The sequence below is a fragment of the Balaenoptera borealis genome, assembly GCF_965194805.1.
Source record: "Balaenoptera borealis genome assembly, chromosome: 19".
Lineage (NCBI taxonomy): Eukaryota > Metazoa > Chordata > Mammalia > Artiodactyla > Balaenopteridae > Balaenoptera > Balaenoptera borealis.
The window spans coordinates 52419386-52557571 of NC_138878.1; the positions used below are offsets into that span (position 1 = coordinate 52419386).

The 138186-nt window shown below is 50.1% G+C and overlaps 9 protein-coding genes and 2 long non-coding RNA genes across 32 annotated transcripts in view; 7 read left to right on the forward strand and 4 right to left on the reverse strand.

The window, feature by feature from the left end:
- Positions 1-24644: 24644 nt before the first annotated feature.
- On the reverse strand, positions 24645-37839 carry LOC309617598 (protein FAM187B-like). The gene is made up of 2 exons (XM_082370050.1): positions 36030-37839; positions 24645-32800 (listed from the first exon to the last, which is right to left on the reverse strand). The coding sequence occupies exons 1-2, from the start codon at positions 36797-36799 to the stop codon at positions 32413-32415; spliced, it is 1158 nt and encodes a 385-aa protein (XP_082226176.1). The 5' UTR covers positions 36800-37839; the 3' UTR covers positions 24645-32412.
- A 96-nt stretch (positions 37840-37935) lies between these two features.
- On the reverse strand, positions 37936-54176 carry LOC309617601 (protein FAM187B-like). 4 transcript variants are annotated; one of them, XM_082370053.1, is made up of 2 exons: positions 54062-54176; positions 37936-44552 (listed from the first exon to the last, which is right to left on the reverse strand). In XM_082370053.1, exon 2 carries the CDS (start codon positions 44368-44370, stop codon positions 43750-43752), a length of 621 nt encoding a protein of 206 aa, XP_082226179.1. In that variant the 5' UTR covers positions 44371-44552; positions 54062-54176; the 3' UTR covers positions 37936-43749. The 4 variants fall into 4 exon arrangements, with proteins under 4 accessions (XP_082226179.1, XP_082226180.1, XP_082226182.1 ...); XM_082370054.1 differs by having other exon boundaries at positions 54071-54155; XM_082370056.1 differs by lacking the exon at positions 54062-54176 and adding an exon at positions 53748-54055.
- Position 54177: 1 nt separating this feature from the next.
- Positions 54178-68581, forward strand: LSR (lipolysis stimulated lipoprotein receptor; the record flags this gene model as incomplete). 2 transcript variants are annotated; one of them, XM_082370048.1, is made up of 10 exons in its annotated part: positions 54178-54460; positions 55640-55984; positions 60994-61113; positions 63013-63069; positions 63624-63770; positions 66858-67019; positions 67170-67229; positions 67329-67460; positions 67717-68351; positions 68446-68581. In XM_082370048.1, 10 exons carry the CDS (start codon positions 54178-54180, stop codon positions 68479-68481), a joined length of 1977 nt encoding a protein of 658 aa, XP_082226174.1. In that variant the 3' UTR covers positions 68482-68581. The 2 variants fall into 2 exon arrangements, with proteins under 2 accessions (XP_082226174.1, XP_082226175.1); XM_082370049.1 differs by lacking the exon at positions 63013-63069.
- On the reverse strand, positions 62002-70114 carry LOC309617603. 10 transcript variants are annotated; one of them, XR_014238073.1, is made up of 6 exons: positions 68916-69051; positions 65671-65723; positions 63869-65582; positions 63104-63395; positions 62678-62841; positions 62002-62504 (listed from the first exon to the last, which is right to left on the reverse strand). It is a non-coding gene; the product is annotated as an uncharacterized lncRNA (long non-coding RNA). The 10 variants fall into 10 exon arrangements; XR_014238075.1 differs by lacking the exon at positions 65671-65723 and having other exon boundaries at positions 63869-65180; positions 65401-65582; positions 68916-69049; XR_014238080.1 differs by lacking the exon at positions 68916-69051 and adding an exon at positions 65824-66793.
- On the forward strand, positions 69660-79150 carry USF2 (upstream transcription factor 2, c-fos interacting). Of its 2 annotated transcripts, none has more exons than XM_082370051.1 (10): positions 69660-69791; positions 70062-70108; positions 70219-70337; positions 70474-70674; positions 71095-71245; positions 71370-71457; positions 71785-71843; positions 78025-78119; positions 78276-78404; positions 78501-79150. In XM_082370051.1, the coding sequence occupies exons 1-10, from the start codon at positions 69727-69729 to the stop codon at positions 78588-78590; spliced, it is 1044 nt and encodes a 347-aa protein (XP_082226177.1). In that variant the 5' UTR covers positions 69660-69726; the 3' UTR covers positions 78591-79150. The 2 variants fall into 2 exon arrangements, with proteins under 2 accessions (XP_082226177.1, XP_082226178.1); XM_082370052.1 differs by having other exon boundaries at positions 70474-70593.
- Positions 79151-81501: 2351 nt separating this feature from the next.
- On the forward strand, positions 81502-82989 carry HAMP (hepcidin antimicrobial peptide). Its single transcript, XM_082370057.1, has 3 exons — positions 81502-81656; positions 82638-82697; positions 82779-82989. Exons 1-3 carry the CDS (start codon positions 81570-81572, stop codon positions 82878-82880), a joined length of 249 nt encoding a protein of 82 aa, XP_082226183.1. The 5' UTR covers positions 81502-81569; the 3' UTR covers positions 82881-82989.
- Positions 82990-87174: 4185 nt separating this feature from the next.
- Positions 87175-101924, forward strand: MAG (myelin associated glycoprotein). Of its 2 annotated transcripts, none has more exons than XM_082370094.1 (11): positions 87175-87352; positions 89419-89478; positions 89977-90045; positions 90227-90595; positions 92010-92306; positions 92393-92650; positions 93707-93967; positions 98574-98861; positions 99213-99309; positions 100317-100416; positions 101409-101924. In XM_082370094.1, the coding sequence occupies exons 3-11, from the start codon at positions 90000-90002 to the stop codon at positions 101571-101573; spliced, it is 1881 nt and encodes a 626-aa protein (XP_082226220.1). In that variant the 5' UTR covers positions 87175-87352; positions 89419-89478; positions 89977-89999; the 3' UTR covers positions 101574-101924. The 2 variants fall into 2 exon arrangements, with proteins under 2 accessions (XP_082226220.1, XP_082226219.1); XM_082370093.1 differs by lacking the exon at positions 87175-87352 and adding an exon at positions 87540-87635.
- Positions 101925-115097: 13173 nt separating this feature from the next.
- CD22 (CD22 molecule) lies at positions 115098-128062 on the forward strand. Of its 4 annotated transcripts, none has more exons than XM_082367240.1 (13): positions 115098-118523; positions 118801-119175; positions 120102-120395; positions 121504-121770; positions 121906-122169; positions 123211-123468; positions 123673-123933; positions 124016-124279; positions 125738-125834; positions 125988-126063; positions 126255-126379; positions 126778-126862; positions 127172-128062. In XM_082367240.1, the coding sequence occupies exons 1-13, from the start codon at positions 118490-118492 to the stop codon at positions 127301-127303; spliced, it is 2532 nt and encodes an 843-aa protein (XP_082223366.1). In that variant the 5' UTR covers positions 115098-118489; the 3' UTR covers positions 127304-128062. The 4 variants fall into 4 exon arrangements, with proteins under 4 accessions (XP_082223366.1, XP_082223367.1, XP_082223365.1 ...); XM_082367241.1 differs by having other exon boundaries at positions 115098-116373; positions 118468-118523; positions 121504-122169; XM_082367239.1 differs by having other exon boundaries at positions 115098-119175.
- On the reverse strand, positions 123558-128589 carry LOC309616578. Of its 3 annotated transcripts, none has more exons than XR_014237518.1 (5): positions 128459-128589; positions 128157-128294; positions 125722-125810; positions 124878-125018; positions 123558-123787 (listed from the first exon to the last, which is right to left on the reverse strand). It is a non-coding gene; the product is annotated as an uncharacterized lncRNA (long non-coding RNA). The 3 variants fall into 3 exon arrangements; XR_014237519.1 differs by having other exon boundaries at positions 124878-125321; XR_014237520.1 differs by having other exon boundaries at positions 124878-125321; positions 125722-125823.
- Positions 128590-130857: 2268 nt separating this feature from the next.
- FFAR1 (free fatty acid receptor 1) lies at positions 130858-136768 on the forward strand. 2 transcript variants are annotated; one of them, XM_082367244.1, is made up of 3 exons: positions 130858-132139; positions 132731-134154; positions 136684-136768. In XM_082367244.1, exon 2 carries the CDS (start codon positions 133033-133035, stop codon positions 133945-133947), a length of 915 nt encoding a protein of 304 aa, XP_082223370.1. In that variant the 5' UTR covers positions 130858-132139; positions 132731-133032; the 3' UTR covers positions 133948-134154; positions 136684-136768. The 2 variants fall into 2 exon arrangements, with proteins under 2 accessions (XP_082223370.1, XP_082223369.1); XM_082367243.1 differs by lacking the exon at positions 130858-132139 and having other exon boundaries at positions 132146-134154.
- A 682-nt stretch (positions 136769-137450) lies between these two features.
- The window catches only part of FFAR3 (free fatty acid receptor 3), a 1946-nt gene continuing 1210 nt past the window's right edge, over positions 137451-138186 (forward strand). The window contains 2 exon segments of the mRNA XM_082367242.1: positions 137451-137571; positions 137838-138186. The exon segment at positions 137838-138186 is cut by the window's right edge and continues 196 nt beyond it. Coding sequence (XP_082223368.1) covers positions 137454-137571; positions 137838-138186 — 467 coding nt within the window. The 5' untranslated portion in view covers positions 137451-137453.

A 138186-nucleotide genomic window follows, 5' to 3' on the forward strand; every position in this document is an offset into this window, starting at 1 on the left:
CTCTTGGTTTTAGGGCTGTGCCCACAAAGAAAGCCTCGCAGGCCCTGGAGTGGGCTCAGAGTAGTTTGGGTGGGGAATTCCAGGGTCCTGGGGACCCAGAGCATGGTTGAGAAGGGGCACAGGCTCCTGTGGGCACTTCCTGAAAGCCCTTAGGTTCTGCAGCCCCTGGGGAGGGACTCAACCAGATGAGGTGGGAGCAGGCCCTCTGAAGTGCAGGGCCTGGGGTGGGGACCTCTGCTCATGGTCAAGGGTCATCATGCCAAAGCCAAGAGACAAGGTCCTGTTCAAGGCGGTTGCATAACAATGTTTCACAAACTTCAGGTCATAGCCTGTTCCCGGGGTTACAAAATCAGTTTAGTGGGCTGTGAGTAGCATTAAAAAAAAAAAAGAAAAAGAAGTAATAAAATAGAAAAGAAAATATCAGAATATATCACAAATAATATGACATTGTAGATAGATTCTTTTCTCAATTTTTTGCCACATTTTTATCCCACCTGTATTATTATTCATTTTTTAAGAGAAGAACTCCCTTTTTAACTTAAATAAATATATTTTAAAAGGCACAGTGAGGGGGCCTTCCCTGACGGTCCAGTGGTTAAGACTCCACACTTCCACTGCAGGGGGCACAGGTTAGATCCCTGGCCTAGGGAACTAAGATCCTGCATGCTGCACGGCGTGGCCAAAAAAAACCCCCCAAAAAAGGCACAATGATATATGGAAAACCAGTACTGCTTCATATAAGTAGAAGATAGCCAAAAAGATAAATTCAATGAAACAAACACATATATTTTATGCAATATATTGTATATGTCTGTATGTGACATGTTATGTATAATATATGTATACTATCTATGTGATATATATCATACATGATATATATATAATATACATATGGGGGGATACTAAAAATATTTTTTGATTAGCGCCCCACACCTACTAATCAGAACAGATACCTAACCAATCAGGAGGGAATAGCATTCATATATATATATCATATATTACATTATCATATAATATATCATTATATATAGCATATTATAATTATCATATATCATTATATATAGCATTCATATAATATATATCATATTACATTCATATATATATCATATAATATATCATTATATTATCATATATGTATATATTCATGTGTAATGTGTTATATCTATTAAATTGAAATATAAATTAAATATGAAATTGTCACTATTCAAATTTTTTTGACCTGTAAAAACAATTTCATGTGGCTCAACCTAATGATGCACGTAATGCATCATGTGGCTCAACCTAATGATGATGGTATAAAACAGATTTCATACTGCAGGTCACTTTTTAAAAATATTGAAAAACCCTGGGGAGAGGGAGCATATAGGTTGTCACAGCGAAGGAACTAAGGTTCTTTCTCAGAACAGGAAGTGCTGGCAGCCACATTTGTCCCCTGGCTGGATGGCCACAGGAGTATGTGGAAGATGTCTCTAGCATTTCCCAAACTTCAATCATCACACATGCTCTTCACAATTTTTGCTGTATTTTCATCCTGCCTGTACTATTATTATTCACTTTTTAAAAAATCAGCTCCCTTTTTAACTTAAATACATTTTTTTAAAAGGCACACTCATACGTGGAGACCTAGTACTGCTTGATATAGATAGAAGATAGCCATAAAGATAAATCCAATGAAGACAAACAAGGAGAAAGACATACTGCATTCGAGCTGGCTACTGAGTTGCTGGCTGAGGGCTCTGAGCTGGAGGCCAGAGTCTGCTCTGTTGGAGGAGAGCATCAGGTGTCAGGGCTGTGATTGTTTCCTTACTACCCAAAGACACTGCAGAGTTTGGGAGGCCCAAGACCACCCTCGCTTCTGATGCCAACTATAAGCCTGAGTGTGCCCAAGACCACCCTTGGGTCCGATAATTCACTAAAAGGACTCACAGAACTCACTGAAAGTCATTATTCTCACAGTTATGGTTTATTACAGTGAAATACAGTGTTTTACAGTTCCCTACAGTGAAGGGAACCAGATTAGAATTAGCCAAGGAAAGAGACACATAGGGCAGAGTCCAGGAGTGTTCCAGACATGAAACCCCCAGTTGTCCTCTCCTAGTGGAGCTGTGGACGGTGCTGACTTCTGGCAACAATGTGTGACAGTACACATGGAGTACTGCCAACCAGGGCAGCTCCCACAAGCTTTGGTGTCCAAAGTTTTTATTGGAGCTCAGTCACAAAGACACGACTGACCACCCACGTGGTCACCTTAATTTCCAGCCCCTCTGGGGCTGATACCTGCGACCCAAAGGCCCTACCATCAATCCCATTGTTGAAAACTATCTAGGCTGGCCCAAGTCCCCCAGGTAAAGAAAGATACTCTTTTCAGGCAGGACATTCCAGGGGCTTAGAGATTACCTTCCAGGAGCTGAGCACGAAAGCCAGCCATCTCTTGACTAAACAGAGTTTTTCTCCCTCATATCATTTGATGGATTAAAAGATATTCAAAAAGCAATTTACTCTCGTGATGCAATTCAATGTGAGTTAATATTGTTTGGGGCCTAAAACCATTTCCCATGCCACCCCTGGAGCACAGCCTGAACTTGAGGAGTCACCAGCCCACGAGCATGCCTGACAGCCTCCAGGGCAGAACTAGGGCAGTACTGACCCACTTCATCATAACTGGGGAACTGGTGCTGGGAGTCCACTCCCCCCTCGTTCCATCTTCCCATGGGGTAGAGATGAAAAAGCTGATACTGTTTTTCAAAGATGCCCTTGATGTGGAGTTCTGGATGCGGATTCAGCTCTGCTAATTAGAGGCCCTCGTAGGAAACTGGAAAGCCAGAGAGATCATCTTTCTGCTCAACTGGCTGTTTTCTGCTGACAAGTAGGGTTGCCAAGGTGATGCGTTTGGGACCGCGCCGTTCCAGTGTCCAGTCGCTAGCTTCGTGGGCATTGAGAGGCAGTTATGCACACACACACGAAGGATATCTAAATGGCCAATAAACACATGAAAAGATGCTCAACGTCACTCGTTACGAGCAAAAAGTAAATGAAAACGAGAATGAGACACCACCACGCACAGAATGGCTAAAATTAGAAAGACTAACAATACCAAATGCTGCAGAGGATGTGGAGCAAGTGGAACCTTCATACATTGCTGTAAATTGGAGTGTAAATCAGTACAGTCACTTTAGAAAGGTATCAATTCTTTTAAAAAGTAAATGTACACTTAGCATATGATCCAGCAGTTCAATTCTTAAATATCTATCCAAGAGAAAGGAAACCAGATGTCCAGAAAAGACTTGTACTACACCAGTGTTTATAGCAGCAGTATTTGTAATAGCGAAGAACAGGAAACGATCTAAATATCCATCAGCATAGGTGAGTGGATACAAACTGTGGCATACTTGTGCGATGGAACACTACTCAGCAATAAAAAGAAGAATTGCTGGTACACACGACAACATGAATGAATCTCAAAAGCATTATCCCGAGTGAAAGGAGCCAGGTACAAGAGAGTACACACTGTATAATTCCACTTATATGAAATTCTGGAATAAGCAAAACTAATTGATGGTGATAGAAGTCAGGATAATAGTTGCCTCTACTACTATTATGTTGCCTTCACTATGAGAGCAAGAGGTTGATGGAGAAGGGACATGAGGGAACTTTCTTGAAGGATTGAAATGTTCTGTACCCTGACAGTGATGCAGATTAATTGAATGTATATATTGGTCAGAACTGGCTAAACTGTACACTTAAGATTTGTGTACTTTATTACATGTGAATTATACCTCAACACAAAACACAACAAAATGGAAAACAAAAGGGCAGTTATGTCCTGGGCTGTGATGACTTCCAGGTCCTGGATCAGAGATAGAGCTACAAGATTCTGAAGATGCCATGTACAATGGATCCTCTTGATTGGGGTGGAGGGAGAAGCTCCCCAGGTGGGTCAGTTTGGTCATTGTGAAATGAGAAAAAAAAAAAAAAAAAAAATATATATATATATATATTTGGTTTTGCTCCCAGTTCCTGGCACACAGCTCCTAAAACCCTTGTAATTTCCTAAGTGATAGGAAATTACATTAGGAGCATCTTTCATTCTAATATTTGGTCTCTGATCCCAGTTCCTGATGTGGAGCTCCTAAATCCCTTGGAATTTCCTGGCTGATAAGAGTGTCTTTTGTTCCAATGAAGCAATGCCTGGTGGGCTCCTGGATGGGGGCTGGTCACCAGAAAGACCAAGCCACGGTTAGAAGCTTGGAACTTTCAGCCCCACTCCTTACCTTCCAGGAAGGAGAGAGGGGCTGGAAATTGAGTTAATGGTTGACCATGCCTACACGATGAAAAAACCTCTATAAAAATCCCAAAATTATGGGGTTCAGAGAAATTCCAGGTTGGTGAACGCATCTACATACCAGGAGGGTGATACACCCCAACTCCAGGGGACAGAGGCTCCTGTGCTCAGGACCCTTCCAGATCTTGCCTTATGAACTTCTTCATCTGGCTGTTCATCTGTATCCTTTATCACATCCTTTATTATATGATAAACTGGTCAATGTAAGTGTTTCCCTGAGCCCTGTGAGCTATTCTGGGAAACAATCGAATCCAAGGTTTGGGGGGAGTCCTGGGAACCTCCAATGGTAACCAAGTTGGACACAAGTTGTGGGTAACCTGGGGCCCTGCTAGTGATTGGCATCTGAAGTGGGGGGCAGTCTTGTGGGACTGAGCCCTTAACCTGTGGTGTCTGCACTAATTCTGGTTAGTGTCAGAATTGAATTGAACTGTAGGACATCCAGCTGGTGTCACAGAGAACTGCTTGGTGCGGGAAAAAAAACCCCCACATCTGGAATCAAAAGTGTTGTGAGTGTGGCAGTAGTGTGAGGGTAAAGGAGAAATGCACAGGAGGAGGAATGAGTTTCTCCTTACAGTCATGTTCTGGGAATCATTTGCAAAGTCTTAACCTAGAGCCCCTTCCACTAGCCTTTTTTCTTTTCTTTTCTTTTCTTTTTTTTCTTTTCTTTTCTTTTCCACTAGCCTTGTCAAAGAGCTTGTCAGTCCCTAATTCCCTGTATCAAGCCAGCCCATTTTTGCTTAAATATGACAGTAATAAACAATAAAATCTCAGTGGCTTACAACAACAAAGATTTGTTTCTCACTCACACTGCATGTCCATCATGGGTCAGCCAAGAGCTATGATGTGACCTAAGATGATGGAGAAGCTATTACAGAAATATTCCTGCTTATCACTGACAGAAAGAAAAGAAAATAAGATGAAACACATACTGACTCTTGTAGCCTCTGCCGGGAAGGGACACTTATTATTTCTGCTCAGATTTCATTGGCCAAAGGAAATCACATGGCTACAGTTGCGTTCAAGAGAGCAGGAAACTACAACCTTCTTATAGGGAGGGAACTGGATATTGGTGAACAGTAATATAGCTTGCCACAAAGGACGTTTATTATCTCACATAGCAAGAATTCTGGAAGCAGAAACCGTATTCAACTGCAAGAGACATAAGCCAGAAACAACAGTGATGTAAGCAAGGTGATTTATTTCTCTCTCACATAACAGAACCCTGAAGCATGTAGTCCAAGGCTGGGGAAGGGGTTCCTTGATATCATGAGGGACCAGGCTCCTACTGACTTACTGCTCTGCCATCCTTAGAATGTGGCGCTAATCCTCAAGGTCACAAAATGGCTGCAGGAGCCTCAGCCATCATGCCACATTCCAGGGGAAAATGCAAGCGCAAAAGAAAAAGGCAGGGTTAACCACTTGGCGAGATTAACGTACATTTCCCAGAGTCCTCCCCTTCCCCGTGTGCTTCTGGTTAGGGTGGACCACGAAAGACATTCTAGTGGGAGGGTTGCTGGATGGATATTAGAGCAACAGCCATTTTCTGGCTCACATTGGTTGTCACTTATTTGCCCACTCACCACTGATGAGTCAGCTCCTTTTAAAGAGACTTTTCAGGATCCCCTCCCAAAGACTTCTACTTACTTCTGACTGGCCACGCCTATCTGCAAAAAGAAACTGGGAAACGTAGTCTTTTGGCTGAGTCTACAACACTCTGAATACCACCAGGGAAAACGACAGCCTGGAGGAATTTGTGGATGTGGTGAGGAGGATGCTGAGCTTCTCCCAAGTCAAGGGATGGGAGCTCAAGCAATTTTTATTCCAATACAAGAAGAGAAGGTAATTCTTAAGACTGGAGTCTGCTGAGACCTCCAGGGGACAGCAACACTGGATCTCAGACCTGGGAAAGACACTCAGAAACCTGTCCACTAGTGCCCCAGGGCTCCCCAAAGGCTCTCCTCTGCTGCCCAAACCACTTCTAGCACGACACCTTTTTCTGCTGCGTAGTCTGAACTGAAGCCTCTTCCTCCGCTCTTACATCAGGGGCGAGATTTCTTGCCAGTAGCTAATGCAGTGGTTCTTGTCATGCAGCCAGGTTCCTGAGTACAATACTGACAAGGTTCTTGTTCTGGAAGAATTCAGGCCAAATCACAGTAACCGGAAGAAATCTGCTTTGCTCATATGAGACTAGCTTGTGCTTTTCTCGGGGCGTCGGGAGCGTCCTCCAAATGCTTGCTCCAGGCAGGGGTGCTGCTTCTGAAGAGGCTGGTGAGTGAATGAACTCCGGCTCCTGCTGGTGGGAGATTAAACAGGATTTGAAACGCCCTCTGAGTGGCTTTGTGATGTGTCCACTTGGTGAGGTTAACCTACATTTCCCAGAGTCCTCCCCTTCCCCGTGTGCTTCTGGGCAGGGTGGGCCACGAGAGATGTTCTAGCGGGAGGGTTGCTGGGGGGAGATTAGAGCAACAGCCGTTTTGTGGCTCACACCGGTTGTCACTTACCTGCCCACTCATCTCGTTGGCGTCAGGCAACAGCCGGGCCTGCAAATGCTCCAGCTCCCCCTGGATCCATCTTCAGCTTCTCCAACTCCTGGGCCTGGTGCGTGCTTAGCCCTGTGATCGGGACCCTCACTCCGCTGGACACCCGCACCACCAAGGTCAAAGGTGACAAGAATGATGGGATTCACTTCCTACACTGTTGGTGGGAACGTACATTAGCGCAGCCTCTATGGAAAACGGTATGGAGGTTCCTCAAAAAACTAAAAATAGAGCTGCCATATGGTCCAGCAATCCCACTCCTGGGCATATACCTGAACAAAACTATAATTTGAAAAGATGCATGCACCCCAATGTTCATAGCAGCAATATTTACAATAGCCAAGACATGGAAGCAGCCTAAATGCCCATCGACAGATGAATGGATAAACAAGATGTGGTATATATACAATGGAGTATTACTCAACCATAAAGAAAAATGAAATAATGCCATTTGCAGCAACATGGATGGACCTAGAGATTATCATACTAAGTGAAGTAAGTCAGAAAGAGAAAGACACCATATGATATCACTTATATGTGGGATCTAAAATATGACTCAAATGAACTTATCTACAAAACAGAAATAGACTCACAGACATAGAGAACAGACTTGTGGTTGCCAAAGGGGAGGGGGGTGGGGGAGGGAAGGTTGGGAGTTTGGGATTAGCAGATGCAAACTATTATATATAGACTGGATAAACAACAAAGTCCTACTGTATAGCACAGTGAACTATATTCAATATCCTGTGATAAACCATAATGGAAAAGAATATGAAAAAGAATATATATGTATTACTGAGTCACTTTGCTGTACAGCAGAAATTAACACAACTTTGTAAATCAGCTATACTTTAATAAAATAAATTAAAAAAAAATAAAGATTGATGGGGTTCAGTCCACCCTCGTGGCTTCCAGATTGTTCTTGCTCTGCCTGGCTTTACATCCGTCTGCCCTTCCTGACTTCTGCCCCGTGGATTTCAAGTTCCAGCATCAAGTACAGAGACAACAGCCTTACAGAGACAGCGTACCCAGCTCCCACAATGGGGAAAGGTCAAATCCCTGTAACAAATCGTGTGTGTGTGTGTGTGTATGTGTGTGTGTGTGTGTGTGTGTATCAGTGGTTCTGCTTTGCTGATATAGAATTAGGTCTAAGAGTGGACAGACTCTTAGAAGAACAGACTCTTAAGGATGAGTTTTGGTTTTTTCTGGAATTGATTCTCTGATCTAATCAGATTTGAAGTCATTAATGACCCTGTTTCCAGTGGTAAAGGGGGCACTGATAATCCATAGCATGAAGTGGCAGGACAGTTCCTCAGGTCGTTACCTGTAGCTTCCTGAATCAGTTCTATAGGAGGCAAGGTTCTGGGTGACTAAGCATTTACTTCCATGGAACATTTCAGTAAAACGAAGGAGTGTGCTGGATTGGTTGATTCTTTCTAACTGTGCTGGAAAACATGGGGGAAAGAAAATGATGAGCTCAGAGCTTTAAATTCCCAGTCAAGACCTGTATAAGAGACTCGAAAGCTTCTGTGACTACACTGAAAGAAACTTATTTCTCATGGTCGCCGGGCCAAGAGTTCTGAAGACCAAGCTCAAAGTCCGATCCTGTGAGTGGCTGAATTACAACACAAATTGAACTTCCAACCTCATGGGGTCTTTTTTGTTAAAATTAGGGCATTGATTGGGAAGGACTAGGATCCTGAAAATTGGGATTAGGATGTATGAGGAGATTCTAATAAGGCTGGGGACCTCAAACCCCTAAATTCTGCCATCTTCTTTGCCCAAAGCAGCAGCCTGCGCCCCTGCTATGGTGGCCTCCCCAAGGCACTTTCCCTGCAAGGCACTGCGGATCCTCCTCAGAACCTACTTCTACGCCCTTTTCTTGCTTCCAACACCTATAACTAGATTCAAGTCTCAGCAGAAACCAAAGGCTGAGGTACAAAACATGACCCATGAGGAGGTGTGATATAATACCAAAACAATTGCCAATTTCTGTTTGCCAATTTATATCAAGAGAAAACTGGGGCATATGTATGGAAATGGATCTTAAGAGTGATGAATCAAGGTGGAGGAACATAAAGTGGGTCAGGCCAAATTTATTGACATTGGTCCCCTAAACAGAGATTCTGGATTCAGTGGTTGAGGTAGAGGGCCTAGGAATGGCTCTGACAGTTTACTTGGTTATTTGACTGGTGTATGTTCCCAAAGGTGGCCTATCCTGGGTGGAAATGTCAGAAGTTCCTTGGTAACCTGCAGAGCATGAGTCAGCAAACTTTTTCCGTAAAAGGCCAGAGAGTACACATTTTAGGTTTCACAGGCCAGTGTCAGTTGTGACTATTCAATTCTCCCGTCATAGCCGGAAAGCAGCCAAAGACCATCTGTAAATGAATGAGCATGGCTGTGTTCCAATACAAGTTTATTTACGAACACTGAAATTTGCAGTTCATATCATTTTTTTAAATGGCACAAAATATTCTTCTTTTGATTTTAATTTCCATTAAAAATGTAAAAACCCTTTTTAGCCTGTGGGCCATACAAAAACAGCCCTGAGGGCTAGATTTGGCCACTGGGCTGCAGTTTGCTGACCCCTCCTTCACCAGGAGGGTCAGGGGGATGCAATTTTCACCGTAGCTATCAGAAATAAATTCATGAGGGAGAGTCTGAGCATCCTTGAAGACCTCTGTGACGGCGCTTCTTTGTAGGTCAGAAATTCTAGTGGAAATGGCTACGATTAATTGGGATCTCTAAATGCAATAGGCATGCTGGAACCCAGAGGTGGCAGGGATCCTGGTGGCACTCATATGCCAAAGATAAGATGGGCATGGTTACCATAGTGGATAGTGAAGCCAAAACAGTAATGAGCGTAGTGTGACTCACAGAGATCTTTAGCATTCACTAGTTTATCATGGCAGTAGATGGGGAGCCTACTGAAGTCTTGCTTGATCTGAATAAGCGAATGAGTTCTGGGTGTGGCGAATGGAAGCCTGACCAGAATGCTCAAAACAGAGAGTCATGGACCCTCAGTCACTTCCCAGGCTTGAGCCCTTGATTAAAGGAGAGGCCAGGTTCCTTGAGGAAGGACCCTGTTACACTGCCAAAAAAGTATGCCGTTAATCTTCCTCCCAGGCTTCTCCAAAGAGACTTGTGGCCATTCACCCGGTGATTGTGCAAAGGGGAAAGGGAAATAGACTTTCCAAGGATTACTGGACACAGTGTCTGAACTGACTCCAATTCCTGGAATTCCAAAACATCACTGTGGTTCACTAGTCAGAGTAGGGCTATGGAGGTCAGGTGATCAGTGGAGTTTTGGGGAAGATCTGTCTCACAAAAGGCCTAATCGGTCCCTGAATACACCTTCTGGATATTTCTTCAATGCTGAAATGCATCATTGAAATAGACATCTTGAGCAACTAGAAGAATCCCAACATTGGTTCCCTGACCCATGGATGAGGGATTTTATCATAGGAAAAGCCAAGTAGGAGCCACTAGAACTCTCTCTACCTATGAAAATACTAAACCAAAGGCAATACCACATTGTTGGAGGGATTGCAGAGATTGGTGTCACCATTAAGGACTTGAAAGATGCAAGGGTAGTGATTCCTACTGCAACCCCGTTCAACTTGCCTATTTGGCCAGTGAAGAAGATAAATGGGTCATTGAAGAATGACAGTGACTCATCATAAACTTAATCAGGTGGAGACTCCAATTGCAGCTGCTGTTCCAAAGGGGGTTTTGTTGCTGGAGCCATCAACACATCTCCTGGGACCTGGTATGTAGTTATCGATCTGGAAAATGCTTTTTAATCTATATCTGTTAGTAAAGGACATCAGAAGAAGTTTCTTTTCAGCTGGCAAAGCCAGCAATACACCTTCCCTGTCCCCCCCTCAGGGGTATATCAGTGCTTCAGCCCTGTGTCATAATATGGTTTAACAGCCCTGTGTCATAATATGGTTTAAGTTAAGGATTAACCTTAACTTCTTTTTCCACAGGACCTCATGCTGCTCCCTTACATTGATGATATTATGATGATTGGATCTGATGAGCAAGAAGTAGCAACCCCTTTAGACACATTTGTAAGACACTTGCATGCCAGAGGATGGGAAACCAATCCCACCCACAAAAATTCAGGGGCCTGTCACCTCACTGAAAGTTCTTGGGGTCCAGTGATTTGAGGCATGTTGATGGGGAAGGAAGAGTTGCTGCACCCGGCCCCTCCTAACATTCAGAGAGAGGCACAGACCCGGGGAGCCCCTTTGGATTTTGGAAACAACACATACCTCATGTGCTGTGATTCATTTACTGAGCGACCTGAAAAGCTGCCAGTTTTGAGTGGGATCCAGAACAAGAGAAAGTTCTGCCACAGATTCAGGTTGATATGATGGTGCTTGATGTGTCAGTGGTAGATAGGGATGCTGTTGGAGACTATGGCAGCCCCCAGCTGGGGAATCACTGTGTAGACCTCTAGGATTTGAAAGAAAGTTATGTCATTCTTTGAAAATAATTACTCTACTTTTGAGAAATAGTTTTTGGCTTTCTACTGGGCTTTAGTAGAGACTGAACGCTTTACCACGGGCACCAAGACACCATGCAATCTGAGCTACCCACCATTATCTGTGTGTTGTCTGACCCAACAAGCCATAACATTGGGCACACACAGCAGCACTCTGTGGAAGTGGTTTATGCAAGCCTGGGCTCTAGCAGGTCCTGAAGCACAGGTAGTTTGCATGAGGAAGTTGCTCGGATGTCCAGATCCCTTATTCGTGATTCATTGTCTTCTGTCTCTCAAGCAAGCCCGATGGCTCATGGGGAGTTCCCTGTGACCAGCTGACTGAGGAAGAAAAAACTCAGACCTGGTTTACATATAGTTCTGCAGGACATGCAGGCACCACCCAAAACTGGACAGCCATATCGCTATAGCCCCATTCTGGGACATCCCCGAAGGACTGGGGTAAAGGGAAATTTTCCCAGTGGACAGAAATTTGAGCAGTGCATCTGGTTGTCCATTTTGATTGGAAGGAGAGATGTCCAGAAATATGGCTCTACATCAATTCACATGTTGGGAACTAATGGTTCTCGGCTAGATGGTCAGAGACTGCTACAGAGTCTGGGGAAGAGGTATGTGGATAGATCTCTACAGAGTGGGAAGATATTTGTGTCCCGTGTGAATGCTCAACAAAGAGTGACCTCAGAAAATAAAATTTTAGGAATAACCCACATTGTGGGTTACTTTAGGGTAACCCACTCTGTGAACACCAGTCAGCCACTTTCTCCAATGACCCCTGTATTTGCCCGATAAGTTCATAAACAGTGTGGCCAAGGTGGCAGCGATGGAGGTTGTACACAGGCTCAGCTACAAGAACTTCCACTCACCAAGGCTGATCTGGCTCCTGCCACTGATACGTGCCCCATCTGCCAGCAGCGGAGACCAACACTGAATCCCTGCTATGGCACCATTCATTCCTCAAGAGGATCCACCAGGTGGACCATGGCTGACTGATTACATTGAACTGCTTCCTTCATGGAAAGAGCAACACTTTGTTCTTTTTTTTTTTTTTTTTGGTAACAGTTTTATTGTAATATAATTCACTTGTCATACAACTCACACCTTTAAAGTATACAAGTCAAGAATTTTTAGTATAACACTACTCTATATAAAATAGATAACCAACAAGGACCTACTGGATAGCACAGGGAACTATACTCAATATTTAATAATAACCTATAAGGGAAAAGAATCTGAAAAAGAATATGTATATATATGTGTGTGTGTGTGTATATATATGTACATATATATATATATATATATATATATATCTGAATCACTGTGCTGTACACCTGAAACTAACACGACATTGGAAATCAACTATACTTCAATACAATCTTTAAAAAAACAACAAAATAATAATTTTTAGTGTATTCACAGATATGTACAACCACCACCACACTCAATTTTAGAACATTTTCATCACTCCCCCAAAAAGAAACCTCAGGAGCATTCTTGGAAGATGATGGAGTACGAAACAGCAGGAATGTCTGTCTCCCCATCTAGACAACATTGTACTGGCAGGGTCTGTCTGATGGAACTAATTTGGAACTCTGGCTCACAACTGCCAGGGGAAGTCTTGGGTGGTAAATTGCAGTTAATTTTAGGTAAAAGCATGACTTTGTTACTCTATTTGGAGATTAAGTATGGTTTAAGGAGATGTGTATGTGCAAGTTGACAAGGGGAGTACCGTGGTGGCTTTGACTCACTTTGATTGAACTACATTTCCCCGAATTCCCTTTTCGGGATGCTTCCAATTATGTTGACCTACAGGGGAGATTCCTTTTTTTTCTTTTTAAAATTAATTTATTTTATTTATTTATTTTTGGCTGCGTGGGGTCTTCGTTGCTGTGCGCGGGCTTTCTCTAGTTGCGGTGAGAGGGGGCTACTCTTCGTTGCGGTGCGCGGGCTTCTCATGGCGGTGGCTTCTCTTGTTGTGGAGCACGGGCTCTAGGTGCGTGGGCTTCAGTAGTTGTGGCTCGCGGGCTCAGTAGTTGTGGCTTGCGGGCTCTAGGGCACAGGCTCAGTAGTTGTGGCGCACGGGCTTAGTTGCTCCGCGGCATGTGGGATCTTGCCAGACCAGGGCTCGAACCCGTGTCGCCTGCATTGGCAGGCAGATTCTTCACCAGGAGAGATTCAGGGAGGGGGGAAGTAGCAGCCATTTAGTAGCTCATAATGCTTTCTCTTTTCTGCTGGCTCACTTCATTAGTCCTGCCATTGCTCCACCTTCCCCCCCCCCGCCCCCCCGCCACCAATCCTTCTTCAGCTTCTCCACCTCCTGGGCCAGGTGTGTTTAGCCCCATGGTGAAGCGCCCTGGCTCCAGCAGGACACCCACGCCACCAAGGTCATCAGAGGCAACAAGAACTGACAAGGGGTTCAGTCCAGCCTCATGGAGTCCAGCTTGGGCTCTGTGTTCCAGCTTATTCTTAACTCTCATCGATCTTACATCCATCTTCCCTGACTGCCTGCCCTGTGGACTTCAAGTTAGAGCATCAGACTCAGAGACAACACCCTGACAGAGACTGTTTCACCAGCTCCCCAGATTACATAAGATCAAATCCAGGTACAAGCCCCTTCATAGCTATTTACCTATCTATAGATATATCCTAGTGGTTCTGCTTCTCTGGTTGAATCCTGATACACTCAGCAAATTCTTATTATTTCAGAACCAGAACCTGGAACATGGGCATGACCCATTGGGAGTAGGAGAGCTGGCCAGAGGAGAGCTTCTATTAGCATCTGACTGAAGCCTTGATCCAAAAGGAAAAAAAAAAAAATAGGAGGATGAAGTCTCACAAGTCTCACAGGGAAGAAAGGAGGAATACCAGATTCAAAGTCTGGAAAGAGGAGACTGTAGGAGGAAGATTGAGAAAAGAGGGAGCAAGAAAGAGAATCTTTCACTCCCGATACCTTCCTTTCCAAGAGGCAAGCCTGGGTGGCTCACTTTCCTTATATGGTTCAAGGAAGCAAGAAAGGTGGATAAATTCACACCCTTGAGCCCTCCACGCAGATATCTATTTGACTGTAGGGGATATCTTTTGCTTCCCCCTGCCCAGTAACAATTCTCTCCTCTTTGGGTAAGAGAACCCATATTTTCCTTTGGGGAACACTTGCCCACATGTTCAGCTCCTAGAGTTTGGGGTGTGACCCCCTTTCCTAGGTCCAGGAATGGGCATATGCACCATGCCTAATAAATTGTACCCCTGGTCACTGTCGTTGTTTCTGCGATGGGTGCATGGTTAAGTTGGGCCAATGAGACAATTCTGGAACCTTTGCTGTTATTTTGTCTCGGTCCCTCAGCTGATAGGATCTGATCCTGGAGTTGCTGGGGGCCATTGTTTCCCTCAGCAGGGAGGAATCAGCCTGAGAATGAGGTCAACATAGAGGCAGATTGAGCAGGTAAAAGGGACAGAGACACACTTCTAATGGGGCCCTGTGAGCACCTGGATCCAACTATGCCTGAAGTCAAACACATCTGGACTTTTTAGTGTACCAATAAGTTCCATCTCCTTTGTTGTTGTTGTTTTTCTTTTGTTTAACTCTGTTTGAAAGTAGGGTTCTGATGTTTGCAATAGAGTCCAAAACTAATAAATTGACCCCTCAGTAAAAGAACTTGTTTATACATGCCTCACATATAAGATGTTTGATTTGAGGGAAAAGTAGGGAGGCTGGAGATACCACCAACAATGGCAGCTAACTTTATTGAGCACTTATTATGTGCCAGGTGCCCTTTAAATACTACGTGTATTATCTCTTCTATTCCCAGAACAGCCCCATGATGTGGCTACCAAAATGGCCCCCGTGTTTTAGATGCGGCACAGAGAGCTTAGACAGCCACCTCAAGGTTACACAATAAGTAAGAAGCAACAGAGGGAAAGGGATGCCAACAACGTCTTGACAACAGGGACTGAGAGGACTCCTCAGGTGTGGAAATAGGGAAAGGTCACATCCCCTGATTCCCCCGGTATAGGTTAGCCAAGAACAATGTCTTGCAAGGCAGAAGTGAAGGAGTCCTGCCTCTGGCTGGTCAAGGAAAACCTTTTACATTTTGGGTGAAAAGCTGCCCCCCTTATAATTGCCATCTGACAGTCCTCATTCTGCCCTCTATGGTCACAGGTAAATTGGCTCCAAGTCTCCCACACCAAGACCGGCTGATGCTGGAAGTAGTTTTCTCTCCATCATCAACCCCTGGCTTCTTCGCTGCTGTTCTGGCTGCCCTCAACAAACATTGCAGGTGTGGGCTGATGAGCTACCACACTTAATCACCTCCCGACATCACCTCAAAGCTCACCTTCGGCTAGAAAAACCATAAATATTCCTCACTTCATTATTTTTAAGTAAAATCAGTTTCACCCTTTCTCCATTGTGCCAGCAAAGTGTTGAGCTCTCCAGGGCTGCTTTTTGCTCATGATGGTCACATCTGACCTTCCAGAGGTTTATTTTAAAATGCAAGTCTTCCTCATTAACAAAAGGTGCATCAGGAAGAGACGGAAACGTCTTCCCTGCCCTGAATCAGTGTGCAATCCGCATCATAAATCTAGTTCACAGAATCTGATGGAAGAAGGTATGAAAGAGAGCATTTACAAGAACATCCTTCATGCAACACGGGAGTAACCTTGTGTGATTTCCTCTTAGGATAAATACCAAATGCCCTACCCTGCCACCAGCCCTGCTTGGCCTGGCTGCCGACACCTCCAGACTCATCTCCCCATCTCTCACTGTCCCACTTGCTCTCTACTCCAGCTAGATTGCTCAGAGTCACCATTCTCTCTCTTGACACAGGACTTTCACACATGCTATTCCTGCTCCCTGAAATACTTTTCCTTGCATTCCTTGTCTAGTTAAATCCTGCCATCCTTCAAGTCTCTGATCAAATTTCATGCCTCCAGGGAAGCTTTCTTGGAGCCCCCTTTTATATTATAGGCTCTCATGGATTCCTATAGCATCCATAGCATTTATCATGTTTATTTTATTTTTGTGGTTATTTCCGTAAACTATGCTCCTCACCCCCCACCTTCTTTAGAACATAAGCTCTGTCCAGGCAGGGACCAGGTCTTGGTTACTGCTGACCACCAATGTGCTCATGAATGTTTAACAAGAGCCTCTGGGGCAAGGTGGGGCAAGGTGGGGCAAGGTGGGGCAAGGTGGGGGCAAGGTGGGGCAAGGTGAGGCAAGGTGGGGCAAGGTGGGGCAAGGTGGGGCAAGGTGGGGTGGCAGCGTAGGGGTCGTGAGTGCTGATTGATAACATTTGCTGATTTCCATGGTGTAAATCTCCCACCGTGGACAATTTCAAGCCACCAATGTGATTTCAACCAAAATTCCTGAAAAATTTAACAATAGGCTCTTGCCACCTGGTAGGAGTGGGCTCCAGCACACCATTGCAGTCGACACCCCAGCACCCAGCACAGATTTGTTGAATGAGTAAATGAATTAATGAAATCAATCCCACAGAATTAGCTTCCCCTATCTGTGCCTATCCATGCGCGCTCTCCATCAGTATGATTTTTTAAAAAGCAAACTATGGTGTTTTCATCAAGCACAATGTATTCAGTATAAAATGAACCTATATGCAAAATAGAAACAGACTGACAGGCATAGAAAACAAACTTATGGTTACCAAAAGGGAAAGGTGGAGAGGGATAAATTAGGAGTTTGGGATTAACATATATATACTACTATATATAAAATAGATAACCAACAAGGACCTACTCTATAGCACAGGGAACTCTACCCAGTATTTTGTAATAATCTATAAGAATCTGAAAAAAATAGATATATATGTATGTATAGCTGAACCACTTTGCTGTACACCTGAAACTAACACAACATTGTAAATCAACTATATTTCAATAAAAAAATAAAATAAAATACAACAAATGTATTCAGTATAACGGAATATTCTTTGGGTCCAACCCTCCCACTTTTTCCTGGTGTTAAATCATCCTCTCTTGCGTGTAGTTAGAGCTTTGCAAACTGTGGGTAGTGACTCAATAGTGGCTCACAAGATCCAGTTAGAAGGTCATGACAAGCATCTTTTAAAAAATGAAATCAAGGAGAAGAGAAGAGAAATTTTAAAGTATCAGTGTTTGTCTCAGGCTGTTGGGAAGTGTTGTTTTGGGAAACTTTTGTTGTAATCCTGTGTTCCTCCTGAGTTATGGTGTAAAGTGAGTTTCTTAGAGTCAAGAAAGTTTGAAAGTCACTGTGGTTGATAGCAATTTTTTAAATTAATAACTTCGTTTTTTAGAGCAATTTTTAGGTTCACAGCAAAATAATTGAATAGAAAGTACAGGAAGTTCTCATATATTCCATCACCCCACCCAGGTACAACCTCCCCATTCATTATCAGCATCTCCCACCAGAGGGGTCTTTGTGTTACAATCGATGAATCTACACTGACATATCATAATCACCCGAAGTCCATAGTTTACATTACGGTTCACTCTTGGTGTTGTACATTTTGTGGGTTTGAGCAAATGTATAATGACATGTATCCATTATTGTAGTATCATTCAAAATAGTTTCATTGCCCTAAAAATCCTCTATGTTCTGTCTATTCATCCCTCCCTCACTCCTCACCCCTGACAATCACTGATCTTTCTACTGTCTCCGTAGTGTACCTTTTCCAAATGTCATAGAGTTGGGATCATACAGTATGTAACCTTTTCAAATTGGCTTCTTTCACTTAGAAATATGCATTTAAGTTTCTTCCTTGCCATTTCATGGCTTGACAGCTCATTCCCTTTTAGTGCTGCATAATATTCCATTGTCTGCATGTACCACAGTTTGTTAATCCGTTCATCTACTGAAGGTCATCTGGGTTGCTTCCAAGTTTTGGCAATTATGAATAAAGCTGCTATAATCATATGTGTACAGGATTTTGTGTGGACATAAGTTTTCAGCTTCTTTGGGTAAATACCAGGGAGTACAGTTGCTGGATTGTATGGTAGAGTATGTTTAGTTTTATAAGATATTGACAAGCTGTCTTTAAAAATGGCTGTTCCACTTTGCATTCCCACCAGCAATGAATGAGAGTTCCTGTGGCTCCACATCCTCACCTGTATTTGGTGATGTCAGTGTTTTGGATTTTGGCCATTCTGAGAGGTGTGTAGTAGTATCTCACTGTTGTTTTAACTTGCGTTTCCTTAATGACATGTGACATGGAGCATCTTTTCATATGCTTATTTGCTGTCTGTATATCTTCTTTGGTGAGGTGTCTGTTCAGGTCTTCTGCCCATTTCAAAATCCTATAGCAATGTATTTTCGTTTGGTAGTTTTGTTTGTTTTCCATGTCCTTACTTGCAAATTTTTTTTCAAAAGTAAGGACACTATGTCAGACTTCACATTTTTGTTGCACGCGTTAACAGTTTGTGAAAAAACAAACCAACCACCAACGTCTTAAAAAAAAAAACCTGGCCTTCGCAAGTCCTTGTCTCCCATCCCCCAGGGACCTAAGGGTTAAGACCACTAAGCCCTGAGAGACTGAGAGAGAGAGAGAGAGAGACAGAGAATGTCTTGGAGGCCATGGAACTTCCTGTTCCACTCCCCCACCTCACCCCTACTCCCCCTGGCAGTGAGCGAGAGCCTTTTCAATTCAGCTGCCCTCACCTGCCGACAGCATGGGCAGGGCAGGGGCTGATACTTGCTGCCGCCATCCTCCCTACATGCAGGGGACAGCCCCTAGCTGGCCCTTGAAAGCTGAAAGGGGAGGAGGGTTGGAGGTGAAGGCCATTGCTGAAGTCACATGTCCCGCCAAGAAACCTTTCTCCAGATTATAGTTGGCTGAACAAATTACATCATCCATCACTTCCCATTTACTGCCTGAAACGCTGCCTGAGCCGTGTGTGTGTGTGTGTGTGTGTGTGTGTGTGTGTGTGTGGGTGTGTGGGTGTGTGGTGGGGAGTGGAGGAGCCTGGTGATGCTGCAGTGAGCTCCCCTTTTACAATGAGAGAAATGGTCCCAGTGGGACCTCCCTGGCGGTGCAGCAGTTAAGACTCCGCGCTTCCACTGCACGGAGTGTGGGTTCGATCCCTGGTCAGGGAACTAAGATCTTGTATGTCACGTGGCGCAGCCGAAAGGTTAAAAGAAAAAAAAAAAAGATATGGTCCCAGTGTGAGGAGGTCACTTGAACAGGGTCACATGGCCAGGAAGCTCCAGTCATGGCTGGAATCTGTGCCCAATTCCCTCCCAAAGACTTCACAACGAGCCTGGGCTGGTAATAGTAATATTACTGAGGCTGACCTTATGGGGCACCTACTATGAGCCAGGCTGCATGTGCTCTGTGCGCCTTAGATAGGTTGTCAGAGGTCGTGTCTATTGCTATGCCCATTTTACAGAGGAGGAAACTGAGGTACAGAGAAGGCACTAGCACATTGGGAAGAACAGACAGGGAGCACAGGGGTGTTAGTCCCCGGCACTGAGGGGCTCTGAGCTGCTGGATCCTGAGCCCTTTGAGCACCTACTCTGTGCCCGGGTTTGTGCTGGGCACTGGCGTGACAGCTGGGACTGCGACAGGCTCACAAAAGTTTCCAAGAAAGGAGGTAAAGCAGGGCGGTGTGATTGGGAAGGTGCTGCCGTGGGCGGGGGGGGGGTGGCGGTGATTCAGTTGGGGTGGTCCAGATGGGCGGCTCTTAGGAGGGCACACTTGGCTGAGACCTGAGGGCTAAGAAGGAGATAGCCTCCCAAAGCTCTTGGGGAAGGGTGTTCCAGGCAGTGGGAACAGCAAGTACAAAGGACTGGAGGTGGGAACAAGCTTGGTATGTTTGAGGAACAAAAAAGAGGAAGTGAGGATGCTGTGGGAGAGGGAGAGAGGGAGGAGAGGGGAAGCTTTGCACTGGGAGAGGGTTTCAGGGCAGCCCCAGGAGCCTCGGGAGTGGAGGGAGGGACGTGGGACGTCATCTCCAAGGTAGGGTCCACTGTCCACCCCTCCTCTTGGCTACTGGGGTGTCTAAACACCCCTTCGCCTCCTCCTCTCAGGCAACGTCTGCACACCCCACTTCCCCTCAAGGTCTACCCCGGTCCAACCCCAGCTCCCTCATTACTACGAGGGCTCATGGGTTCCTTCTGAGCAGGAAGATGTGCTCTCATATATAGTCCCCACCTGTAGACATCCATCCATCCATCCATTAATTCATGTACTTATCCACTCATCCACCAAATGTTGATTTGCCTCAGGTCTTTTGCCCTTTTAGGTCTCTTCCCCTGGAACACTGTCTTTTATCCCTCAGGGTTCTGCTTCCAACATCACCTTTTCCAAGATGCCATCCCTGACTACCTCCAGCTAATTTAGCCCCTTATCAGCCTGTTGGCAACTTAACTGCTCTTCATGACAAAACAGGATGGGTTGGTACCCCCAAGGGCTGGCTCTCTCTCTCTATAAGAGATATATTAGCCTCGTGGGCATTAATTTCCCCTTCTCATTTTCTTTTGGGAACCATCCTTTCCTTCTCTTTGTGTGATCTGGATGGGGCCAACCCTGTTCCCCAGCTTCAGAAATGAGCACATCATCCAAGTAAAGCCAATGAGAGACAGCTGCAGGACTTTTGCCAGAACTGCTCAGAAAACTGAGTTTTTGTTCTGCCATGGTTACTTATCTGGTAGGCTGTAAGGCTGCAGGTGCTGGGGGAGGAAAGGATCTGCTTGAAAATGAAATCAATATTGAAGAAAGCAGAGGTGAGAGAGGGAGAGAGGCAAAGTCCTGAGTGTGAGCACCTGGATTCAGCCATACCTGAAATCCAATTCCTCCTGGAGTTCTCCATTCTAAGAATCAATAAGTTCTCTTTGTGCTTAATCTTGTTTGGATTTCAGTCACTTGCAATAGAAAGTCTGGTTGATAATAAAGTCTCAAAGATATGCAGAGAGTCAAGCTTAGGTACTTTCCCCTTGAGGGATGTGGGCAGGTGCTTCCTTCACTCCTAAGCCACTCCCTCTTTAGAAGCTCCTATTTTATGAGGCTTGAGTGTTTGAGGTTCGTTCAACCTGAGAGAGAAAAGAAGAATCAAAGTGGCAGGTCAGAGGTGGGGTGACTCTAGAAGCAAGCATGAAACCAGCAGCAGGAGCTAGGAATCTTCATTATTAATAAGCAAATCCATTGTCCTTCCTTCTTTGTGTTTTTTTAATTATTTATTTTTGGCTGCATTGAGTCTTCGTTGCTGCGTGCCGGCTTCCTCTAGTTGTGGCGAGCGGGGGCTACTCTTCGTTGCGGTGCGCGGGCTTCTCATTGCGGTGGCTTCTCTTGTTGAGGAGCACGGGCTCTAGGCACACAGGCTTCAGTAGTTGTGGCTCACGGGCTTAGTTGCTCCGTTGCATGTGGGATCTTCCCGGACCAGGGCTCGACCCCATGTCCCCTGCATTGGCAGGCGGATTCTTAACCACTGTGCCACCAGGGCAGTCCCTTCCTTCTTCTTTGTAGGCAGAGCCCCGATTTTATTAGCTTGTTTATTAGCCCTGTCCATGTGTTCAGAAAAAGTGGTCTAAGCCGGTCATAGCTCTCCAGTCTTTCTGTTAGTGATTAGTTCTGAAAGGGGCTGTGACACACTACTCACCAAGATAATGTGAGGGGAAGTCAGTTGGGGAGTGGTTAGTGGGAGGTTTCTGGGGTAAACTTTTTTTCTTTAAAAAGTAGTGCAGGGGAAAGAAACTTCCCTTTCCTGCCTCGCACAGAAAGTGGGGCAATGTGAGGAGGCATTAATTACCTTGGAATTCGATTCTTTTAAACTCTTAGTCTAAAGCAAAATCATAAGAGAGTCTATGTTTTGTTTTCCCCTCCATCCATGTGAGAGAAGAGGGGGTGGTAATAACATTCTTCTGGTTTAACAAAGAAAAAGCTCACAAATATTTCTTTTTCAGAATCTACATGCCAATTTAAGTATTAGTCCCAGGGCAATAAATTATTAAGTAGGACAAGAAATCAGAATTACAGATTTTGGAAAGTTAAAATTTTCTTTCATGGGATGTTCTAATCACCTCTGAAGCCCCTATGGCCTACAAAGAATATTTGTATGAGGAGTTTAATGATGCTGAGGAGTGTCTGATTTTCTGCAGCTGCAAAGAAAGATACTTTTTCCACTTATCTTTCTGTAATTTTTTTTTCATTGGCACTTAGAAGAGCCAGGAGCCTCAAAGCCAAGGTCAAGAATTCCAGTGGTTAGTACCAAGAGCAAAATCAGAGAGGCTAAATGCTTACAATATGGGGGAAAAGTGGGTGGAGTAGGATTTTAGCGAAAGGAAGTGTAAAGTTGTAATGTTTTGTATCTATAGGAAATGAAGGCTGGAATCGTGGCAGCCATGTTGCCACCTTGAGGGATGACATTGCCAACATGCCAGGGAATCTTAGTCCATGAGGATACCATTCAACTGAGGCACTGACCTCTGTAGAGCCTCCCTACCTTGGTGGAACTAGTTGTTTTGTCAAGTAATAAAGGCTTTTATTTTTAAGATGTTTGGCATTTGTTCTTCCCTTACTTCAGCCAGTAACATCTTATGCAGTACATCCAGGTTAAGTGATGCACACGAGATGGCACAGGAACTTAAACAGTATAGCTCATTCAATGCTCAGACCACCGCCTTCAGCAGAATGGTCCTGGCTGTCAACACTGAGAGACCCACATCCTCTCCAGTCCCAGGCACTGCTGACATCATGGTGTTGACTATGGTCCCGTATTCTGTAGAAAGGAACAGTGAATTTTTTTCAGCTCTAGCTACTAACCCACAAAATTAAATTAAGACCACTCCCAGAACATACATGCATCAACCTTGATAATTTAATGGTAAATGTATAAAAATATTAGAACCATGATTGCTTTGGGGGCTGGAGTAGGGGTAAAAGGGAACTTTATGGGATGATGGAAATGTTCTTTATCTTCATAGGGGTTTGTACTGCACAGTATATGAACTAGTCAAAACTCTGCAAACATGTTTAAAATGTGTGCATTTCACTGTATGCAAATTTTACCTCATTTTTGAACTGTAAACATTGAACTCTAGTTAGTGACATGAATGCTAAAGTGTTTAAAGGTTAAGAGTACTGATGTCCGGGGACTTCCCTGGTGGTCCAGTGGTTCCACTGGAGGGGGCACAGTTTCCATCTCTGGTGGGGGTACTAAGATCCCACATGCATGGTGGGCCAAAAAAAGAGTACTGGTGTCTGCTTTCAAACACTTCATTATAACTTATTTAAAAATCCATCAAAGAAACCATATGGATTAATGAATAAATAAAGGGAAAGACAGGTATACGATAAGGCAAATATGGAAAAATGTTAACAATCGTAGAATCTAGATGAGGGGTATATGCGTGTTCTGGTAAAAGGCATTTAACTTTTCTGTAGGTTTGAAAGTTTTCATAATTAAATGTTGGGGGAAAAGTAAAAGCCTAAGCAATTAGTTCCACTGCTGTGGCAGATACCTAAAATAACGGTGGCTCAAACCAGGCAGAATTCTGGATCTTTCTTGGTGACAGCCCAATTGGCCCTTTTGTCCTGCTGCAGTGTCACCCACAGATGCTGTCCTCAGCGGCTAACGACTGCCATGCCCACATTCCAGGCCAAGGGAGAGAAAAGTTAAGAAGAAATGGAGATCTTTGTTACTGAGAGTTAGAAAGATAACTAATAGAGAAACCAAAAATGATGAAGATGATTATAACAACAATAACAGCCAAGGCCCTGTTCTAAGGACGTCACATGAATGACTCCATTTGCCCCTCAGGCAAACTTACGAGGTAATAATATGGGTAATAATAACTTATGAGGTAGGTACAGTTATTATTCCCATCTACGGATGTGGAAACTGAAGCCCCGGGAGGTTGAGTGGTATCATTACATCAGAAGAGGATGGTAGGAATCGAATACTCATCTTCCAGGGCAGGAAGTCGACAGAGAATGGCTTTGTGGGTAACGCTGATGAATCAAAAGCCAGAGGCATAAACATCTTGTTAAGAGGTGTGGAAACTGTGACAGAGGAGGAACAGCAGAAGCCGTGACTACCGCTCGCCCCTGGAGGGAGGAAGCGGTGGAGGGGGAAGCCCGGGGGTGGGGGTGAGGGGACAGGGCACTGCCACAGCGGTCGGGAAGTGAGGCCCGGAAGCTATGAATCTCAGAATCTGGCGGCCTCCGCTCATGCGATCCCAAGTGTCTGCACCTCTCATTCGTGTGAGCGCCCGCACCCCACTGATGGTATCTGGGAAGAGGGGGCGACAAAATGAGAGCTGATGATGGAGCTTTGGAGGTCCCCGTTGGAGGCTGGACAACCTGACAGCAGGGAAGGCCCAGCCTGGAAGCATGAGGCCAGGAGCAAACCCACAGGGCTTCGTCCAGTGTCCCGCCCAAGCTCTCCAAAGCCAGGGTTGAATAACAGTGGTGTCAGCTACCACAGCAAACACTGTGGAAGTGCGTGTTGGGCCAGGCACTGTTCTAAGCACTATACACGTATCAATGCATTTGATCCTTCCAACAGTAAGGATGGGGGGGAAACTGAGGCACAGAGCAGCGCTTCCCCGCACCCACCTGAAGAGCCATCACACTGGGGGCCACAGATGATCACTGCAGAGTAAGAATAAACCAAACATCAGCTCTTCCTCCAAAGGTGGACACTTTCTTGATTCATTTCTGGTGCCCTCTCTTGAATATCAGCCACAGTGACGGGATCATCGGCTGGGGCAAGTGCTGAGAGCGTCAGTGGCAGGAGGGTGGCAAATCCTAAATGCACCAGGAGACGCAGCCTGGGGGAGCCACTTGGCATTCTAGCTGATGTGGGCGGACTACTCGCCTGATCTGTGAAATGGGGCTACGAATAGCATTTATTGGAGAGTCGGCTGAGGCTGGTGAGTTTCTGTCTGTGGAGGGCTGAGGGCACACCTGATCTCTCTCTCTAATGCTACCTACTGTGTTATGACGATTGCCTTGATAAAAGGACATAAAGAAGAAAGATGAAAACATTTTAATCTTGAAGAGGAAGGGAGAGTGTGGGGAGGAAGGGGTGGGTGAGGAAAGAAGAAAGTGTGAGGTGTTACAGTGTTTCAAAGATTCCCACAGACAACTGAGGAAAGAGTTTTGTCCTCAGAGGACTTGTTGGCAGGGTCCTGACCAGGCAGCCAAGGCGGTTTTCTGGGTGGGTTGAGTCCTCCTGTATTCCATTCCCAGCCCTACCACGTCCCAGCTATGAGGGATGAGAGAGGCTCGGTTTCCCCAGGACCACAGGTGGTCACGAGAATATGAGAGCCCACGTGGCGAAGTGCACTCGCTGTCTTTGCTAAGGGACGGGTAGCCTCACCTGTATTCTGCTCCTGGGATGTTACTACACTTACCCAGTTCTCAGTTGGCAGGTAAATCAAAAGGCTATAAATAGTTTCTCGTAAATGCATTAAATATGACTTGGCATCTTGGCCAGCCTCCCTGTCAGGGCAGTCGGTGGGCAAGGGTTGTTTTGCAGAGGTCTAACGGGTGTCAAATTCATGGGCTCCAACCCCCAGCTGCCCGATGACACCAGATGTTGTCCCTCCCACCCCACGCCCGCCTTGGGACTGCCTCACATGGCCTCTCTTGGCCACTGCCTGTTTGTCTGGACTCAGCCCTCTGGCCCAGCCTGCATTAGGTCAGTCTGTTCACACATGGGTTCTGGGAAGGCTGTGCCAGGCGGCGGGTGGAGGGGAGAGGAGGGAGGGGCAGACCCAGCTGGTGAGCGCTGGGCTGTCCTGGGGCCTCCCTCCATCTCACTACATCAAGTTCTCAGAGGCTGACCTCACCCCTGGCTCAGGAGTGGGACCCTAAAGGCAGCAGATACAGATTCTGGACCCTACTCTCTGGATTCAAGTTTCAGTTGCCCCACATGTGACCTTAGGGTTCTCTATCTTCTTAGTGCCTCAATTTCCCCATCTGTAAAATGGAAATAATAACAGTGCCTACCCCATACAGTTGCTGGAAGGATTACATGAATATTATTATTATTATTATTATATTCTGATGTCCCAGACAGTGTCAGGCAGTGTCAGAGTATCTGCTGTGAATAGCGTTTGCTGTTATTACTACTTTCCCACCAGACTAGGTAAGTAGTTAAGAGCAAAAACTCTGGAACCAACCTGGTTGGGTTCAGCTCCCAGCCCCACCACTTATTACCTATGTACCCTTAGACCTGGATCTTAACCTCTCTGTGCCTCAGTTCCTTCATCCGTAAAATGGGGATGATGATTATGCCTCATAGGGTGTTGTGAGGAGTGATAAGTTAATACTTGCTAAGTGCTTAGAACAGCACCTGGCACACAGCAAGTGCTCCATTGTTGCTATTGTTACAGGAGGTCTGCTCTCTTTCCATCGAGTTTGCTAAGCTGCTGTGATGTGATTCTGGAGCGGCCCTCATCTATTCTTGGGAAGAATTGCTTGAGGATTAAGGCAGCACAGAAAAAGGTGGAGTAGAGAGATGAAGGAAGACAATATTGGAGTATGTCTTTGGAGCACCTGGATCTAACTGTGCCTGAAGCAGGGCCTACCTGCTGGACTTCTTGATTCCAAGAACCAATAAATTCCTTCTTAGCTTAAACTTCTTTGCTTGGATTTCTGTTACTTGCAGTTAAGTGTGTTCTAATACAGAAAGCTATTGAAGGGCTTAAATAACAGTTAGGGAAGATATTAGAGGAGGTGGAGAAGCTAAAGAAAGGACAGAAGTGATACACCTTGAGAAGAGAAGGCTATGTGGAAGCAGTCATCCTGGGTTAGAATCCCAGCTGTGTTACTTACTGCCCTTGGTAAAGTGATTACATAATGGTTGTAATACTTCACTCCTTTATATATACATACTTACAATGTGACTTTGTCACTCTTCCCATCAGGAGATGCAGTCTATTCCCCCACCCCTTGAATCTGGGTTGACCTTGTAACTTGTTTTGGCCAATAGAACATGGTGAAAGTAATGCTGTGTTAGTTCTAAGGTTAGGCTTCAAAAAGCCTTCCAGCTCCCGCTTGCTCTCTTGGACTCTTGCCATGACCTTGTGAACATGTCTGGGCTAACCTGCTGGAAGATAAGAGACTGGAGGTTCCCGAACCAAATGCCATTTATCCCCCTGAAGCAGAGCCATCTACCCACCCAGAGCTGACTACAGATGCATGAATGAGTCCAGCCAAGACCCGAAGAACTATCCAGCTGAGCCCAGCCTATACTACCAACCTACAGACTGAAGAGAGAAAGAAATAATTGTTGTATTAAGCTGCTGAGTTTTGGGTGGTTTCTTATGTAGCAGTAGATAACTGATATCTTGCCCAGGGGCCTCCCCCAAACCTGACCTTCAGGTCACATGGCAAGCCAAGGCCACCCTGTCCCAGTCCCTGGACATGTGCTAGTTCTGAGCCTGGACCTCAAGAGGCCCTGTGGCTTCTATTCACTTTCTTGGACCCCTGCCACCACCTTGTAGACAAGCCTGGGTTGGACTGCTGGAGAATGAGAGACCACGTGGAGGACAGCCCAGTTTCCCCAGTTAATGGCACCTGGTCCAGCCTACAGACAGCCAACCCCCAAACATGTAAGAAAGCTCAGCCAAGATCAGCAGAGCCAACCCCAGCCCACTGATGATCAGAGAAGCACGAACGATCGATCCCATCTGAGACCAGAAGTACCACCCAGTTGGTTTGTAGACTTGTAAGCAATAATGAATGCTTACTATTTTCAGTCTCTGATTTGGGGTATGTTTTGTTTTGCAGCTGTAACTGATACACGAACTTTGTATCCGTGGGCAAGTGAATTCACCTCTCTGGCCCTTGGTTTCCTCCCGTGAAAAATAGAGCTACCACTACACGCCTATCAAAATGGCCAAAATCCAGAACATTGAACCATTATGTAAACTATGGATTTTGGGTGATTATGATGTGTCAGTGTAGGTTCATCATTTGTAACAGATGGACCCCTCTGGTGGGAGATGCTGATCATGGGGGAGGCCATGCATGTGTGGGGCAGGGGTATATGGGAAATCTCTGTACCTTCCCCTCAATTTTGCTGTGAACCTAAAACTGCTCTAAAAATTGTCTTTTAAAAATTACAATATGGAAAGGAAAAGGTAGAAGAAGATGGCTAAAGATGGAATATGGGGCATGTTGTGTCTTACACTGCACTTGCAGGTGTGGGGAAGAGGTGGCATTTCTCCTGCTAGGTGGTGAAAGCTTCTCATTGTCCAGTTGGCTACATGGAGAGTGGCTGCTACTCCCTGCTCTAACCTGTGGGCTGCCCCACCCCTACCTGCAAGGAGCCCTACCTTGTCAGAATCACCTTTCTCAATGAATATCAGATCATGTCCCTCCACTGCTCAAAAGCCTCCCATGGCTCCCCTCTCACTTCAAATAAAGTCCAAAGCCCTCACCTTGGCCCACAGGGCCCTACATGATCTGGCCCCTGGCCACCTCCTTGGTAGTCCTCTATCCACTGCAGACACGCACCCAGAGCCCTTATAAATGCTCCCTCTGCCTGGAATTGCTTAGGGTAGGTTAAATAGTGGCCCCCCCAAAGAGGGTCACTCCTAATCCCCAGAACCTGTGAATATGTTGCCTGACATGGTAGAAGGGACTTTGCAGGTGTGACTAAGGTAAAGGTCTTGAGATGGGGAGATTATTTTGGATTATTGGGTGGGCCCAATATAATCACAAGGGTCCTTCTAAGAGGGAAGCAGGAGAGTCAGAGAGAGAGAGAGAGAGAGAGACATTTGAAAATACAGTGTTGCTGGCTTTAAGCAAAAGGATTCTCCCCCTCAAGCCTCCGGAGGAATCCAGTTGCTGACACCTTGGTTTTAGCCAAATAAGACCCACTTTGGACTTCTGACCTTCAGAACTATAAGATTATAGATGTGTGCTGTTTTAAGCCATTAAGTCTGTGGTAATCCATTACAGCAGGTATAGGACACTAATACACCCTTCCTCCAGATCCCTACTTGCCCAGTTTTTTGTTATTCGGGCTCATCTGAAATGTCATCTCTTCAGGGAAGCTGTCCTTGGCTACTGCAGCTAGCAAATATTTGTTGAATGAATAATCAAAAATGGAAATATACACTTAGTGCCAATCAAGGTTGAAGCAAGACCTCACAAACTAACAGCCATGGGCTGAATTCAGCCTGCAGATATGTCTTATTTGGCTGGCACTGTGTTTGAAAACTTTTTTGAGCCAACATTCATAAATTGGATAGTTTCACTCAAACATCTCAATCTCTAGAATCACATGGAACTTTCAGAAGTACCAGGCCCATCAACCTGGGGTAAGAACCCCTACATCGCAGCAGCCCCCCAAGGCCTTTTCCCTGACTTATGTTTTCTGCTTGGCTCATGGGGGCCACTCAGTTAGCAATGTTGGTGTCTCAGTTAAGGATTCCCTAAAAGCAAATATGAAAATAGAACATATCAATGAGGAGATAGAAGATCCTGTAAAGAACAACCAGATGGAAATGTTAGGACTAAAAGATACAATAACCAAAGTAAAAGGCTCACTGGATGGACTGAACAGCAGAATGGCTATGACAGAGGAAGAAGTCAATGAACTTGAAGACAGATCAGTAAATATTCCCCAACCTGAACAGCAGAAAAGATTGGAGGAAAATTAACCAAGTCTCAGGGACCTGTGAGACAACAGCAGCTCTAAATTCATGTCTTTGTAGTCCCAGGAGAGGGGAGGGAATATGGGGCTGAAAAAATATTTGAAGAATATTTTCTCGGGAAGCAGAGGTAAGAGACAGTGAGGCAGGGCAGGGGGTAAGCTGATTAAAGGTGCCCTAATGAGCTGATTGTAGCTGTGCACACTGGGATCACTGGGGACCCTCCTAGAGAAGGTGTGGAATGTGCCTCTGAGTTGTACCATCAAGGGCTGGGGAAGCTGGATGTCTACCCTCCCACTCCCACCCTTCATGAGTACAGATTTCTCCTGGGAGCACTGACAGCCTGGCTATCAGCCTGCCCCACACCTGGCTCAGCAGGCTTCTGAGGGGAGTTAGGAAGTCACTGGTGCCTTCAGGAGCCATCCATGTGACAGCTGAAGCTTCGGGGGACTTCATGGTGGGCTGGGGGATATGGCTGGGTGTTATCAGTTGCCTATCGCTGCATAAAAAATTGCCATACATTTAGTAGCTTAAACAGCACACATTTACGATCCTCTAGTTTCTGTGGGTCAGGAGTCCAGACGTGGCTTGGCTGAGTTCTCTACCCAGGGTTTACAAGGCTGCAGTCAAGGTGTTGGTCAGGCCGTGTTCTCATCTGGAGGCTCAACTGGAGAAGAATCTGCTTCCAAAGTCATTCGAGTTGTTGGCAGAATTCATTCCCTTGCGACTGTGTGATAGAGGCTGTCACCCTCAAAGGGTGAACACCTGCATCACCCAGAGGCTGCCCACAGCTCCCTGCCAAGTGGGCTTCCTCCACACAGCTGCCTATTTCATCAAGCCAGCAAGCCTCTCCTGCTCTAGTTGGCTGAGACAGAGTCTTAGGTAATGTAACCTAATCAAAGCAGCAACACCCAACACCTTTATAATATTCCACTGGTTAGAAGCAAGTCACAGGTGCCATCTACACGGAAGGCGTGGGTAGTCACACAAAGGCACGGACACCAGGAGTTGGGAATCACTGGGGTCACCTTAGGGTCTGCCCTCCACAGTAGGGCACTGACAGCCTTGGTGTGGGTTGGGTGACCTTCAGTGTTGTGCAGACAGGCCTGGGCATGGACCCATGCTTGGCTCTGGCTGTTCCATTTCCAGCTGCTACACAATGGGCTGCTGTGGATACAGGGCCCTGGGGGATTCCTGGGAGCAGGTCTGGGGGCCGCCCAGAGGTCTTCTTTCACTCTCCCACTGCTGGCCCCTTCCCAAGTTCACTATGTGACCTCAGGCAGCTTGCTTGAGCCCTCTGTGCCTTAGTGTTCTCAGCTACAAAAAGAAGTTCATAGCAACCCCAGCCTTATGGGTGGCTGTGAGGACATAATGTTTGCAAAGGGTGTGCATTCTGACCATGCCAGGAGATCCCCAAATGTTTGCTATTATTGTCATTATTCTCTGCTTCTGCTTCCCAATGGACCCCCTTTAGTTCTCCATGAACATTTCCCCTTTCTGCAGGAATCTTTGCATCTCTGGGCACCACGTGAAGCCTTAGGTGTTTTGGCAACGGTGTCTTGGATGTGAGGGGTGAGCGCCCTCTCCTCAGGGGCAGAAGTTCTGGAAGTTTCAGATCTGCCTTGTTGTTGCTTCACAATGGAATAGCAGGGCCATGAATTTTACAAGGCATTAATATTTCATTTCTGACACTTGCACCCTGCTAAATAGTGTATAACATTTTTGGGAACAGCTGGGACTGGTGATTCCCACAGGTCAGCTGGGACAGGCCTGGTGCCTTGTCCCAGTGGAGGGGCCTGTCTCCCCTTTCTGGGGTGTCCGAGGGAGCTCTCTCCACTGCAAGAGCCAGGAAGGGTGATGCGTGTCTGCTGCCCGGGCCACCACTTTGGTGACACCTCTAACTTGGGGAGCTATGGCGAGGCCTGGAGGCCCTCGGCACCACTGAGGCAAGGTGGGAGCAAGGGATGGGCAAGGAAAGGCAGCAGCCCAGTGCAGATCTGAGGGGCTGAGGGTGACCCACTGCCATCCCCCATGCCTGCCCTCGTCCTTGGGAGAGCGGTGAGTGAGGTGGCTACAATTTACACACCCAGAGACTCGTCCCCAAAATGGCCTCATTGCACCCCTCCCTTCCTCCCGGAGCACGAGGCTTGAGCCAGGCAACCTGGGTTTGAACTGGCGTCCCGCCCCCCACCCAACGACTAGACAGGTAGTCTAGCCTCAGTTTCCTCATCTGTGGCATGGGGATTGTGAATGAGTTAACAGAGCAGGACCCGGAACAGGGATAGGTCAGTCACCCTTGGCTGTGGCCCCGGGGCTGTTTTGGTCCACACACGTTCAGAGTGGGAGGTGTGGGTGGGCCCAGGGCGGGAGCTATAGGAGGACAGGTAAGGCGATGAAGGTGCAGGAGGCCAGGTCTCCTGGGCCCCGAGGGCTCGCTTTATTTCACCAGCAACACCTGGTTTCTCTTCCTGCCCCGGGAAGGGTGGAAGAGTTTGAGCAGCGCCCCAAGCAGGCCCAGGGCTGTGCCCACTAGCAGCATCAGCCTCAGCCCCTTGAGGACGGAGTCAGCCTTTCCTCTCTGGGCCTCCTCTACCTCTGGCTGTTGTCCAAAGTCTTCTGTGCTCAGAGACGTCGGTATATCCAGATCGGACTTGGGGGTGAATTGAGCCGAGAGCTCCTGCTGCACGAAGCACTTATAAGTGGCTGGCTGGAAGACCTGCAGCCGACTGCCGCCGTTGGAGGTGTCCAGCACGGTGCTGACAGCCTGGCCCGAGAGCTGGTCCTTCCAGGTCAGGGAGATGTTGTCGGCTTCCCAGATGATGGGCCTGCAAAGGAGGACAAGGTCAGCTGCAGCGCCCCAGAGAGGAAGGGGGGATGATGTCTGAAAGGAGGTGGAGACGGCAGCACCCTTCTCCCTTCTCCCTGGGAACAGAAAACAGAGCACCTCCTCCAAGGAGAGAGACCCAGCAGTGAGTAAGGGGAGGATGGGGGCCGGACGGCTGGGAGCTCTCAGAGCCCTGCTCCTTACTGCCCTGGCCACTTGGCCAAATGCCTCCGTAGCTCTTTGAGCCTCCATCTGAAGGCTCAAAGAAACCTGGGGGTGCCTTGACTGCCACAGCCTCAGAGGGTTCTTTGGAGGAATTAGCAAGGACACTCCCTAATTGATGCGTGCCCCCCTTTACCTGCCTGGCCCCATTTCCTCTGCTCTCCCGCATTCACTCTGCCCCAGCCACACCTCCTACAGGTTCCTCTGACATGCTGGACACAGCCCTGCCTCAGGGCCTTTGCCCTGGCCGTTCCCTTGGCCTGAAACGCTCTCCCTCAGGGCACAGGACTCTCTCACCTTCTCTCAGTCTTGGCTGAATGGCACCTTCTCAGAGACACTTTCCCTGACCACCTTATTTAAAACTTTCACCTCCCTCATTCCCATTCCCCCTCCTTTATCACCATCTAAACTACTGTGTGTTTCCTTCTAACTTTGTTCAGGTTGCTGGCAGAATTCAGTTCCTTGCGGTTGTAGGGTTGTAGGATACAGGTCTCCGTTTCCTTGCTGGTTGTCAGTTGAGGATGCTGTCAACTCCTCCAGACCACCAGCAGCCGTTCCTCTGAGTTGTATTTCATTTGCTAAATTTTATTGAGTTTTTCCAACAATGTTCATAAGTGAAATTGGTTTATAATTTTCTTGTGGCAATTATAAAGAAGTTTATACTTAACATACAGATACTTAGTACAGATATTTATATGATGGTGAAAAATGATTATTACAATAAAATATTTTTTTCTACCAAAAATAAAATAAAATATAATATAATATAATAACTGTGTTTCATTCATGTAATTGGTTTATCTCTCCATGAGAGCGGGTATCTTTTTTTTTTTTTTTTTTTTACATCTTTATTGGAGTATAATTGTTTTACAATGGTGTGTTAGTTTCTGTGAGCAGGTATCTTTTTCAGTTTTGTTCTTCATGGCATCTCTGGTACCTAGAACAGTGCTTGGCTTGTAAATGCTCAGGGAACAATGTGATAAGTGAATACATGAATCAGGCATATAACACACCGATTGTGGCTGGGAAACAGAGGGGACTGTCAACAGACAATACTGACAAGGCCAGTGATCATAAAAGCAATAGTAACACCTATTAGAGTGTGGAACCCCGTGTCAGACACTGTCGTAAGTGTCTTTACAGGCATTTTCCCCCTTAGAGATCACAATGACCCCAAGAAGCCAGGGCCAGCAAGACCTCTGTACTCCCCAAATTCATATCCTAACCAGAACCTCAGAAGGTGACCTTATTTGGAAATAGGGTTGTTGCAGATGTAATTAGTTCAGATGAGGCCAGATTGGAGTCAGGTGGGCCCTAAATCCAATATGATCTGTATCCATATAAGAAAAGGAGAAGAGACATAGAGACACAGACACACGGGGAGAACGCCAGGTGGTGACAGAGGCAGAGGCTGGAGTGATGCTGTTACAAGTCAAGGCAGGCCAAGAATTGCCGGCCACCACCAGAAACTAGGAAGAGGCAAGGAGGGATTCTACCCAGCATCTCAGAGGGTACAGGGCCCTGCGGACACTTTGATCAGACTTCTAGGCTGCAGAACTATAAGAAGAAATTTCTGTTGGTTTAAGCCACCTGGTTTGTGGTACTTTGTTACGGCGGCCGTAGGAAACTAATACAACCCTTATTCTACAGATGGGGAAACTGAGGCCCAGAGAGAAGCCACAGGCTCAAAGTCACACAGCAGGAAAGTGGCAGGGCTAGGACGGGAACCCAGGCCTGGTTGAATCCAGAGCCCGAGGCAGAAACCTCACGTGAAATTCTACTCCCCTCGGCTCCCTAGAGACCTGGCAATTCCTGAAGCTTCACTGACCTCTCTTCTTAAGTTCCCTGTGATGGGCACTTGGGTGTCCCTTAACTGGCAAAGACACAGAGTAGGTGTCTCGGTCTAGTTGGGAGGAGGGTTCACGTACGTGCACATTCCTGCATTTCTGAATTGTGGGCTTGTTTAAGGAAGCAGGTGTTACTTTTATACTTTGAGGAGGAGGAAGAAAGGAGAAAGGGAGACAAAAAGATAGAGAGAGAAAAAGAGAAGAATAGAAGTGACAGCTGGGATGTGCAAGGGAAAGAAAACCAGATGGAGGCAATGAGGCCAGATTCCACAGAGCCTGTGGCTGCAGAGGCCCCAAGAGTTTGCTCTGGCTCCCCGCTTGCAAGGAAGAGGCTGCTGCTGGCAAGCGGGGAAGGAGGGCAAGAGGGTCCCCATGGCCAAGTATGTGAGCTGTGGGGTCTACGCTGCCCCCTCCCACCACGGATTCCCCCAGGCAAGGACTGCACCCTTCTGAGCTGCAGTTTCCCCATCTATAAATGGGCCTCCTTGGAGTTTATTAAGAGAGTTTGCCCAGGAACAAGCCCATGGGGAAAGCGCAGCACTGTGAGTGGCTGTAGTTCTTATTACTGGGGTAGGCGCAGGTGGGCTGGGGAAAACGAGAGGACGGGGAGATTTCCCAGGGGCTCCAGGCAGGTAGACAAGAACATGAATGGGAGCGCCGGGGCACAGGTCTTGATGGGCATCCCTGGGGCACCGTCCTCTCCTCCCGGGCTTGCTGACCTTGCCAGATGAGTCTGAGGCCTCAGAGTCTCACAGCTTCCTGGGCTACCCCCCAGCACAGCCCCATCATTTGCTTGGGCTTCTCCCATCCCAGCCCTGACCGCCCTGGGCCGTCTCCCCCCCTGGGCTGGGGGGCTTCCTAAGGGCCAGGCCTGCAGCTGTCTGACGACTGCCGTGTCCATAGCACCACCCAGCACAGGGCTGGACACGGTGTCAGCTGAGCGCTCCCTCTGTGTTAGCTGTCCTCGTTCTACCTGTGTGTGACTCAGTGGGCACCAGGAGATTCTTGCCAAAGGAATATCTAAAGAAGCCAGTGGAGAGAGCCTGCGGGGCTGACCCACGTAGAACCCCTCCCTCTCTGCACAGATTAACCCACAAAGGCTCCCAGATGGGGAGAGCCTGGCAAGGGGCCAAGGGCAGGGCTGGTACTCGCTTCCATCACCTGTAGATGGATCCTAAGGGGCAGGTGAGCCATGCAGATCCCAACTTCTCACTGAGCTTGAAGTTGTCAAAAGTGACGTATTCCGTATTTGATGACGTGCACTGGACGTGGCAGGCTTCTACCTGCATCTCAGGCCGCGTGCGGCTGGACCACAGATTCACATCTCCCAGATAGAGCCAGCAGGGCATGGGCGTTTCCAGGGGCTCCTCGATGTAGCAGTACCCCAGGCGTTTGCGCTCACCTGGCTCCCCACAGCGGTTACAGCCCTGCCAGGGCTCCCAGTGGGTGAAGATGAGCTGCTTGCCACCCAGACTCAGGGTCTCATTCTGCAGGGGCTCTTGGCCCAGGTCTTTGTGTGTGATATGTATGGTTTCAATATCCTGGAAGTCAATTTCGTACTGTACCACTTTCTTGCCATCCTTGTCCTGGCAGTTGTAGAAGCCTGTCTGCAAGGGCAATGGATTTCTAATGAGAAGGCTGCCATCGGGCATTGTTTCCACGTTGGAGTTAGTGAAGGGGTTGTTGGTCCAGGGGGTCTTGACTGGCAGGAAGAAGAATTGCCACTGTGCCCCAGAGGCATTGCAGTGCAGGAAGATGTCATTGTTTGAGAGCAGGGCCAGTTGGCAATGCCGATTAGGACAGCTGATGGAAAAGTGGGACCTCAGCAGCGGGGCAGCAAAGCTGAGCAGCAGCCAAAGGGTGGGCAGCATGGTGTTCTGGGACTGTGGCAGTGGGCTGGGCACCACCCTGGGCTTTGTGAGGTCATCCATGAAACTCAGGTCTCAGCCCTGGGCAGCAGGATGAACTGTAGTCCACCCCCATGGGATGTGAGGTCACAATTCCCACATTTGTTCTGTGACAAGTGAACAATCTTATTTCATCTCTGTGACAAGCCTTCCACTCTGCTTGGTCAGCAGGACACCTAATTTGTCTATTCAGGGTTTTCTCTACCATCCCCCTACTTTGGTGTTAAAGTGTCACATGTGAACATGCAACACCTTTTTTCTGAACACCTACTATGTTCTGAGCACACTTCTTAGTACTAGGGATGGAGAGGTGAATAAATCCTCTCTGGTTCCCTTCTGACATCCTATCCTTCCCCACCCAACTGCTCCAGCCATGCTGGCCTCCCTGCAGTCCCCTGAACATATCAGGCAAGTAAAGAGCTCCTGCCTCAGGACCTTTGCACATGCTGGTCCTCCCACAGATATCTGCATGACTCAATTCATTTAAACAAACAAATATTTTTCTCAGTTGCCCACTTCCCAAACCCTTTCCTAAACTTCTTCTCAGTTCTCAAATTAAAAATAATTATGGGACTTCCCTGGTGGCACAGTGGATAAGACTCCATGCTCCCAATGCAGGGGGCCCAGGTTTGATCCCTGGTCAGGGAACTAGATCCCACATGCATGCCACAACTAAGAGTTCACATGCCACAACTAAGGAGCCCACATGCTGCAACTAAGGAGCCCACAGGCCGCAACTAAGGAGCTGGCGAATTGCAACTAAGGAGCCCTCCTGCTGCAACTAAGACCCGGTACAACCAAATAAATAAATCAATATTAAAAAATAATTATTTTTCAGGCTTGACCTGCCATTGTTCACTCATTTCACAAATGTTTACTGAATGCCTACTATGTGCTGGTTGGTATTCTAATCAAAGCAGTGAACAGTTTAGACAAAGCCTCTGCCCTTCTTGAGCTTACCTTCTAGTGGAAGAGACAGATAATAAACAAATATATAATACATAATGTCAGATACAGTAGATTCTCATTATTCATGGAAGTATGTTCTATAAAGTCGCTGAATTACAAGATAATGAAACAGTGGTCGTAGGAGAAATACAAAGTTAGGGTCCTATAAGCCTTTGGTCACAGTATTTTTATCAGCTGATCAACACATAACCTTGTTTTATGTATGTTTTTATTTAAAGACACACTATATACTGTTGATCCATTAACATTGAAGTTGTAGCCAACAGCCCTGTAACTCATGCCTGAACAAAGCTAATCTAACGCACGCATTTACTTCATAAGGCACTTAGGAACATTTCAGCACCATGTGTGGGAGCCATTTTAAACAGCAAAATCACCAATAGAAAGCACAAAAATGCAAGAAACATGGCACTAAATAGACCATGAAAAGGATACTTGCTAACACAGTATGGGAGCTAAAACAAGAAGGCAGAGGGTCTCCTTGTTTGGCCTCAGCTGGGAATGCGCATTGTTAGGTGACTCAATTTTCTCACCACTCTGTGCATGTCTGCAAATGACTATGAGAGCACTGTGGGTATTGGCTTGGGGGTTACAAATAAATTTTAGTGAGTAGGTGAATTCACAAGTGTGGAATCCTTGAATAATGAGGATCAAATGTAATAATTGTTAAAGAGAAAAATAGAGCAGGGAAATGAGGATGGAAAGTAAAATGTTGGTGTGTGGGGATGGGTTATTTTAGAGGGGATGAGCAGGCCTGTGTGAGCACTCTCTGAGGAGGGGAACTTTTACAAACACCTAAGTGAGGTGAGATAAAGAGCCATGTGGGTATTTGAAGGAAGGATATTTCCAGGAGAGGGCTGGACCCTGACATGGCTGCCTGATTAGTATATGTAAAGAGTGTGGAGGCCAGAGTGACTAAGGAGGAAAGGACAAGGGGGAGAGTGCTGAGTGGGTGAGGTTGTAGGCTCATCTAGGTCTTTGCTAAGATATCCTGTCTTCCTCTACCTGGCTTCTAATGGCTGGGAGCTCTCTTGGTCATGCCCCTACCTCATGTGGGAATTTTACAGGCTGTGTTTGGCATAAGCTGTATGCTTACGTTATCTTGCTGCCACCCTCACCCCAAGAGTGGGTCACACATCCCTTCTGCTCTCAGGTCTACAAAACCATCTAGAATTTTTGTCTGCTTCCCAGAACTTTATAAAGACCCTCTGTCTGAGACATATTAACATTTATACCCCTTTTGCTTCCCCCCATCTCTCTCCCTCTCTGTCTCTCTCCTCAGCCCAGGGAATCTTTTCTAAACAAGTAAACAGGGCTATGGGGACACTGTGAGAAAGCTCACTTCCAACTTTCACTTTACCTAGGTGAGAAGTCACACTAGCTGGAGCCAGTCTGAAGAAATGTTTTAATTGGCCTCCCTAAGGTGTTTTTAGAATATTTAAATCTGTGACCAACATGTAAAATCCAAGACGTTTCACAGGAGACTCCAAATTCCCTGCTATTCTTTAAATAATATGCGTGAGATTTCTGCTCACTGCTACATTTGAGTAGCTTATATCAGACTACCCTTTTGCTAATAACAAGTGTAGACTTTAAGATAAAGTCTACACTTAGATTAGTATGTCTAAGAGAGGACAAGATGAGGATTTTGAATCTATATAGAAGAATCAAACGGAAACACTAGAATAAAAAAATAAAATTTGTGAAATTAAGGATTCACTAGGTGGGATAACAATCTTTTGGACACAATAGAAGAGAGGAAATGAAATATGGGTTCATAGAGAATATCTATACTGAAGCATGCTAAGGAAAACAATAGGAAAATACACAAAAGAGTGTAAGAGACATGGGACATGGTGAAAAAGTCTAACACTTACGTAAATGGAGATTCAGAAGAAAAGGAGAGACAGGAACATAAGTAATACTTGAAGAGATACTGAATGAAAATATTCCAAAACTGATGAAAGACATCAAGGCACAAATTCAAGAAGGTCTTCAAACTCCACACAGGATAGATAGATAGATAGATAGATAGATAGATATCAAAACCAAAACAAGACAAAAAAAAAAATACCACACCTAGGCAATTTATAGGAAAACACTGCAGAAAACAAAAGAGGAAATTTAAAAAATGGCCAGAGGAGAAAAAGATACACTACTTTCAAAGCAACAATCATAACACTCTACATTGACTTTTAAACAGACATAATGAAAGTTAGAAAGACAATGGAATAACATCTTCAAAACACTAAAAGAAAATGACTACCATCTGGAATTCTATGTATAGAATTCTATATACCACAATGAAAATATTCTTCAAAGATGGAGGTAAAAAATAAAGATACTTTCAGATGAAAGCTGAGAGAATTCACCACAGCAGAGCACATTAAAGGTAATACTAAGGAGAATTCTCCAGCCAGCAGGAAAATGATCCCAAATGGAAGCAAGGTAATACAGGAATGCAAAGCACCGGAAGAATAAATATGTGGTTAAAACTAAATTAATATTCAGAGTGTTTTAAAATAATGTCTTGTGGGGTTTAAAATATATGTAAAATAAAAATACCTGATAACAAGAGTACAACAAATGGAAGGGGAGTAAATGGAGCTAAAAGGTTGTAAGGTCTCTGTATTGTCTAGGAAATGGTACAAGTACAAATTTATATTAGATTGTAGTAAGTGAGAATTAATGTAAGCTCTAGAGTAAATGATAAAAGAATGCATATCTAATAAGTTAATAGAGGAGAAAATAGAATGACAATTTAAAAAAATACTTGGTGAATTCAAAAGCAAGAAAAGGCCAAATAACTAAAGAAGAGACAGAACAAGTAGAAAACAAATAGGAAGATGGTAGATTTAAACCCAACTAAATCAGTAATTACATTAAAAGTAAATGAACTAAATACTCCAATTAAAAGACAAAGATTTTCAGACTTAATACCAAAACAAAAATCTAAATATATATTACTTAAAAGAGATTCACCCTAAATAAAAGAATATAGAAAAGTTGAAAGTAAAAACATGGGAAAATGTCATGCAAACATTAGCTAAAAGAAAACTGGTGTAGTAGTTATACCAATAACAAAAGTAGATATAAGGGTCAAAGTATTAATAGAGACTTGCAAGAGACATTTTATAAAATGTCAATCCAGCTGGAAGATACAGTGACATCCTAAGTTTGTATGAACCTAAAAGTATATAAAGCAAAACCTGATAGTACTAAATGTTGAGATAGACAAATCCACAATTAAACATGCAAACAAAAATTTAGGAGAGATATAGAAGATTTGAACCATATGATATAAACTTGACCTAATTCATATATATGGAACTCTGCACTTAACTTCAGAACATACATTCTTTTCACATTCATATGAAATATTTTCCAAAATTGACCATATTCTAGGTCATAAAACAAGTCTCAATAAACGTTAAAGGAATAGAATCACATTTTTTGGTCAGTGGAATTAAGCTAGACACAAATGACAAAAAGACAACAAAGAACGTCCCCAGATATCTGAAAACTATACAATGAAATGTCTAAATAACTAATAGATCAAAAGAGAAATCACAATTGAAAACAGAAAGTATTTTTAACTGACTGAAGATGAAAGTATAACTTATAAAAACTTCCAGGATGCAGGTAAGTTGTGCTTAGGGGGAAATTTACAGCCTAAATACATACTCTGGAGAAAAAAGGATAAAACTTGGAGATCTAAGCAAGCATCTCAAATACCAGAAATCTACTGATAGAAAACAAAAGTGCAATAAAGAAAATCAACAAGCCAAAAGTTGGTTCTTTAAAAAGATGAATGAGATTGATAAAGCCCTAGCAAGAATGATCAAGGGGAAAAAAACCAGAAAGAAGCCCTAAATAACTAATAACAGTAACAAAAAAGGAGACATTACTACAGAAATTACTGGCATAAAAAGATAATAAGAGGATATTGCAAAATACTTTTGGTCAAAACTGCTGAAAATTTAGATTAAATGGGTAAATTCATTGAAAACCTCAACAATGCTGGCACAAGAAAAAACTGAACCATACTATATTTACTATTAAAGGCATTGAGTCTGTAATTTAAAACTTATGCACAAGCCCCCTCCAATCCCAGGGAGATTTACCAGTGTATTCTTCCAGATATTTTTTAACAATTAAGAAATGGCATAAATCTTTCAAAATCTTTCCAGAAATAAAAAAGGATGGAACACTTCCAAACTTTGATGAGGTCTGAATCACCTTGATACCAAAAACTTATAAGGACATTACAACAAAGGAAAATATCAGGCCATTTTTTCATGAACGTGAACACAATATCCTAAGCAAAATATTAGCAAATTGCCTCCAATGATAAATAAAAAGGATAAACATCATGACCAAATTGGGTTTATCCCAGGAAGGCAAGGTTGGCTTTACATCTGAACATCAATCAGTGTAATTCACCACACTAACAGAATGAAGGAAAAAAACCATATTATCATTTCAGTAGATGCAGAAAAATCATTTGATAAAATTCAATACCCATTCATGGCTCAAAACTCTTAACAAAATAGGAATGAAAAAGAATTTTCTTAATCTTCTATTAAAGTTCTATTAAAAACCTAGGGCAGGGCTTCCCTGGTGGCGCAGTGGTTGAGAATCTGCCTGCCAATGCAGGCAACACGGGTTCGAGCCCTGGTCTGGGAAGATCCCACATGCTGCGGAGCAACTGGGCCCGTAAGCCACAATTACTGAGCCTGCGCGTCTGGAGCCTGTGCTCCGCAACAAGAGAGGCCACGATAGTGAGAGGCCTGTGCACCACGATGAAGAGTGGCCCCCGCTTGCCACAATTAGAGAAAGCCCTTGCACAGAAACGAAGACCCAACACAGCCAAAAATAAATAAATAAATAAATAAATAAAATAAAATAAAAAGATTAAATCCCCATTAAAAAAAAAAAAACCTAGGGCAGAATTATATTTAATAGTGAAATATTAAGAATAACATAAGCATGTCTGCCATCAACTTCTCCATTCAGCATTTTACGGGAGGTAAGTGAATTTAGCAAAATAATTAGTTACAAGGTCATATATAAATACCAAATATATTTTTATATACAACAAAATTTGGAAAAAAACGACACAACTTGCATGAAAAAATCAAATACTTAGGAACAAATATAATAAAATATATGTAAAACCTCTACATTAATAACTGCATGTTATTGGGAGAAATTAAAGAAAGCCTAAATAATGAAAGTGTTTACAATGTTCATGGATTGGAAGACTAAATATTGTAATATTGATTCTACCCAAATTTATCTTTAGATTCAATGATGCCCCAACTTTTTTTTAGAAAAACAGGAGTTTTTTGGATGGGAACTACAAGCTGATTTCAATTTTTTTTTTTTTTTTTTTTTTTACAAAGGGTCAAGAATAACCAAGACAATCTTGAAGAACAAAGTTGAAAAATCTATACTATCGATATCATGACTTATTATAAAGGTATAATAATTAAGACACTGTAGCATTGGTACAAGGATGGATAGATAAATCGTATCAGTCAGAGTCGAGTGAGGAGACAGAAATCACACTAAAGTCTATGTTGGCATGAACATGGGCTGGAATGTCTTGGTCTCTAGCTTTTACATTTGGCCTACTCTGAATATCAGGAGTCTAGAAGGGCAGGGACTAGGTCTTTGTTGGTCACCACTGTGTCCCCAACATCACCTACCTGGGGTTTGGCTCAGAAGGGGCAGCCAGGAATTCTTGCTGAATGAACATCCGAACAAGCCCATGAAGAGACCCCTTCCTGCACAGATTGACCTTGAAAGCTTATGGGCTGGGAGACAGACCCTGCTTTTCTATTGGAAGGTAACCCCCTGGCCCAGGTAGGCACAGGAAACAGAGCCTGGGTGAGGGTTAAAGGCAGGTCCAGTCACCTGGAGGCCAAGGGGCAGGTGAGCCACATGTTGTTGGTCAACTTGCCCAACTGGGAAATGTCAAAGGCAAAATACGGCTGGTTGATTTACTTGATGTGGTCGCAGGGTATAAGGTAGGCTTCCACCTGCATCTCAGGCCACATGCGTCTGTACTGCACCTTCTCTTCTTGCAGATAGAGCCAGCAGGGCATGGGCGTTTCCAGGGGCTCCTCGATGTAGCAGTACCCCAGGCGTTTGCGCTCACCTGGCTCCCCACAGCTGTTACAGTCCTGCCAGGGCTCCCAGTGGGTGAAGATGAGCTCCTTGCCACCCAGACTCAGGGTCTCATTCTGCAGGGGCTCTTGGCCCAGGCCTTTGTGCATAATATGTAAGGTAGTGACATCTTGGAAATCAATCTCATACTCTACCACGAGGGCATTGTCATTGTCCTCACAGTGATAGAGGCCTGTCTGGGAGGGCTGAGGGTTGGTCAACTGGAGGCTGCCCCCAGGCAGGTTCTTTATGTTAGGCACTGAGGAGAGCAACAAGAGATCCTCCCCCAGAATGGAAGAGAAGTACCAGCGTGCCTTGAGATGGTCACACTGCAGGACAACATCATTGCCTGAGAGCACGGCCTGCTGGCAGAGACTCTTGTAGGCACAGCTGACTAATATCTGGGCCCATGAAGTGGGGAGAGAAAGGCTAAGCAGCCACAAGGTGGCCAACATGGCCACCTACAGACTACAGAAGGAGGCTGGGAACCATCGGGGCATTGTGAAGTCACCCACAGAACTCAGGCATCAGCCCTGAGCAGTGGAATGGACCTTGATCCACTGCACTTCCAGAAGTCCAATTCAGTTCATGTCATCAAATAGCTTAGTGTAGGCTGTTGAGTCAAAAACTCAAATGTCTGCAAGAGATGGGCAGGAAACACAATGAGTGAACCTATGTCAGAACGAGTGAACTAAAAAGTCAAATTATTTGCCCTCCACATACCCAATATACAATGATGGAATGGGTCAAAATGCCCAATTGGAAAGGGGAATAAGGGAAGACACACAGAAAGCACTGGTCTGTATCATTTCTAAAATCTAGTGAAAAGATACTGTAAGGGTTTCCTATCTTATAGATGGGGAGGGTTCCTTAATTAGTACCAAATCAACTCCTTAAGGGTGGGGAGCTTCCCAAATCTTTGCTCGCTGTGGCTTATGTCTTCACTCTCCAGGGAGTTACCCCCTTTTCCATTATCCTCCTTGGCTACATCTCAGGTGACATTGGAAGATGTGCCCTCCTTGGCACATGAGCAGTTTTCTCACCCTGCTTTCTGTCTCCTAAAGTGTGGGACCTAAGGATTCTTACAAGTCTCCAGTTAACTCCAAGTACAAACACCCCACATCCACAGTTCTGTTCAAGATGTTCCTCATTTCTCTCTCTCTCTCTCCCTCTCTCTCTCTCTCTCATTGCAGGTACCTTAGACTCTATCAGGCATCCATGGAAAGCCATATTCTAAGCCATTTTGTCTACCTCAGACTATCTTAAGTGTTTCCTGGGAGCACCTTAATTTATTCAGAGATCTTAACAATGGTTAATAATGATTTGATTGGTGCTAATCCTTGATTTTATCCTTGACAAAAGCTGAGTTCTAACTGGACTTTGACTCTCAAAGGTCTTCCTGATTTGGGGCCATCTTTGGCCAATATTCACTCCTAGTGTCCTGTGTTCCAACTGCTTCCCCTAAAGCTGCAAGTTCATTAAGTATGTTATCTGCCTCCCAAAGTATTTCAGGCAATAATCTTCATCCTTCTGGTTTCAAATATTTTTCTTGTTCCCTTTGCTCTGTATCTAAGCCAATGCCATGTGTTTTTATTTTTTATTACAGCAGCACCCCACTCCTGATACTAATTTCTGTATCACTCAAGATAGGCTGTTTGCTATTATAATAAACTTCATCCAAATCTCAATGACTTACAATAACACAAGTTTACTTCCCATTCATGCTCCATGTCCCTTGTGGGTTGGCATTACAATCACTCAGGGATACAGGATGATTGAGCAACTGCCATCCCAAACATTTCCAGTTTTATGCCAAAGGAGGATGAAAGCTCTGTAGGATTTCATGTCTATAATTAAATGCTCTGGCCTTAAATGACACATGTCATTTGCTCACAAACCATTGGCCAGAAATGGTTACATGGCACTAGCAATTCACCAACCCAACAAAGGAAATGGAATTCTAATATGTCCAGGAAACATTTAGAAAATGGCAGTCAGTAATAATTACTGCAGCTAATGTCTACTACAAGCAGTGTTCTTTTATATCATAAAGTTAAAACCATTCCCCAAATCCTCCCATCAGATCTCTCCTAAAGTTCCATTGGCCAGAATTAGGTCCCATGTGCAGATCAAAATCAATCTCTGAAAGGAAAGAAAATTTCCATGATTGGCTTAAGCCAATCAGAATTTGTTCTCCAGGACTGGGGAAGTATAACCTCTGACCATAGAGTCATTGAAGACCCCAAAAAATATCAGGGCTTTGTATGCAGGAGAGATGTAGAAGAGAATGCTTATTTGGTATAACCAACCATATTTGTCACAGCATCCATGGTTAGGAAATATCAGTTGTACCAGGACTGTAGTAAGCACTATGTGAGCTACACGACCTTTAGGCAAGTTGCTGAGACTTGTTAAACCTCACTTCCCCATCTGTAAAATGGGATATTAGAACTTTCCATCACAAACTATGGTGTTATAAAGCTTTCAAGAGATTACTGATGTCAAATTCTTGGAACGGTCCAGGTTTGGATTAACACAGTGGTTAGTTAGTGGGAATGTGGCCAAGTGGCTTCAGTCCCAGGTTTTGGGATCAGTTTCATTTCTAGATCCACCTTTTATTAGAATAATCCATGCCCAGCAACTTCACCTTCTTGTGCCTGGCATATTCAATTATTCCATAAATAAGTATTGTTTACTCATCTTTCAACAGGCACTAAGGATCCAGGCTAAGTCCCTGCCCTCTTGGAGCTTCCATTCTAGTGGGGGATGTATTAATTGGGATAAGTTAGGTTATGCTGTGTAACAAAATAATTCTGGGATCTCAGTGGCTTAACACATTTTTTTTTTTCTCATCTTACATGTCCATTGTGGGTTGGTGGAGAGCTCTGCTCTACACAGTCCCTTCAAATACCATGGCCAGTGGAGGCTGCACCACCTGCAGCATCATTAGCTGCTATGGAATAAGAAAGGATAGTCAAATGCTTTGACCTGGGAGGGATCTACATTACTTTTGTTTGTAGGCCATTAACCCTGCCAACACCTTGATCTTGGACTTCCAGCCTCCAGAACTGTGAAGAAACAAATTTCCGTTGTTTAAGTCATCCAGTCATTTGTTATGGCTGCATTTGTTATGGCAGCCCTAGCAAACTAATACAGTGACTATTTTAAATGGGATGGAGAGAGAAGGGCTCTCTAAAAAAAGTGACATTTGAGCAGACCTACATAAGATGAGCCAGAGGAAGCAAAGTCTGGACTAAGCACACAGCAAATGCAAAGGCCTTGAGATGGGTACACATTTGGCAGGTGCCAGTGCACTTCAGCCAAAGACTAGGAACACACTTGTGGTTGAACAAAGTTGGATTTGTTGACTAACTGCAGTAAGGGAAGGTGCACACCATAGGAATGGTACAACATTTCAGTAAGAAAGTGTGGGAACAGATTTACAGAATTTGGGCTTGTTTTATGTGATTTGGGGATGAGTTCAAGGAGGTGGAGACTTTCTCGGAATGGGGTGCTGTCAGGAAGTGGGAGTAATTCTATCTTATCTGGAAGGTGAGAAGAATGGGAGAGGGAGATGTTTAGTCTTTTGTGGCTTGGACAGTGTTTCTGTTTGTGTTCAGATATGATTATGGAGTGGTCTTGTTTTTGTCTTGGTTCACAGTCACAGATAGACTTTGTGTGATGTTGGCGTTCTATGAAATTGTTTATGTTCAGTGACCTAGCTGTGAACTCTAGGCTGGCTCCTAGAAATACCAATACCCCGTTATTTGTGTCAGGTCAGCTCCCAGATACCAAGGGTTGTTTTTCTTTCTCACATATTTTATGGAACTGCAATGAAGCCTCTTCCTGAATTGAAGGTCTGGTCAAACGGCTTTCTCTCTGTGAACCTCAGTTTCCTCATTTTCAAAATAGGGATTTCAATGGTACTGGCTACACAGGGCTCTTATGAGGATTTGTTGAGATGCTGTATATAAAGTGCTCAGTTGGTGTTATTATTGAGGGATGGGCAATAAGGACCTTGTCCTCCAAATATCAGGGTTCTGTGTTCTGATTGCAGATTACGGCTTCTGATCACAGATGTACAGACACAGAGGCAGGTCATCATTGTTTCAACCCCCACTGGCTAAAGTGGCTTCCCAGAGATTTAAAGGGACAGTTGGGTTTTCTTCCCTTTCTCCCCTATTGGGAGCCAGACATTTTTAGGGATTAGGACTTTCAAAAACAACTGATACACACACAATATGAGGGGATTTAGAAAGTCATTGCACAAACCCAGAGAAAGATGTGAGCTCAGAAAAGATCTGAGATGACCTTAAGCTTTCACCTCAAGCTGATCCCCAGCACAGACATAGTCTACAACAATAACAACCCCCAACACACCCTGGGAAGGGGGAAAATATGATTTCCAGAGTTACCACTTATAAGATTTAAATGTCCATTTTCAACAGAAAATCACAAGGCATAAAGAAACAGGAAAGTAACCCATTCAAAGGAAAACAAACAAATATCCCTGAGGAAGCCCAGGCAGCAGACACACTAGACAAAGATGTAAACTGTCATAAAATGCTCAAAAAGCTAACAAAGACATGGAAAAATACACCAAAATGATGTATGAACAAAATAAGAATATCAATAAAGAGGTAGAAAATATAAAAAGAAAACAAAAAGATATTCTGGAGCTGAAAAACACAATTACTAAAATGAAAAAATTCACTACAGGAGTTCAAAAGCAGATGTGAGCAGGCAGAAAACACAATCAATGAACATGAAGATAGGACAATTGAAATTATTGAGTCTGAGGAACAGAAAGAAAAAAAGGTTGAGGAAAAGTGAGCAGAACCTAAGGGATCTGTGGAACACCATAAAGTGGAACCACATACATATTGTGAGAGTCCCAGAGGGAGACGAGAGAGAGAAAGCCACAGAAAGAACTACATTTGAAGAAATAATGGCTGAAAACCTCCCAAATTTGATGAAAGACACAAATCTACAAATCCAATAAGCTCACCAAACTCTAATAGGATAAACACAAAAAGATCCACACCAAGACACATTATAATCAAACTGCTGAAAGCCAAAGACAAAAAGACAATCTTGAAAGCAGCAAGATAGAGGCGACCTGTCACATAAAGGGATCCTCATTAAGAGTATCAGCTGATTTCTCATCAGAAAACTTGGAAGCCAGAAGGCAATGGGTTGACTTATTCAAAGTGCTAAAAGAAAAAAATTTTCAACCAGGAATTCCAAAACTGGCAAAATTGCCCTTCAACAATGAGGGAGAAATGAAAACATATCCAAATAAGCAAAAGCTTAGGGAGTTTGTTACCATTAGACCTACCCTGCAAGAAATGCAAAAGAGAGTCCTTTAGGTCGAAATGAAAGGATGCTGGACAGTAACTTGAAACTGTATGAAGAAATAAAAATCTCCAGTAAAGATAAATACATGGGCAATTATAAAAGCTAGTATTATTGTACTAAAATTCAATTTTAATTTTCTACATGACTTAAAAGAAAAGACATAAAAAATAATTATTAACCTTTGTTAATGGGAAAACAATGTATAAAGGTGTAATTTGTGACCTCAATAATAAAAAGGAGGTGATGGAGAGGTATAGGAGCAGCGTTTTTACATGCTATTAAAGTTAATCAGGTATAGGGCTTCCCTGGTGGCACAGTGGTTAAGAATCTGCCTGTCAATTCAGGTGACACAGGTTCGAGCCCTGATCCGGGAAGATCCCACATGCCATGGAGCAACTAAGCCCATGCACCACAACTACTGAGCCTGCGTTCTAGAGCCCGCAAGCCACAACTACTGAGTCTGTGTGTCACAACTACTAAAGTCCACACATCTAGAGCCTGTGCTCGGCAACAAGAGAAGCCACTGCAATGAGAAGCCTGCACACCACAATGAAGAGTGGGGGGCTCACCACAACTACAGAAAGCCTGCAGCAGCAACGAAGACCCAATGCAGCCAAAAATAAATTAATTAATTAAAAAATTTAAAAAAAATGTTAACCAGGTATAAATTCATATTGAAGTGTTATAGCTTCATGTAATCCCCATAGTAACCACAAAGGAAATAGCCATAGAATATACACAATAGGAAATGAGAAGGGAATCAAAATATTTCACTACAAAAACATTACTAAACAAAACAAGGGAGTAATGGGGAAAATGAGGGGCAAAAAAGCTATAAGTCATATAGAAGACAAATAGCAGGGCTTCCCTGGTGGCACAGTGGTTGAGAATCTGCCTGCTGATGCAGGGGACACGGGTTCGAGCCCTGGTCTGGGAAGATCCCACATGCTGCGGAGCAACTAGGCCCGTGAGCCACAACTACTGAGCCTGCGCGTCTGGAGCCTGTGCTCCGCAACAAGAGAGGCCACGATAGTGAGAGGCCCGCGCACTGCGATGAAGAGTGGCCCCCGCTTGCCGCAACTGGAGAAAGCCCTCGCACAGAAACGAAGACTCAACACAGCCAAAAATAAATAAATTAAAAAAAAAGAAAACAAATAGCAAAATGGCAGAAGTCATGACCAAGGGAGATTTATGCATGAATGGTGGTTCAACATAAGGAAATTAACCAATGTAATACATCATGTTGATAGAATGAAGGGGGAAAATCATGTGATCATCTCAACTGATACAGAAAAGGCATTTGACAAAATCCACCACTCTTTCATGACAAAAACTCCTGGAAACTAAGAATAGAGGGAAAATTCCTCAACATGATAAAGGGTATTATTAAAAAACAAAACAAAACAAACCCCACTTGTAACATCATTCTCAATGATTAAAGATTGAATGCTCTCCTCCTAAGACCAGGAAAAAGACAAAGATGTCTACTTTCACCACTGCTATTCAACTTTGTATTAAGTCCTACGCACAGCAATCAAACAAGAAAAAGAAGTAAAAGGCACCCAAATTGGAAAGGAAGGAGTAAAACTATCCCTAACCTCAGATGACATGATCCTACATATAGGAAATCAAAAAGAATCCACTAATAAGCAAACTCAGCAAAGTTGCAGGGTACAAGATTAACACTCAAAAATCCATTGTGTTGCTCTACACCTACATTGAACAATACTAAGAGGAAATTAAGAGAACAATTTCATTTTACAATCACATCCAAAAGAATTAAATACTTAGGAAGAAATCTAACCAAGTAGGTGAAAGAGTTGTATGCTGAAACTACAAAAGATTGCTAACAAAAATTAAAGAATATCTAAATAAATGGAAAGACATTCTGTGTTCATGAATAGAAAGACTTAAAATTGTTATGCTGTCAATACCACCCAAGCAATCTGCAGATTCAACACAGTGCCTACCAAACTTCCAACAGCCTTTTTCAAAGAAATGGAAGCAAATCTTTCATATAGAATTGCACTGGGCCCTGCACAGCCAAAACAATCTTGAAAAAGAAGAATAAAGTTGAAGGACTCACACTCCCAACTTCAAATTTACTACAAAGCTACAGTAATTAAAACAGTATGGTACTGGCATAAGGGTAGACATATAGACCAATGTAATAGAATAGAAAACCCAGAAATAAACCCTTACCTATATGGTCAATTGATTTTTGACAAGGGTGTCAAGATCAATTAGTGGGTAAAGGACAGTCTTTTCAACAAATGGTGATGGAAAAACTGGATAACCACATACAAAAGAATTAAGTTGGACCCTTACCTTATACCATATACAAAAAATAATTCAAAATTGATCAAAGACCTAACTTAAGAGCTAAAACTATTAAACTCTTAGAAGAAAACACTGGAGAAAATCTTTATGACCCTGGATATGGCAACATTTTCATAGATATGACACCAAAAGCACAGGCAACAAAAGAAAAAATAGATAAACTAAGCTTCATCAAATTAAGAACTTTTGTGAATCAAAGGACACTACCAAGAAAGTGAAAAGACAATCGACAGGACAGGAAAAAATATTTGCAAATTATATATCTGACAAGGGATTAATATTCAGAATATAAAAAGAACTACAATTCAACAGCAGAGAACAAAACAACGCAATTCAAAAATGGGCAAACGTTTGAACAGACATTTCTCCAAAGAAGACACACAAATGGCCAAGAAGTAGATGAAAAGATGCTCAATATTATTAGTCATTAGGGAAATGCAAATCAAAACCCTGATGAGATGCCACTTCACACCAACTAGGATGGCTATAATCAAGAAAACAGAAAAAAACAAGTGTTGGTGAGGTGTGAACCCTTGTGCATTGCTGGTGGGAATACAAAAGGTGCATCAATATGGAAAACAAGTTGGCAATTCCTCAAGTTTAAAACTAGAACTACAATATGACCTAGTAATTCCACTCCTAGGTATATATCCAAAAGGATTGAAAACAAGTATCTGTACACCAATGTTCACAGCAGCGTTATTTACAATAACTAAAAGGTGGAAACAACTCAAGTATCTAACAGATAAATGGATACACATAATGTGGTATATACATAAAATGAAATACTATTTCAGCCATAAAAAGGACAGAAATTTTGATTGCTATATATGCTACAATGTGGATGGACCTTGACAACACGTATAGTGAAATAAGCCAGACACGGAAGACAAATGTCATATGATTCCACTTAAATGAGGTACCTAGAATAGGCAATTTGATAGAGAAAGAAAGTAGAAAAGAGGTTATCAGGTGCTGGGGGCAGGTGGGAATGGGGAATTATTGTTTAATAAGTACAGAGTCTATACTGGGGATGATGAAAAAGATTAGATAGTGGTGATGAGTACACAACCATGTGAATGTAATTACTGCCGCTAAATTGTATACTTGAAAATGGTTAAAATGATTACTATTATGGTATGTATACTTTACCACAACAAAAAAGTGTGTGTGCAGGGTCGGGGGGGACGGGGGGGAGATTTGACCTGGTTGAAATTTTATAAAAAGTGGTCAGGGAAGGTGTCACTGCAAAGATGACCTTTAAGTAAAGCCGTAAAGGAGGGGAGGATCAGGTGGCCGTCTGAGGGACGGGTGTTCCCGCAGGGGAAGTAGTGAGGGCAAGGGGCATGAAGTGAGAGGGTGAGAGGCACATTCCCGAACGCTGAGTTGGCCAGTTGAGTAAGCCAGGGGGACAGTGGTGACGTCAGAGAGGGATCAGGCCCCTTCCCAGTATTTTGATTTCTGCTGGGAGGGGGAGACACGGGAAGGTTTTGAGCAGAGGGTCGTGATCCAACTTGGGTTTTAACAGGATGCGGTCGAACAAAACATCCCTGGGCACGTAACCCGCCAGCCAGTAACCAGTTTGCGACCTCCGGGGAGACTCCTCAGAAGCTCCCAGAGTTCCCCAGGATGCACTTCCCCTAGCCGCCATCGGGGGACAGCAGAGCCGCGTAGAGCGCCTCGCGTTCCGGGTGCCTGGCCTCGCCCCACCCCGCCCTCAACGCAGGTGGCCCCGGTCCCTGGGAATCCTTAGGCGGAAACCTTCCCTAGTCCCGCGCCTCCGCTCGGCCCCTTTAAGAGCCATAGTTTCCGGAGGCCAGACCGGGGGGCAATGAACGCCCGGGGGCCAAACCAAAAGTTAGGAATGGGGGGGGGAGGCGGAGAAAACTTCCAAAGTAGAACTACAACTTTTCCTGGGCCCCATTCCCCTCGGGCATCCCTAAGGAGGCAGACTTCCTTTCCGAAAACTTATCTTGGTTCTTTATACCACCTAAATGGAAGGCGCGAGAGGACCGCATCGCCTCAGTCCAGCCGAACGCGAGGACCCCGAGGGCTAGTGGAAAAGTCAGGCGCTAAGAGCAAGCCTCTTCCAGCCCAAGGCTCGCTTAGACTCGCCCCTCCCCGCAGGGTGTACTTAGGCGGGTCCATCGCCAGGTGGGGAGAGGGGTGTGGGCAGAGAGGGAACAGGTGCGCAGTGGCGCCCGCCTCCCTCAACAGGTGAATCACCCCAGTTGAGTCTCGATTCTCGGTGATTCACACCCCGCTCGGCATGACCTGAGCAGGAGGGGGCCGAACGGGATCCCTAGTCTGCAGGCGCCCTCCCGGCAGGCTGGTCACTTGGTTCCGACCCTCGGGGCCGGAGCTCACCTGGGTCAGCCCACTTCCGGGGAGGGAGGTGGAGGAGCCCCTCCCCGCCGCCCACCCCCTAACCCTGCCCTGTGTTCTCACCCTGTGTACCTGGGCCGATCCATTCCCCAAAGCCACGGGGGGTGGAGTGGCTCAGAGATCCACAGTGGGTCAAGCAGGTTTCTCCCCGAAAGCTGGAAGCGTGCTCTTCGTCCACGATGTTTCCTCTAGTTAAAATCCTAGAACAGGGTGGGCTTGGAATAGGAACAAGGAACGGAAGCAGGAAGGGGAGGAGCAGGCACCCCTCCCAGTCTTGGTGCGCGCCGCGCCCCCTACCCTCCCGGTACCCGGGAGGGGACGCGCGGGCCCGACGCGCCCAGACCGGCGAGATGGCGCCTTTGGTCCGGCGGCTTTTCTGGGGGCGGCTGGGCTCCTGCCCGGCCACCCCGGGCTGGGGCACGGTCGTCTTCGTGTGGCTCTTTCTCAGCACCTTGTGCACAGGTACGGAGAGCGGGGCCCCTGGTGCCGCGGAACGGCGGGAGGGCACTGTAGAAGGGCGATGGATGGAGTTCTACACTGCCCAGGAGGCGGGAGAACTGGGGGAGGGGGAGCGCAGAGACTAAGACCTCCTGATCCCCAAGGTCTCCGGAGATCCCTTGTGTGCCAGAGAGGAATGCCCTATACGTGCCTGAGAGCGCTCCCCCGCCCTTGTTCAGAGATAACAGGAAATGAAACTCCCGGGACAGCGAATCCGGGAGCGGCAAGGAGAATGGGACCCTTTGTGGGGTAGGGGTGAAGGACCACCGATCACTGGGAAAGGCCGGGATGAGGGCTCGGTAGCCCGCCGAGATTTCTAAGTCTTGGGGTAACGGGGAGAAGGCACTTGAGGGTTGGAGTAGACGATTCCCAGGGGGAGAGATCAAGAAACAGCGCCCAGGCATTGGGTGGGTGCGGTATTGGAAACTCCCCACCCCCCAACCCAACCACGTCCGAAGTATCTGTGCGTAAGAGTCTGGTGGAAGGGACTCACGGACTTGTTTGGAAACCATCTTCTGCTGTATCTGATGTTTGTTTGGGTGAGGGTATCAGAGGTACTTTATTTTTCAGCAAGCGCCTTTGGCGTGTTCATTTGAGATGGTTTTGGGTGGGGTGAGGTGGGAGGCTGGTGGAGACATTACAGGGGGGCTTTAACTGTTGTATGCAAAGCAGTCCAAACAACTCCAAAATCCCCCCCTCCAAATTCACAGAACCTGGAGTAACTTGGAACACTTGGTGGTTGTTTTTGAAGGGGGGCCTTGAGCACTGTGGGCTTTGTGGGGGGCCATTTGGGCTTGCCTGTACAGGCCACAGAGAGGCCCTTTCCATGACAGAATGGCCAAGGGAAGAGGGGGCTGGGGCGGTTCAGAGGCCACACTCTGGGAAGAGGGGTGGACAGGATGTTCCAAGGCATCTGGCCATGTGACCTTGCACCGGCCACTTCAGCCCCCTGGGTCTATAAAACGGGCATGATTATCGGAGCCACCTCACCGGTCTTGGGGATTAAGGAACAATGTGTGCCAGGCGCTCTGTAAAACCGTATACTTGTAAATGTCAAGCTGGTGACAAGTAATGTCGCTCCTTCCTGCTGAAGCACCTCCTTGAGCTCACAGCGGTCCCTCTACTGACTCTCCTTGTCCTCAGCCCCTGCCGGCGCCATCCAGGTGACTGTGTCACAACCCTACCATGTGGTGATTCTATTCCAACCCGTGACCCTGCCCTGCACCTACCAGTCGACCACGACCCCCACGGCGCCCATCGTGATCTGGAAGTACAAGTCTTTCTGCCGGGACCGCATCGCTGATGCCTTCTCCCCAGCCAGTGTTGACAACCAGCTCAACGCCCAGCTGGCGGCTGGTAACCCGGGCTACAACCCCTATGTGGAGTGCCAGGACAGCGTGCGCACCGTCAGGGTTGTGGCCACCAAACAGGGCAATGCCGTGACCCTGGGAGACTACTACCAGGGCCGGAGGATCACCATCACAGGAAGTATGTGGGGTGGGGAGGGGGGAAGGCAGGGGATGGGCTGGGGCTGGTTTGGGTGGTGGCGCCGGCTTCCTCATGCCCAACCTGGAGTCCCCACCTGGAAGCTCGTCAGCACCAGTGTCTGAAAGGATTGACAGAGGGAGGGATCCTTCCTTCTACCCATCCGTCCATCCCTTTATTTAACAGCAAAGATTTATTGAGCACCTAACGTATACCAGGCACCGTTTGAGGCCTTGGATATACAGCAGTAGACAAAATCATCAAATCCCGTCCCTCTTGGAGCTTGAATTCCAGTGAGGGAGACAAATAAGATAAACACAACACATACTATCAAGTGCTTGAAGATAAAGAAAAGTGGGTAATGGAGAGAGAGGCAGGGGTTCTATAATAATACTAGTAATATCAGCAATAATAAGTAGAATTTATATAAGTAACAACTCATAAAGGGCCTCCTGTGTGCTAGGCTGTAATCCAGGTTGACATGGATTAACTCATTTAGACCACAGTAATTGAGTGGGTAGATTCTGTTATTGTCATTTTACAAAGACCCAGAGAGGTAAAGTGACTTGCACAAGGTCACACAGCTGGTGGGATTCTAAGTCAGACACTTTGGGTCTAGTCTTCAAGCTAGTAACCCCTTTGCTTGCCCAGGGCGTTCAGCAAAGAACTCACTGAGGAGGTAACAGGAGTGAACCGAAGGGGTGAGGGATTTTAATGGAGAAAGCCCACAACTTGCCAGGTGCTTTATGCCCACATTTTACATTCAGGACAGCTGAGGCACAGAGAGATCAAGTAGCTTGTCTTGGTGCACAGCCAGTAAAGGGCTAGAGCTGGGATTTGAACTCAGGCAGCACTGAGAACCCTTGTCCTTCACCATAATGCTAGCTGCTGATAGGAGGTGCCTGTTGGAACCAGGTAAAGGGCAGTGGGGAAGCCGTTCATTCATTCATCCATTTATTTGGTATTTATGGGACATCTTCTAAGTGCCAGAAGCTATGGTAACCAGTGCTGGGGCTACAGGGGTGATCAGGTCAGCCAAGATCCCTGTCCTCAAGGAGGTGATGTTCTTGTGGGATGAGACAGGCAACAAACAAGCAGATAAAGAAAGAGTAAGAGAATTTCAGAGTGTGCTGCAAAGTGCTACAAAGAAAACAGACCTGGGTGATATGTGATCATGACTCGGAGCTCACCCCTTAAAACCGCTGCAAATGTGATTTGAAGAGGAACTGGGACTGCACCCTAAAGAATCTAGCCGGCAGAGAGGAGGGTGATGGGCAGCAGTGGGTGAGGGACGAAGGCTCACCTGCTTCAACAAGGATTAGAGTTTCAATCATGGGCCTGGGGGCAGAGGAGGGAAGAGGGCATCCCTTTGCAGACTCCAAGAGACCAGGCCTTGGAGCACAGTCCTTCCCACCCTCTGTCTAGACCACGGGCAGGGACCCAGCGTGTCAGTCTTGTTTTGGGGAGGGACTGGCCCTGCTGGCTCTGAATTTCCATGGGCAGCGAGCCCGAAGCATCCTGCTGTTCTTGTGGATAAACGGCTTCTTGCGGGTTCAACCTGTGTAGGCCCCTACCCCATAATCCAGGGACTTCTCCAGCCTGGACCAGGTTATGACCGGACAGCCCTGTCAGGACGGCTCCAGCCCTGAGAGTGCCCTTGAAGGCTGGCTGGAATTGTGCCCCGTTTGCTGAGTCCAGAACTCAAGTGACCTTCAGGCTCTATCTGGGGCAGATTCTTCCTGCTCCAGAGGCCCCACAGGCCCAGGTCTTTCAAGTTGCCTTGACCTGGGCCCATGTTTGATATAGGCCATGATTTGTAAACATCCATTGTGCGTATGTCCTTTCAGGAAGCCCAGTAGCCATGGGAGCTTCCTCCATTTCAGCTTTGAGGATGGAGAAAAGCAGAGTTCCCTTTGGAATTCCTAGGGTCACCAATGGCCCAGGTTTTAAAAGTGAAAGTCACCCTGGGAAAACCAGAGCTGTGTCCCTCAGCTTTGGTGGGTCCCGCTTCCCCTTCCGTTCTTCTGTCCTTTGGGTGATGTGGGTGCCTGGATTGGGGCCCTGTTTCTACCTCTTCAGGCTGCTTGGGGCCCATATGCCCCCCACTCAGTAGCGCTGGACCTGAGAGCTCATGGGACCCTCCTGAGATCACCAGGGCCACCTCTGCTGTGTGCACATGAGGAACCAGAGGCCCAGGGAGGTGGAGGAAAGCCCAGCTCCTGTTCCCAATTGGAGACCCGGCATTTTCTCCTTGCACCTAAAACAGTTAGAGCAATGCCCAGCCCAGGTGATGTCAGGACCAGACATAGACTGGGAACAGGGTGCGCCTTGCAGGAAGGAGGTGGGCCCAGGCCTTAGAACTGATCAAAAGAAGCCGGAAAGTGGTATTTTTCATGGGTTTTGAAAACATTGTGCAGGCCAAACAAAACGCATTGAGACCCAGATCCGGCCCACTGGAGCCCAGAGTTTAGCTTCTGGCCTAGGAGCTCTTGCTGGCCTAGGGGTTGCCTTCCCGCCCACCTCTGGCTTTGGGCGGGGCCCTGCTTTTGGGTTCTGGTTTTGAAGAGGCATTTTTAGAGTTTGATTTAAAGATACAAGTGGAAAAAAGGATGGGCCAAGAGGGTGTTATGGAGCATCTGGAGGATTTGGGAGAATGTAGGTTAGAGTTTTAGGATGATTCCATGAAAGGACATATGCAGAAGGACCCAGCACATAGTAAGAGATCAATAGCTGGGGGCTGGATACGTGACCACGAAGGGGAGTATCTGCCCCCAAAGTCACCCTACCTTTCGGGTCACTTAAACTCCGCACGGTCCCCACCTCTACAACAGAGGCACTTCCTGTCTGCCTTCTGTACTGCTTAACCACCACCTGATCCTCGATATGTTTAAATTTTTTATTTGTCTCTCTTTCCCAGTTAGGATCTGAGCCATGTAAGGGCAGGGGTTCACACCTGTCCTCTATAGCAGTGGTTCTCAAACGTGTGGGTCTTAGGGCGGGTCTTAGGGCCTCTTTACACTCTTAATTACTGAGGTCCTCAAAGAGCTTTGTTTTTACAGCTAGAAAACCGAGAAGATAAAAAAAAATTTTTAATTGATGATAATAAACTCTGTAGATTAGTATAAATAACATACTTTTATGAAAAAATAACCGTATTTTCCAAATGAAAAACTTTAATGAAAATGTATGGCATTGCTTTTCTACTTTTGCACATCTCCTTAAAGTCTGGCCGAATAGAAGCTGGATTCTCAAAGCTGCTTCTGCATTCAATGTATTGTGATAACACACACATGTAGCCCCTGGAAAGCTCCACACTACACTCATGAGATTAAGTGGCAAATATCTTACTATTATTATGAAAATAACTTTGACCTCAGGGATCCCCTGCAAAGGTCTTGGGGAACCCCAGGTCCCACAGATCACACTTTGAGAACTGTTGCTCTTTAGTACACCAGGTGCCTCATTTACTCCCTGGAACATCATCAGATGCATTCAGTAATCGTGTGTCACATATCGAATGACTGTATCAAGCGCCTATTCGAATATAGCCACGTGCCCGGAACACTAAGGAAGGTCAGCATGAGGAGGGAAGGGGTTCATTTCCAGATCCTGGCCAGGCCCTGGGGGACTCAGCAGTGACCAAGACAGACCAGGTTCTGCTTGCCTGGAGCCCGCTTTCTCCTGGGGATGGGATCATGGCCAGTCATCCCCTAAGCTGGCTGATATAATTAGGCAGAGTCTGGCAGGGGAGCTGTGCCAGCAGGATGGAACCAGCCCTCTGAGGGTCTGAGAACACAGAGCCAGGCAGAGGGACAGCAGGAGCGCAGGCTGAGGCAGTTGTGAGCCCAGCACGTGGGGGGACAGTGAGGCGGCCAGTGTGTCTGGAGTCTCGTGAGTGAAGGACAGTGGGAGGGATGAGGCTGGGTTGGCGACCAGTGGCCGTGTCACTGCACGGGCCTTGTGAGCCAGGGTAAGGCGTTTGGAATGGTGTATATAGACCTTGAAAGGAGGCTTTTCTATGGATGTGAGGTCTTCCTTCCAAAGAATGAAGGAGGCTCCGGTTCTTTCATTCCTTTGGCAATTGACTGATGCCCAGGTGCTGTGGACCGGGGTGCACGCAGTGGCTGCCCTCGGAACTGTCCTGGGGAAGGGCAGGGGGTCCGTGGGGCAAGGTGGCAGGCAGGTCCGAGGGAGCCAGAGAGCCAGAGCAGCTGGGGAGAAAGGCTGTGGGCCTCTGGGGGTGCTGTCTCTGGCCTGTTCCTACCTCCTGTCCTCCAGGGGCCTAAGGTGGAGTGGCCCCGAGAGCCCCACCTCATACCCTGTCCCGCCCTGGTCCCTGGTGAATCGCCGGAGGGATTTAACTAATTAGGGCCTGAGGAGCAGAGAGGAAACGGGACGTGCGGAAACTTTTCTGGTGTAATTAACAGGCTCCTTGCCTGGGACTGCTTCACGGAGCGTCCCCAAGCCCTGGGCCTGACCTGGAAGCGGCTGGAGGACGAGGGAACTGGTCTAAGTATCTCCCTCACATCCCCGCCTTCTCATGCCTGGGCGGCTCCTGATTCCTGGAATCTGGCCTGTTTATCTTTGCCTCCTTATCCAGGACCCAGGCCCCTGGGTCTGCACTAGGCTCCGTGGTGGGTCGTGTCGGGGAGTCGACTTTTGCTTTGGGACGTGGGACAGAGGAAGGCGTAAGCCTGAAGTGCTGGCTCTGGAGTCAGACCGTCCCAGCCCCGCCACCCCGGTTTTTGCCACAGTTGTACGCTCATCAGTAATTTCACCAGACCTCTTTTCTCTACAAGACAGGGAAGATAACAGCGCCACCTGACAGCCTTCTCGAAATTCCCCGCGTTAAGTGTTCAGAACCGAGCCTAAGAGGTCGCGCGCCCTTGGTATGAGTGATTCAATTTTCACTCGTCCGTCTGCAGCCCCCTTCCCCACGTGCTCATGGCGGGGGCTGCAGGCATCAGGCACCCCTCCCCCGAGGTGCCCTCACACGTCTCCTCCTGACGCAGATGCTGACCTGACCTTTGACCAGACGGCTTGGGGGGACAGCGGTGTGTACTACTGCTCTGTGGTCTCAGCCCAGGACCTCCAGGGGAACAACGAGGCCTTCGCAGAGCTCATCGTCCTCGGTGAGTGGGCTGGGCCCTGAGGGACGGGGTCGGGGGCTTCTTCTGCCACTGCTGTGTCTCTGCTCTCTGCCCTCTGGCTCACTCTCTGGGCTCTGTTGCCTGCTCTGTTCTCCCCTCACAGCACCACCAGTCACTTGGGCTTATTTGTACCCTGCACCCCAGGCAGGGTAGGGACCCCTCGCCCGCTGCAACATTTCAGATAAGCCAGAGCCAAACCAAGAGTGGAGAGAAATGGGGCTTCTACCTCTTCCCAGTCTCAGTTTTTAAAAATACAGAAATGGTTAGAGCTGATGGGCAGCGAGCGAGGAGGGTTGATGGCGTATGTGATTGAGAGGAGGCTTCTGCCCCACCCCCAGGGCCACCTCTCACCCCGGCGTCCCTTGCCAGAGCACGGGAACCTGGCCCTCTGCCCTGCTGGGATGGCACTGCGTGGCTTGCATGGTTAGTGCTCCCCTTAAGCTCGGCTGCCTCTACAAGCTCAGGGGCAGGCTGGGGTACCCGCCAGCAGCCCCCGCCCGGCTGTGAGCCCCCCCCCCCCGCCATGTGTGGAAGGGATGCTGCCGTTAGCCAGGTGCTCTGTTCTCGGCGGACACATACAGCCTCGCGTGGTGTGTGCTGTATGTGAGGTGCTGCCAGGTCGCGCGTTGCCATCATCCCATGCACGATGCAAGGTAACGCATGCGTGAACGAGCACGTGATGGGGGAGCACGCTCCAGGGTGCTCAGATCATGCAACAGGGTTCACGTCTGGGTGACAGAATGCATGCACCAGGGACCCAGAGAACTCTTGTGTGTTCTTTGGCAAAATGCACAGTCTACATCAGCATGTCTCAAGTTTAGTCGCAGGACCCACTTACACTCTAAAAGATTATTGAGGGTCTCAAAGAAGTTTTGTTTAAGTTTTTGTGGGTTATATTTATAGTTGTTTAACATATTAGAAATTGAATCTGGCACACAAGCACACGGTCCATTACCATCAGAGCAAATGACATCATCACATGTGATGGAGCCTGTGGAAAGCTCCCCTGCCTGCACCTCTACTGGCGAAGGAGGGTGAGAAGGGCAAACAATGGCTGAGTGTTATCAGTAGAGCGGCTTGGCCTCCCAGACAGGACCACACGTTGAGAACCGCTGGTTTGCATGCTAGAACCTTCTCCTAGGGGCATGTGGCATGGGGCGCTGAGCTCTGGATAGAGCTTTGTTGGTGTACAGCCGGGTGTGCAGATGTCCCTGAGGTACAGCGCTCGCGGGGCACAGAGCGCCGGGCGACACCTAAAGGAGGCACTAGCTACGCCATGAAACTTGCGTAGGGGACCCTGGTGGGCAGAGAACCAGGGCCATGCCGTGACTTTTATGGGCTGTAGGCACTTTCGCCTTCAAGGGCCTCTTCCTCTGGATTAAAAAAAAAAATTATATTTTATGATTGTGTTGTTATAAAGACAAGTCATTGTTACATATTCAGTATTGTCATATTTTTTTCCTTCAGATTTTAAAACAGAACATTTTCATGGGCCCTAGCATACCGTGCCTCTTGTGCCTGGGGGAACAGGGACTGCCCCACTCACCTGGGATGGAACCCTTTGGGGCGATAGGACCCGTGTGTGTGTGGAAGAGATGGAGTCCCAAACTGAGGTCGATCCTTCAGAACCCATGGGATATATCCTGGAACCCTTCTGGGCAATAGAATCCCCCGTGGCGGGAGAGAGTGCGTGAATTACGTGATGGAAATCTGGAAAACAGCACCCACGTAGGATGGGGGGATGGGGGCAGGAACCACATGCTAGGACCCTCCTAGTCCACCGACCCCACCTCTTCTGCAGGGCATACCTCCACCCTGATGACCCCGGAGCCGGGCTTCAGGGCAGGGGCAGCATAATCTGTCTCTCTTTTGTCCCTCCAGGCAGGACCTCTGGGGTGGCTGAGCTCTTACCCGGTTTTCAGGCGGGGCCCATGGAAGGTAGGGGGGGTGGAGTCCCCCATGCACCACTTACCGCTTCTGTCCAAGTATTCTTCCCCACCCTAAACGCCACTCGCTCAGACCCCACTAATAACGCCGCCTGACTCCGGCTCCGCGGCATCTAGTGACCTGGCTCTGGGCTGTGGGGTGGGCTGGGCTGGCTGACGAGGGGCCTGGGGTGTAGGCAGGGGGCTCCTGTGACTGGTGCCTGCAGTGCTCTTCTGGGGGTCGGGATCTGGGCAGCTGGCTCTCTGTCCCCTCTCAAGGCTACAGCCTATCTTGCTCCGGCCGGGTCACCTTGCGTTCACTGCCTTGTCCAGATGAGCCTGGGGAGAGTTCCCTAACTTTGGGGCCGGCCTGGGTTGTAGAGGAGCGGGCGTCCCTCTGCAGCTGCGCGCCAGCCCCTGGTGTGGAGACTCCAGCGAGGGCTGCGGCTTCCCGGAGAGCTGTGCAGACGGCCCCTGCCCCACCCTCACTCCGCACGGCCCCCGCTGCCCGCACCCCTGTCCCCTCCCCGGCCTCCCAGCTCAGGGCCGGCTCTTGTCTCTCCGCAGACTGGCTGTTCGTGGTCGTGGTCTGCCTGGCTGCCTTCCTCGTCTTCCTCCTGCTGGGCATCTGCTGGTGTCAGTGCTGCCCCCACACCTGCTGCTGTTACGTCAGGTGCCCCTGCTGCCCCGAAAAGTGCTGCTGCCCAGAGGCCCGTAAGTGCCCCTCGCGTGTCCGCCCCCGCCCGGCCTCCCTCCTGGGCCCAAGGAGAGGACGTGGCCGTCTGCCTGCCTCCCGGGACGGTGCCACTCACCGGTCTGGAGGTTTCTGGCCCTGAGGCACGTGGGTTCTCAGCTCCCCGACCCACGCCCCCTTGCATTGGAAGGCAAAGTCTTAACCACCGGACCACCAGGGAAGTCCCGGTCTGGAGGTTTTGAGGGGAGCAATTTGGGAGAAAGTGGGCCAAGGAGGACCTGCTGTTTTAGATTATCATTTACATACTTCAGCTCTTCACTTATTTTTTACTTTTCATTTATTTTGAGTCTTTCCTTTTGAAAGTATAATTTATGCACGTGGTAAAAAAAAAAAAAAAAAAAAAAAAATTCAAATAGTACAAAACATTATTCACCGGAAAGTAAAACTCCCTTTAAAAACGAAATCTTGGGGACTTCCCTGGCGGTCCAATGGTTAAGACTCCACGCTTCCACTGCCGGGGGCACATGTTTGACCCCTGGTTGGGGAACTAAGATCCCACATGACACGCAGGATGGCCAAAAAAAATACAAATAAAAAAATAAAAACAAAATCTAAGTGAAAAAGGTGAGAAACCAAACAAGGTTTACAGCCCCAGCAAATTTAAGCATCTTTTAACAACCCACATCCACAAAAGCACTCCAGATTTCCCACGGATGCCGTTTCAGGACACATCCAGCGCCTCAGAGTGGGTACCTGCAGGCCTGGGATTAGACGTGGGACCAGAGATGGAGGGAGAAGCAGCAAACAAAACAGGGGTGGAAAGGAAGAGAGAGTCTCCCTCTTCCAGCTGCCCCGTTCCCCTTCCTCAGGGACCTCAGCACTGCCGGTTCCCTGGTTGCCTTCCAGAGAGCATCTGGGTGAACCGGCACCTCTGCACTCAGTTGTTGGGAAGTTCGCATGACTATTTTCATCAACTCTGACATGGAAGTTTACACTGGCTACTTTCTTATATTCAGACATATTTGCTCTCTTGTTCCTTGCATTGAAAGTGGGCCATGAAAGCATACTTCCCTACTAGTTCTTAGTGCGGGCACCTCACCTTTTCCTTCATCACTGTCAAGTTCACCATATCTTTAGTTGATGAAGAGATGATGTTGGTAGATAGAAATAAATAACTTTACGTGTTAGGAGCACCTAGACTATGGGAGACCAAAAGAGGGACAGACCTGCCCCTCTCCTGGCACCTGCTGATTTCTAGGCCAAGGTGGTGGAAAGAATTACCCACGTAGCTCAGATGGCTGTGTGTTGGCATCCTCATATTTAAGGTTTCCACGTGCCATAACTCCAGTGTAATATGGTCCAGGTAAAATCATAGGCAGTCGTTGCAAGCTTGGGCAGGTGGAGGTTTGAGGCCTGGCTGGACACCTTACCTGTTGGGAAGCCCAGTGAATGACCTCCCCTCTCAGCCCCAGTTTCCTCCTCTGTAAAATGGGGCCATGGTAGAGCCCGCTGTACAGGGTGAGTTGGGATCCGGTGACCTGGTGTGTCCCGCATTAACTGCGGGGCTTGGCCTACATAGAGCGTTCCCCGCCCACTAGCTGTTGGACATTGCTGCTGTCAGCGCTGGTAAATCAGAACCCTGCCACTCACACCATGTGACCTCAGACGAGCCGCTGGTTTCCTTCTCTGCAAGGGTCCCGCCGTCACGGGGGCGTCGTGAGCATCAAGGGAGCACTGTGAATGCAGGCCCAGCACGGGGCCGCGTCTCAGTCCATGCTGGCTAACTTTACGGTCACTGAACTCAGCGGTGGGCAACCTGCTTCATCGCGGCCCTGAAAAAAGAAATCCACTGCTCTCTGGAGGCCCATGCTGGCCATCCCCTCTCCCTCTCATCATTTTTAGTGAGAGCTTCTTGCTTACTGCTCGGGCGGTGGGTGTTGGTCATTTCACAGGTCGGGTGGAATCCCCAAGGGCTGCAAACAAGTTCGCAGTTACCCCACTAATTAAGGCTGGGACCAGGACTGCAAATGCCAGTCCCAGGGCCCCACTTCCTCCATCCTGAGACCCTGTTACCCCAAACCGAGGTCCCATTAACTCCCTGCCGGAGGCCCTGTTGTTTCTGTCACAGCCACAGTCCTGCTGAGCTGTCCTGGAGCAGCATCTCCCACAATTAAATATAAAAGGGCACATCAGCTGAGCCGCTGAAGGGCTTCTTCGGGGCTGGGTGGGGTGGGGCTGAGCACTGAGCCTTCTGCTTCCCAGCTGAATCAGAGGTGAAGGGAGCTTTCTGAGCCCATCTCCCCACTCCATCTTCCTGCTGGAGTCCCGGGGAGGAAGTGACTTGCCCAGGCCCGTGACTTTTGCCTCAAAGCAGCCACCAGAACCCAGCCTCTTGCCTGGGGAGGAAGGTGGCAGGGAGAGGAGGATTTGCCCTTGAGCTGTCAAGCCTAGAACCAGGCAGGGGCGGGGTGGGTGCAGCCCCCAAGTGGGAAACGCTACAGGAGACGCTTTGCCGCTTGGCTGAGGCGAGTGAACGCTGAGGCTCCCAAGCTCCTGCCTCAGACTGAGTCCCATCACATTTGGGTCTGCAAGACCCTGTGGGGAGGACCGAGCAGGCGTGAGAGGGGAGCAGGCATGGGATTCCCCCCGCAAGATGATCCATTTTTCTAGAGCAAGGGCTCAGCTGCCAAAGGGAATACTTGTTTTCAGGCTTGTGAGCTTTATCTATAGGGCGCCTCTGCCCCTGTTGCTCTGTAGGAATGTAGGTCCAGGGTGGCCGCACCTTGTGATAAGCTGGCAGGAGAGTTTGATGTAAAACCTTGTCAGATGTTGGCAAACCATCGAACTGTCAAAACATACTGGCCTACCAGATCAGGGCCGCCGGCTGCCAATATGCACCCCCCATCCTGAAACTTCTGTGAGGAATGGCACAGGAGGTGTGTATTCAATGAAGCTGATGTCTCCTAACCTCAGGGACCCTGCAGAAACCAACCAAGCACCTAGGGAAGCTCCTCAGCCCGGGGAGGGGGGGGGGACGGGGGGAGGGGGGGTGGGAAGAAGGCATGTGGCCCCTGGGGGCCTTCTCATGCTATGTGTGTCCTCCCCAGTGTATGCTGCAGGCAAAGCTGCCACCTCAGGCGTCCCAAGCATCTACGCCCCCAGCACCTATGCCCACCTCTCCCTTGCCAAGACCCCGCCGCCCCCAGCCATGATTCCCATGGGCCCTCTGTACAACGGGTACTCTGGAGACTTCGACAGGAATAGCTCAGGTGAGGTCAGGGGGAGCCGGGAGCAGCTGGGGCAGGGGGTAGGCTGGATATTTGGCCATTAAGGGGTCTGGGGCTGGAAGGGGGGATTGGGGGCAGAGGAGAGGGGGCTGGGAGTGCAGGGTTTTGCTCCTGACAGCCAGTCTCCCCCAGTTGGTGGCCACAGCTCCCAGGTACCCCTGCTTCGTGACACAGACAGCAACGTGACCTCTGGTGAGAACCAATCCTTATGAGGTTGGACATGCCTATAGGGGAGGGGGCTGGGTCAGCATCCAACCTCCCAAACTGATCATCTCCAACTCCTGTCCCTAGAAATCCGTAGTGGCTATAGGATTCAGGCCAACCAGCAGGACGACTCCATGCGGGTCCTGTACTACATGGAGAAGGAGCTGGCCAACTTTGACTCTTCTCGACCTGGTCCCCCAAATGGCCGTGTAGAGCGAGGTGAGGAGCCTTGGGGTCTGAGGGATTCTTGTGGGGGTTGGGGGAAACATGTCTCCCTGATACCTGCTCCAAATCCTGGACACAATCCCTCATTCCCTACCATGGCCACAGTGAAGTGTATGATCATCACTAAACAGATGAAAAGCCTAGGGCCCCCTTGAGAGTATATGAGCCAAGTGGGTGACACTGCTGGACCACAGGGCTCCTGACATTAGGTCCTGACCTCCTCCCACCAGTGACACCTTCCTTCCCACAGCCATGAGTGAAGTCACCTCCCTCCATGAGGACGACTGGAGATCCCGGCCTTCCCGGGGCCCTGCCCTCACCCCGATCCGGGATGAGGAATGGGGTCACCACTCCCCCCGGAGTTCGAGGAGGTGGGAACAAGAGCCCCCCCTGGACCGGCCAGGGAGTGGCTGGGGGGCCGGGCGGCCCCGAGCCCGTTCTGTGGATGCTCTAGATGACCTCGCCCGGCCCGGCTCTGCTGAATCAGGGAGGTCTCCCCCAAGTAGTGGGAGGAGAGGCCGGGCCTGTGCACCCCCCCGAAGCCGCAGCCGTGATGACCTCTACGACTACGACCAAGACCAAGACGACTCAAGGCACTTCCCACACTCCCTGGATCCCTACTATGATGACTTCAGGTCTAGAGGCCGCCCTCATGCGGACCCTAGGGCTCGCTACCACCCTTCCCGGGACCTTCCAGATGATGGCTCCAGGTCTGGGGACCCCCAATATGATGGGCAGCTACTAGAAGAGGCCTTGAGGAAAAAGGGGCCAGCGGAGAGAAGGAGACCTTACAGGGAGGAAGAAGAGGAAGCCTACCACCCTCCGGCGCCTCCCCCTTACTCTGAGACTGACTCCCAGGCCTCACGGGAGCGGAGGCTTAAGAAGGTGAGTGGACGGCCCTACCTGGCTCTAAGAGCCTTCCTGGACCCTCTTCTCCAGTCCTCCCCAGCTCACATCCTTCTTTCTTTTTCCCTTGCAGAACTTGGGCCTGAGTCGGGAAAGTTTAGTCGTCTGATCTCAACGTTTTGTATGTAACTTTTGTACTTTTTTTAAAATTTGAGGAACTATCGATGATCTTCTCCTCCTAAGACTAATAAAACTTATGATCACAAGTCCTAAGTCTGGAGGGAAGCGTTTGTTTTGCTGCGCGAGGTGGGGAGCCCGGACAGCTGCTGTGTGTCTGCAAAAGGCCGCATGTCCAGTTCTCTCTTGGGACTTGCGTCCTGATCCAGGAGGAAAGGACCAGCTCTGCCTTCCCCATCTCTCGGCGGCCAAGAATACGTGCCCCACGCTGGCTCCGCCCCGCCGAGACGTGCGCGCCCCCGGCCCCGCCCAGATGTGCGCATGCGCCTCGGGCCCCCGCCTTCGCGCACCTCCGCGCGGCCGCCGGGGGCGCGCGTGCGCGCTCCTCTCCCCTTCCACCCCATCCACCCCTCCCCCCCGACCTACTTTTCTGTCTCCAAACCCAGCCGCCTGCCTCGTTCCCGGCGACCAAAGCCCCTCCTCCGGGTTCCCCGGCGTTCCATCCGGGCCCGCGTACCACTCGGGCGGCCCGCCGGCGGGTGCCGGGGCGGCGGCCGCGGAGGCAGCGGCGGCTGCGACCTCGCGCCCCGCCGACACCCGGGCCCGCGCGCCCGCCCTCCATCGGAGACAGACAGCGCGCGCGCTCCCCGGGGGCTGCCCTCCCCCCCGCGCGCATCGGCCTCGGGCTCGCGCCGCCGCCGCCGCCGCGCGCGCGCAGCTCAAGTAAAGGAGGAAAAAAAAGGGGGAAAAAATAGAAAGCGGCGGTGGCTGCAGCAGCGATCCGCCGCCGCACTGGGCCAGGCCGGGCGGCGGACGCGCGAGCCGGCGACCCAGGGGAGAGGCTGCGGCCATCCAGGGCGGGCCGGGTTAAAAAAAAAAGTCGCGGCGGCGGCGGCTACTCAGGGAAGGAGGCCCGAGGGCCGCGTAGAGCGGGCGGGGGGCGGCTGCGCTGCGTCCCGGAGCCTAGAGCCGCCGGGAGCCGGCCGGCGGGCGAGAGGGCGGAGGCGGCTGCAGGAGCGGCGGCGGCGGCGGCGGCATCTCCTCCTCACATGACCCCACTGTTTGTCCCCGTGATCAGCGCGAGCGGCTCCCGTGTCTCCTCCGTCCCCTCCTGCCGCGCGGCGTGAGCGCCGGGCTCGGGGCCCCCCCGGCCGCCCGCCCCCTCCCCTCCCCTCCCTCCCTCCCCTCCCCTCCCCTCCCCCCCGGGCCCGGCGCCCCCCCCGCCCCCACCCCCCCCATGGACATGCTGGACCCGGGTCTGGATCCTGCTGCCTCGGCTACCGCTGCTGCTGCCGCCGCCAGGTAAGGGAGCCCGGGCGGTCCGCGCCCCCGCGCGCCCTGGCCCCGGCCTTTCGGCCTGGCGGCCGGGCCGCCATGATCCCGAGCGGCCGCCGGGCCCAGCTCAAAATGGAGGCCGCGAGGGAGGGAGGACCCGCGCGAATATCCCTGGCCCCCGGACCTGGCGGTGCCGCAGCCCCAGACTGGGGCGGGCGGGATGGGGGCCCTGCACCTGGGCGAAGGGGCGGGGGCGCGGGCAACCTTGACCCTCTCTTCTTCCCGTCCTCCCCGCAGTCACGACAAGGGACCCGAGGCAGAGGAGGGCGTCGAGCTGCAGGAAGGTGAGTGGTCGCGGGGCCCACCGGGGCCGCGACCTGCGCCCGGGAGGGCACTGGGAGCGCCCTGGCCCGCGCCACCTCTGACCATCCCCCCTACCCTCCTCCGACCGCAGGCGGGGACGGCCCTGGGGCGGAGGAGCAGACGGCGGTGGCCATCGCCAGCGTCCAGCAGGCGGCGTTCGGCGACCACAACATCCAGTACCAATTCCGCACAGAGAATAATGGAGGACAGGTGAGCCTGCGGGCCGGGAGACCGGCGGGCAAGTGGAGGGTTGAGCCCCGGGTAGAGTGGGTGGACTGGGAGGGGCTCGGACCTGGCCCCTACCCGGGCCCCAGCGCGGGTCTTCCTTCTCTGCCGCCCCCTGCAGGTGACATACCGCGTAGTCCAGGTGACTGATGGTCAGCTGGACGGCCAGGGCGACACAGCAGGCGCCGTCAGCGTCGTGTCTACGGCTGCCTTTGCGGGGGGGCAGCAGGCTGTGACCCAGGTGGGTGTGGATGGGGCCACCCAGCGCCCCGGCCCCGCTGCTGCCTCTGTGCCCCCAGGTCCCGCAGCGCCCTTCCCACTGGTAGGTGCCCAGCAACCCCTGGGGGGATGGAGAAGGGACACTGAACTCTGTTCTTGGAGAGCCCCAGGGGGTGGGGCACGTGGGACCAAGATGCTGCCTTCAGGCCCTCGGGTGGAATCTCTGTTCTGCACCGTGAAACGTGGGGCAAGACCTTTGGAACCTCTTTTTTTTTTTTTTTTTTTTTGTGAAAGGGGGATCACGGTAACAGGAAAGTCTCTAAGAGTTAAAAGTGGGTCAGTCCACTAAGTGATTGCTGAGTATCTGTCAAGTTCCAGGGCTGTGAGACACAGGGCAGAGTGGCACACACAGAGGGGTTCCCCACTCTCCCTAGAGAATGCAGTAAACATCAAATATGGCAACTAGGGGATGGATTGGGGAACAAAGATGGCTAAGGGTGGCCTCTGTCCTCCTACTCCCTAGGCTGTAATCCAAAATCCCTTCAGCAATGGTGGCAGCCCGGCAGCTGAGGCTGTCAGTGGGGAGGCACGATTTGCCTATTTCCCAGCGTCCAGTGTGGGAGATACCACGGCTGTGTCCGTACAGACCACAGAGCAGAGCTTGCAGGCTGGAGGTAAAGGAAGGAAGGGGCCAGGGCGGAAGGCAGGGGAGGCAACAGGCCTAGCAGGGAGGGAAGCTCCCCCAGCCAGTTCCGACTCTGTCACCAGTTTTAGCACTAACCCCTACTTTTCCTGCAGGCCAGTTCTATGTCATGATGACGCCCCAGGACGTGCTTCAGACAGGAACGCAGAGGACAATTGCACCCCGGACACACCCCTACTCCCCGTATGTGCAGGAGACCTGGTCCCAGGAGTAGGGGACACTGGGAGGGCCTGGTGTGGGGGCCCAAGGAAGGGAATGTGTTTCTGGAATCGGAGCCAGGCAGTTGAGTACACGGCAGGCAATTGGTATATTTTTTGGTTGGTTTTTGTTTCTTTGGTTTAAGTAAAGAAAATACCACATTCTCTCTTTCTCTCTCTCTCTCTCTTTCTTTTTCTCTTTCTCTCTCTGCATATGGATATGTATTGCAGAGATCATTTTTAAGTCTGACTCCTCAATAAATGTTTGGACCAATGGGCTGGAGGTAACGTGCGCCTATTTTTTCTATTCTAGGAAAATCGACGGAACCAGGACACCACGGGATGAGAGAAGGAGAGCTCAGCATAATGAAGGTGAGGTCAGGGTGGAGCTGCTGGGCCTCACGGGCACAGCCTGGCCCGGTGCTTGGAGTCGCAGATCAGCAGGCATGCGACAAGTGCGTGAGAGGTGCTTGTCGAATGCTGGAAAAGCGGAAGTGTGGAGGTTCACTGTCAGGAGCAAGCAGGCAGGAGGCGTGAGCTGCAGCGTGTTTATTAGCCTGGCTAGTGACTTTGAATTAATTACTAATATTTTAAATGGCAAGTTGCACATTCGTGTATGGATTTCCTGCTCCTCTTGGAAAGTTGGGTTGGTCTGGCTCGCCTGGACCTGCCTTCCCGCGAAGCAGCTGTTTTGCTCAAGCCCCCCATGCCCCTGCCAGCCTAGCTTCCAGAAGTAGTTCTGGTCTGAGAAAGAGCACATCTGAAGATGAAACTGCAAGAAGTCCATGTCTCTGGCTGAGGCCAGAGCATGTCCAGGGGACACTTCCACGCAAATAGCCATCATTCAGCAGATATTTCCTGACGGATACTAGGCTGGGCAGTACATGCCCCGTGCCAGGTCTGGGGCCTAGTTTGGGGTGTCCAGGAAGCTCAGAGTAGTTCAGGCTGTTTGACTGAACACTGACTGGGGGATCAGGTGATGTTTCCCCCAGGGAGGTGGCCTTTGGGAGTGCCTGTCCAGCAGAGGGAAGCACAGGAAAGCAGGGTGGAGTGAGGTTGCTTCGTGGGTGCTGGTTTGGTTCAAGCAGAGGTTCTATGTGGAGTGCTTGGGAGGAGAGAGTTGGGAGGGTCAAGGAAGGCCTTGAACGTCAGGGTGAGGGCCTGAGAGTCCTAAAGGTGTTTGATTGAGGGGTGGGCTTACGCGGCTGTGATTTAAGCTGCTCAGTGAGTTCAGGCATTCATTCAGCACATACGTACTGTGTGCCAGCCCCTGTTCTAGGCCTCAGATACAGCCGCAGATAATGGAACAGACACCTTGGCTTTCACAGGGTGTTCATTCTGGTGGGAGAGACAGAAACTACAGAAAGCTACAATAAGACGTCAGGGAACATAAGTCATGTGTCACGTGAAGGAAGATGAGCCCGGGTAAGGAGATGGAGGGTTATGGCGGCAGTGTGCTCTGTAGGCCTCTCTAGAAGTGACGCTTGAGCAGGGGCCTGAATGGGAAGAGTCCCAGGCAGCGAGGGACAAGCAAGTGCAAACACCCAGGCCTGGGCTGGAACAGACTTGGTGTGTCTGAAGAAGAGCAGGTTTCAGGAAAGATAAGAGGAAGTTGGTGGAGTCGTGGGTGGCCTGGCCAGGGCCAGATCACGTGGGGCCTTGTCAGAGGCCCTCCCAGGGTCCCCATTCCTAGATCTTTATTCTGCTTCGAGGGGAAGTAAGCAGAGGGATTGTGTGTGGAGGCTGGATGGTGAGGGTGATGGGGCACCAGAGGCTAGGGAAACAAGAGGTGACTGCAGCTGTGGGCCTCAGACAGGGCGGGTCCTGAACGGGGCTCGTGGGGGCCCGAGCTGTGGGGCAGAAGAGCACAAGGTGCAGAATCAGGATTTCGTGAATCTGGCTTTCATGATGGGGTCAGGTTCATTTAAAGGGAAGGGGTGAGTGTGAGCTTGGTTTTGGGTGTGACGGGTTGCAGGGGTCTCCAGCTGGCTACCTGGGCAGTCCTGGCTCTACTGCGTTCTGGTCGTATGACTTTAGGCTGGTTCTTAACCTCTGCGCCTGTTTAGTCCTCTTAAGAATGCGTTCACACGACTACCCCAGAGGCTCATAGTGGGGGTGCAGCACGTTGAGTCGTGAGCCCCCAGCAGGGTGGTGTGCCATCTGGTAAGACCGCAGCTAACGACTCTGTCGGGAGACCAGCCAGCCACCCTCCACCCTACTCTCACTCTGCCTGTCACTGGATTAATCCAGCTCCAAAGTCTTGACTCCTCCTCATCCTGTAAAAATCAGTCTCGCTCGTGACCTTGCCCTTACCCTCCAGCTGTGGCCTGCCCACTCTCTCCTAACCTGCAGAGTGTTTGACCCACCCTCTGCCTGGCCTCCCTGTACCCTTGGCAGTCTGGCTCATTTCTCTATCAAAACGGCTCTATTTAAGGTCACTCGTGATGACCTCATTGCCAAATCCACTGGCTTCCTTTCCCGTCTGCGCTCCAAGCATCTGACCCTGCCCTTTCCCCTCCTTTCGGGAATGTTCCTTTCTGCTCTACCTGCTCTGATTCTCCTTTCCAGCCTGCTCCTGAGAGCAGGGCTTCCCAGTCACGGCTGTCCTCACGAGGTGCTGAATGGGTAGGTCGGAGGGGGAGCTTGCGAGTCTGTGTTTCAACAAGTTCCCCAGGTGACTCTTCACAATGGGCGAGGTTTGGAAAGTGCTTTGGCTGTTAGTGTTTCTTGAGGTCCAGCCCCTTCTTCTAGCGGTCTCAGGAGGGTGAAACATCAGGCCCAGGGATGGTCAGTATCCCCGAGACCCTATCCCCGGTTGTCGGTGTTTGTCGTTTCTCCCGGGAGAGCGTCTGCGAGCTTTATCCGGAAAAGTATGTGATTCCAAAAAGGAGAGACTGCCCCCTAATGTCCTCCCAGGGCTTCCCCCGCCCCCTGCACTGCACAAAGCTGTCTTTCTGCTCCATCTCTCTGGAGCCCCTCTGCACCCATATTTTGAAGTGCCCGTTCAAAATCTCCATTTCTGGTTGTCCTTGAAACAACTCACACTCAACTTGTCCAAGACAGAACCTTCTGTCCCTCCTTCCCAAAGCCTCCCTTTTGCAGAGCAGCAAAGGCACACCTGTCATGATTACCCCAGCCAGACTTGAGAGCCAGGCCACTTCAACTCTGCCCTCTTCTTCCCTCACATCCACAAGCCCTGAGACGCTGTGCCGAAGTGGAGCTCAAATCAGCTCTGTCTCCTTTTTCCCTCTTTCCCACATTTCTTGGTGCCACAGGGACCCATCTCTGGGCCGCAGATGCTTCAGGGGCCTGAGGGAGTCAGGATACTTGGTGTGGCAGAAAGGGGAGTGGTGATCCCTGTGGAGAACTGGGGTCTGCGTGTCTGTCCTGCCTGAAGGGTGGCCTCATGGTGCCAGCCATCGCTGCTGTGTCAGAATTTGGGCCCACTGCTGCCAGAACCTCTGAGAAGCCAGAAATCCAGGTCTTTATATCAAGTCTGATTTTTGAGTTGCTTTTTCTATTTCATCGGTTTCCACTTGTACTGTTACTAATTTATTTTTTCTGCTTAGTTTGGGTTTAATCTGCTGGGGGTTTTCCCCCAGCCTCTTAAGATGACTTTAAGCCTTTCTTTTTTCTCAATTTAAGCCTTTACAGTTGCAAATTTCAGTCCAATGCTGCTTTAGCTATATCCCATTTAGATAGGTTGTGCTTTCTTGTCATTCAGTTAAAAATATTTCTAGTTTTCCTTATGATTTCTTCTTTGATCCATGGGTTATTTGGAAGTGTGTTGTTTAACTTACAAATGTTTATGGATTTTCTGGCTATCTTTTTGTTACTGATTTTTAAGTGAGTTTTGTTGTGGTCAGAGAACATATTCTATGTATATAATATCAGTTATTTGAAGTTCGTTGAGACTCACTTTTACGGCCCCAAATATGGTCTATTTTGGTGAAAGTTTCTGTGTGTGCTTGAAAAGACAGTGTATCTGCTGCTGTGTGTGGAGTGTTCCGTCGGTGGTAGCTAGGTCAGGTTGGCTGACAGTGTTCAGGTTTTCTATCCTCATTTTTTTATCTACTTGTCCTGTCAATTGCTGAGGAGTGTTGATGTCTTACATTTGTGGATTTGCCCATTTCTCCCATTAGTCCTGGCAGATTTTGCTTCTAAATTGTGTTTTAAACGTTGTATAGGTGTGACTTAAGCCTTCTGAGGAATGGACATGGCCTTGGTTTTGACTGGTCTTCCTCCATTTCAATTGTGCCGAAGTGATCTTCCCAAGCCACAGGCCTGACCACATTGCCAAGAAAGGCCTTAGACTCGAGGGCCTAGACCCCTAGGGGAAGAGAAGACAAGGTCCAGACCTGCTAGCAGGGCATTCAGGGCTTCACAACCTGTTTCTACAATCTATTCCTGCCCCCCTGCGCCACCCCCAGCACCCTCCAAGGTGTTTCCATATCACCGTTTCTGGGTTTCTTGATGCCTGTCTGCCTGATGTCCTTCCTCTCAGAAACCAGCCCAAATGTTTCCTTTCTAAATCCGTCTCTGAAGATATACCCCACCTCACTCTATGCAGAATGCATCGTTCCACCCTGGCGTTCCCCAGGCCCTCGATACAGTCTTCAGTTATAACACACAGTCCTGTGGCGTCGGTGTCTCGTGTTCACGTGCATGTCACGCTGGTGCTGTGAGTGCCAGCAGGACAGAGGTTGAGTCCGCCGTGGACTTCAGCCTCGCGGAGTGCCCTGCACACAGTAGGGCAGGCAGTAAGTTTTGAAGAAGCAAATGCGAACTGCTGTCCCCCGCGGCTTGAAGTGAGGAGTGTGTGGGGGATGCGGCTGCAGCGCGGTGCCCAGGCTCAAGAATGCCGGGCTGCGGGAGGGCAGCAAAGGAACCGAGCAGCCATCTCCTCTCGAGCTCCTCAGCTGGACCCCTAGAATGGAGCGCGCTGCTGAGGGACGTGGTGGGCGGTGCTGCCAGGCCTGGGCGGACCCTTAGCTCCACTGCTGTTTTGGGCCACAGAGTCCCCAAAGACCGTAAGACAGGGTCGTCCTCGCTGGGAAGGTTCACTCACCGCGGTGGTGATGGGGCCCAGGTCTGTGCCCTCGCTGACCCCGGGGCCAGGGTCAGGCAAAGCTCAGTACTGGGCACCATTCTTACCGTGGTAGGGAGAGGTTTCGGCGGAAAGAGAGGAGAGTGAGGGAGGAAGCGAGTCCACGTGGGAGGGTGTTGTCACCGAGGCCAAAGTGGGGGGTACTTGGCAGGACCGGTCAGCAGCGAGTGGGCAAGAGCAAGTGCCCGGAGAAGACAGTTGGATGTGCCTGTTAGGGGCCAGGCCCATCCTTTGAGGGAGCGGCCGGGTCGAGGGGTGGGGCTGGCCTCCACGGAGGAAAGGAGTCAGGGGCATGCTTCTGGCTCACCCCATCTTTCTCATGCTCACCCAACCTCTCCCCCAGTCTCCCAGCCCTGAGAAAATACCCCTTTGCCCTCCTTGCCAGGTCCCACCTACAGTCCCCGCTCCTCTCTAGACACCACCTGCATTTGTCCATGGGCTGCCCTGGCAGGGGGATGAGAGTATGGGTGAGAGTCGCAGGGGCAGCTGGGCTTTCTTGTGTGTCCCCAGCAAGTGCCTAGCACGAAGGGCTGGGACAGCTTTGTTCAGTGAGCCCCAAACCAGGGGTCTCAGGCTGCCGCTCAGGCAGACCCCCGGCCGCCGTCATAGGCCGTGACAGGCCCGATGAGAAGGCAGGGCGAAGACACGTCCGAGTCCCGCCTGAAGGGGGCAGCTTCCCCGCAACTCAGCAGACAGTGAGGTTGTGGTGTTTTATGAAATAAGTCACAAATCTGGACTTTTCAAGTGAAATCTGCCAGTAGTTTGTCAAACCTGGTCTTCAAGAGAGGGTTCGTAGCGTTTCTTTCTGGGTGACCCAGTGCCCTGACGGGCCAGGCCCCTGAGAGCTGCAGTGCCAGCGGGGAAGCTGAGACTTGCTGCGGGGGCCCTGGAAGAGGACTTCCAGTGGAGGTGAGACGTGGTCAGACCGTGATTTTAAAGATGAAAAGAGAAATGGGGTCATGGGGCCCAGAGCTTTGGGGAGACCCGAGCACCGTGGAGAATCAAATGCAGGGGCCGTGGGGACTAGAGAGGGGTGCCCAGGTCCTGTGTAAAGGGCTCTGGCCCATTCTTGCCTGCCAAGAACACGTGCCCACTGTGGCCACAACTCCAGTTTTCAAAAGAGGCCAATTGTTAGGTGAAGTTTCCTAATTTTTAAATGTTGATTCAAATTTTTGAAAACGCGCTGGGCAGGTAAACAAAGCGAACCCTGCAGCCCCCCAGCTGTCGATTCTGCCTTTAGGTACGTGTGGCACTTGAGGGTTCCTCTTGAGGAGCGACGTGGAGTGGGCTGGAGCCAGCTTCCTGGGTTCAGATCGGAGCCCCGCACTTGCTGGCGGTGTGACCTTGGGTGGCCTCGGCTCTCATGGCATCTGCCTTAGGAGGTGAATCGCCCGGCACAGAGGGAGTGCTGTGAACACAGCCTTGTTCTTGCTGTTCTTGCTGCAGTGGAGCGGAGGCGGAGGGACAAGATCAACAACTGGATCGTCCAGCTTTCAAAAATCATTCCAGATTGTAACGCAGATAATAGCAAGACAGGAGCGGTGAGTGCCCTCGGGCCCTCAGTGCTGTGGTGGGCCCGTCCCCCGACCCCCTTGCGCAGAGTCTGCCTGACCGCCAGAGGCGGGAGTCGTCCGGGGCTGAGCCGGTGGGCGGCGGCCGGCGGGCAGTGCCCGCTGATGCTCATGCCCACCCCCCAGAGTAAAGGAGGGATCCTGTCGAAGGCCTGCGACTACATCCGGGAGCTGCGCCAGACCAACCAGCGCATGCAGGAGACCTTCAAGGAGGCCGAGCGGCTGCAGATGGACAATGAGCTCCTGAGGCAGCAGGTGAGCGGCAGGGCTGGGAGGGGGGCGGGGCGCGCCCGGGAGCCCCGAGCCGCGGGGAGCCAGCCCTGGCTGCCTGTGCCCCGTCGTGTCTGGCAGATCGAGGAGCTGAAGAACGAGAACGCCGTGCTCCGTGCCCAGCTGCAGCAGCACAACCTGGAGATGGTGGGCGAGAGCGCCCGGCAGTGACGCCCTCCGCCCCGTGCGTGCGGCGGGGGCCGCCTCCGGGCCCCTGCCGTCCCTTTCCCCAGCCCTTAGCACAGAGAGGGACAGACGCCCCTCCCCCAGCTGCGTTTTTTTATAGTAGATTTTTAACAAAAAATGGGGAGAAATAATGCATTTCTGTGGATAAGCGCCCACTGCTCTCCTCAACTTGGAAACAATATCCTCCCTGCCCGTCTGTCTGTCTCCCTTCTCCTGGCCCCCACTCAGCCCTGGCACTTCTAGTGGTCTCACCTGGAGGCAAGAGGGAGGAGGACAGAGCCCCTGCCATACCCCACTGCCTCCTTGGACTCCAGAGGTACTGAGACAGGGTGCTTATGGGAAGGAGGGGAGCCTTTGGGGGGCCAGCCCTGGGGCCTGGACCTACGCAGGGAGGCCATGTCCCACCCCACCTCTTGTTTCTGGAACCCTGCTCCCCTTTGGGTGTGTGAGTGTGTTCTAATTTTCTTTATGGAAAAAATGGACAAAAAAATAGAGAGAGAGGTATTTAACTGCAATAAACTGGCCCCATGTGGCCCCGCCTTGTCTGTCTGTGTATCTGTCCATCTCAGGTGTGGGGAGGGAGTCTGGGGTCTGTGCAGGGCTCCTGAGGGCTGGGCCTCACTCTTGCGTTCGTGGCTGTGTGCTGGTCCCTGCCATCCGGTACCGCCTGGTACCCAGTCTGTTGGTTGTGTGGATGAAGGAATTAAGGAATGAATAGCCTCGTGGAGGCCCCAGGTGTTGCGTATGTGGTGTGGGGGACAGGGGGAGCCAGGGTCAAGGACATGTCCCATGTGTTTGGAGGAGAGGCTGGGGTCTTCCGTGTCACCAGTTCCTAAGCAGGACTGGCTCCTGGCCCTGCTCTGCTGGGCTGATGCCCTCCCCTCTGTACCAGCCAATGGTGGGGCCTGGCCTCGAGCCCCCCACCCCCACGGAGGGCACATGGCCAGGAAGCCAGGCTTGGCCCGTCAGCCTGTCGCCTCGCACTGCAGCTCTGGCGCCTGTGCTGTGACCCCTGCCCCTGGTTGATGATGAAACCTGGCCTGAGCTGAGATGCGGTGATGCCTGGCGGTGCCGGGGGTGCCGCCGTGTCTCCCCGTGCAACTCCCGCCGCTCCCAGCATCTAGGCCTGGCCACCTGACTGAGCTCGCCACGCCGCGCCCATCCCAGATGCCCCCAGCTGGTTTCTTCCTTCCGAGAGCCCTGTCTCCTTTCCTGGCCACCCCTCTGTCTGAGAGTGAGGTTGTGTGCAGCCGGAGGAGCCTAACATAGAGTGAGTGGGGAGGCAAATGGCAGGGAACAGCGTTACTTCCCAAGGGCCCCCCATTTTTGTGCTTTCTGAGTGGGCCCTGGCAGCAATTCGGGGCCAGGAAGAAGAGTTCATTCCTTGACAGCACCATCCCCAGGCTCGTAGGGTTAACACTGGATGGCCCTAGAGTGAGTCGGAGAGGGAAAATGGCCAAGAGGCCATCTCTGGAGTCAAGGTTTGCTGTTCCCCTGGGCCGTGTGCGCTCTAAGGTGGTTCAGGTCGTGGGTAACAATGAGGTTGCTGCAGTCAGGCAGCCTCGGCTTAGCTCCCCTTCCCATGGTGGGCAGGGAGCCGGCCCTCCGAAGGAAAGCCTGGGTTGTAGTGTTTGCCAACGTCTGTGGTGTAAGTACTCCCACCACAGTGGGTTTCAAGGTGCCAACACGACACCCCTGAGTTTGGAGTTGGGATGGGACGTGCATAGTCTGCTCATTGAGCCATATGAGCCAGGTCCAGCAGACCCACCGTGCCCTCCTGTGTTTTCTGGGAGGCAGGAAAGCCTGGTGATGAGGGCACAGGCCCCAGTCAGGCTGCCCGGGCTGAAGTCCCGACTGCGTCTGGCTGACCGAGCTTGGGCAGTGCCCTCATCTTTGCCTTCTCCTCTCCTGAAAAGTGAAGAAAGTAAGTCTCAGGTGGGCATGGTGGGCTCCTCTCTCAGGAGCAGGATCTAGGAAGCCTGGCCCCTGAGGTCAGTGGCTGAGAAGGCAGCTAGCACCCTGAATACAGAGCAGAGCCCAGGATGGGTCAGGTAGGAGCTGCTCAGAGGATAGGTGGCACAGGCTGAGTTAGCCCAAAAGTGAGTCAATACATCTGCCGGCTCATAAGGTGCAGTCAGATGTTAGCTATTACCGTCACCACTGTCTTTTTTGGCCAAAAGTTCACAGGAACATTTCCCAGATACCAGGGCCACATCTTAAGTTTCTGACACTTGAAAAACCCTACAGGTGGGGCTTCCCTGGCGGTCCAGTGGTTAAGACTTTGCCTTCCAATGCAGGGGGTGCGGATTCCATCTCTGGTCGGGGAGCTAAGATCCCACAGGCCTCATGGCCAAAAAGCCAAAACAAAACAGAAGCAATATTGTAACAAATACAATAAAGACTTTAAAAGTGGCCCACATCAAAAAAAAAAAATCTTAAAAAAAAAAGACCCCATACGTGTTCTGGGGGCTCCTGTCGACACAAACTCCTGCACGTGGCCGTCACGGTGTTCCCTCCCCGGCAAGTGACAGCCATATGGCATGTGAATGAGGAGGCCGGGGAAGGGTGGGGAAGGAGGGCGCCTCACTCGTGCTCATCGACCAGTTCAGCTGCTGGGGCAAAAGGTGGAATTTTTTCTGAAATCAACAGGGTAATGTCATGTCGGGGAAAGTGTTTCCCAGGTGGCTGGCAAGAGGCGTGTGTCTGTGGTCGCGTCTGTCCCACCTCCTGGACACACCTCTGCTGGCTGAGGGTGACACAACCCTGTTCCCCGTCACTGTTCCCGCTTATCTCTCCCGCCTTCTCGGCGCCACCACCTTCTTGGAAATGAGTTGGGCCAAAGGGGAGGGGGCTTAGCATCCCCGCCCCCCCCCCAGGAGGCCCCATAAAAGCAACTGTAACTGGGCTCCCAGACACCGGAGCAAGTCCTAGACGTAACAGAAGGACAGCCAGACGGACGGCGCAATGGCACTGAACACGCAGATCCGGGCCACCTGCCTCCTGCTTCTCCTCCTGGTCAGCCTGACCAGTGGCCTCGTTCTCCCACCCGAGGTGAGAGCCCACAGGGTCTGGGCCCAGGAGGGCAGCCAGAATCGCAACGGAGAACCAGGCCCCTGGGAGGGGTCAGCGGAGGGCAGCAGGAGACCCCAGCACGGGCCAGAGCTCAGCGCAAGCAAAGGGGGATGGGCAGCTGCTCAAAGTGCAGAGATGGGGTACTGAGTGGCAGGGACTGGGGGCCCTGATCTAATTCCACAGTTATTTATTGAGGGCCTACTCTGTGTTAAGTCCTCTTCTAGACAGTGGTGACTAAGCAGTGAACAAGGCAGATGAGAGAAGAATATTCTCGTGGAGCTTGCATCCTGGTCAGGGAAATTAGTCAGTGAGCTTAAAACAAGGAAACACTTGTGTTTAGTAAATGCTATTCGTGAATAACATAAAAGATGGTGGGAGAGTGATGATGAGGGTTGGCTTCTTTAGATGGCATCAAGGGCTGGCTTTTTTGTGAGAAAATGTTATTTGGCGTATGACTGGGAGGAAGAGAAGGGGGCAGCCAGCCAAGACCAAGGTGGGGCAAACGTGGTGTACCCGAGGACTAGAGGGCTTGTTAAGGGAAGGAGATGGTGCTTGGAGATGAGACCGAGGGGTGGCCATGCCAAGTCTTGTGGGCAACTGTGCAAACGCTGATCTTCCTCCAAGCACAGGGGAAGCCCTGCAGGCTTTTAAGCCGAGATCTGACGGATAACACATGGGGAACGGGTTGTAAGGGGCAAGATACAGGCAGGGACTGACATCCAGGCCATGGAGAGTGCTACGGAAGAGTGAGCAGCTGTGGAGAGAGGAGACAGATCTGGGATGTTTGTAGGCAGGAGAGCCACCCGTGGGAAGGTGCGGAAAGGCCAGAAAGTAAGGCCACTCCTAGGATTCCAGCTGAACCAGCGGACGCCAACCCCTGGGGAGGAGCTGGTCGGTGGGAGCGAGACTGAGAGCTCTGCCGGGGCCCTGCCGTCCTCAATTCCCCTTTTGCTTTCACAGACAAGACAGCTCGCAGACCTCCAGACCCAGGACACAGCTGGAGACGCAGCTGGCTTGACGGTGAGGTCCCCTGGGACTCCCTTCCGAGCCTCCCATGCCTTCCCATGCCTACGCCCCGCTCACTGCCTTTCTTTCCCACAGCCCGTGCTCCAGAGGCTGAGACGAGACACCCACATCCCCATGTGCGTATTCTGCTGCGGCTGCTGTGGTAAAGCAGGGTGTGGGTTATGCTGCAGAACATAGAGCAACCCCTGCCGCCCTGCCCCCAGTCCCTTATTTGTTCCTGCTACCCTCCAGCCCTCAGTGAACGGTCTTGGAATAAAATGGCCGGTTCTGGCTCTTATTTTCCAAACCAGAGTCCGTCGTCTTTTCTCCCTGCCAAAGGCCTCTGCCAGAGGCTCGTTGTGGCCCCTGTCTTGGGAGGGCCAGTGCTCGGTGGGGTGTGCAGGGTTGGTGTGTACTGAGGGTTGCAAGGAAGCTTGTTGAAGGATATTTGGTTTCTGTTCTTCCCCATCTTTCCCCACTTCAAAAGACCTCGAATTTATGTTGCAACAGCAGGGAATGAAAGTTAAAGTTTCCTCCTTGCAATCTTCTTAAAACAGGGGTAAATTCACATGCCTAGCAAGGGTTCTCAGAGTAAGGTCTGGGGACTACTCCAGGGCTCCACAAGGTGGAAACTACTAAGATGTTTCCCGTCTTTCTCACTCTCGTTCCCTCGTGTGTGGACAGCGAGGCCCCATGACGTGTGAGGACGTTGTCCTTCTGACGGCTGGTGGATCGTGTGCTTGTGTATCTTGTGCTTTAAAAATTTCTCAGTTTCAGTTTCTAATAGATTAAGCACCTATAGATATAACTCACTAGAACACAAGGTTTTTGAAGTTCTCAATAAGTTTTCAGAGTATAAAGGGGTCCTGAGACCAAAACACTTGAGAACCACTGGCCTTCAGGGACCACTAGGTGAAGCAAATGAGTGAGATGTGATGGATTTGTTTCACAGGAGCATCTTCACTTGTATTTTCTCAGTAACGACATACTTTGCATAGGAGACACATAGGACAATGCTGTTCATCTCCATAAGGCGTTGAATTCCCTCCCTTTCTTCTTGAAAACTGTATCCCTCTCAATTTATCTGATTTCCCCACTTTTGATAGAAGAAGAAATGCAAGATGCATTTCACTATCATCTTAGCCCATGAGAACACATCAGCGCTAGCATGATGATAAAGGGCCTCGGCCATTTGGCCTCAATGTTGCATAAAGATAGGGAGTGGGGGGGGGGCTTCCCTGGTGGCGCAGTGGTTGAGAGTCTGCCTGCCAATGCAGGGGACACGGGTTCGAGCCCTGGTCTGGGAAGATCCCACATGCCGCGGAGCAACTGGGCCCGTGAGCCATAATTACTGAGCCTGCGCGTCTGGAGCCTGTGCTCTGCAGCAAGAGAGGCCGCTATGGTGAGAGGCCCGCGCACCGCGATGAAGAGTGGCCCCCACTTGCCGCAACTAGAGAAAGCCCTCGCACAGAAATGAAGACCCAACACAGCCATAAATAAATAAATAAATAAATAAATAAATAAATAAATAAAAAAGAAAAGGTGCATGATCATTTAAAAAAAAAAAAAAAGATAGGGAGTGGGGAGGCCTGGGGCCCCATCTAAAGAGGGCTGCCAGGCATAGGTGCCGTGCCCACAGGCAGGCGACACATGGCTAGAGCGCCTTTTCATGAGAAGGTAGCAATCCTTATTTTTATGTGGAATTTCCTGATTTTTAAAATATTGACAACTGATGAAAGGAATCTGATTTTTTTAAACTCAACACCCTGGGAGCCAAACTAAATCCAGCTGGGAGCCAGATCAGTCCCATACGCTACCAGCTTCTGCCTCGGAAGCCACGAGAGGTTGGTCCTCTGGGAGAGGTTTTCCTGAACAGAGACAGAAGGATGGGGAGAGGAAGACTATTTGGGGAGCTTGGCGTCCTTTTAGCTGCGGGATCTCACGGGCATCCTCCTCTTGCTCTGAAACCCCACTTCCTCATCTGTAAAAGGACAGAAGCCTCTACAGTACTCAGCTCATTGGGCTGTTGAGATGCTCAGAGAGGGAGGAGTGTGAGTGGAAACTGTCAAATGCCTCATCAATGGAAAGGATTCGTATTGACAGAGGAGGTGGAGGCCTCTCAGACCCTCCTGATAAATAAACACCGGGAGGTGGGAAACCCGAAATTGCTAATTGCATTTGATGACACCAGTGCTCTTCTCTCACCTTAGCCGGTCCTTCAGGTGGTCCTAGTGATGTGAGGCGGGGGCACCCAAACTTTAGCATGCACCCGACTCTCCTGGAGGGCCTGGTAAAATGCAGATTCGGCAGGTCTGGCGTGGGGCCTTAGAATGTGCATTTCTAACAAGCTCCCAGCTGATACTGCTGCTGCTGGCCTGGGGGCCACAGTTTGAAGACGCCTGCTGTTGAAGCTGCCAACTCTGGCTGAGGGCAGAGAGTGCCTCTGGGCTGGACCAAGCACCTGCTACCCCTCAAGAGCACGTGCAACGAGTGGGCCTGTGAAGGCTTGATTCTGCCCTGAGATCAATTTTGCTTGGTCTGCGCAATGTTTTAGATAAAAATTGGGCTGATATCTAAAGATAGAGGTATTTCACATAAAAATCTGAACTCCTGCTGTTATGGGCTGAACTATGTCCCTCTAAAATTTATACGTTGGGAATTCCCTGGTGGTCCAGTGGTTAGGACTCGGTGCTTTCACTGTGGTGGCCTGAGTTCAATTCCTGGTCGGGGGAACTAAGGATCCCACAAGCCGCATGGCAAAATAGAATAGAATAGAATAGAATAGAACGATTTATATGTTGAAGTCTTAACCCCCAGTGCGATTGTGTGGCATTTGGTGCTAGGGTCTTTACAGAGATTATCACATTAAAAGGAGGTCATTACGTTGGGTCCTAATACAATAGGACTGGTATGCTTATAAAAAGTGGAAATTTGGACAGAGACCTGCATATAAGGAAAACACCATGTGGACATGGAGACTTCTAGCCTCCAGCACTGTGAGACAATAAACTCTGTTTCTTCAGCCACCCAGTTTGTAAGACTTTGTCACAGTAGTCCTAGCAAACTAACACACCTGCCTTTTCTGGAAGGATCCGATGATCAGGTAGCACTGGTAGCTGGATCTGAGTAGCACCTCTCCTTTCTGCTGGCACATGCTCTCCGGTCCCCCAGTCCTCCCTTGGGCTGGAGACCTGAGTGCAGATCTCAGCGATAGAGCCCTCTGTGGGACTCACTCACGTGTACATCCCGCCCCCAGGGACAGCCTTCATTCAGTTCACACCCGGAGAGACGATAGACGCCCCCCCTAAACTGCTCAGGCACAAGACCCCAAGATGGCTGGTGTGATGCTGAAGGCTGTGACATATGAGTCCCCTAGGATCTCCGTGTCCTCTCCCAAAGCCCAAGCACCAGGCCACTCTCTTGTCTGGAACCCGGGCGTTCAAGCCCCACCCCACTCTCAGTGGGTCTTTGTCCATGACTGGGAAAGGCACGGGCAGAGTCTGACATCATGAAGCCCGAGGTGGGGGTGGGACTCCCCATCCCCCTCCATCCAGCCTTCTCTGACTCCTCACTCCCCAGTCTGAGGGATTTCCCCACCCATCACCCCTTGCACCTCCCCCCCCGCCCCCCACCCACCCCGGGGGCCGGGTTCTCCCTTGGGAGAAAGGACGCTCCCCGCCTCCCTCCCTACTGCCCTGGCCTGAAGGAGGACAGAAGATGCCCCAGTGTGACTGAACAGCTCATGATCAAACCACTACTCCACTTCATCACACCACCATCACCACGCAAAGGTCATGACCAATGGGAGGGGCTGGGGTGGCAGGAGGATGACCGTGGACTCTGCGCACAGAGGGTCCCTACCCAGCTCAGAGAGTCAGCACAGCCCTGGCTGAGCACCCTCTGTGCACCAGGCACTGTTCTAGGGGACACAATGGTGAACAAGACAGACAGACAGACAGGCAGGCGGAAACCTGAGCTCAGATGCCAGTGGGGAAGCAGCTCACTGGAGGGTGCAGGTTGGCAAACGGCGTGCTGAGGGCCATGGAAGGACCGGGCAGCATTTAAACAGAGGAGCTTGGCTTGGTGAGAGGAGCCGGGCAGGCTTCCAGAGGAAGCAGCATCCAGCATCCACGCTGGGAGCCAAAAGGCTGCACAGGCTATGGCCAGCAGCGGAGTCGGGAGCGGGATGGGGCAGGGGAGCTTTCCAGGAGGAAGGAAGAAGCGCCAAGGCCTCCAGTCAGGGTATCTGAGGATCACACCCATGCACCCACTCTGCGTTTAGGAATCTTAACTCTGCCAGGAGCCGGCCTCCCAGCAGGATAGACTGGGCATAAGCAGCCCAAGCCCTGTCCTGCTGGAGGTCATGTTATCACGGGAGGAGACAGTCAACACATAAGGTTGTTTCCGATGGCAAGAAGTGGCTGGAAGACAATAGACCAGGATGTGGGCACCAAACGCGACACCCTCTAGAGAGGGTGGACGTGACTGGAGCCGAGAGTGAGATGTCCTGCCTCCTCCTCCTGGCCACACCGGCCTCTGTGGCCTCCCAGGCCCGGGGTTATTCCTAACACTGCCACCAAGATCCCCTAGACGCTGAGGACAATGCCTTCTGCTTCTCAGCCTGAGACTCCAGAGATCTTAGAGCACCCTCCCAGGGACCCAGAACCAGGGTACGCAGTGATGGAGGGGGGAATGAGTGAGGCAGCCGCCCCCGGCCCCTCCAGGAAGGAGCTCGTAGAACCCAGGCATCAGGCTGCCCAGTTCAAGCAGTGGTGACAAGGGCCCTTTGTGCCCCCCTCCCCCGGGGGCAGGGAGGAGCTGGGCCTTGGAGGCAGGCGGCCCCTGGCACCCAGGGGGAGGGGAGGGGCTGGTAAGTGGGGGCCTAGACCCTGGGAGGCCAGGGGACTGCGAGCGGGGCCTGCGGAGCAGAGAGTGCAGAAGCAAGAGCATCAGGTGAGTGCTGCGGCCGAGAGGGCCGGGGGATGGGGAGGAGAACAGAGGACGGGGCTGAGCGCACGCGGCAGGGTCGCCCAGGGCATGTGCAGTGCGAAGCGGTCTGGGCCGTGGATGGTGGCTGGGAACTGCCACTAATTTAGGGTGGGGGAGGGTGCTGCTTAGGATTGCTCTGGGCGTGGGCTGGGACCGTGGCAGGGGTAGTGACGGGGCCTTGGGGGGAAACCACAGAGAGAAAGAATGAAGCGTCCTCCTCAGCACCCCTCTGGTGGAGGTTCTGCCCTGGGGCTCCTAAGTTTGTGGCAGATGGGGTGGCAGTCATCCAGGGACAGGTGAAGAGTGGAAGGATGCCCAGGGGATCAGACGTCTGCATCCTGCCATCTGGGAGGGTGTGGGCACAGGGGGCTGTGAGTGAGCAAGTTCCAGCACCTGAGCACACGACGGGGGCACGTGTGCACACGCGTGTGCACCTCTCTTAGTGAGTCTTAATCCACATCAGTGTTTCTCCACCTTTATTTACACCCCACTAAGGAAAGCTTTTAGACCTGTTTTTCCTAATCCAACTCCCCCCATGAAATCTTAATATTATGGATAGACTGTATATGTTTATGTACCGTGGCCCTTGAGAGAGCCACAAACCACTGTAATAACTAAGACTTTTCTGGACCCCACCCCAAGAACCAATTTTCACCCCCATTCAGAATGCATGGTCTACACACTTGTTTCACACGTCTGCCCAGGCCCTGTGGCCCTCACCTGTCTCTACCTCCTGTACCTTCCTGTCGCAGGTGCAAAGGTGGCATCTGCCGCGTGTCCATCAGCATGTGTCTGAGTGGGTCTGTCCATAGCCGGTCCGAGTGTCTTTGCGAGCATGGCACGCAGGCAGGTCCGTGTGTATGTCCGATTGCCATGCCTATGCCCGTCCAGGTGTGTGGTGGGCAGGAGGATGCAGGTGTGTGTGTGTGTCTGCTGCACGGGGGTCTCGGTGCCCGTCGGTGTGTGCGGAGCCCTGATCGGTGTTATTGTGCGAGCCTGCTCCTTCTGGCTGGGTCCAGATCTGTCACATTTCATGCCAGCATTTGCATGCGTCTGACTGCATGCGTCTGTCCGTGGGAAGAGAGTGTCAAAGGCCAGCAAAAGCAGCCACTTGGAAACACTGGGTCCAACCCTGAGGCGACCCACAGAGGAGCTGGGTCCAGGGAGTGACTAACCCCAATCCCTGGTCCTTCCTGGCTCCACTCAGAGCCCAGCCAGGCTCGCCCAGCTCTTCCCTCACCCCCACCTACCCCAGAAGCCCCCCAGGATGAGGCACCCTAACCCTGAGGGAACAGGGCTCTTTTGTACCAGGCTCTCGCTTCTGGAGGGTGGGGACACCAGGGGCCGTCTGTAGGGTGGGAGAGGGCGGCAGGAATTCACGCGGCATGTTGGGAATGCTGATGCTGTGAAACCCAGTCATTGATGGGGCTGGGTCCCTGCCTCCCACCCCCAGCCCTCAGCCGTGGGACATGTGCTCCCTCACCGCGTTCACTCGCCCCGCCTCCCCCCACCCCAAAGCTCTGCCGCTCCCCTTTTCTTCCCGAGAGTTCTCCATTGCAGCTTGCCTCTGGAGGTGACCACAGAGTAGCTTTGAGGCTGTGTGGGAGGGTCCCAAGCATCCATGGGCAACTGAGACCATGTGGGCAGCCTACAGGATCTACTCACAGTAGATTCTGAAAGCGGGGCGGGGCGGGGCAGGGGACCCTCAGGCCCCCACCTCCTTGCACCTGTCTGACTCTTGTTCCAGGTTGGCCGGCTGACAGCTCCAAGTGGGACCAGAAGACATTCCCAACTCAGGGAGACGGAGGTGAGGGGGAGGGTTCCAAATTCCCCTTCCTCTTGGCTTCCCCTGCTTCCTGCTGCTGGTCCAGACTTGGCTCTTTCCTTACTTTTTGGAAATCCCCAAGGGCAGGATGGTGATGAAGATAATTATTAGCACGTCACTTACCACATAGAGTCAGGACAGTTTGGTGGTGAAATCTGCAGACCTGGACAGGCGGACAGGGCTTGAATCCTAGCTCTGCCACTTACCTGCTGTGTGGTCTCGGGCAAGTTACTCAACCCCTCTGGACCTCGGCTACAAAGTGAGGATAATAATTGCACCTACCTCAAAGAGATCAAATGAATTTGTATAGTAAAGTACTGGGGGTGGTTCACGGTTGATGCTCATAGATGTGTTTGTGATTATAAATAATAATAGCAGCAGTGGCTAACATCGGAACAGGCTGCTTCCTAAAGCCTTACTAGAAGCACCCTTTTCACTTCCCCTGGCCTTTAACCCTGTCCTCTCTTCTCCTCTATCCAGCTGTTGCTCACTTGCTGTACAAAATGATATTCCTCACGGCGCTGCCTCTGTTTTGGATCATGATTTCAGGTAATGCCTGGGGGTCTGGGGCTCCTGGAGTCTTGGCCCCTGAGCAGGCTGGGGTTGACTCTGTGGGTCTCTGGACCCCGCCCCCACCCCCGCAGGGCAGTGGAAGGTGATGGGAGCTGGGGGGTTGGGGGCATATGGGCAGGACATGTCCCTCAGCCTCAGCGGTCCTGCTTGCCCACAGCCTCTCGCGGGGGTCACTGGGGGGCCTGGATGCCCTCGTCCATCTCGGCCTTCGAGGGCACGTGTGTCTCCATCCCCTGCCGCTTCGACTTCCCCGACGAGCTGCGGCCGGCCGTTGTGCACGGCGTCTGGTACTTCAATAGCCCCTACCCGAAAAACTACCCGCCAGTGGTCTTCAAGTCACGCACCCAAGTCGTCCACGAGAGCTTCCAGGGCCGCAGCCGCCTCCTGGGGGACCTGGGCCTGCGCAACTGCACCCTCTTGCTCAGCAACCTCAGCCCCGAGCTGGGCGGCAAGTACTACTTCCGCGGGGACCTGGGGGGCTACAACCAGTACACCTTCTCCGAGCACAGCGTCCTGGACATCATCAGTGAGTTCCCAGGGGCTGTGCAGATGCCGTGGGGCTGGGGCCATGCAGGGGGCGCAGGGGGAGCAGGAAGTCCTCCTGGTACCTTCCCAGGGAGGTCTAGCTGGCAGGACCAGGGACTTGTTGGTTTGGCTGGGGGGAGGGGTGCAAACCCCCCTGCCCACACGGACCAGGCAGATGACCAAAACGGGCAAAGCAGGGCTCTCAGAGGAAAGCAGTGCTCTTACTCTTCCAGAAACACCTGGGGTAAAGGCAGGGGGCCCCGGGGTTGGGGTCAGGCCTCTGGATTCCTATGTTAGCTGGGCTACTGAGGGCAAGTTACTTAACTTCTCTGGGCCTTGTTTTCCTCTTCTGTAAAATGGGGATAAGAACAGCACTCAAAGTTCAATGAGGGAATAGTTGTCAAGTGGGCAAAGCAGTGCCTGGCACATGGCGCCCAGCTCTATTTAAATGGTGCTGGGTGAGAATGCAGGGTCATTGCTGTCAAGCATTCTGAGTTTTCCATTTGTTTGCTTGTTTGTTTTGTTTTGTTTTGTTTTTGGCTGTGCTACACGGCATGTGGGATCCTAGTTCCCTGACCAGGGACCGAACCCGTGCCCCCTGCAGTGGAAGCGCAGAGTCCTAACCACTGAAACACCAGGGAATTCCCGAATTTTTCAAAGGGAACTGTGTATTTTTCTATGTTTTTTCAACATCAGCTGCTGATTCAGATATTTTTTAAAAAAATACCCTAAATTTAGGTCAAATAAAGTGCAGCTCTGGGCCAGTTTTGGCAATTAGAGTAGGGTCTTCTGCCTCACTTCTGAGAGGCCCTGAGAGGCATGGAACCCTCAGACTCAGGTTTGCCATCAGCTCTGAGCCTATATGAGGAGCCAGATTACAGCCCTGATACAGAAAGAGAGCCCCCCCTTCCGCCGCCAGGCACAGCCAGACAACTCCAGGACACACCACACACACACACACACACACACATATACACGTGGAAGGTAAACCAAAGCAAACATGGGAAGGAGAGAGGTTTCTTGAGGAATATAATGTAGTGTCCAGAGCACAGACGATGAAGCCAGAGTGACAGGGATTGAAGCTCAGTTTTACCCAATGCTAGCTGTGGCCTCAGTTTCCTCATCTGCAAAATGAGCAAAATAACATTACCCGCTTTCTACTTTCAGCATGGCTGGAAGGACTGGCAAGTTACACACAGTAAAGTACTCAGACCACTATATTGTTGTTTCCGTTATTATTACATCTGCGGTTGGATCTGCGGAGGGCTTCTGGGTGAAGGGTACCCAGGAGGAGAGAAGGCTGTAGGGAATTCTGCATCCAAGGATGGGGAGGGGACCGGGTACCAGGACTGGAGTCGGACAGTGTGGGGGTCCGATGCTGCTTCCTTCACCCTCCATCTCCCCGTCTCACTTAGACACCCCCAACATCATGGTCCCCCCAGAGGTGGTGGCAGGCACAGAAGTGGAGGTCAGCTGCACGGTGCCTGACAACTGCCCCGAGCTGCACCCAGAGCTGAGCTGGCTGGGCCACGAGGGGCTCGGGGAGCCGGCTGTGCTGGGGCGGCTCCGCGAGGACGAGGGCACCTGGGTGCAGGTGTCGCTGCTGCACTTCGTGCCCACCAGGGAGGCCAACGGCTACCGGCTGGGCTGCCAGGCCTCCTTCCCCAACACCACTCTGCAGTTCGAGGGCTACGCCAGCCTGGACGTCAAGTGTGAGCCTGGGTGCGGGCCGGGGGGCGGGCCGGGGGCGGGGTCTGCGGCACGTGCCCGCTGACGTCCTGTGTCTCCGGCGCCGCAGACCCCCCGGTGATTGTGGAGATGAACTCCTCGGTGGAGGCCATCGAGGGCTCCCACGTCAGCCTGCTCTGTGGGGCCGACAGCAACCCGCCGCCGCTGCTGACCTGGATGCGGGACGGCACGGTGCTCCGGGAGGCGGTGACCGAGAGCCTGTCCCTGGCGCTGGACGAGGTGACGCCCGCGGAGGACGGCGTCTACGCCTGCCTGGCCGAGAACGCTTACGGCCAGGACAACCGCACCGTGGGGCTCAGCGTCATGTGTGAGTCGCCGCCCCCGCCCGGGGCGGAGCTGGGGGCCCAGTGGGGGGCGGTCGGGACCATGGCCGCGGTTGAGATGGAGATGGAGAGGAAGTTGCAGGTTAAGGAGTTCCTTCATTTTTCCCACGAGTATCTGGTGAGCACCTACTCTGCACCACTCTCTTCGCTAGGACAAGATGGGAAGAGACAGGGGCAATCCCTGCCACCCAGGAAAGCCTGTTAAATTCAGTTTCCTGCGGGTAGAGCTGGGCCTGGCCCCGGGAATCTGCATTTTAAAATGAGCCCCATTGCAGTTCTGATGGGAGGGCTAAGGAGAACCCAGACCTCACCCAGCCCCTGAACATTATGGGGCCCCAGGGAGAGGGGGCCCATCAGACAGGACTCTTAACTAGGAACCAAGGAGAGGTCATTCATTCATTCATTCATTCACTCACAAATATTTATTGAGGCAAAGTGCCCAGGGCTGGGGATAATAAAAATGACAGCACCGGCCAACATTTACTCAGCAGTTTCTGAGTGCCTCCCACAAATACTCTTTCCCTGGGGCCTCCGCACGGCTGGCTCCCTCACCTCCTAGTCTCACTGGAGCCCTCCCTCACCATCCTAGTTAAAACTGTAACTACCCCGATTTCCCATCCCACCTTTATTTTTCTGCAAAGCACTTATCCCCATCTTGCCAACTATATGTTTGATTTCCTTATATAGCATCTGTCCACGTGGGCAGGGATCTTCATCTCCCTTGTTCAGGCTAAAACAGTGCTTGTCACAGTTGGTTCTCAGTGACCCCTGTGAGGTTGGGAATATTATTAAGCCCATTTTCCAGATAAGAAAAATGGGGCCCAGAGGGCTTTAGACATGGGTCCACACACAGCTGGGAAGGGGTAGAGCCGGGATTCAAACACAAGCACTATAGCTGCAGAGACCCTGTCTTTGTAAACGACACAGCCAGGCCTGGGGTTACCTGAGCCATCCTGAGCTGGTGTGCCCTGATTGGGGTGTCGGGGGTCACATTTGGGGCTGGGAGCTTCTGACCATCGGCCCCCTGTCCTGCCCCCCAGATGCACCCTGGAAGCCGACGGTGAACGGGACAGTGGTGGCCGTGGAGGGGGAGACAGTCTCCATCTTGTGCTCCACACAGAGCAACCCGGATCCTATTCTTACCATCTTCAAGGAGAAGCAGATTCTGGCCACGGTCATCTATGAGAGCGAGCTGCAGCTGGAGCTCCCTGCCGTCATGCCTGAGGATGATGGAGAGTACTGGTGCGTGGCCGAGAACCAGTACGGTCAGAGGGCCACCGCCTTCAACCTATCCGTGGAGTGTGAGTACCCCCTGCATCCGCTGCCCCTGCTGAGGGCAGCCGGGCTTGATTCCTGCCCACCCACCCCTGCGGTGGATGGCTCAATGGGGGGCAGCTGGGCTTGATTCCTGCCCACCCACCCCTGCGGTGGACGGCTCAATGGGGGACACCCAGGTTACCGGGAGGTACCCACGCATCCCAACCAGGGGTCAGCTTTGCTCCAGCAGACGAGGATGAGGAAGGGAGGGAAGCGGAATCCATAGCAAGAGAATAAAAGTCCCACCTGAGAATACGGTAGCCCCACATCCTGGTGTGGGCTTTTGACCAAGGAGATTTCTGAATCCTGTGGCCACAGCCCCTTTGCGTTAACTAAAAGAATAACCACGACCTCTAACCCTTGTGGAGCATCGCTAGGCACCAGGCACTGTTGAAAGCTCTGTACAGGGACCCACTCTTTCGTTTTTGTTACACCCAACGAGGGAGGTTCTCTTACTGTCTCCAGTTTCCAGAGAAGGAAACTGAGGCCCTGAGAGGTTATGTCACTTGCCCAAAGTCAAGCCAGAAAACGGCAGAACTGAGATTCAAATACAGTGGTCTGGTTCCACTCTTCTGTACTGCCCATTGACCTCATCCTACGTTATGACATCAGAATACATTGATCAAGCCGTTGTTATGTGCACAGGCTGTGTGGTTCAGTGGGAGGTGGGGGGTAGGACCAAGAGGACACCAAGCGTATTAACAGATAATAGTACAGCAGAGAGATGAGACGGATGCATATAAAAAGCTAACTGTCTTGGGAATGAGGCGCATTGTTCCACTGCCAACCAGAGCCCTTCCCAACCTTCTATGGACATCACCCGCCAACACCCCACCCCCACCCCGGCCCGTCACTCACTCCACTCGGGTCATAGCTCCCAAGTCGCAGTTTCCACTCCCCCTCCTCCAGCAACTCCCTCTGGAATGTCACCTTCGCAGTTCCATTCCCCCTGCTTCCTCCCCAGCTCCAGCCTGACCTCTGGTACTTGCCTCCGAATTATTCCACCTACAATGGTCCCTGCCACACAAGCTTGCCAGAAGGTTTTGAGCACAGTCCGTATACTCAATATGGCATGTGGCCGTAGTCAGTAGAGACAGATTATTCCTGGAGTGCCATCTTCCAGGGCAAGGTGATGGCCACCACTGCCCTGCTAACCTTTCCTCTTTGGGCACCTTCCTTCCCAGTCTCTGCTCGCTCGCAGCATCCAACGTGATCATGCATATGGGTCATGCGGGCACCCCGCCTTCTCCATACATGCCCACCCTTCCGCCTCACGCTTCTCCCCATTAAACCTATATCCCAAGCCAGGGATTCTTAGGTGTAGAGTCAGAGAACCCCCTGAGAATCTGATGGAAACCTCTGATCATACACACACCTCCAGCTCACGAACGTTTTCAGTCACAGACCCTCCTGTATAATAAAGAGTGGTGGCAGCAAACGATCATTAAGGGCCTACTCTGGGCCAGGATTGCATCCCCTGCACGTGTTTTTTTGCTGAGCCCTTGAAGCAGCTACGTGTTATCGTCATCCCCTTTGAAGAGAAACTGAAGGTCAGAATTCCCCAAGGCCATGCAGCTGGAAGGCTGGCCAGTGCCAGGATTCTTCTGGACTCCTGTCTACCCAGTTCTTAAACCTCTGGCTGCTTCATCTCCCCTGCAGTCCTTGGTACCCAAGGTACTCAAGGCCTTCGATCTACCGGAGGGGAGGAGCAGCTGTTCCTCCCACCCCACCCCTGCTGAGCCGGTCACTGGGCTCCAAGGCCTGTGTCGCTGTGCTTGCCCTCTGGGTGTCCGGCTTCAGGCCCCTCTCTGTCCCCGAAGTCTGCGTCCCCTAGCACCGGGGCTTCCGTGCTCGCTGACAATGGTGGGTGCTCCTGAGCTGGACGGGGTGGGGTGGGGTGTTGGGTCCCAGCACAGCGTGGGACCTGCAGGGCACTCACCTCACTGAGACCTTGTGATGACTAGAAGACTGGTTTCAGCCCTTTGCGCATATTGACCTATTTCATTCTCACAACAACGCGATTGGGGGCAGGGACTGCCCTTCACATGTTTAATAGGAGGAAATGGAAATGTTACTGGTGTCCAGCACCCAACAGAGCTGAATCGACCTGGGTGCGAATCCCAGCTCTGTCTCCATCTTGTGATGGAGATGTGCTGTGTGATCCCAGACGAGTGACTTCACCTTTGCTGAGCCCCGATTCTCTTCTCTGAAAAACGGGTATGACAGTATCTTACACTAAGGAAATTATGGTTAACGCCCATAGTGCCCGACATGTCCCATGTGACCCGTAAGTCTTAGACATCCTCTGAGCTTCCCACTCATCTCTCCTTTGAACTCCTGGCTGGGTATCCGCCTGCCTTCCTGCTGCCAAGGCTTTGCCCACTTGCTTCCTCTGCTGGAATGGTTCGATCCCTAGGTGGGATGTTAAGCTTTCTTTTTCTTTTCTTTTTTTTTTTTTTTCCCGCTGCATAGGGTCTTCGTTGCTGCGCGGGCTTTCTCTAGTTGCGGCGAGCGGGGCTACTCTTCGTTGCGGTGTGCAGGCTTCTCATTGCGGTGGCTTCTCTTGTTGCAGAGCGTGGGCTCTAGGCGCACGGACTTCAGTAGTTGTGGCTCGTGGGCTCTAGAGCGCAGGCTCAGTAGTTGTGGCGCACGGGCTTAGTCGCTCTGCGGCACGTGGGATCTTCCCAGACCAGGGATCGATCCCATGTCCCCTGCATTGGAAGGCAGATTCTTAACCACTGCACCACCAGAGAAGTCCCTAAGCTTTCTTTTCAACACACTCATGTGCCCACTTCAGAACAGAGTCCCGTAGCCCCTCGCAAGTCAAGGACCATTACCCCTCTTTGCACACATGAGAAGTCCATCTCGGAGGCCCAGGAAGCCGAGTGGCCTGATCGGGGCCACCAGCCAGTAGATGGCAGAGCTGAGATTCAAGCCAAAGCCGTCCCACCCCAAACTCCCCATCCTTTGTGGGACCTGGGGTTTATCTAGTGTCAATCAGGGTTTCGTAGGTCGCGAGGCTGCCGGCAATGCTGCAGAGGTGGTGAGCACATGCAACAGGGTGTCAGCGTTCCTGCAACACTGTCACAACAGCACCAGGGGTGCGGTCTTGAATGAAAGGATTTTTAAAAAATTAGTCACTGTCCGTTCAGGTTTGTCATTACTAATTTACTCTGTGGCGTGTTAATTTGTTAATACTACAGCAAGCATAGTGCACGTCTGCCTCAACAGAATTTGGAATATCTAACTGTTAATTTACTAGACGTAGAGATATGTACACGTTGAGGTTCCAAATGGAATGATCCCTATTGCAAATACACGGGTCATGTGACTCCCTGCTCCGTCGCTGTTACCTGCATATTCTTTTTTACTGGAAATTGAAAATAAGTGGGGTAGGTGGGCCAAGGATCTTTTGCCCATGTGGAAGTGGGTTTAGCTCAGGGCTGAGAACCAGAGGTCAGTCTAGAGCAAGCAGAGGGGAGTGCCAGACTCTCCATGAGGGAAAGAGAACATAGTTTAAAAAGCAACATTCAATGTTCTATTATAATTTCATATTTTGGAAAATGAAAGGAAAAAAAAATACCAGTATCGTTTTTGTAATTTAAATGGCAGCAAAGCAAAGCTCAACAAAATGATCTTGGGTGGAGGGTGGACCTGGTACCACGGGGAATCCTGCGAGGGAGGGAGGGTCAGGATGCTGGGGGCTCCGGGGAGTGAGTAGGGGCATCTGTAGGATGGCCTGGAAGGGGAGCTGGCTGAACGCAGTAGCTCATCCAGCGAGTCTTCCCAGAGCTCCTGCCGGGTGAAAAGGACATTCTAGGGACTTCCCTGGCGGTCCAGTGGTTAAGACTCCGCGCTTCCACTGCAGGGGACTTGGGTTTGATCCCTGGTCAGGGAACTAAGATCCTGCATGTCGTGTGGTATGGCAAAAAAAAAAAAAGAAAAAAAGAAAGGAAAGTCATGTTCTAAGTGTGGGGGACAGAGTGGAGACTGAGCAAGAGCCTGTCTCGATGGAAATACAAGACCAGCCACATCAGTGTATAAACCCGGGTAGGGATAAGTGCTGGGGAGAAAACTGGAGGGAATGGTTAGTGAAGCGAGGTGCAACTTACATGGAGTGGTCAGAGAAATAGACATGGTCTGCGCAGAAGCTGCCTGGAGTGAGGGCGTGAGTTTGGCAGGTGTCAGGGAAGTGTTCCCCGCAGAGGGAGAAACGCAAGACCCACCCCCCCATCCCCGCCCCGGCTGTGGGAAAAAGCTCCACAAGTATGAAAAACAAGCAAGGAGGCTGGCGTGGCTGGAAGGGAATGAGCCAGGGTGACAGCAGGAGACTAGAGCGTGGCTAAGTCCTGCAGGGCCTTGCAGGCAAAGGCAAAGAATTGGGGTTTTATTCTAAGTGACACGGGGAGCAATTGGAGAGGGGCTTTGAGCAGGCAGCACCGTGACCTGATTTATGTTTCACAAGGTGAGCAGAGTTAGAGAGGATGTAGAAGAGAGCGCAGAGGGGAGCAGGCAGCTCATCTCTGCGACAGCCAAGGAGCCCCCGAGGCCCCGTCTCTAGCCCGCGGGGTCTCGGTCTTGCCCCTGCAGTTGCCCCCGTGATCCTCCTGGAGTCCCACTGTGCGGCGGCCCGTGACACGGTGCAGTGCCTGTGCGTGGTAAAAGCCAACCCAGAGCCGTCCGTGGCCTTCGAGCTGCCCTCGCGTAACGTGACCGTGAATGAGACGGAGCGCGAGTTCGTGTACTCGGAGCGCAGCGGCCTCCTGCTCACCAGTATCCTCACGCTGCGGGGCCAGGCCCAGGCCCCACCCCGGGTCATCTGCTCCTCCCACAACCTCTATGGCACCAAGAGCCTGGAGCTGCCCTTCCAGGGAACCCGTGAGTGGTGTGGCCTGGGGCTGGGAGTCAAGGGACAGACAGGACCCCTCTTGGATCCAAGCTCCCCTCCCCAAGGCTGATCACCAGCCGCTGCGCGTGGGTCAGGCTGCGCAGTCGATCGGGTGGTAAAGATGCCCTTTCCAGCCAGTTAGGAGAGGCTGCCCCAAGCTTGCCTGTACTTTACTGGCCCCTCCAGCAACGAAGGCCTTCAGGCTAGCCGGTCAGTGCAAGGATATGCCAGCGGTGTAAATATTTTCCCGCTCACCCCTGCCCCAGCCTGTCTCCTAAGAACCCAGGTGTCCTCACTCCCACCGGCAGCCCTGAGGGTGCCTGCGTCTTCTCTTTCCTCAGATCGCCTGATGTGGGCCAAGATCGGGCCTGTGGGAGCAGTGGTTGCTTTTGCCATCCTAATTGCCATCGTCTGCTACATCACCCAGACGCGCAGAAAGTGAGTGGCCTTCCGGGCTGAGCTGGGGCGGGGCGGGGTGGCCTCCAAGGGCAGGGCAGGGGCAGATCAGTTGGAGGCTAGGGGTAGGCAAGGGAGGGCGGATTCTACTCTGAGCATGTTCAGCTGGGTGGAGGAGAGAGGGCCCTGGCTAACATGAGCCGCCGGGGTCGGGTCACGCATGCCAGTGCCTGGGCCAAGCACTTCTCACCAGTCAATACCTGTGCCCCACATCCTGTGCCGTGGCCTCCTGCCACTCCGGTGTGATGGGGAGAGCCGGTACCCCTGGCTCGCAGCCAGAACATCAGTCACAGTTGGTTCCAGAAGCCCCAACGATTACACATATCTGTGGTATCAAAAACGCTCCCCAGGGACTTCCCTGGTGGTCCAGTGTTTGGGACTTCACCTTCCAAGGCAGGGGGTGTGGGTTCGATCCCCGTTCGTGGAGCTGGGATCCCACATGCCTCGTGGCCAAAAAACCAAGACATAGAACAGAAGCAATATTATAACAAATTCAATGAAAAGACTTTAAAAATGGTCCACATCAAAGAAACCTTAAAAAAACAAAACACAACACAACAAAACGCTCCCCAGTCCCAAGCCACATCCACGTGCCACCAGTGTGCTGCTGTTATTTTTCTTCCTTGTGGTGCACACATATCAGCTCTCCTGACAATGAATTAATCTCCCGCTCCACATCCTGGCGGCAAGGGGGTGCGGATAGCCCCAGAGCGAATGAGGAGAGCCAAGAGGAGCCAGGCTGGGGTCCTGAAAGTGGCAGAGACCAGGGCCCAGGCAGCTCCTCCTCAGCTGTGAAGCAGAGGCGGGGTGGGCAGTGGTGAACAGGAAGAGGTGCTCAGCAAAGGGGCCGGCTGCCCATCCTAGAGAGGCGGGCGGGAGCAGCGCTGGGGTCCCTCGGGCCAAACTCCTTAGGTAGATGGGGTTGCAGATAGAGAGGGGAGTGGGGGGACCTGGGGGTCCCACTGGAGCTGACATGTCTTGCCCTGCAGAAAGAACGTGACAGAGAGCCCCAGCTTCTCAGGGGGGGACGACCCCCCTGTCCTGTTCAGCAGTGACTTCCGCATCTCTGGGGTGCCGGAGAAATATGAGGTGAGGCCAGAACCCTGTGGCGCCAGGCTAGCTGGAGATCCTGTGTGCCAGGGACCCCGAGGGCCTGGGGAGGACCTGGGAGGCCCAGGGGCAGAGGGGGAGCTGGCCCAGCAGAAGGGAAGGAGGAGACGTGCGGAGGGCTGGCTTGGCCCTGGGCTGGGAAGGGGCACTCAGGCTGAGGCCTGGCGGGGGGCTGTGGAGCTCGGGGCCCAAGAGAAGCCCTCATCCACCCCGCCTGCGTCTATGACTGCATTTCCTTCTCCAATAGTCCAGAGAGCTCTCTACCCTGGAATGAGCACCCCAGGAGGTAGGTTCCGGGGGCCTCAGTGTGCCCACCTCTGGGCCCTTGTTGGGCCCTGGGGTTGGCGTGCATGTGTGTGCGTCCCATCAGGCGTCCAGGTTGGTCCCCACTTCAGTCTGGCTCTGCCCAGCACTACTGGCCTTGTCTATTCTGTCCCATTGCTGCTCGCTTCTGTGTGTCTGTGGCCACTGTCCTTTGTGTGTGTGTGTGTGTGTGTGTGTGTGTGTGTCCAAAGGTGGGGGGCAGGGATGGAAAGCGTGACAGGGAAGCCGAAGTTGCACCTGCAGGATCTCCCAGGTTGAGGAGGGGGACCACACCAGACCCAAACATACTGAGTCAGGCATTTACAAAAATTGGTGAAGGTGGGCACCCGACCAGGTGGCTTTAATCTGAGAGCATGTTATGGACTGAATTGGGTGCCCCCCAAATTCCTATGTTGAAGAAGGCTTCCTGGAGATGTTGAATTTGTGGGTGGCTTTCAGGCTTGGCAGCGAGGAGGTGATTTTGCGTAGGGGGGATCGGCACAGGCCAGAGCTCCAGAGGGGGACCGGGGACCGTAGGCTGGCTGGGCTGGCGGTCCTTAAGGAAGGAGGCTCACACAGGACTCAGCTCTGGCGGGTGCAAGCGACTCCAGCCTTTGCATCTGGCAAGGGTGGAACAGGACCTTCTAATGGGTTGGTTCCCTTCATAGAGTGAGAGGCGCCTGGGATCTGAGAGGAGGCTGCTGGGCCTTCGGGGGGAACCCCCAGAGCTGGACCTGAGCTATTCTCACTCGGACCTGGGGAAACGACCCACCAAGGACAGCTACACCCTGACGGAGGAGCTAGCCGAGTATGCTGAAATCCGCGTCAAGTGAGGGAGCCGGGGGCAGCCCAGATGGCCACCACCCCTTCAGGACCCTCACTGGCCCCCACTGGCTGTGGGCTCCCTTCCTCCCCAAAGTAGCGGGGGCTGGGGCAGGGAAGGGACGGGGCAGGTGACAGCGAGGTCCTGGGGGCCTGGCCTCCCCCTCCTTCCCAGCTGCCCCCGCCCTGCCAGCGCCCCAGCTCCGCACTGTGGCTCCCCTGTAACCTCCTTTAACCTCATCTGTCTGGAGGGGAGCACGTCTGTCCGTGTTATTTATTGCTACCCCTGCCTGGTCTCTTGTCCCCATACCTGGCCCCAGGGCCTGTCCGGAGGGACATGAAATAAATGCCCTGAAGCCAAACACCCGTCTAGATCCTGATGATTTCGGACCCGTCCCTGGGGACCCTGCCAACCCCCCTCCTTGCCCTTCGCTGGGTCCTCAGGGATCCTAGCGCTGAGCCCAGGCCAGCCGCCCTTAAGTTGCTTCCACTCCGAGCTGGAAGCTCTGGGCTGGCTCTGGTCCACAGTAGGTCATGTTTGACTGCTGGGTGATTTCACATCACGACCCTCATTCCTGCTCCTGCCACAGGTGGAGCGACTGACAGCCCCGGGCTTGCGCTTACACACTGCGACATCTCACTGAAAGAGACGGTGGCTGCTTCTTCTGAAGGGGCCTGGCTCCTGATCTGCCGCACTGCCCACCACTTCCTGTTGTCCCACACCTGGCTGGCTTCACTCACTGACATCCCCCTCTGTACCCTGCGGGTCGCGGGGGGGGCCTCAGATCTCAGTGTTCCATGAGCCTGTGTCGGTTTCACCGCCGTGCCTCACATTCATGCTGCACTCTGCAGCTTCAATCTTTTTTCTTTTCCTTTTTTTTTTTTTTAAAAAGTAATTAATTAATTTATTTTGGCCATGCTGTGCGGCATGTGGGATCTTAGTTCCCTGACCAGGGATTGAACCCCGTGCCTCCTGCAAGTGGAAGTGCAGAGTCCTAACCACTGGACCACCAGGGAATTCCCAATCTTTCAAACTTCACTTCAAGAAATATCCATCAGGCATCAGCTGTGTATTGAAGCCCTTTAGGAAGCTCAGGCTATCCTGGGAAGGGACCTCCAGGACAGTCCTGTGAAGATGAGAACGCTGGGGCTCAGGGAAGCCAGGTGATTTTTCCAGGGTCCCAGAGCCAGGAAACGGTGTGGCCAGACCCTGGACTCAGGTCTTCTTGAATTTAAAGAAGGCCAGACTCACTGGCATGAACTGGTATCAACAGCTAACATTTTTGTTGAGCACTTACTACGTGCCACGTGGTTCTACCTGGTTTACATGAATTCATCTCCATTTGCTCTCCCTAACAACTGCGACAGTGGTTCTCCAAGTGGGGTCCCTGCACCAGTGGTAGCAGCCGCACCTGGGCACTTGTCAGAAAGGCAGATTCTCAGGCCCCACCCATACTGCAGGAATCAAAACCTCTGGGCTGGGGCCCAGCAGTCTGTGTTTTGACGAGTCCTCCTGGTGACTCTGATGCACTGACGTTGAGAATCTGGAGGAGCCGAGGCATAGAGGCTGCATCGCTTCCTCGAGGTCCCCCAGCTGCAGCTCCAACTTGAGCCCCCGGGGCCTGGCTCTGGAGCCCACGCGCTGACCACTGTACATCACTGCCGTTTCAGTGAGAAGCAGCGGGAGCTCGTGGGTCTGAAGGTGCTCAGGGGGTGGTAAGAATAGAGCTGCAGGGCTGAGGGCAATGCCAGCGAGGTTCCTGAGGAAGGTGGTTCTGCCCTGGTTTTTGAAGAGGGCGGAGGATACAACGGAGGCCAAAGTCAAGGTCTAGAGGCAGAAATAACGAAACTGTGTTGGAAAGGAAGGTGACGAGGCCGCTTCGGCTGGAGTGGGATGTCCACATGCATGAGAAAGGAAGAGAGGTGCGTGGTAACGGGGCCGTGGGCAGTGGGGCGGAACCCCACCCTGAGGCCTGCCCTTTCCTCACCGAGCTGGCAGTCATGCAGGGAGAAGGACATTAAATAAATGACCTCAGGCAGAACACCTGGCTGCAAAGTGGGACCCCCACCCCCCTGCTCCCAAGGAGAAGCACAGGGAAGGCTGGTAGAGCCTAGAATGGAAGTGTGACTTAGGGTCTCGGGGTTGGGGAGGCGTCCCTATGGAAGGAAAGTCACTCGGGGACGCCCTGTGTGAAGGCCCCAAGTGGGAACGTGTTTGGCAAAGTTCCAGGAGCTGAACCGAGGCTGGAGTGGTCAGAGAGGGTGGCAGAGAACAGCAGGGGCTTCATAGCAGACATACTAGACGTTTCGACCAGAGCTCCTGCGCACGTGCAGGGGCCCCGCCCTGACACACCTGTCTGCCGACAACAGGCCGTGGCTCCAGCAGGTCTGGCCTGGGAGGAATGACCCTAAGGACTTCGCCCTGAGAGGCAGAGGAGTGTCAATAATCAGGGCCGTTGAGTAACCCTGTGCTGCCCGCGGTGCAGCCTGAGTGCCGCCCGGGTGAGCTGGGTGTCCCCAGGAGGGGTGTGGAGCGACTCTTACATGAATAGTCGTGCTTTATTTAGTCTGTATCAGAGCAAAAGGAAAGCAGCATACCAAACATGATTTTTTGGTTTTTGATGAAAGCTTAGGATGAGGCTGAGTTAAAAAACCAATCAAGTTGAATTGATTTAAAGAAATGTATGAAATAAAAGTGTTTCAGGTGGTTCACAGACAGGATAAAAGTCCTGAAGGTCACAGGCAAACCTTTAAAGTCTGGAAAGCAGTGATGTGATCTGACACAAAGACCATCTCTTAGGAGGGACTAACGTTCAGTGATGACCCGTAATTCAGCTATCACACTCCGCCCAGCGCCTGGACCCCCCAGAATTCATCCATTCTGTCCACACATGGTTACTGAGCACCTACTCTGTGCCAAGCCAGTGCTGGGCTCTACGGATGCCGCACTGACCAAAAGAACCACACTCTGACCTGGTGGAGCTGACATCCTGTGGAAGAGATAGACAAAGACCAGATAAACACGTGGTCAGATAGTGTGCTAAGAAGGAAACTAAGAGAGATAGAAGGACAGAGTGTGCTTGCAAGGTTGCCAATTTAGAAAGCGGTCATTTGAGTATAGAGACCAGAAGGAAGAGAGGGAGGGAGCTCTGTCGATTTCTGAGGACTGTGGGTCCAGGGAAAGCCAAGATCAGGTGCAAATGCCTAGAGTGGGAACGTACTTGTTATGTTCATGGAATGAGAAGGAAACCAGCCTGCGTGGAGTGGGACGTAGGAGCCGGAGCGGTTGCCCAAGGGAGCCCGATCACAGAGGGGCTTCAGGTCACAGTCAGGACGCAGGGTTTTACTCTGAGTGACCTGGGGAGCTGCTGGAGAGTTATATGCAGAGGAACGTTATGGAGGGGCTGGAGGTTTCAGAGACCCTGCTGGCAGCTGTGCGGACAGTGAATGCAGGAGATCAGCGGATACAGGCAAGGGGCTCAGCAGGCCACGGCTCTTGTCCAAGAGAGAGGGGAAGTGGAGGTGTGAGAGGGAAGAGCATCAGGACCTGTTCTAGAGGGGGAACTTATGGGGCTGGCTGGTACGGAGGGGAAGCAAGAGAGGAGTCCGAGATGCTTAGATGCTTAGATCTAAGGCCACTTCCTTGGATGCTGGAGAGGTCGAAAGGAACTAGTTTGGTGGAGAACACAGCATGCTCTGCTCAGCACGTTCAAGGACAGGCAAGGCTGACGGGACCCCTCGCTGGGGACATTTCAAGCTGAGGAAGAGTCAGAGTGACTCAGAGGGACGGGGACACATGCAGGAGAAGAGGTCTGGCTGGCCTGGAATAGAGGCGAGCAGGTCTCACAGTTGCAGCTGTCGGGAGGGATGGGCCACCCGATGCAGGAGGGAGGATGGCCAGGCACCAGGCATGACAACATGGACCACTTTGTCCCTCCCCTCCCGCCAACCTCCTGGGTCGCTCCTGGCTGAGAAGAGCCATCCCTGGTCGCCCCCCACGCTGTCCTGAGGACCAGTGCCTGGGGTGGGCGGCTCAATTATCCCCATCAATGAAAGGGCTCCAGGCCATGCTGGCTACTCCAAGTCTCCTCCCCTGGGCGGGGGGGGGGCTCACAACTCCACCCAGGAGGATCCAAGCCTCCTCCTTTCGCCACCTTCCTCATTCTCAGCTCCCGTCTGCTCCCTGGAGGGGAGGTGACAACCTCAGCTCACGGGCAGGGCAGCAGCCGAAGAGAAGACCCCTCCCCCTACCCCCTCCCATGCCCAGAGCTTGGTCTGCCTGGAACATCTTCGCTGGGGAGCAGGAGGGGAACCACTGTTTTGTCTCAAAGGGCCTCTCTGTCCAGCACAGTCTGGAATTGAGCAGCCAGAGGTATGTGACGTGATGTCACCATGGAGTATTGGTCAAACAGAGCAAAGGGACTGTTGGTAATAATGACAGCTGGCTTTTACAGAGTGCTCATTTCACGACAGCCACCCTGCAAAGCGTTTTACGTGCTCGCAGTTGCTCACGGCACACTCAGGCAGTCAGAACCGCCAGTGTCCGCATCATCCTTACAGGGGAAACTGAGGGAGGTCACGGCTGACAGATGGCAGGACAGGGATTTGAACCCCGGTCTGTTTACCAGGTGCTTGTCACTCATATGCAGCTGAGTGCAGCACGTGTGTGACCTCACTAACCCTGTGAGAAAGGCACTGTCATGCGCATCTTTCAGCCTGGACGGGGGCTCAGAGGGGGCACACAGCCAGGTGGGGAAGGCAACCCAGGCCTCACAGGTGCTTGGCTCCACTGCTTCCAGGGCAGGGTGGGGACAGCCAAGCCAAGTGGCCCAAAACAGAGACCATCTACCTCTTTGGAGGGAAAGATGTGAAAGCACCAGAGCTACATTCTCGGGAGTCCTGCTTCCCGCCCTTTCCTCCTCCACGCAGCCCTTGGCCTCCAGAAATCAAGGCACGTGCATGAACCCCCTGCCCAATTTCCACCTGTGGCGGGACCATCACCAATGCCTGGAGCTGTGCCAGCAGAGGCCTCAGACGCTCCTTCTACGTGATGAGCAGGGCTGTGAGTCCCCAGTGGGTCCCAGAAGACTTTTGGGATCTTGTCCCTTGGCCTGGGAGTCCCCCATTGAGATCACTGGGGTTTTGGGGTTTTTTTAACTTTTTATTTTGAAATAACTATAGACTTACAGGAAGTGACAAAGATAGAAGAGAGAAGTCTGGCGTGCGCTGTGTTGAGTTTCCTCTCATGGTTACTTGTTACATAATTATGTTTAGTACAACCTGTATGTAGTTCTAAGTCCTTTTATCTCTTGTCTAGATGTATGTAACCCTGCAGGCAAGATACAGAATTATTCCATTACCACAAAGATCACCCTTGTAGTCACATCCACTTCCCTTCCCTCTATTGTCTCCAACCCATGGCAACCAGTAATCTGTTCTCCATCTCTACCATTTTGTCATTTCAAGAATATTACATAAAAGGAATCATATGGTCCATGACCCTTTAGGACTGGGCTTTTTTTAACTCAGTAAAATGCCCTTCAGAATTTTCCAAGTTGCTGCCTGTTCAATACTTCATTCCATTGCTACACAGTACTCCAGGGTATGGATGTATCACAATTGTTGAACCATTTAGCTGTTGAGGCACATGTAGGTTGTTTCCAGTTTGGAGCTATTACAAATAAAGCTGCTGTGAACAACCGTGTACAGGCTTTGGTGTGGACATAAATTTTCATTTCTTGGGCATCAATTCCTAGAAGTGCAATTGCTGAGTCATGCGGTAGGAATATTTCATTAGTTTTTCAAGAAAATTACCAACTATTTTCCAGAGTGGCTGTACCATTTTACATTCCCACCAGCCACGCATGAATGATCCAGTTACACTGCATCCTCACCAGCATTTGATATTGTTATTATTTTTTATTTTAGCTGTTTCGTTGGTATGCAGTGATTTGCATGGTCTTGATTTGCATTTCACTAATGGCTAGTGGTGCTGAACATCTGTTCATGGGCTTGTGTATACTCTTCGGTGAAATGTCTTTTCTTGTCTTTTGCCTATTTTCTAATTGGCCATACAATCCACCTGCTTAAAGTGTACCCTTTAATGGTTTTAAGTATATTCACAGCGTTGCACAACCATCACCACAGTCAATTTTAGAACATTTCATCACCCCAAAAAGAAACCCGTGCCCATTAGCGGTCACTCCTGGTTTCCTCTCGACACCGCTACCCCAGCCCTAGGCAACAATTAAATCTACTTTCTGTCTCTACAGATTTTCTTTTACTGGACATTTCATAGAAATGGAATCATACAATTTGTGACTTTTCGTGATTGGCTTCTTTCACTTAATGTTTTCAAGTTCATCATTTTGCAGGATCTCTACAGTACTTCATTTCTTTTTATTGCCAAATAATATTTCATTGTATGGATACACCATATCTTCTTTATTCTTTCATCACTTGATAGACATCTGAGTTGTTCCCAGTTTTTTGGCTTTTATGAATAATGTGCTATGAACATTTGTGTTCAAATTTCTGGGTGGGTGTGTTTTCATTTCTCTTGGGTATATACCCTAGGAGTGGAATCACAGAGGTAGATGGGAATTCTATGTTTAACCTTTTGAGAAACTGTCTTGAGACTGTTTTTCAAAGTGGCTGGAAAATTTTACATTCCCACTAGCAATGTATAAAAGATTCCATTACTACACATCCTTTCCAGCATTTGTTATTGCCACTATTTTTTAATTTTAGCTGTCAAATAGGTGTGTGGGAGTGATAGCTCATTGTGATCTTAACTGGCATTTCTCTAAAGGTTAATGACGTTGAACATCTTTTTATTGGGTTATTTTTAATTTTTTATTTGTTTATTTATTTATTTATTATTTATTTGGGCTGCACCGGGTCTTAGTTGCGGCACTCGGGATCTTTGTTGAGGCATGCGGATTTCTTACTTGCGGCATGCATGCGGCATCTACTTCACAGACCAGGGATCGAACCCGGACCCCATGCATTGGTAGCACAGAGTCTTACCCACTGGACCACCAGGGAAGTCCCTATGTGGTTATTTTCTATCCATATAGCGTCTCCAGTGAAATGTCTCTTCATGCCTTTTGCCCACCTTTTTTTTTTTTTTTGCCCATCTTTGAATTGGATTGTTTGATTTTTATTTTGAATGTTGAATTTTGAGAGTTCCTTATATATTCATTCTATAATTTTTTCTGTTTAAAAATTAACTAACTAATTAATTAATTAATTTGGCCGCCTTGGGTCTCTGTTGCTGCACGCGGGCTTTCTCTAGTTGCGGCCAGCGGGGGCTACTCTTCGTAGCGGTGCGCGGGCTTCTCATTGCGATGGCTTCTCTTGTCGTGGAGCACGGGCTGTAGGTGTGCAGGCTCAGTAGTTGTGACTCGCAGGCTCTAGAGCACAGGCTCACTAGTTGTGGTCCACGGGTTTAGTTGCTCCGCGGCATGTGGGATCTTCCCGTGTCCCCTGCATTGGCAGGCAGATTCTTAACCACTGCGCCACTGGGGAAATCCCTACATATTCATTCTAGATATGAATTCTTTGTCAGATAAGTGGCTTGCAAATATTTTCTCCCAGTTTATGTTTGTCCTTTCATTCTCTTAGAAAACTCTTTTCCAGAGCCAAAAAAAAATTAATTTTGGAGTCCAGTTTATTGAGTTTTAGGGGTCATGCTTTTGGTCTCATGTCTAAGAACTCTTCATCATCCCCTATGTACCCCAAATTTTCTCCTATGTTAGCTTCTAAAAGTTTTATAGTTTAATGTTTCACATGCGAGTCTATGATCCACTTTGAGTTAATTTTTGTATGAAGTATGAGATTTAGGTTGAGGTTCATGTTTTGCCTATGGCTATCCAATTGTTCTACCACCCTTTGTTGAAAAGACTGTATTTCCTCCATTGAATCATTTTTTGCTCTTTTATCCAATATCCGTTGGTTGTTCTTGTGTAGGGCTGTTCCTGAGTTCTCTAATCTGTCCAGATGATCGACATGTTTATCCCCCCACCAATAGCACACATTGTATTTTATGTGTATATGCCTTTTATATTATTGTTGTTTATTGTATATTCCTTTATAATAAGTCTTAAATCAGGTAGAGTGATTCCTCTCCCTTTACTCTTCTTTTTCAGAAATGTTTTCTATTCTAGTTCTTTTTTCTTTCTGTATAAACTTTAGAATAATCTTGTCTATATCTACAAAAAATCTTGCTGGGATTTTGATAGTAATTGCATTAAATCTGTATATCAATTTGGGGAAAATTGACATCTTTACTATGTTTAGTCTTCTAATTCGTGAACATGGTATTTATTGAAGAAGTCTTCTTTGATTTTTTTTCAGCAGTGTTTTGTAGTTTCAGGATACAACTCTTATATATGTTTTGTTAGATTTATGACACCTAAGTGTTTCTTTTTGTAAGCCATTGGAAATGGAATTGTATTTTAAATTTCAGCTTCCACATATGCATTATTAATGTAAAGAAATGTGACTAATTTTTGTGTTGATCTTGTATTCTGCAACCTTGCTGAACTCACTAATTAGTTTTAGAATTTCTTTTGTAGGTTCCTTGGGATTGTCTACATAGACCGTTATGTTATCTGTAAATAGATTTTATTTCTTTCTTTCAGATCTATATGCTTTTTATTGCCTTTCTTTGTCTTATTATGCTGTCTAGAACTTCCAGTATTATACTGAATAGGAGTGATTGAGAGTAGACATCCTTGCCTTGTTCCCAAGCTTAGAGGAGAAAGTATTAACACTGTTAAGTGTTAAATATGTTAGCTGTATTTTTTGTAGGTCAGTTGTAGGTAATCAAGTTGAGAAGTTTCTATTCTTAGTTTTCAGAGAGTTTTCATCATAAAAGGGTGGTGAATTTTGTCAAATGCTTTTTCTGCAACAATTTATATGATCATGTGATTTTTCTTCTTTGTCCCATTAATGTGAGATTACATTGATTGATTTTCGAATATTGAACCAGACTTGCATACCTGGAATAATCCCCACTTGGTTATAGTTATATAATTCTTTTTATATGTTGCTGAATTCTATCTGCTAATACTTTGTTAAGGACTTCTGCATCCATTTTCATGAGGAGTATTGGTCTGTAGTTTTCCTTTTTGTGCTATCTTTGTCTTTTTTGCTTTGGTTTGGTTTCAGGGTAATACTGGCTTCGTAGAATGAGTTGGGAAGCATTCCCTCAACTATTTTCTACATAATAGATTATGTAGAATTGGTGTTAATTCTTCTTTAAATGTTGGGTAGAATTCTCCAGTAAAAACCATATTGGCCTGAACATTTCTTTTTCACGTTTTAAATTACCTTAGTAGTTATAAGGCTAGTCAAATTATCTGATTCATATTGATTGAGTTGTGGTAGTTTGTACTTTTTGAGGAATTGATCTATTTAATCTAAGTGGCCAAATTTACGTGTATAGAGTTTTTCATAGTATCCCTTATTATCTTTTTGATGTCTGCAGGATATGTACTGATATCCTCTGTTTCACTCTTGATATTAGCAATTTCTCTTTTTTTATTTGTCAGTCTTGCTAAAGATTTGTCAATTTTATTGATCTTTTCAGTGAACCAGGTATTTTATTTCCTCTATTATTTTTCTGTTTTCAGTTTCATTGATTTCTGCCTTTATATTTATTATTTCCTTCCTTATGCCTGCTTTGGGTTTGTTTTGTTCTTATTTGTCTAGTTTCTAGAGATGGAATCTTATATTATTGACTTGAGACTCACTTTTTTTTTTTTTTGGCTTGCACGACCTTATTTCCCCAACCAGGGATTTAACTGGGACCCTCGGCAGTGAAATCACCGAGTCCTAACCACTGGGCTGCCAGGGAACTCCCATGACTTACTTTTTTTAATGTAAGCATTCAGTGCTATAAATTTCCCCCTTGTATTTTAGTTGTGTCCCCCCAAATTTGATAAGTTCTATTTTCATGTTCTTTCAGTTCAACGTATTATTAAATTTCCCTTGAGATTTCCCTTTTGACCCATAGGTTATTTAGAAGTGTGCCGTTTGGTTTTCAAGTGTTTGGAGATGTTTCTGTTATTGATTTCTAGTTTGATTCCATTGTAGTTAGAGAATATACTCTATGTGATTTCAATTATTTCCAAATTTTTGAGGCTTGTTTTATGGCCCTAAATTTGGTTTATCTTGGTATATGTTCCGTGGATGTCTGAAAAGAATGTGTATTATGTTGTTTTGGGGTGGAGTGTTCTATGAATGTCAGTTAGATATTGTTGGTTGATGGTGTCGTTGAGTTCTTATATATCCTTGCTGCTTTTCTGTCTAGTTGTTCTATCAGTTGTTGAGGGTGGGTGTTGAATTTTCCAACTGTAATTGTGGATTTGTCTGTTTCTTCTTTCACTTCTGTTGGATTTTGCCTCACACATTTTGTAGGTCTGCTGTTTGGTACTTACACATTTAGATTGCTATGTCTTCTTGATGGATGGACCCTTTCCTTATTATAACATATCCCTCTCTGGCTTTGGTCATTTTCTTTGTTCTGAAATCCACTTTATCTATTATTATAGCCACTCCTACTTTCTTTTTAAAACTGAGGTATAATCAACATATAACATTATATTAGTTTCAGGTGTATAACACAATGATTTGGTATTTGTATTTAGTGCAAAACGACCCCCACAATAAGTCTAGTTAACATCCATCACCATACATAGTTACAGAATTAATTTTTCTTGTGATGAGAACTTTTAAGATCTACTCCCTTAGCAACTGTCAAATATACAGTACAGTATTAGTAACTATAGTCGCCATGCTGTGCATTACGTCCCTAGGATTTATTTATTTTATAACCAGAATTTTGCACATTTTGCCCACCTTCACCCCTTTTACCCACCCCACGCTCCCTGCCTCTGGCAACCACCAATCTGTTCTTTGTATCTATGAGTCAATTTTCATTTTTTAAAAAGATTCTACATGTAAGTGAGATCATATGGTATTTGTCTTTCTCTGTCTGACTTATTTCATTTAGCATAGTTCCCTCCAGTCCCATGCATGTGGTAGCAAACGGCAAGATATCCTTTTATGGCTGAATAATATTCTTTTTTTTTTTTAACATCTTTATTGGAGTATAATTGCTTTACAATGGTGTGTTAGTTTCTGTTTTATAACAAAGTGAATCAGCTATACATATACATATATCCCCATATCTCTTCCCTCTTGCGTCTCCCTCCCTCCCACCCTCCTTATCCCACCCCTCTAGGTGGTCACAAAGCACTGAGCTCATCTCCCTGTGCTATGTGGCTGCTTCCCACTAGCTATCTATTTTACATTTGGTAGTTTATATATGTCCATGCCACTCTCTCACTTTGTCCCAGCTTACCCTTCCCCCTCCCTGTGTCCTCAAGTCCATTCTCTAGTAGGTCTGCGACTTTATTCCCATCCTGACCCTAGGTTCTTCATAACCATTTTTTTTTCTTTTTTCTTTTCTTTTTTAGATTCCATATATATGTGTTAGCATACGGTATTTGTTTTTCTCTTTCTGACTTACTTCACTCTGTATGACAGACTCTAGGTCCATCCACCTCACTACAAATAACTCAATTTTGTTTCTTTTTATGGCTGAGTAATAGTCCATTGTATACATGTACCATATCTTCTTTATCCATTCATCTGTCGATGGACACTTAGGTTGCTTCCATGTCCTGGCTATTGTAAATAGAGCTGCAATGAACATTTTGGTACGTGACTCTTTTTGAATTATGGTTTTCTCAAGGTATATGCCCAGTACTGGGATTGCTGGGTCATATGGTAGTTCTATTTTTAGTTTTTAAAGGAACCTCCATACTGTTCTCCATAGTGGCCTGTATCAATTTACATTCCCACCGACAGTGCAAGAGGGTTCCCTTTTCTCCACACCCTCTCCAGCATTTATTGTTTCTAGATTTTTTGATGATGGCCATTCTGACCAGTGTGAGGGTGTGAGGTGATACCTCATTGTAGTTTTGATTTGCATTTCTCTAATGATTAGTGATGTTGTGAATCCTTTCATGTGTTTGTTGGGAATCTGTATATATTCTTTGGAGAAATGTCTATTTAGGTCTTCTGCCCATTTTTGGATTGGGTTGTTTGTTTTTTTTGATATTGAGCTGCATGAGCTGCTTGTAAATTTTGGAGATTAATCCTTTGTCAGTTGCTTCATTTGCAAATATTTTCTCCCATTCTGAGGGTTGTCTTTTCGTCTTGTTTATGGTTTCCTTTGCTGTGCAAAAGCTTTTAAGTTTCATTAGGTCCCATTTGTTTATTTTTGTTTTTATTTCCATTTCTCTAGGAGGTGGGTCAAAAAGGATCTTCCTGTGATTTATGTCATAGAGTGTTCTGCCTATGTTTTCCTCTAAGAGTTTTATAGTGTCTAGCCTTACATTTAGGTCTTTAATCCATTTTGAGTTTATTTTTGTGTATAGTGTTATAGACTGTTCTAATTTCATTTTTACATGTAGCTGTCCAGTTTTCCCAGCACCACTTATTGAAGAGGCTGTCTTTTCTCCATTGTATATTCTTGCCTCCTTTATCAAATATAAGGTGACCATATGTGTGTGGGTTTATCTCTGGGCTTTCTATCCTGTTCCATTGATCTATATTTCTGTTTTTGTGCCAGTACCATACTGTCTTGATTACTGTAGCTTTGTAGTACAGTCTGAAGTCAGGGAGCCTGATTCCTCCAGCTCTGTGTTTCTTTCTCAAGATTGCTTTGGCTATTCGGGGTCTTTTGTGTTTCCATGCAAATTGTGAAATTTTTTGTTCTAGTTCTGTGAAAAATGCCAGTGGTAGTTTGATAGGGATTGCATTGAATCTGTAGATTGCTTTGGGTAGTATAATCATTTTCACAATGTTGATTCTTCCAATCCAAGAACATGGTATATCTCTCCATCTGTTTGTATCATCTTTAATTTCTTTCATCAGTGTCTTATAGTTTTCTGCATACAGCTCTTTTGTTTCCTTAGATAGGTTTAATCCTAGGTATTTTATTCTTTTTGTTGCAATGGTAAATGGGAGTGCTTCCTTAATTTCTCTTTCAGATTTTTCATCATTAGTGTATAGGAATGCAAGAGATTTCTGCGCATTAATTTTGTATCCTGTTACTTTACCAAATTCATTGATTAGTTCTAGTAGTTTTCTGGTAGCATCTTTAGGATTCTCTATGTATAGTATCATGTCATCTGCAAAGAGTGACAGCTTTACTTCTTCTTTTCCGATTTGGATTCCTTTTATTTCTTTTTCTTCTCTGATTGCTGTGGCTAAAACTTCCAAAACAATGTTGAATAATAGGGTGAGAGTGGGCAACCTTGTCTTGTTCCTGATCTTAGTGGAAATGGTTTCAGTTTTTCACCATTGAGGACGATGTTGGCTGTGGGTTTGTCATATACGGCCTTTATTATGTTGAGATAAGTTCCCTCTATGCCTACTTTCTGGAGGGTTTTTCTCATAAATGGGTGTTGAATTTTGTCGAAAGCTTTTTCTGCATCTATTGAGATGGTTTTTATTCTTCAATTTGTTAATATGGTGTATCACATTGATTGATTTGCATATATTGAAGAATCCTTGCATTCCTGGGATAAATCCCACTTGATCATGGTGTATGATCCTTTTAATGTGCTGTTGGATTCTGTTGCTAGTATTTTGTTGAGGATTTTTGCATCTATGTTCATCAGTGATATTGGCCTGTAGTTTTCTTTCTTTGTGACATCTTTGTCTGGTTTTGGTATCAGGGTGATGGTGGCCTCGTAGAATGAGTTTGGGAGTGTTCCTCCCTCTGCTATATTTTGGAAGAGTTTGAGGAGGATAGGCGTTAGCTCTTCTCTAAATGTTTGATAGAATTCGCCTGTGAAGCCATCTGGTCCTGGACTTTTGTTTGTTGGAAGATTTTAAATCACAGTTTCAATTTCAGTGCTTGTGATTGGCCTGTTTATATTTTCTATTTCTCCCTGGTTCAGTCACGGAAGGTTGTGCTTTTCTAAGAATTTGTCCGTTTCTTCCAGGTTGTCCATTTTATTGGCATATAGTTGCTTGTAGTAATCTCTCATGATTCTCTGTATTTCTGCAGTGTCAGCTGTTACTTCTCCTTTTTCATTTCTAATTCTATTGATTTGAGTCTTCTCCCTTTTTTTTCTTGATGAGTCTGGCTAATGGTTTATCAATTTTGTTTATCTTCTCAAAGAACCAGCTTTTAGTTTTATTGATCTTTGCTATTGTTTCTTCATTTCTTTTTCATTTATTTCTGATCTGATCTTTATGATTTCTTTCCTTCTGCTAACTTTGGGGTTTTTGTGTTCTTCTTTCTCTAATTGCTTTAGGTGTAAGGTTAGGTTGTTTATTTGAGATGTTTCTTGTTTCTTAAGGTAGGATTGTATTGCTATAAACTTCCGTCTTAGAACTGCTTTTGCTGCATCCCATAGGTTTTGGGTCACCGTGTTTTCATTGTCATTTGTTTCTAGGTATTTTTTAATTTCCTCTTTGATTTCTTCAGTGATCTCTTGGTTATTAAGTAATATTCTTTTGCATACACTTTCTTTATCCACTCATCCATCAATGAACACTTAAGTTGCTTGCATGTTTGCAGGGAACATTGGGGTGCAGATATCTTTTCCAGTTAGTGTTTTGTTTCCTTCAGATAAATACCCAGAAGTGGCTTTGCTGACAAAGAGAGCTGGGGGGTGTGGCCAAGAAGAGTGAAAATCAGTCACTGGCGACTTTGCTGTGCTTCCCCTTTCACTCTTAGATGCTGCCACGGTCCCTGAAGACAGAAGACACATGAGGAATCAGGTAAAACATTTTTGTTCTCTTTTGCATTCGACAAGCAAGTAGGGAGCCGCTGCCATGTGCCAGGCACAATTCTAGGGGCTGGGAGCACAGTAGGACTCCCCTCCCTTTCTCTTGCCTGTGTGACAACAGGTAGGAGTCCCCGGTCTTTGAGCATGTCCCTTGCCAGGCCTGGCAAGTCTTCTGAGAGCAGGAGGCATCACTGGGTGCCCAGGAGGGAAGAATGGAATCAAGGAGGGCGGCTCTGAGGTTCTGCAAGGCTCTAAACAGGCCCGTGTTGAGCAGACCAAGGGTCCAGAGCCTTTGTGCCCAATGCCGACTGTTCCCAGCGTTCCATGCCCCATCCTGCCTCAGCCGCCTTCCAAGCACAGGCCTGGGGCCCACCTCTTGCGCTCCAGAGACCTCTTGAGCTCCGAGGGGTAAGCATGCAGCCCTGCTCTGAGAAGCACCCCTCTTCCACTGGTCCTGGCGTTCTCCAGCTGGTCCCCAATGAGGGTGTGACTGGTGACTGCTGGCAGAGGGGGTACCCTGGCCCAGCTACTGGAGGCTAGTCTTTGCCACGGGGAATGGAACCTGACCCTGGCCATAGCCCTTGTGGAAACCCAGAGCCCAGAGTGCATCCCTCAGAACACTGACCCTGCAACCCTGCCAAGTTTCTCATGGAAAACGTAAAATAGTTCCCATGGCTAAAGAAGTATGGGTCGTGTACTCTACTCTAGCCCCCATGCTGGGAGATGCATGATGCGCACACAGCTGGTTAAAGGGTTTGAAAAGGCCTGCACTGAAGACTCCTATTTCACTTCTTTAAATCCAGCTTCTCTCAAACGGATGTGACCTTGAGGACTTTTTTCTGCGTAACGCTATTAGCACCCGCAGGGCTATATGAGCTCTGCGTGGAGAGTCTGCCCTAATCCATGCCCAGGCCAGACCAGCACGGCTGCCATGCCTGGGGACAGACCCCCTTCCTACTTTCGGCCAGCGGCCTAGCTTTCCCCACACCGGTCCTGGACACCCAACGGTCCTTTAGCATAAGCCGCGCAGCCGGAGGAGATAAACAGCCAGCCGGAGGGGCTTGGGGAGGGGACGCCGATGTGTGGGAACTGTTGGCTGGGCGGGTGGGAGAGACGCAGGTCTGTGCTGAGACAGGAGACACACTCTGTTGGCACGTCCTGCTGGCTCCCCAGGGACAGGCATTCAGGGCACGACCATGTAAATTGGGACTTAAATTTAACTCTATGTAAATGTAACTCTATGTAAAAGGCCAGTGAGGTGGCGGTCCAGCTCACCGCACGTGCGCCCACACATAGAGATGGGCAGTGGTTGCACACCGGCAGCCCTTGGACTACCTCTAGCCCACAGACAGGTTTTGTTTGACCAGCACCGTGTTTATTTGTTTTTTTCAAAGCAGGTCATTTCACATGAAACTCTGGCTTCTTACTTCTTTTAAAACAGTAGAAGATCAGGCAGTGCTGAGCCCACGTTCCCACTTGACTGGAACTGAGATAGTCATGGCCTTTACTCAAGACGTGTCCCCACCTGGTTGATTTGTTTCCTAACCAGCCCATGGGGGCATCTGAGTGGGACCCTTGGACCACATTCTCCTAAGTCCTTTCAGACCCTTCTAAATGCTCTCCTGGCATCATACTTAATGATTGGTTTCAGAGTTATTTTTTTCCCGGTCTTTAAAATCAAGTTTTGGCCATGTCTCTCCCCTATGTGAAACCCTTCGCTAGTTGACCCAAGGTAAGCTCCAGGTCACCTAGGGCCTGGCATTCGAGGTGCTCAGTAGTTTGGTGCCACTCAAAGCCTGAGAGCTGGGCAGCAAGTTTATAAAATTTTGGATGGATGGATGGAAGAAAGGAAGGAGTGCTGGGAAGAGAGAGGCTAGCCTTACATGGTTCTCGGGCTGATGGGAGAGGCACAGCATATCCAGAAAAAGACCCTGTGAGCTTCCAGAATTCCATATCCTGCCATGCAACCAGACACGGTCTTCTCGGAATCAGGGAGAAGGGATTGGAGCTCAGTGGGTGAGCAAGAAAAGCTGTCTGGAAGATGTAAGTGACCAGATGGCTTAAAGACAAACTCTTCCTGGCCCAGGCTCCCGCCTAGACACAGCACCATGCATCTCCTCGGTCCCTTGCTTCTGCTTCTCGGTAAGGATGGTGGCCTAGGCGGATACTTGGGTCTGGGATGACTGTGGGAGCTGGAGGAGGAGGAGGAAAGATGGGGGCAGAGAAGAGTAAATGTGGGGCAGGGTGGGGACACTCAATGTATATGTGTGTGTGTGTGTGTGTGTGTGTGTGTGTGTGTGTGTGTGTGTATTTCTCTCTTTGTGTATCTGCCTCTCCCCCCCGTCTCTTCAGAGGAAATTCTTTAGAATGCTCTCAGTGTCCTTCAGTAATGCTTTCTGTTCACTCTGGTGGGTTCCAGAATACTTGGCTTTCTCTGACTCAACCTCCTGGACGTTTGAACATCCCAAGACCCTCTATGCCTGGGATGGAGCCTGCGTCTGGATTCCCTGCCGCTACACTATCGTAAACAGGCACTCCATAGATAACCTGACTGTGTACCACAATTATAAGTACGACAACTCCACCAAGAGCTACAGTGGGACCATCCTCTATAAGAACCTAAAAATCAGGGATTTTCCTCCTCGTCAGGGAAGGGTACAATTCCTGGGAAACAACAGATACAACTGCACCCTCCTCATCAATCCCGTGAAAGTCAATGACAGCGGTCAGCTGGGGCTGAGGATGATGTCTAAGGAGGACAAATGGATGGAACCCATAGGCCTCAACATCTCTGGTAAGGCCCTGAGGATGGGTTCCTTTGTCTCGGCAATGAGGAAGGTGGGGAACACCTGACTCCTGGGACAGCTCACAAACCAGGTTGCCTGCAGAGGCCAGACGGGGATGCCAGTGAGCGACCGGGGTGCCACAAAACAGTGGCGCCCGTGGCAAACTGGAGCATGGGCACGCATCCCTCCTTGAGCATCTCCCCTGACACTCAGCCTCTGCCCATTCTAGAATCTGGCTTCCAGGTTGCCTGGTTTTTCCGGAGATGGAAATCTGAATTTTCAAGTGAAATCTCCCAATGTATTAATGTGGGGGGTTAATTCTAATTAGGCCTTCGTGGCTACACGACACACGGATAGGGTGTGAACCAAACACAGGTCTGGGGCCTCCACCCCAGGGAGTGTGCTCGCTCCATTCCACGGCCTGTGTGTTCGGTGGCTGGTTCTAAGCAGCCCTGTGTTTGGGGTGAGAGACGAAGCTCCAGATGCTGCAATCTGAGGGCGGCCCAGCCTCGGGGGGAGCAGGGGCTGGCTGCGCACAGGCCTCTCCGCGAAAGGAATCCCCTCCAGGAGTGCTGGGTGGGAGGTCTCCGACACTGAGGCCTTTGGACAGATGCAGGTTTGTCCTCCAAGCTAAGCCTTTTGAACTAAACGCGTAAAATCCACTGAGGAGTGCGGGGGGAGTGGCCTGGAAAACATTTAGAAAGCAAACACCAGGGGGGTGTGAATGAAGTAACTATAAAACATAAAACACAGTTTCTAAGGAGGATCAGCTTTCACAAGACCTTTCAGAGGGTGTTTCGGCCGAGCAGAGAAAGGCAGGCCCGGAGAGAGGTGGACGGGCCAGGCCAGGGATTCCTGATGGGTTACTTGGGGCAGGGCATCTAAAGCTGGTCCAGGCTCCCAGGCCTCCAGCGTGGCCCCTGCTCTTTTGCAGAGACGGCTCCTCCACCCCGCATTGAGCTCCCTCCAGAAATCCGGGAGCTCCGTGATGTCACTGTCACCTGCTTGCTGAATTTCGCCTGCTTTGAGTACCAGGTTCATTTGCAGTGGTCCCTGGAGGAGCCTGCGGTCACCTCCACCTGCCTGTCCACCAAGACTGTCTCCACCCAGAGCACTCTCACGTTCCAGCCGCAGTGGACTCACCATGGCAAGAACCTGACCTGCCAGCTCTGGGACCCCACGGAGCAGCAGTTACTCTCTGAGGAAACGGTGTGGCTGGATGTGAAGCGTGAGTCTCCCCAGTGCTTCTGTGGGGGGGCCGGGGGGCTGGTCATCCCTTCACCCCCGCAGAGGTTAACAGGGGCCCACACAGAAGGGAGCACGATGGGTCTGTGGGCACGCGCTGTTGGGAATGGTCCAGGCAGAGCCGCGGCCCCTCCTCCACCGTTCCCATCGTCAGCTCCGGTGTTTCAGGGGACACCTGATTCAGAATAAAATAATCTATCCTCAAACCATGACCTGATCACCTGGTTAAGGTTTTTTTGTTCCCCTGGGGGGGCGGGGTGAAGAATTTTTTCACACCATTTTTTTGTGCCTCATTCATTCAATAAATATTTGTTGTGGACCTACTAGGCCTTACTACGGCTGCCGGGGATAGAGCAGTGAGCAAAGTTCTTGCCCACGTGGAACTAGCGTTGCAGTCAGGGAGACGAAGAGTAGATAGGTGAAAAGGGAAATAGAGGACGCATGTGTAGGTGGTGCTAAGTGTATTACGAAAAAATAAAGCAGGGCTAGGACAGAGGGAGTGAGGGATGGAGGCTGAACTTGAGCTGAGACTTGGGTGAAGGGAGGGCCTGAGGCAGGCATATCTCTGTGAGAAGACAATTCCAGGGAGAGGGAAGAGCAAGTCCAAGGCCTTGAGGTAGGAACTTGGTGTGTCTGCCTCAGAGCAAGGCGCCAGCAAGCTTGGCACTGCGTCCAAGGGGCCCAGTGGTAGGAGAGGAAGGCCGAGAGGGACCGGGACACTAGATCTCATGGGCGGCAGTGAGGGTTTTGGATTTTTCTCTAAGTGTGGAATCCACTGAACGGTTTCAAGCAGGAGAGTGGCAAGGTCTGATGGACAGTCCTGGGAATGCTGCTGGCTGCTGGTGGAGACCAGACCTTCAGGGTCTGGGGTGTGGGGAGCAGAGAACCGAGTTGGGAGGCTGTGACGGTCAGTCACCTGGCGCTTGGACCAGCCCACCCTTGTTGACAAGGGTGACAGTGAGTGGCTACGCACCCTCGCCCGCTCGGTATAGGCCGCTGCTTTATCAGAGTAAAAGCCCCGCAACTTGTCAGCACTTCGCACCCTCTGAGAATTCCCTACCCCCTCCCTCACTGCCCCTCTGCTCCTCCAGACGCGCCAAAGTTGAAGATCCAGGTCAGTCCCACAGAAGCCACTGTAACGGAGGGAGAGTCTGTGACCATGACGTGCCAGATTGTCAGCAGCAACCCACGGCACCAGGGTGTGTCCTGGCTCAGGGACGGGGCCCCGCTGCTGGGGGAGGAGACGCCCACGCTCACTCTGCCCCAGGTGACCAGGAAGATGAGTGGGCAGTACCAGTGCAAGGCCCACAACGATGTGGGCTCAGAAAAGTCGGAAGCAGTGGACCTCCAAGTACACTGTGAGCCTGCTGGGAGCTGGGGAGGGGCCAGGCCGGGGGTCAGCAGGGGCGCCTTCCAGGCCCACGGGAGGGGAGCCCCGGAGGCCTCTGCTCACCACCACCCCCAACCCCCCCGGCCTCGGCCTCTTCTTCCAGATGCTCCGGAACCTTCCAGCGTTCAGATCTTCTCCTCGCCAGCTAAGGAAGGAAATAAAGTAGAGCTGACTTGTATATCGCTGGCCAATCCTCCTCCAACAAATTACACCTGGTACTACAATGGGATAGAAATGCCTGGAAAGACGGACAGGACCTTCCAGATCTCAGAGGTCCTCCTCAGGCACGCTGGGGAGTACTCCTGCTTGGCGGAAAATAGTCTTGGTCCTGGAGAAGTTGGCCAGGGGGCTGACTTGGAAGTCCAGTGTGAGTGGTCGCAGAGCTGCTGGAGGGAGGAGATGGCTCTGGGGGCGGGAGGAAGGCAGATGAGTCCGCGAAGGGCCAGCAAGCACAAACCAGGGGCTCCTGGCAGATAAGCTTCTTGGGGCGGGTGTTGTGTTCACAGCTGTGTCCTTAGTACCAGACAGGGCCTGGCTCGTGGGAGGTGCTCAGTAGATGCTTGCTGCCTTGAATGAATGGCAAGATGCCAGGGTCCCATGAGGGACGCGGAGACTTGGCGTCACTCGGCAGTGGCTGAATCCCTGCAGGGGTCCTGACGTTTTCGAGGACAACTGGGGCCAAATGCTTCATTACCTCTCAGTTGTCAGAGCCTGTTTAACACAGTGAGTCTTGGCACTGAGGGGAGCCCAGGACAAAGAGAATCCCTAGGTTTGATCCTTGGACCCTGGGATGTCATAGTTGGGGCCAGATACTCTGATGCGGATGCCCAAATCCTGAAACCTAGACACCGGGTGTGTGGTAACAGCAGCAGCAACGTGTATTGTGTGTTTACCACACGCCACAGGGCTCTAACAGCATCCTCTCACCGCATCCTCCAATGATTCCACAAGGTTAGCTACTCACGGGACCCCATTTGACAGACGAGTCAACTGAGGCCTGCAGCCCATGGTCACACAACTCCAAGGGGCAGGATCCGGCAGTCTGGATCCAGAGCTACGCTCTTCTTTTTCTTTTTTAAATTAACGCCCTTTCTGTAGTGACCCGGCTCCGCGCCCCGGACCCGTGCAGAGACCCACAAACAGTGGCCCCTGCCTCGCACGGCACCACACGTACTCCGCCCAGAGCTGTGCTCTTAACCACTGCACCATCCTGTCTCAAACCACAACCAGGCCAAATGGCCAGGGCAGGGTTTCTGTCCTCAGAGGCAAGAGGGAAGCACAAGGCTTCCCTCGGCTAATAGAGAAACTGCGTGAATGCACGGTACAGGAAGGGCGAAGAGGAAGCAGGAAGGAACAGGTCTTATGGGCGGCTGACTTTTCTTCACCCATCTCTCTGGTTTTCTTCCAGATCCCCCCAAGGAGGTAATCACAGTGATTCAAAACCGCACACCGATTCGAGAAGGAGACAGCGTGATCCTGTCCTGTACCTACAACTCCAGTAATCCCCGAGTTACCCGATATGAATGGAATCACCTAGGCTTCCAGGACCAGCTATTACCGGCTGGGCTGACGATTCGAAAAGTTGCCTGGGACACAGGGCCAGTCAAATGCGCAGCCTGTAACCAGTGGTGTTTGTGGTCTCCCCCTGTCAACCTGGATGTCCAGTGTGAGTGCCCTGGGCCGGGGGAGCTGGGGGGTGGCCCAGTTGGGGTGCGGGGCTCTAAGGGTGAGGAGACCGAAGCCTGAACCACAGTCCTCACAGAGAATTGAGGGATGAGAGTCAGGCCTCAGGGCCAAGGGGAGAGGAATTCTTGGGAACAGGAAGAGGGGAAGAGACCCAAGAGGTCAGCCTGAGGTCCTTGCTCTCCAGATGCCCCCAAAGATGTCAGCGTCCAGGTCACTCCCCACCATGAGATTCGCTCTGGGAACCCGGTCCTCCTCCAATGTGACTTCTTAAGTAGCCGCCCCACGGATGTCCGCTTCTTCTGGAAGAAAAATGGAATCCTTCTGGAGGAAGGAAAGAAACTGAGCTTTGACGCCATCTCTCCAGAAGATGCTGGAACTTACCACTGCTTGGTCAACAATTCCATAGGACAGAGCTCGTCTAAGGCCTGGGTTCTCCAAGTGCTGTGTGAGTGGCTGGAGCCAGAGGCTGAGAGCGGAGACGGGCAGGTGACTGGCTACCTGGATCCTGACTTCGCTTCTACTTACAGATGCACCCAGGAGCCTGCGTGTGTCCATCAGCCCGAAAGACAGACTGGTGGAGGGGAAGAAGGCAGTCCTGACGTGCGAGAGCGACGCCAACCCTCCCACCTCCCACTACACATGGTTTGACTGGAATAACCAAGACCTCCGCCATTATGATCAGACGCTGAGATTGGACCCTGTGACGCTGCAGCACTCAGGCGCCTATTGGTGCCAGGGGACCAACAGCCTGGGCCGGGGCCAGTCGCCGCCCACCACCCTCACTGTCCACTGTAAGGGCCCTTCCCTCTTCTTCTCTGGCCCTGGCCACTCCTGCGGCATGCGTTCCAGACCTCCTGCCCGCTCGTGCTCCTTCCCTGCCCCACCCTCCTGTCAAGCGAGTGCACGGAGCGTGGGGAGTGGGCAGCCTGTGAGCTCAGAGGCGCCCCTGCTCCACACACAGCTCCCCCGTCTTCCCTCCTCCCCGCTCAGTCTCTCGCCGCCCCAGGAGGATTCAGGCTGCCCCTACCTTCCAGCCATCCTGAGCTCCTCCTGGCTCCCTCTCTCTGCCTCTCTCTCTGTCTCACCCTTGATAGGCTGCTTGTTTCTACCTTTTGAGATTTTAGTGGTTTTTTTTTTTTTTTTTTTTAAAGACAATACAAGTACATGGTAAAAAACTAAAACAGCATGAAAGGGTAAATAGTGGAAGGACGGATACCTCTCCTTTCTTGCTCCCTGAGAACTCTACCCCCTCCCTTCCTTGAGGCTTTCGCTGTTGGCAGCTGGATATGGCCCCTCACAGAGACTTTTCTGTACGTGCATCCATAGGCCTGTAGGGATTTATGTCCATACACCCTTCTTTGTTACTTATGTTACTTCTTTGTTACTTACATAATAACTTTGTTATTTATGTCTATATATCCTTCTTTCGTGGGAGAGCTCACACGTTGCCCTGAACTTCCCTTTCTTCCATGTAATAACAGCACTTGGAGATTGTTCTCTATCTGTGCATATACAGGGTGTCTGAAGAGTCTGGAAACACAGGGGAAAATATTTATTTATCATGCTTTTTTCAGGTTAATGATTGGAGCCATGGCTTTAAATTTAGAGGATTGTCACTGGCAAAGCTGGTGTTCAAGGGAGCCAGCCCGAGGGGGTCATTTGGAACAGTTACACATTGTATAAAAACACGTTCCCTGGGTCTCCGCTCTGCAGGCACCCTGGAGACCTGACTCTTTTGCTGAGGGTGCACTGCGGTCCTGTGTACGGATGTCGAGTAACTATGTGCCCACTGCCCTCCTCAAGGCTGGGTGCAGTCTCCTGCTCTGGGCACACCTGCGAAGAGAATTGTAGGCTAGGTTCCTGCACGGACTGACTGGCTCAAAGGACAAGTGATTTTAAGCATGGCCAAGCTGCCCTCTGAAGAGGCGGTACCGCTTATGAGGGTTACGTGTTCTGTGTGTGCCCGAGTCTGTCACACAGCAGGAGCTCCTCTTGAGAAAGAGCTGCCCTTCCCTCCTAATGAGACGTCCAGAGGGCAGGGCTGGCGTCTCCCTCTTACTATGCACCACACCCCCTGGGCAAGGAGGAGACATCCCGCGGGCAAGGAGGAGACGTCCTGCGGGCAAGGAGGACCGAGGCTATGCAGAGAGAAGCCAAGGATGCCTCCCAGGCAAAGATCACAGGGCAGAGCTGGCCTGCTACCCGACTGAGGCAGTGACATCCACTAACGTACCTCCTTTCTCTATCAGATAGCTCAGCCACCATCAGCAGGCGAGTGGCCTTGGGAGTGGGGCTCTGCCTGGCCATCTTCCTCCTGGCAACCTGGGGAGTCAAGCTTCAGCGGAGGTGAGTTCCTCCCATGCCCACCACCTTTGCTCCCCCTCCGCCCATCCCAGGGAACGACCCCGGTTACTGAATCCTGCAGCCCCCAGCATGCCGTGTCCACAGGGTCCTCTTCCCAGGCCCTTCATCCTCCCTGAGCGGGGCTTTATTTCTCAGCTGGAAGAGGACTCAGAGACAGCAGGGGCTTCAGGAAAGTTCCAGCGGACAGAGCTTCTTTGTGAGGAATGTAAAGGTAGGATGGGAGAAAGATGAAACGCAGGGCAGAGCTTCAAGTCAAGAAAGAAACAAAGTAGAAAATCAACTATGTGTCAAATAAAAAAAAAAAAAGAAACAAAGTAGAGAAGGGTGATAAAGAGTACGAGGGGCGGGGGAGCTAGGGCCGGGAGAGGAGTGGTAAGGGCCGAAACCTTGTCTTCCTCTCAGGCTCGAAGGATCCCCCAAGCTGAAGGCCCCCACTCCCTGGGGTGCTACAATCCAGTGATGGAAGATGCCGTCAGCTACGCTGCCTTGCGCTTTCCTCTTGGCGAGACTGATGCACCGAGACCTGGGTACTGAGGGCACCAGGGGGGTGACACCTGCACCCTGGGAGGGATGTGGGGGGAAGAGCTCGTGTCTCGCCTGCCCTCTTTGTGCCAGGCCCGTACTTCATCTCCTCATTCCTGCTCCATAACAACCCCCCTGGTAACGGTCTCAGGAATTGGATCTGTTCCTACAAACCAGGAGCATGCACAGCCAGAGTTGGTCTCTATCACCAAGTTTGGGACTTTGCGATACATACATACATACATTCACTCATTTGACACATCAGCCCCTGCTGTGTGCACTAGGCATGATACAAAGGGGCTGAGAGGCTGGGGGTGCTCTTAGGGTCTAGGGGAGTTGGAAGAAGGAGCAGATTTCATGCAAAAGGCTTCATTTGTGGTCATCTCTCTGCCTTCCCTCTCAGAGATGCAGGGACCTCAGAGACGCGGGGACTTTCCCCAAACAGGGACGACACAGTCACTTACTCTGTGGTGCAGAAGCGTCAAGTGGTAAGAGGGCAGGGCTATGGAAGGTGGGGAAGTGACGGGACCTGGCCTCGGCTGTGAGTCCCAGAGCCTGGGTGGGCTCAGTGCTGGCAGAGGCTGGGCAGCGGGGAGGGCTGCCCAGACCCTGGTGAGGTCAGACCCAGGGCAGGCACCTCCCAGTCTGAGGTCGGCTGCAGCCAGTTTCCAGACAAGAGGACTCCTGCTTGGGCTCTTGGACCCCCAGGTGGAGCCGAGGAGAGAAGGGACAGGGGAAGCGGGCTGTGGGAGGCTGGTGAGCGCGAGGCCACGCTCACCACCATGTGGCTTTCTCAGGGCGACTATGAGAACGTGATTCCAGAGGTCCTAGAAGACGAGGGGATACATTACTCGGAGCTGGTCCGTTTTGGGTCTGGGGAGCCGCCGCTGGCCCAGGAAGGAGTGGAATACGTGACCCTCAAGCACTGATGAGCCAAACCAGCTGAGGTGGAGGTGCCACAGGGGCCGCAGGGGCCAGGGTGGTCCTGGAACTTTCTCAGCCTCTGCTGTTCAGCTGCGAAGTCACACACACACACACACACACACACACACACACACGCACGCATGCACGCACACACACACACACACACACACACGAGCACACACGCACGGTCACAGTTACTGCAACCCCAGTTGGTGCAGAGAACTTTGTACATGGTCCAGAGACAGTCTTCCTTCTTAGCACTGGTAACCCCGATCCTCCAAAGGGTCTGTCCCTGGTCCTTTCCCACTCCCCTTCTCACCCAGAAATTCATCTAAATACCTACCCTGAGCTGTACAAATCCCCCTGCCCCTTCCCAGCCCTCTGCCACCACCTACCCACTCCCAAGCCCCACCCCCCAGCTGGCTGTGTCCCTGCGGGGATCAGCTGGTCATTATTTGTATTGCTCTCTCTCCCCATCCCTTTGACACCTCACCCCTGCTCTGATAACTGCACTCACTAATCTTATGCATAATTTTTGACCCCAGGGCAAAGCCCAGGGAAAGAGGAACCAAAATGAGGTAGAGGCACTGCCCTGGGCTGGTTTCTTCTCTAAGAGGCATTCCACGGGAGGATTATGCTGCTGCGACTCCTTTCCTCAGGGGTCTCGTGGTCTGAGACGTACACTGATGTGGGCAAACGTGTAACAGACCCAGAGCTACACAATAAACATGGCTCAGATGCCACGGCCAAGAGCCAGTGCATGATTTCCAGTCTGCAGAGTCTGAGTGGGGACAGGGAGATGGGGCAGGCCTGCTGGGGCTTGGGGAGAGGGGAAAGGTGACTTCACGAGCAAATCACCATATCGGAGGGTCCATCGTCTTGTTGCCAAGAGTCCGCTGGCGTCACAGACAGAGTCTGAGTCTCGATTCTTCTGCTCAACCAGCCGAATGATCTTGGGCAAAGTTCACCGGCTTCTCTGAGCCTCAGTCTCTTCGTCTGTAACAGGGAGATGCAGGTGGTTCGAGAAAGGAAGTGAGGTAAAACCTTATGTCATGTTATAAGAAGATTAACGCAATAGCCAAAAGTCCCTAAAAACCACATTCCCATCTGATTTGCATCTCTTGAAGACCATAAAAAGGGGAAGCCAACGCGTTACTCACAGCACTTCTCAAAAGTGACCCTGCTGCGTCGTTTCACAGCCCACAGCTGCCTGCCTTCTCGAAGGCCAGCTACCTTGAGGAACCTCTCAGCTTTTCTACCTCCCCCCGTGACCCCCACTAGCTCTCTAGTATGTTCCCTGGCCGACTTGCCAGAGAGGCACTTCCGGCTTCTCCTCCGCTTCTCTGTCTGTTCTCTCTCCACCTGTTCTCCTGCTTCTGCCAAGGGGCCAAGGCCCATTCTCCTTCAGGGCAGAAACCTGTGGTTAATCATTCATCAAGATGACAGTCAAATTCCTGGCCTGTGGTGGGCGCTCTGAAGGCACCGCCTTCCTTGGCTGCCCTACTTTCCCATCTGCTCGATCCAGATGCTCTCTGAGAGGTTGTCCTTGGGATGCCCAAGGAGTGGGGCACTGATTTCCCCATCAACCTACTTTGTCCCTGGTTTGACATCTTTTTTTTTTTTTTTTTCCTGGCCACGCCACGTGGCTTGCAGGATCTTAGTTCCCTGACCAGGGATTCCACCCGGGCCCCGACAGTGAAAGTGCCGAGTCCTAACCACTGGACCACCAGGGAATTCCCTGGTTTGACTTGTTGTGAGCACCATCCACTTTTCTGAAGAAAGGGAAGGCTTCGAGAGCTGTTGAAATGAGAGGGCAAGGGTCTGGGGACCAGTATCATTCAACCATTTATTCAGCAAACGTCTACTGAACACCTCCCACTGCATCCACCACAGAGCCAGTTGTTGGGGTACAAAAAAGATACAACATGGTCCTAATCTTGGGGGTCTCTAGTCTAGGCGTCCAGAGGGTTTTAGGAGCTGAAGGACCTCAAGGCAGCCGCCAGCCTGATGAGGCCTGGCACGGGCTCCTTGGCAACCAGCGGGTGACTTCCCATCCTGGACCTGAGCCTGACTGCTGATATCAGCCTACTTCATGACCAATTGCCCGAGAGATATGGCTGTCATCAGGCCCTGCTGAGGTGTGCACAGCAGGTGGCTGGGCAGCGCTGGGGCTAGAACACAGGCAGCCCCCGACCCAGCCCCGGACCGCACCGTCCTCTTGGAGCCTAGACAATTGGCCATCCATCTGACTCACTGAGCCCCTGCTATGTATGCAACAAGCAGTGGACAAAGCACACAGAAAGCGTTGCCTTCACTGACCAACATTCTAGTGGAGGAGCCGGCAAATCTGATGTTGCAGAGTCTTGGGTGCTTGGAAGAAACCACAACGCAAGATGAAAGCAGAGGGGCTGGAGCAGGGGAGGGGCCCGTTTGGATGCAGGGATCAAGGGAGGCCCTCGGAGCAGGGGACACTGGGCAGACACCTGAACTGCCAGGTGGGAGGGCCAAACAGAGAAGAGCTTGAAGACCCGCTGTCTCCCTTTATAAATTTATTTATTTATTTTTGGCTGCGTTGGGTCTTTGTTGCTGCGCGCAGGCTTTCTCTAGTTGAGGCGAGCAGGGGCTACTCTTCGTTGCGGTGCATGGGCTTCTCATTGCGGTGGCTTCTCTTGTTGTGGAGCACGGGCTTTAGGCGTGCAGGCTTCAGTAGTTGTGGCTCGCGGGCTCCAGAGAACAGGCTCAGTAGTTGTGGCGCACGGGCTTAGTTGCTCTGTGGCATGTGGGATCTTCCCAGACCAGGGCTCGAACCCGTGTCCCCTGCACTGGCAAGCGGAGTCTTAACCTCTGCGCCACCAGGGAAGCCCCCCGCTGTCTCCCTTTGCACCCAACTTTGCTCATCTACCAAATGCTTGTCACAAGAGGTGAAATGGCACTCCTGTTGACTTTTCCTCAGTTCTGTCAGTTTCTCAGTGTTTCCCAAAGACAAAATACTAAACAACAGGTCACAAGTTCTTCTACATTCCCAGGGAGGTGCTGGACGACACATGTAGGACTTAGAAGGGGGGTGACCAAGAATCAGTTTGGTTCCTGAGGTATGAAAAGGAAATGAGATCATTTCTTTGGAGGGAGCAGTGGATATGCTGAGAATCTCAGGCTGCCTGCTCTGGAAGCCTGGTGGGAAGCACTTCCAGGGAACCACTCAGAGAAGCTTATTCTGGGTGACTTGGATTTTGGGGAGGACATAGGAGCCTGGTGACTGACACACACACCCAAGAAAGCTGAAGTCCAGAGAGACTGTACTGTCAGCCTGAGGCAGGAGTGAGACAGACAGATAGACACGTGCATGGTCAGAGACAGAGAGAGAGAATCACAGAGACAGCTTAGGGCCGCTTTAAATCTCAGGAGGTCTCCCTAGAAGGGCAGGATGACCCCAACAGAGTGGTGAATGACCAAGTTCTCAGGGCCTGAGAGGAAAGTTAAGCGACCAGCTGGAGGCACGCGCCACCCGATGTCCCTACAAGTGCCCCAGGGAGGAGTCCCTTTTGACATCTGTGCAGCCCAGAGAGAGGCAGGGTGGAGACCACAGCCCGGGCACTTCAGTGCCGCCGAACTCGACTTTGCTTGCTCCAGGTCTCTCCTCCTCTCCCTCCTGTCAACACAGGGAAGGTCATAAACCACTGTCATCAGGTCAGAGGGGAAAGGAGAGGGAGGATGGAGGCCTGTGCAGGTGGGGGGAGAGCAGAAGCTCTAACTGGGAATGATGATCTCATTATCCCACATAGTAAATGCCAAGTGGAGATGGTACGGGTGACTAGAGGGACTTTTTATTATCTGGGAGTGAGCCTGGGCCTGCCCATGAGCTCGTCCAGGAGTAGAGAAGACTAAGCCCCCAGAGCCAGTTTGAACGGGCTGGCAGGGGTGGGGATGGAATAAAGGTGCGTTCTGGTTGTACCACCAACCCTGCTCTTTAGAGGTGCTGATAATTCCAAAAGATACATGCACCCCAATGTTCATTGCAGCTCTATTTACAATAGCCAGGACATGGAAGCAACCTAAGTGTCCATCAACAGAGGAATGAATAAAGAAGATGTGGGTACATGTATACCATGGAATATTACTCAGCCATAAGAAGCAACGAAATTGTTCCATTTGCAGAGACGTGGATGGACCTAGAGACTGTCATACACAGTGAAGTAAGGCAGACAGAGAAAAACAAATATCGTATATTAACGCATATATGTGGAATCTAGAAAAATGGTAAAGATGAACCTATTTGCAAAGCAGAAATAGAGACACAGACGTAGAGAACACATGTATGGACACCAAGGGGAGAAGGGGGTGGTGGGATTAACCTGGAGATTGGGATTGACATATATACACTGCTATGTATAAAATAGATAACTAATGAGAACCTACTGTATGGCACAGGGAACGCTACTCAGTGCTCTGTGGTGACCTAAATGGGAAGGAAATCCAAAAAAGGAGGGGATATATGTATACGTATAGCTGATTCACTTTGCCGTACAGCAGAAACTAACACAACATTGTAAAGCAACTATATTCAATAAAAATTAAAAAAAAAAAAAAAAGGTGCTGGCTACGCACTCTTCACTCCCCCCAGGAAAAGTCCACGTTTCTAACCTCTCCCCTTCCTGTGTTTGCATCATCTTGGACCCTCACCTCCTTCTGAGATGCCCCATTAGCTGCTCATCCAGGCTGTGAGTGCCTCAGGCTAATGGCCCTGCCTCCCCGCCCTTCTCTCCCTTCCGGCTCACTGCCCATCCCGGCCACCCTCCCTCAGGGGACTCCTGAGCCTCAGAGACATCTGGCAGAACCAAGAGGTGAGTCCCTCTTTCTGTGGCTTCTCTCCCCGCAACAATTTTTCCCCGGATCCCCAGATGCCTCCGCTTAGGGTGAACCGCTGAAGCTGGCTAAAGTCATTCCCTGTGACACCAATGGGACCTGGCTTACCCCTGGACTCTCCCCGGGCGACCTCCTTCTCCTGCCCTTTGCTACAACCTACACCCCGGCTTCCCCTCGGCTAGGCGTTGCCACCAGCCCCGCACTGCCTGCTGTAGGGAAACAACTCCTCTTTCCAGGGAACTGGGGAAGGGGTGCGAACACAGGAATCTAGCTTCTTTTCCTGAGAAAAACACATACTGTCGGGTTCAACTCTGTTCATTTTTTTCTTCTTCTTTTTTTTTTAAAGATTTTTATGATGTGGACCATTTTTAAAGTCTTTATTGAATTTGTTACAATATTGCTTCAGTTTTATGTTTTGGTTTTTTGGCCACGAGGCATGTGGGATCTTAGCTGCCCAACCAGGGATCGAACCCGCAGCCCCTGCATTGGAAGGAGAAGTCTTAACCACTGGGCCGCCGGGGAAGTCCCTCAATTCTGTTCTGAATTCTCTCCACTGCTTGTCTCCCCAGAGTCTCAGAAATCAAGAGGCCTTCCCTCTTCCGGGACCTGCACGCCTGTGTTCCATCTCCTCCCGTTACACCGCGATCGCTCGCTTCATTTTAAGGGGGCACATGGTGGAGAGGAAACAGAGGACTGACGGCTAGTGGTCCTCACTTCTAATCCAGGCCGCCTCCCCCTACCGGCGTCTGTCTCCCCAGCTATCCCACTGGATGGCTTCTCGCACCCTGAGCAAGTGCTGAAACCAGTCTGTGACTCTGGGAGCCCCCTTTCCCGGGCCCTGAGACCTGAGGGCAGGGAGCCAGTGGCGCGCATGAGGGGCCCCATGGACCTGCCCCCGCAGCTCTCCTTCGCCCTCTACATGGCCGCCTTCGCCCTGGGCTTCCCGCTCAACGCCCTGGCCATCGCAGGCGCCGTGTCCCACGCCCGGCTGCGCCTCACCCCCAGCCTGGTCTATGCCCTCCACCTGGGCTGCTCTGACCTCCTGCTGGCGACGTCTCTGCCCCTGAAGGCGGCGGAGGCCCTGGCCGGGGGATCCTGGCCCCTGCCAACCTCACTCTGTCCTGCCTTCGCCCTGGTCCACTTCGCTCCTCTCTACGCGGGCGCAGGCTTCCTGGCCGCCCTGAGCGTCGGCCGCTACCTGGGAGCCGCCTTCCCCTTGGGCTACCAAGCTGCCCGGAGGCCGCGCTATTCCTGGGGCGTGTGTGTGGCCATATGGGCCCTTGTCCTCTGTCACCTGGGGCTGGTCTTCGGGTTGGAGGCTCCGGGAGGCTGGCTGGACAACACCACCAGCTCCCTGGGCATCAGCACGCCAGTCAACGGCTCTCCAGTCTGCCTGGAGGCCTGGGACCCGGCCTCGGCGGGCCCCGCGCGCTTCAGCCTCTCGCTGCTGCTCTTTTTCCTGCCCCTGATCATCACGGCCTTCTGCTACGCGGGCTGCCTCCGGGCGCTGGCCCGCTCAGGCCTGAGCCACAGACGGAAGCTAAAGGCGGCCTGGGTGGCCGGCGGGGCTCTGCTCACGCTGCTGCTCTGCTTGGGACCCTACAATGCCTCCAACGTGGCTGGCTTCCTGCACCCCAGCATCGGAGGCTGCTGGCGGAAGCTGGGGCTCATTACAGGTGCGTGGAGCGTGGTGCTCAACCCACTGGTGACCGGCTACTTGGGAGGGGGCGCTGGCCAGGGGACAGCGCGTGGGGCAAAAACAAAAGGGGGGCCGTCCCAGAAGTAGTCATCACTGCAGAGGGGAAGGGGCAGGGAGCAGGAGAGCCAGACTGTTTCTCCAGGCGCTTGGCGAGGGCTGCTCCGAAGGAACTGCAGGGTGGTTTTGCCTGGGGGGCATCCGCGGAGCCACTTATGGGAAGAACTGAGCCTGGCAGAAGATGGCATCCCAGGTGGAGAGAAGAGTGGAGGCCTGGAGCTGGGTCACAGGAGGAAGGTAAGCTGCCTCGGCACACATCTGCGCGATTTCCCACCTCTGTCCGTTTCTCTTCTCCCGAGTCCTGACTGGCCTGACTGCCAGTGTGCCCTGTGGGGAAGGAGGAGGGAGGTTTGCTTCTAAGCCAGAGGAACTGCCGCCACTCTGATGGTCTACTTTGGGAGATGTCACTCCATAATCATTTCCTAGGAAAGACCATTTTGAATTTCTGAATAAGAGGCCGGAGGCAAGGTAATGACACTGTTATACCGCTTGACACCACAAGGGAGCAGCATTAGAAATGTGAACAGGACGCTGGTAGGAGAAGATGCCGGGGGAAGGGAAAACACTAGCAACTCCAGAAATACACGTGACAGTCACCACGCCAAGTGCTTTACAAGTGTTGTCTCATTTCATCCTCCCACATTCCTTCGATTCAGCCATGCGGCTGCTGTACAGATGAGCAGGACTGCTCACTGCAAGGGGGTGTCAGGCAGAGGCGCAAACACCGACGAAATTCTACCCTGTGCTTTGCTCGCCAAGCCGTGGGCCTGGCATGGGGCTGCTTCCAACCAGGGGAAGCAGCAACTTATTCTAATTTGAACAAAGGCACTCCTCAAGCAGTGCACCCTGGTGCTGGGCTGTGCTCACCTGCAGGGTGTACATTTTCCTAATTTGCACTTAGGTGCTGCATGCGTTGGTTGTGGTCCTGGAACCAGGTATGATTATCATCTTCATTTTGCGGGGTTTAGAAATTTACCCGAGGCCCTACAGCAAAGAAGGGGTGGACATAGGATGTGATCCTTCCAGGAGGATCAGGGGACATTTGGAAAACTTGGGGTATCAGGCTTAATGCCTGTCCTTGTGGTCCCTTTGGCGAAGGTGAATGGTAGCACCCTGAACCCGAGAGAGAGTGGGCAGAGGACAGTGGCCGCGAGAGACAAATGTCTGGGCGTCTGCTCTGAGGTGAGGAGCAGGAAACAGACTTGTTCCTCTAATGACGATAAAGACATGAACACACAGAAGCAAAAAAGTGGTAGCTATGTGCCTGACAAGCACAAACTGGTTTACACAAGTTATCTCTTTTCGTGCCTAAATGTCTACAAGGGGGGACTCCCCTGGAGGGCCAGCGGTTAAGACCCTGCCCTTCCACTATAGGGGGCACGGGTTCAATCCCTGGTCGGGGAACTAAGATCCCGTGTGCCGCATGGTACGGCCAAAAAGAAAAAAAAATATCTACAAGGGCAAGGATTTTTGTTTCATTTGCTGATATATCCCCAGCAACTAGCAGAGAGCCGAGCACATGGTAGGCTTGCAGTAAATATTTGCTGAATGAGTGAATGCTCATAACAGCCCTCCAAAAGAAGTCTTATTATCCCTGTTTAAAAATATGGAAATGGGCCAGAGAAGTTCAGTCACTTGCCCGAGGCTCTGCCAAAGCCAGAAACAAGTTTGTTCTCTGCTCAGTGGTGACATCAGAGGATTTCAGCCGAAGGCCCAGACAACCCCTCCTGTAACCCGAGAACCACTCTCCCTTCCACCGCACCCGAGCACCTGCTGGTGCCGGGCCACTTCTTCCAGTGACTTGTGCCTCCTCCACTTAGGGGAGATTTCAGTTCCTCCCTGGGGCCCCTGGGGCCCCGCACGACCCACCCCCAGCATCCTCTGGTGACCCTCGCTCCTTGGGCCCTGAACTTTCTACCAGTGCCCCTAGCAGGTCAAGCCTGTGCACTGCCCCCCATTCCCTCTGCTTGCGCTGTTTGCTCCAGGAGCTCTCAGCCTCTGTGTTATTGATGTCTTTATTATACTCCCACCACTCAGACCCCCCCGAGACTGCTGTACTTCTAACAACTTGAGATAAAATTTACATATCATAAAATTCACCCACTTTAAATGTACAACTCCATGGTCTTTAGTAAATTTACCGAGGTGTGGATTATATTATATCACTATAATCCAATTTAGGACATTTTTATCACCCCAGGAAGATCCTTCATGTTCACTTACAGGTAATCCCATTTCCACTTTCAATCCCCAGGCCACCAGTAATCTACCTTCTGTCTCTACACATTTGCCTGTTCCGGACATTTCATAAAAATGGAAACATACATGGTCTTCTATGTCTGGCTTGTTTCACCTAGCACAATGTTTTTAGGTTTATCTGTGTTATGGTATACATGGGTATTTCATTCCTTTTCATTGCCAAATAGTATTCCATTGTATGGCTATGCCACATGGTTTATCCATTCATTGGCTGATAGACCACCAGGGGATGTTTCCACTTTTTGGTTATTATGACTAATGTTATTATGAACATTTATGAGCAAGTCTCTGTGTGGACATATGTTTTCACTTCTCTTAATACCTATAGCAGAATCAGGTTACGTGGTAGATTTATGTTTACCTTTTTAAGAAACTGCCAAACTGCCCTCCAAAGTGACTCCATCATTTTACATTCTCACCAGCCATGTATGAGGATTCCCATTTCTCCACATCCTCACCAACACTTGGTATTATCTGATTTTTTTTTTTTTTTTTTTTTGCTTATAGCCATTCTAGTGTATGAAATGGTATCTCATTGCACTCCATAAATATTTGAATGAATAAGTAAATACTCTCTGAAGCTGGACAGAAGTTTGAACCCTGGTGGCGATACTTAACAAACTGTATTACCTGGAGTGAATCACTTCCCCACTGTGAGGATTTCAAGACATAAGGTGATACCCTGAGACGCAGTGGGTCTGCTATGGATTATGTACCCACTAAAAGGTAGCTGTCATCATCATTGCCACCAACGTTAATATTATTACTATCAGCCCAGAGACAAGCCCACACGAGTGACTGGCAGCCGGCATCTGTCAAGGGCTCACCACACTTACCGCTTAACTTAGCCTTTGACACGTATTAACGCTTTAATGTACACAAGCCTATGAGATTGGTTATGATTATCCCTGTTTTATAGATGAGAAAGCAGAGATACAGAGGGCTTAAGTCACTTGCCCCAAATCACAGAGTTAGTAAGTGATAGGACCAGCATTGAACCCAAGCACCGGCTCCAGAGCCCAAGCTCTACATCACTGTATCACACTTCCTGCCCTTACAACGAGGCAAACTGGATGAGTGCCATTCTAGAGGAGCAGATGAAATTCAAGTAGAGGATCAGAGAGAAGAAGACGCAGTCTGCTTATCCCATCTGAGGCTGCTGGGGAGAAAGGCACGCAGGCAGTCGTGGAATTTGCCCCTCATTTTGTCTACTGGGCCGGCACTGCTAACAGAGCTAAAGGCATCTTTTGGGCTGTTGCTCAGCAGCGAGTGACATCATGGGCACTGCCAGGTTTTTATCATCAGTTCTGCCAGATAATAATAGCTCACTGGACTTGTTCTGGAGGAGCCAGCAAGTTGCTGAGCGGCAGAGAACTTGGGTTCCCAAACCAGCAGGTAAGCACGGGACCCTGAGGGGCTCTGTGGAGGGCACCTTGGTGCTTAGAGAAAGGAGACAGGAGACAGGGTATGATCAGGAAGAGAGGGACAGGAAAGGGACAAGAGACAGGGTATGACCAGGAAGACAGGCAGGCTGACCCCGCTGGGGAAAGCACTGTGGGCATGAGGGAATGAGGCTGGAGATGACGTTCCCTTCTGATAGCTGAGAAGCGGATGGTGCAAGATGCCCACCCGGACTGCCACCTCTGTCCCTCTCTTGCTAGTGGCCATGACCATGAACACCAGCTCAGACCGGTCCTTCTTCCCCGGCAATCACTGGCTCTACTTCTCCGTGTACCTCTTCACCTTCCTCATGGGGCTTCCCCTCCACCTGGTGGCCCTGGTGATCTTCGTGGGCAAGCTGCAGCGCCGTCCGGTGGCCGTGCACGTGCTCTCGCTGAACCTGACCCTATCGGACCCGCTCCTGTTGCCCTTCCTGCCATTCCGCGTGGTGCAGGCAGTGAGCGGCACGCGCTGGTCCCTGCCCTTCATCTTCTGCCCCTTCTCCAGATTCCTCTTCTTCACCACCATCTATCTCACGCCCCTCTTCCTGGCAGCTGTGAGCGATGAGCG

Bases quoted from the DNA above. Each gene is read 5' to 3' on its own strand.
- LOC309617598 (XM_082370050.1), bottom strand. From the start codon at position 36,799: ATGGATGACCTCACAAAGCCCAGGGTGGTGCCCAGCCCACTGCCACAG. The intron at 32,801-36,029 runs GTGATGGAAGCG...CCTCCTTTGCAG, and splicing joins CCCTTAGGATCCATCTACAG to GCCCATCATCTGGGAAGCCG.
- LOC309617601 (XM_082370053.1), bottom strand. From the start codon at position 44,370: ATGTTGGCCACCTTGTGGCTGCTTAGCCTTTCTCTCCCCACTTCATGG.
- USF2 (XM_082370051.1), top strand. From the start codon at position 69,727: ATGGACATGCTGGACCCGGGTCTGGATCCTGCTGCCTCGGCTACCGCT. The intron at 69,792-70,061 runs GTAAGGGAGCCC...TCCTCCCCGCAG, and splicing joins GCTGCTGCTGCCGCCGCCAG to TCACGACAAGGGACCCGAGG. The intron at 71,458-71,784 runs GTATGTGCAGGA...TTTCTATTCTAG, and splicing joins CGGACACACCCCTACTCCCC to GAAAATCGACGGAACCAGGA.
- HAMP (XM_082370057.1), top strand. From the start codon at position 81,570: ATGGCACTGAACACGCAGATCCGGGCCACCTGCCTCCTGCTTCTCCTC. The intron at 81,657-82,637 runs GTGAGAGCCCAC...TTGCTTTCACAG, and splicing joins GCCTCGTTCTCCCACCCGAG to ACAAGACAGCTCGCAGACCT. The intron at 82,698-82,778 runs GTGAGGTCCCCT...TCTTTCCCACAG, and splicing joins GAGACGCAGCTGGCTTGACG to CCCGTGCTCCAGAGGCTGAG.
- MAG (XM_082370094.1), top strand. From the start codon at position 90,000: ATGATATTCCTCACGGCGCTGCCTCTGTTTTGGATCATGATTTCAG. The intron at 93,968-98,573 runs GTGAGTACCCCC...TTGCCCCTGCAG, and splicing joins CTTCAACCTATCCGTGGAGT to TTGCCCCCGTGATCCTCCTG. The intron at 99,310-100,316 runs GTGAGTGGCCTT...CTTGCCCTGCAG, and splicing joins ATCACCCAGACGCGCAGAAA to AAAGAACGTGACAGAGAGCC.
- CD22 (XM_082367238.1), top strand. From the start codon at position 118,614: ATGTGGGGCAGGGTGGGGACACTCAATGTATATGTGTGTGTGTGTGTG. The intron at 122,170-123,210 runs GTGAGTGGTCGC...GTTTTCTTCCAG, and splicing joins GGCTGACTTGGAAGTCCAGT to ATCCCCCCAAGGAGGTAATC. The intron at 125,835-125,987 runs GTGAGTTCCTCC...TTTATTTCTCAG, and splicing joins GGAGTCAAGCTTCAGCGGAG to CTGGAAGAGGACTCAGAGAC.
- FFAR1 (XM_082367244.1), top strand. From the start codon at position 133,033: ATGAGGGGCCCCATGGACCTGCCCCCGCAGCTCTCCTTCGCCCTCTAC.